The sequence below is a fragment of the Trichosurus vulpecula genome, chromosome 2 (assembly GCF_011100635.1).
Source record: "Trichosurus vulpecula isolate mTriVul1 chromosome 2, mTriVul1.pri, whole genome shotgun sequence".
NCBI classification, from domain to species: Eukaryota; Metazoa; Chordata; class Mammalia; order Diprotodontia; family Phalangeridae; genus Trichosurus; species Trichosurus vulpecula.
In genome coordinates this window covers 2,559,470-2,702,441 of record NC_050574.1, presented here as the reverse complement: position 1 = coordinate 2,702,441, position 142,972 = coordinate 2,559,470, and the positions used below count along the sequence as shown (strand labels likewise).

The 142,972-nt window shown below is 42.7% G+C and overlaps 5 protein-coding genes and 1 long non-coding RNA gene across 6 annotated transcripts; all 6 read left to right on the top strand.

Annotated features, from left to right (window-relative positions):
• Nucleotides 1–13,291: 13,291 nt before the first annotated feature.
• On the top strand, nt 13,292–14,329 carry LOC118835444 (zinc finger protein 3-like). The gene is made up of 3 exons (XM_036742629.1): nt 13,292–13,423; nt 13,633–13,920; nt 14,219–14,329. Exons 1-3 carry the CDS (start codon nt 13,292–13,294, stop codon nt 14,327–14,329), a joined length of 531 nt encoding a protein of 176 aa, XP_036598524.1.
• A 7,918-nt stretch (nt 14,330–22,247) lies between these two features.
• On the top strand, nt 22,248–46,107 carry LOC118839111 (zinc finger protein 260-like). Its single transcript, XM_036746554.1, has 5 exons — nt 22,248–22,375; nt 24,033–24,187; nt 36,932–37,058; nt 38,372–38,467; nt 44,357–46,107. The coding sequence occupies exons 1-5, from the start codon at nt 22,309–22,311 to the stop codon at nt 45,859–45,861; spliced, it is 1,950 nt and encodes a 649-aa protein (XP_036602449.1). The 5' UTR covers nt 22,248–22,308; the 3' UTR covers nt 45,862–46,107.
• Nucleotides 46,108–50,171: 4,064 nt separating this feature from the next.
• Nucleotides 50,172–68,811, top strand: LOC118839109 (zinc finger protein 260-like). The gene is made up of 5 exons (XM_036746553.1): nt 50,172–50,410; nt 52,185–52,339; nt 62,491–62,617; nt 63,977–64,072; nt 66,473–68,811. Exons 1-5 carry the CDS (start codon nt 50,344–50,346, stop codon nt 68,128–68,130), a joined length of 2,103 nt encoding a protein of 700 aa, XP_036602448.1. The 5' UTR covers nt 50,172–50,343; the 3' UTR covers nt 68,131–68,811.
• A 4,047-nt stretch (nt 68,812–72,858) lies between these two features.
• On the top strand, nt 72,859–91,242 carry LOC118839112 (zinc finger protein 883-like). The gene is made up of 5 exons (XM_036746555.1): nt 72,859–73,114; nt 74,888–75,042; nt 85,207–85,333; nt 86,693–86,788; nt 89,324–91,242. Exons 1-5 carry the CDS (start codon nt 73,048–73,050, stop codon nt 90,811–90,813), a joined length of 1,935 nt encoding a protein of 644 aa, XP_036602450.1. The 5' UTR covers nt 72,859–73,047; the 3' UTR covers nt 90,814–91,242.
• Nucleotides 91,243–104,963: 13,721 nt separating this feature from the next.
• Nucleotides 104,964–112,216, top strand: LOC118839113. Its single transcript, XR_005009611.1, has 3 exons — nt 104,964–105,065; nt 107,479–107,632; nt 112,043–112,216. It is a non-coding gene; the product is annotated as an uncharacterized LOC118839113 (long non-coding RNA).
• A 1,947-nt stretch (nt 112,217–114,163) lies between these two features.
• LOC118839108 (zinc finger protein 546-like) lies at nt 114,164–123,636 on the top strand. The gene is made up of 4 exons (XM_036746551.1): nt 114,164–114,240; nt 115,649–115,744; nt 121,413–122,266; nt 122,351–123,636. Exons 1-4 carry the CDS (start codon nt 114,207–114,209, stop codon nt 123,365–123,367), a joined length of 2,001 nt encoding a protein of 666 aa, XP_036602446.1. The 5' UTR covers nt 114,164–114,206; the 3' UTR covers nt 123,368–123,636.
• Nucleotides 123,637–142,972: the final 19,336 nt, after the last annotated feature.

Here is a 142,972-nt window from a genome sequence, read left to right as displayed (position 1 = left end):
AGCATCCTTTTTTTTTCCAAGGAATTCTCTGGGTGGGTGGGGGTGGAGGGATTAGAGCCATTTGCCTGGCCATTATGTCTCCTAGAAGTTCAAGAAGCCACATTTCATTCCTTCAGGCTGCAAGCCTCAGGAGTCAGTATTTCATGGCTGGTGGCATTGCGCTGCCTCTCATTGCTTCCACAGGCTGCCGTCGGGCTGCTTCTCGTCCCTTCCACAGGCTTCCATGGGCTGCTGTGTTGCGAGGCCTGGGGATCTCCGCCGGTTTTGGGCACCCAGCTTTCTCCCAGCCTGTCTCCCATGTGGATTTCCTGGCCGACAGCTTCCACTTTGGTCTGTAGCAGCTCTGCACGCCAAGCACTCTCCAAGCCTACAGATTCGTGCCTTCGGCCTTTCAGACTCTTCCAGCTTGGAAATTTGCCCCACGCAGATTGCTCGCAGTTTCTAACTCTCTCAAATCTGCTCAAATTCATTTTTTTATAGGAATCTGATAGACCTTGTGAGAGAGCTCCGGTAAGACGCTGTTTTCATGTGGCCCTGTCCTTCATTCTTGAAGAGGATTGTGATGTCAGGGAAAGAATGATACGGCTTGCAGTTGACTTGGATTTGAGATTTGAGATCCCTTTCTCAAAAACCAATCCTTAAACTCAATTCATTCTGAAGCTCATAGACTGGACAATAGGTCCCTGCCCTCCTACAACAGAGTGAATGTAAATAACCAAATAGTAACTGCTTCTCTTTTGGCCAGGAACCCTGAGAGTCTTCCCCTTCCAGTTTTTTTTTTAATTAAAGGGGTCATCCTTTGAGTAACTACTTAAAGGAGCCTATTCACTGAATGGGCATTACCTCACTCAAAGTAAGAACCTGAAAAGACCTTAGCCTGAAAGGGCCCAATGCATCCTAGGCCATCTCCAGTCATCCTGGTGAACATCAGGCCACTAGACCCAGATGGCTCTGGAGGAGAAAGTGAGGCTGGTGACCTTGCACAGCTCTCCCTCACTCAAATCCAAGTCAACTGCAAGTCAAGTCATCATTTCCCTGATTTCATTGTCCTCTTTAAGAACGAAGGACAAGCACAACAACAATGTATGTATGTATGTGTGTGTGTGTGTGTGTGTGTGTGTATGTGTATCGATGCCTACATATATATATATATATCCATGCTCAATGGTAGCCTTGGGGTCATGGGTAGGGAGGAAGAAGGAGGGAAAAAGAACAAAGCATAAAGTGCACATCAGAAAACAAAAGAAAACCTATAAGGAAGCCAAGAAAAGACAGACAGCTTTCAACATGATGCACAGTATTTACTATATAGGCTTTCTCGAGATGACAAGTTATTGCTATATTTTCTGAATCCTCTCCTATGTTCTGCTGTGCACATGACATGTTTTTTTTCTATATTTGTTTAATATTTAAGTTTATAATGTTTCTTTTTCTTTTCTTATTATGTATTAAAGTTTTAGTATTATTCTAAAAAGATACTAAAAAGTAAAAGAAAAAGAAAACAGAATTCTGATAACATTTTCACATATAATTAGACTTGGTGATGTTTTGAAGCCATTCTCTCCTTCTGGGATTGGGTCTTGAGTGTCCCTGTTACCCAGGTAACATTGGTATTGGGGTTATTTCTTGTTTACTGATTCTTCCAGGCTCCCTTCTGACCATAGACTTGCTAGCAGGGCCAGTCTCTGTCCTCATTCTGTGGGGAATGGCCACAATATTCTTTTTGTGGCTTTCTTGGGGTCCTGAGTTAGGTGTTTTTTCCAGGATCTCAGGCAACACTCATGCCAGGGACCTACAGTCTTTCTGTGCGCCCTATATGGTCTGATTCCCTCTTCTCTTCCCCATCATCAATCTGAAAATTCCTGACCTGTGTTTGGGTTTGAGGTCCATCTTTGGACCTCCCCAATGTGGAGTTTCAGTAGAATATTGATGACCACAGTCAGTTTAAGGCAGCTAGACAACTGATCCAGCCTGAGAGGACTTCACAGTCCATTTTTGGATGAGATTCCTTCACTGGTTATTCTTCCACAGACCTCATATTGGGCCAGGAGCTGAGGCTGAAACCCCACTCTGCTCCTGGGATCAGAACCACAGTTGCTGCTTGTGTTGAAGGTGTTCCTTGCTTAATACCCAGCCTAGGGCCCTGCACTGTTTCAACAATCTGGCTATCAGCTGTTGTGGGGGGTGAAAAACCAACACAAGCCCAACAACAAGAACGCTGCCAGCATAGATTCTTTTAATCTGCTTTACTAAGGAAAGCAACATTAAGGGGTTAACAAGCTTATTTTAATCCAGCATACAAATATCACTCACTTAATGCAGGGGGAAAAGCCAGCACCCTGAACTTCAGAGCAAATACAAACAAGTTACAAACAGACGAAATACAATTCATAGTTACCAAGAAATCCAAGTCTGGACATATGGGCAAGCTGGAGGGCTCTTAACTACAGCTGCCCAGAGTCTCCACATCAGCACATCACCAAGAGTGAGAGGCCTGAGCAAATGGCTCTGTTTTCTGTTCCTGTACTGTTTCAGACTTCATCAAACATCATCTGAATGACTACAACTTAGGCTGCTATGACTGGCTCTGGAGTTAGCACCTCCTCTTAGGACCATGGAAGCTTCACAGCCATATAGGCTTAGCACCTAGTAATTAGGGGTTTGGGGCAAACTTAGGGGCAAAGATCTAATCAGGCCTCCCTTAGTTAGCCCTACCTTGGGCCTCACCTTAGTTACCAATCCACACCCATATAGGTTTAGCACCTAATTGGGGTATGGGCCTGGGGCTTAGCACCTAGTAAGACTCAATAAAATACACTGAATTAATCAAAAGAAACAAAAGCCAAACTCTTCAAGGATCCCTAATATACTCCACCCCTTTCCAGGTTCCATGGCCTACTTTAAATCAAATGGCCATGGGTCCTGGAATAAATAGAAGCATTATTCATTGTGATTCAATCAAGCAGGAAACTAAAACATATCATTCACAACAAAACAAAACATATCATTCAGTGCTATTCCCAAACACTTGTTTACAATACAAACATGACCCACCCCTAGGTCTCAGCAAGTTAATCATCATTCCCAAAATACTTGTTCACAATTCAAATGTCCACCCCTAGGTCAAAGCAAGTTAATCTCTTTAGCTCATACTCATAAAGTACTTCTTGAGCATCACACTGCCATTGCAGGCTTTTTCCAGTACCCTCAGGCACAGGCATACTTCAGTTAGTAAAGTTCTAAAGCTAACAAACAAACAAATAGGGTTCTTCTTGGGAATGTCTCCTTCTCCCCAAACTGCTATTTCAGGCTTCCACTTGGCACCCAAAGTCCCAATTTCAAAGAAAGCGTCCAAACAAAGTTCTGTTGGGGTCTGTTCTCCTCATTATGTTCCAGTACCTGGTTCCAAGTCCTGAGTGGCAGCTGGACATTAAAGCCAACAGGGTGGGGTCCCTGGGGGTCCAAGGCAAGCACCTGCCCTCACCTTGAACTGCCACATGTAGGGGCAAGTCCCCTCAGTCTGCCCTGGGTGTCCAACCCAGAATTGGGCAGTAAGTGAGAGGGCTGCCAAGCACCACCTGTTCCTGCAGACTGCACAAGTTGAAGCCTCTTTACAGTCTGTCTCTGGGCCCCCTTTTTGGCCTGATCTGGAATGCTCAGCAATGCCCTTCCTGATTAGACCCCTTCCCCTGAGGCCACAGACCTCTCTCTCTGTCCCTCTACATTGACCCAGTATGGAACAAGGCCTCACCATGGTTTCTTGTATTTCCCACTCAGGATTCAGGCTGGGCCATGAGGTTCTCCATCTGTTTGCAGGAGGTGTGGGAGTATTGAGTTCATGGCTCTCTCTCCTTCTCCTCCATCTTCTTTCTCAGAGGTTTTAACTGGTGACTTTTCTAGTCAGGTCCAGTCTCTGTTTTGAGTTCAGTGGACTCAAGTAGAGGCTGGGAGTCTAAACCCGACTTCCACCAAACTGCTTTCCAGTTTTCTTTGCTATGCTTGGTAAAAAAGAGAATCCTTTTCATTCAACACAAGAATGAGAGAGAGCCATTGGAAAGGCACACAGGAGATGTAGGGTCTTCAACAAGGCTCATCTGAGTCTGGTGTCACTGCATCAGTTGCTGTCCTTTGCACTTCAAGACAACCAAAATGGCTTTCCTGTGTTGGGGCCAATGTACAGAGTGTCTGATTGTGGCCGATGAAACCAACACAAGCTTGGAAGGTGCTACCAGAGGGTGGCACAAATAGTCCATATGAACATTTGGAATGGAGATGTCTCTAAATGTGCACATCTTGTGTTCTTTTGGAGCTCCTTCAATTCTGCTTTGCTCATAGAGCACAATGCTTTCTTTGAGGTTGGGCACACCATGTGAGGCAGTCCTTGACCACTGTGTCCCATATCTTACAATTAAATCGGGAGTTCTTCAGAGACCTTGAGAGTATCCTTGTGTCACTTCTTTTGATCTCTGTGTGAAGGCTTCCCTTCTGTGAGTTTGCAGTAAAATAGTACTTTAGGCAAATGCATGTTTTGCATTTGAACAACATAGTCACCCCATTGGAGATATGCTCTCTGCAGTAGTTTGAAACCTTGACAATTCAGTTCAGGAAAGGACTTTAATGTCTGGTGAGGCTGGTGACCTTGCACAGCCCTCCCTCATCAAATCAAAGTCAACTGCAAGTCATGTCATCATGGTCCTCTTTGAGAATGAAGGACAAATGCAATGTTTTTTGGTACCTTATCCTGCCAGGTGATCTTCAGAACCTTCCCAAGACAATTCAAATGGAAGCGAATCAGTTTCCTGGCATGGCACTGGCAGATTGTCCAGCTTTCTGAGGCGTACAACAATGAGGCCATTACAACAGCTCTGTAGACCTTCACTTCGGTAGTCAATCTAACACCTCTTCCCTCTCACACTTTCCTTTGCAGCCTCTGGAACACTGAGCTAGCTCTGGCAATGCATTCATCAACCTCATTGTCTATGTTGACATCTCTGGAAAGTACACTGCCAAGGTATGTGGAAGAATACTTGGTACACAACTTTTTGTTCACAGATGATAGTGCACTCAGTGCAGCCTCTGAGGCTGAGATGCAACAAAGCATGGATCGAATCTCTGCTGCTTGTGCTAATTTTGGTCTGACAGTTAACACCAAGAAAACAGAGGTTCTCCACCAGCCACTACACCATCCATATGTGGAACCATTGGTTCCAGTAAATGGAAAAATTATTTTTTTTTGTTGTTGCAAAGGTTTTATTTTCCTTTTTTAAAACTGCTTTATTTTAGTTTACAACATTCATTTCCACAAGATTTTGAGTTCCAAATTTTCTCCTCATCTCTCCCCTCCTCCCACTTCAAGACAGTGTGCATTCTGATCACTCCTCCCAGTCTTCCCTCCCTTCCATCACCCCACCACCTTCTTTTATCCCCTTTCCTTCTATTTTCCTGTAGGTCAAGATAGATTTCTATACCTTATTTCTTGTATATCTTATTTCTCAGTTACATGTAAAAACAATTTTTAACATTCGTTTTTAAAACTTTGAGTTCCAAATTCTCTCTCTCCTTTGCTCCCCATCCACCCTCATTGAGAAGGCAAGCAATTTGATATAGGTTACACATGTGTAGTTATGCAAATCCCTTCCATAACAGTCATATTGTGAAAGATTAACTGCATTTCCCTCCATCCTATCCCGTTACCCCAAATGGAGAAATTTTAAATGCTGTGGATCAGTTCCCTTACCTTGGCAGTCATCATGTCAGAGAGGAAGAAGATGGGAGTAAGGAGTAAGAAGACTGGAAAGATGATCAGGGCTGGTCATATGGCACCAGTTGTGTGCCAGGCACCTTATAAATGCCATCTCCTTTGATTCTGTTGTGAGAATGGTCAGAGTCCTTGCTTGTGACAGCCTGAAGAAGGCAGCACAGGATGGAGCAAAGGGTGACTCACACCAACAGTAGAGGATGGACACCAGTGTCCTTCATTTCCACAGACATCATGTATAGTCTCTCCTCCTGAGCTACATACAACTCAGAGCAGTTTTGGGTAAGAGCAGGTTTGGTCCTTTAGGCAGAAATAGTTACAGAATAGATTTTTTTTTCAAAATTGGATGCTTAAAGCCTTAAAGGGCCTTCCATGTAGTTATTTTCCCTCAGCTAAAAAAATGGTATCTTCTTCATCAGTCATTTAGTTAATTAGCTTGTGTTAAGCACATTATTAGTTTCTTTATTACTACTTGATTATCCTTATTAGTTAATACAGAAATATTCCAAGTCATACTGGTTTTCTTTTCTAATTTGAGGAAGGGAGGTGCTGAAGGAGACATTCCATATTTGTCAGAAAGGCATCAGGTGCAGATGTAATGTGGGCCACAAAATTTCCAGTCAGAAACCCAAGAGCAATTGAGGCATGAGCAATCATTGACTTATTTAGGGAGCAATCCAGATCCAAGACCTTCCTCGTGATTGAGGATGCCTACTGCTTGAGGGGGACCATCATTTATATAGATTGAGAGCATATGAAAAATAGAAGGAAGCAGTAGTATTTCACAATTGGCTAACAACAGAGGAGGAGAAAACGCTTTGATTGGCTGAGGGACCTGCACATGAATCGTGACCACTTTGTCAGCAGGCTTTTAATCCATTCATTCTGCATCATTAACTCAGGATTTCTCAAAAAAGGCATTCCAGCTGCCACCTCAGTAGAGGCATTTCCTAGGAAGTCAAACATCGCGTGTTTTGGTCATCCGTGTCCTAGCTGTTAAAGAAGTGGGCGAGAGGAAATGTCACCAGGGAGCAGCGATGATGATTCATCTGGGTGACAGTGCTGCTGAAACAACAAGAAGCTTCAGGGTTCAATGGAATGTGCTTTCCTGTAACACAGTCATATGATTTTATCCTATGATCAACAGTGATCCCACTTATACATAATATAATTCGCTGATACATAAGAGGATCTTTGGTCTTAATAAATATACTTCTTATTCATACATAACAAACATAAACTTAATCTTCTTCTGCTAACCTACTAACAGAATCACTGATACCCATCAAATCACAATTAGTACTGATTAATAAGGGTATCAAAATTTTCCTCACAATTCTCCCCTTGGGTCCAGAAAAGATGTGGGGTCTTCCTGGGTCACTGACACACAGAGGGCAATCCAGTATTGGGGCACAAGCTGACGAGAAAGGGAGAACAGCACATGGCTTTAACATGCTGATCACAATCCCGCTCATGAGAAGTACATGGCTCACTTACATCCCCCCTTCCTCCCAAGGCTGCCCCCCCTCTTTGGGAAATGTTTCCTCTTTAGAATGTTTGTTGTTGTTATTGTTAATGGGGATCAATTTGTAGCTCACTGACCCGGTGTTACTCTTAGAGCCCTTGGATACCAAGTGTGTCCCTGTTCTTCCTTCATACATGCCCCAGATTCAAATAGAAATGCAGGGAATAAGTATTAATACACCTCTTCTGTGAGCCAGGCACTGTGCCAAGGACTTTCTTCATACATGTTATCTCACTTGATCCTCACCACAACCTTTTGGTTTTAGTTCCATTATCATATCCATTTTATAGTTGAAGACTCTGCAGCAAACAGTGATTAAGTGACTTACCCAAGAGTACACAGCCAGTAAGTTAGTGAGGCTAGATCTGAATTCAGGTCTTCCTGACTCCAGACCCAGTGCTTTCTCCTTTGTACTACCAGCTGCCTCTAATTTCTAAACAAAAAAAAAATGGAAGCTATGGAATGTGGCCATCCTCCTATGAAGGAGATAAACAAACTTGGAATTTTCTGATTCCCAATTGGTTGCGTGATCTTCCTTCCCCTCTGCCCCCAAATTTCCTAGCAGTAAACACTCTGAAAACCATCTTTGGGTAGTCCTTGGACCACCTTCTGGTCTTTGCTGGTATCCTCCTTTCCCTGATGAGGATTTAATGACAAGTTTCTCTCCATCCTCATGTCTAATTTATTCCCCGTGCCCAGGACTTCCAGTCTACAGAGAAGATCTGAGCTCCCACTTTGAACAAGGATGCCTGAGGAACTCCTGTGCAGGTGAGTGAGGTGAAAGCTGGTGTTATCTCAAGAGGTTTCTTCATGTTGCAGTAAAGAGAGTGCTAGACTTGGTGGCAGAAAGACCTGCCTTGGAATTCTTTTTCAGACACTTTTAAGCAGTGAGATCTTGGGCAAGTCATTGAACTTCTGACCCTCAGTTTCCTCATCTGTAAAATGAGGGGTTTGCACTCCATGGCCTTCCAGTTCCCTTGTATTGATGAACCAGGGATCCTTTGAGAAGTCTTTGTTGAAGCTTTGGAGTGAGATAAATGAAAGCCCAAAAGACAGAGTTTTTGAGTAATTAATAATCAATTTATTAATCAGGCTAGCAATCAATAAATTAATGGTCAGTGTCTCAGTAATCAGAGACAAAACCATGTAGATCACTGAATATGAAGAATTTTAGAAAAGAGGGTGTACCTGACAGGTGAAAAATCAAACCTGATTGGTAAACAATTAATGAGTTGATGGACTTTCAGGAGGGGGAGCAAGGTGAAAGAAGATGAGAAAGTTAGGAAAGGGGCAGAAGATGAAGGGCTCTAACAGCCCAATGGAGGATTTTATCTTTGATTTCAGTGATAGGGAGCCACAGGGGTTTTTAGTATAGGGAGTAACATGATCAGGCAAGTGCTTAGAAAGATGCATTTGACAGCTGATTGGAGGATTGACTGGCCCCGGGGAGAGACTTGAGGTAAGTGAAACCAACCAGCCAGTTCTTGTAAACCATGAAAGGAGAGAGACATAGTCAAGAGACATTACAAAGGTAGAATCATGACTTTGAATTGAATGTGAGGGGAGAGTGTATGAGAGATGATGAGGAGCAGATGACACATACGTTATGAGATTAAAAAGATAATCAACTCTTCAGGTAGTGTTATCTCCAGTCATCTGGGATTGGAATAGAAAGAAAACAGGTGTGGTCAGTGGTGGGGATCACGTCATTTCAATTATACATGCTAATGTTGATCCCATTCCCTTCCCCAAACTATATTTTCCTTCTAAATATGGAATCAGGGGCAAAGAGGAAAGATGATAAGAGGATATGATGGAGAAAAAGATAACTTATCATAAATAAATTAAAATGGAATAAGTTCCCTCATAAAAACTAAGGATGATAGCACAATGCACTAGGAAGGAGAACCCAGGGGAGGATTCTGGGAAGATGGTGGAGTAGGTCAGAAAATTCCAAGCTTTCCAGATTTTTCCCCACAAACAAGATAAATAGCACTTCGAGCTAAACATAGAGCAGTACAAATGAACAAGAGTTGGGGCAAAACAGTGGTCCTCCTGGGACGACAGGAGATCTGAAGAAAAATTCCTGGACCAAGGTTTGGTCCCTGTGAAGTATAAACACCCTCAGGCCAGTTCCCCTGAAACAACAAGTTGCATCCTTGAGGCTAGCTGGGTTGGGGGGTAGCCTCAGCCCCAGCCACAGGAACTTTCACCTCCTGAACAGTGTGGAGAGGTGGGGAAGATTGAGGGAACCTCTGCTGATACTGACTCAGCTATGCTGCCTAGACTTGGCCCTGGGCAAGAAAGAAACAGCTGTTGCCTGGTGAGTACAGAAGAAGGGGGTAGGGATGCAGCTGGCTGCGGGCACTTAGAGGAGAGTGGAGTCTTGGTTTTGGTTCCAAAGTAGAGAGGAGAACTGAAGGAGGATCTAAGGCCAGAGGCACCATTCCCCATACCCCAGGGCTAGAGATAATTACAAAAAAAAAAAAAATAAGCTGCTACCAATTTAAAAAAAGCAGACAAAGGAGAAAGAATCTAACTATAGAAAGTTAGTATAGGAGTAGGGAAGACTGGGGTTCATCTTCAGAGGGGGATTCTGAAGCGAAAAAAAGCCTCTCCCACCTGGTCACCTTCCCAGAAAGAATTCGTTGAAGAACTTTAAAAAGACTTTAAAAATCAAAATCTTAGAGAGTTTTTGACATCATCAAGCATCGTCTAAATGACCAGAGCCCAGGCCCTGGTGATTGGTTCTTGAGTTGGCCCCTCCCCTTAGGACCCTGGAAGGTTCACATCCACATAGAATAGGTTAACACCCAATAGGGCATGGCCCTGGAGTTAACACCTCCCCTTAGCCAGCCCCATCTTGGGCCCCACCCCAGTCACCAATCAGCACCCACAAAGGTTCCACACCTAATAGGGCTCTGGGCCTGGGGCCCAGCACCTAGCAAGGCTCAATGAAATACACTGAGTTACTCAAAGAAAACAAAGGCCATTTTGCTTACCAACACATGCAGGAACAAAAACATTTATGAAATCTTGATCTGGTAATTATGTTGCTGATGAGATGTGATTACAAGTTAATTGGTGAAGGAGGGAATGCCTCTGTTGCAGTCACAGCAAATGAGGATCTGTGCATGCTTGTGATATTCCATTGGGAGCAGATCCTCATACAAACGTTCAACATTTCTGGGGTTTAGGAGACAATTTGATGATGGGTAGAGAAACTGATGGAATATGTTTTGCTTAGAAGCGATCAGAGACTGATGTGTTTATTCATTGCTTGAGCACCAAAAGCATTGTATGTCTAATCATGATTTTTGGCAATCACTGCAGGAAAAAAAAAAACAAACAAATAGGAAGATTATGCTTCAGTTACATTGGTCTATACCTAGTTTTTCCAAAATTGCTTTCTAGTTTTCCCAGAAGTTTTTGTCAAATAATGGTTTCTTGTCTTAAATGTGTGGATCTTTGTGTTTATCAAACACTAGCTTACTATGGTCATTTATTATTATGTGTTATATACCTAAACTATTCTAGTAATCCACCACTGTTTCTTAGCCAATACCAGGTTATTTTGATGATGAGCACTTTATAATACAGTTTGAGATCTGGTGCTGTTAAGCTATCTTACTTGACATTTTTTTATTGATTCATTTATTAGTCTTGATTTTGTCTTCTTCCAGATGAATTTTGTCATGTGTTTTATCTTCTATAAAATGATTTTTTAGCAATTTGATCAATATGACACTGAATAAGTAAATTAATGTAGGCAGAATTGTTATTTTTATTATATTGGCTTGACATACCCGTGGGAAATTGATATATCTCCAGTTGTTTGGATCTGACCTTATTTGTGTGAAAAATGTTTTGTAATTGTTTTCATATAGTTCCTGGGCTTGTCTTAGCAGGTAGATTCCTAATTATTTTATACTATCTTCAGTTATTTTAAATGGAATTTCTCTTTCTATTTCTTCCTGCTATATGTTGTGGGTAATATATAGAAATGCTGATGATTTCTGGGGGTTTATTTTATATCCTGTAACTTTGCTAAAGTTACTAATTATTCAAGTAGTTTTTAGTTGATTCTCTAAGGTTCTTTAAGTATACCATCATATTATCTGAAAAGAGATAGTTTTGTTTCCTCATTATTTATTCTAATTCATTTAGTTTCCTTTTCTTCTCTTATTGCTATTGCTAACATTTCTAGTACAATATTGAATAATAGTGTTGATAATGGACATCCTTGCTTCACTCCTGATCTTACTGGGAAGGCTTCTAGCTTATCTCTGTTACAGATAATGCTTACTAATGATTTCAGATAGACACTATTTATCATTTTAAGGAAAACTCCATTTATTCCTATGCTTTCTACTATTTTTAATAGGAATGAGTGTTGTATTTGGTCAAAAGCTTTGTCTGTATCTATTGAGATAAACATGTGATTTTTATTTATTTTTGTTGATATGGTCAATTCTACTGATAGTTTTCCCAATAATGAAGCTTTCCTGAATTCCTGGTAGAAATCCCAGCGTGTATAGTTTTACTATTTATTTCCTATTATAATTCATTTGAATTTTCCCTTAAAATTTGGATGCTATGCCATTTTATATGGTACATTTTAGCAAAATGTACTTTCCCTTCTCATCTCTCTTTTTTTGGAGGGGGGAAGGCAGGGCAATTGGGGTTAAGTGACTTGCCCAAGGTCACACAGCTAGTAAGTGTGTTAAGTGTCTGGGGCCACATTTGAACTCAAGTCCTCCTGACTCCAGGGCTGGTGCTCTACTCACTGTGCCACCTAGCTGCCCCCTTATTTCTTTAAACTAGGTCTTTTATGGTACAGTTATACACATACTTGTTCTCCCAGAGGAAAAATGTATTTGTAAGAAAATTGAGCTTAAAGTGTCTAAAGAATTTTGAGCTCAAAGCACATGGACAATCATCACCAACTCCCAAAGGATTCTTGATTACCTAAATGAAAAGTATTACTGAAGGAATAATAGTGAATCATGCTTTCAAAAATACTATTTTTGGACATGGGAAATGCATCGACTTTTTAAATTGTGATTATTAAAATATTTTTAGTTTTTTTATTTAGGTAACAGAGGCATTCAAAGATAAAAATTTAAAAATAATGAGGTAGTGGTAATCCTAAAAAAATGATGGGCCAGAACAGAATATAATATGCCTCAGAGGAATATAAAAAACAGGACTGGCAATCATGATGGATATCAGCTACAGCAACAAAATATAATTGTAAACATGATCACCAGGGAAATTATAGCATACTTAGAGACATAATAGTGAAATAACATGAATATTTAGTATATTCCAACAAATGGTATGATATCTATAGATCTGAATAGATTGTAAGAAAAGGTGAATATAACTCTGAAAATTATTACAACTTAAAAGAGTAAATCTTTTTCTCAAGTTTGCATGAAATTTACAAAGAATAAACATGGGACAGAGCATCATACCTGATCCATACAGAGCAGTAGAAAGAGGAGCTGAACACAACAAAATAAAATTGTAATCCACAAAATGCATTTGAAAAAAAAACACTGAAAGTGATATGGAAAACACCTGCCTAGGGCAGTGAACAGAGCGTAGTCACCAAGCCTCAGCTGCTGAGATTTAGGTTACATCTCTCAGCCATTCAGAGTTCATGGCCTGAATTGTAAAGTATAATGTCTCAAGCTTGTTGTAAAGATTCAGTGGGCTTCCTTGTGGAACTCTTTTTTAATTAAATCATTTTATTGGTGCAATCTAATAGTATCTTTAAATCATTAATTCTGCCCATTTAAGTTTAAAGACCTCTTTTTGACTAGGGAAATTCTATGTCAATTAGTTTACGTTCTGACAACAGAAGGAAGGGGATATATTTATTTATAGTATATGTGTGTGTTTGTTTCCATCAGATACAGAGAACAGATTAGATGTGAAGGAGACAAGTGAAACTCTGAAAATGGCCTCATGGAACAACTATTCTCAACACAGTGAATACAGGGATGGTCTTGCTACACATGGAGAGGAACATTATGGTTGCAATCAACATAAAAAAACTTCGAGAAAGAGTTCCAGTGTTGCTAAAGACAAGAGAATACACACTGAAGAGCAACCTCATGAGTGTCACGAATATGGTAAAACTTTTAGGGACCACTATTCCCTTATTGTACATCATAGAATCCACACTGGAGGGAAACCTTATCAATGCCATCAATGTGGTAAATCTTTTACTGTGCAGTCTTCCCTTATTGTACATCATAGAGTTCACACTGGAGAGAAATCTTATGAATCTAATCAATGTGGAAAGGCTTAGAGCTACAACTCCAATTTTGCTAAACATCAGAGAATCCACACTGAAGAAAAACCTCAAGAATGTCACGAATGTGCTAAAGGTTTTAGTGTACACTCTTCTCTCATTAAACATCAGAGGATCCACAGTGGAGAGAAACCTTATGAATGTAATCAATGCGGAAAGACTTTCAGAAAGAGCTCCAATATTACAGTATGTAAGAGAATCCACACTAGAGAGAAACCTTATGAATGCAGTCAATATGGAAAGGCTTTCTCATGGGGGGCCCATCTTACTAGTCATCGCAAAATCCACACTGAAGAGAAACCTCATGAATGTCATGCATGTGGTAAAGGTTTGTGTTCATTCTTCCCTTATTAAACACCAGAGAATCCAGAGTGGAGAGAAGCCTTATGAATGTAGTCAATGTGGAGTGGCTTTCACAGATTGATCCAGTCTTACTTATCATCAGAGAATCCACAGTGAAGAGAAACCTTATGAATGCAAGCAATGTGGAAAGGCTTTTACACAGAACTGCAGTCTTTCTATACATCAGAGAATCCACACTGGAGAGAAACTTTATGAATGTAATCAATGTGGAAAGGCTTTCACAAGGCTCTCCCATCTTATTCATCATCAGACAATCCACACTGGAGAAAAACCTTATGAATGTAATCATTGTGGAAAGGCTTTCGGATTTAGCTCCAATCTTGCTTCACATAAGAGAAGCCACACTGCAGATAAACCTTAGGAATATCTGGAATGTGCTAAAACTTTTAATATACATTCTTCCCTTACTAGACATCAAAGAATCCATATCAAAGGAAAAACCTCACTAATATAATCAATGTGTAAATTCATTCAGACTAAAGACATCCCTTATTTCATACTGTGCATAAGGCACTAAAACTGAATTGAATTTTTCTCTGAAATCCCAGCCTTTCTTATTAGTCCTTTATGATATGCCATAGCATTTCTAGGCCATAACTTCTTCAGCCATTCCCCAGTTGATTGAAGCTCACTTTTTTCATGTTAGCAGGAAAAAAGTACTGGTATAAATATTTTGGTATCTGATGGACATTTATTTTTGTAATAATTTCTGTAAGTTTCTGGTGGCACAATGGATAGAGGGCTGTCCCTGAATCCAAAAAACCTGAATTCAAATTCAGTCTCACATATTTACTAGCTGTGTGACCCTGGGGAAGTCACTTACTTATTCCCATCTGAGTTTCCCCATCTGTACTAGGGGGGATAGTAACAGCACTTACCTCCAAGGGTTAGTAAAAGGATCAAATGAGGCAATACTTGTCAGCTGCTTTGCAAGCATTAGATCACTATGTAAATGCCAGCTAGCATTATTTTTTTCCCCTAGGATCATACGTTTTATAGCAAGGTTGGTGGGCTAAAGGGTCTGGGTAGTTTAATCACTTTTGTTTTTATTCAAGTTAGTATTCAGAACAGTATAGATGGAAGCAGTATATTATAATGGATAGGAAACTGGGTTAGGTTTGGGAAGGCAGGTTCAAATCTTCCTTCAGGTATTCTCTAGCTGTGTCACTCTGGGTGAGAAACAACCTCTCTGTGCTTCAATGTCTTCATCTCTAAAATGAAAAGGTTGGCCTCAACAGTCCCTTCCAACTCAAAATCTGTGTTGCCAACTAAAGTACATCCATATTTTCACAAGTTTGCCTTACTTCTCTACATGTTTGAGAAAATTTTTTCTGTTTCCTGTTTTCCTTCAAATTTTATCTGCATTGGTTTTGTCTGTGTAATACTCTTTCTTATAATCAAATTTCTCTATTTTGCTTCCGATAATGTCTATCTCTTATTTGGTTCTAAACTCTTCTATTATCCATAGATCTGACAGGTACATTTTCCCATATTCTCCTAGCTTGCTTATATCATTCTATGTCTGAATCATTTATCCATTTTGACCTTATCTTGGTATACAGTGTGAGATGTTGGTCTATGCCTAGTTTCTGCCAAACTGCTTTCTAGCTTCCCCAACAGTTTTTGTCAAATGTGGGTTTTTATCCCCAAACCTTAGATCTTTGCATTTATCAAACACTAGATTACTATGATCGTTTACTACTGTGTATTATATACCTAATTTACTCCACTCATCCACACTATTTCTTAGCCAGCGCCAGATTGTTTTGGTAATTACTGCTTTGTAATATAGTTTGAAACCTGGAAATGCTAGGCTGCCTTCCTTAAGACTTTTTTTCGTCAATGAATTCTTTTACTATTTTTTCCAGCTCTATAATTCTTTGGTAGTTTGATTGGTATGGCATTGAATGGGTAGATTAACTTAGGTAGCATTGCTATTTTTATTATATTGGCTCAACCTACCCATGAGATGTGGATATTTCTCCAATTGTTTTGAGGTCTTTATTTGTGTGAAAAATTGATATTCCAGACATTAATGGAGCTAGAATTAAAACCAAGAATCACCTACCCAGCAAAACTGAGTATCATGCTCCAAGGCAAAATGTGGATTTTCAATAAAATAGAGGACTTTTAAGCTTTCTCAGTGAAAAGACCAGAGCTGAATAGAAAATTTGACTTTCAAACACAAGAATCAAGAGAAGCATGAAAAGGTAAACGAGAAAGAGAAATCATAAGGGACTTACTAAAGTTGAACTGCTATGTTCACATTCCTACCTGGAAAGATGATGTGTATGATTCATGAGATCTCAGTGTTAGGATAGCTGAAGGGAATATGCATATATATATATATATATATATATATATATATATATATATATATATATATATATATATACACATGTGTACACATACAGGATGAGTTGAATATGAAGGGATGATATCTAAAAATATCAAATTAAGGGATGAGAGAGGGAGAAAAGGAGAGATAGAATGCGGTAAATTATCTCACATAAAAGTGGGCCAAAAAAGCAGTTCATTGGAAGGAAAGAGGGGGCAGGTGAGGGGGAATGAGTGAATCTTGCTGTCATCGGATTTGACCTGAGGAGGGAATACCATACACACTCAATTGGGTATTTTACACCACATGAAAGTAAGGGGAAAGGGATAAAAAAGGGGGACAATAGAAGGGAGGGCAGATGGGAGAAGAAGTAATCAAAAGCAAACACTTTTGAAAAGGGAGAAAACTGAATAAAAGGGGACGGGATAGGAGGGAGGGAAATATAGTTAGTCTTTCATAACATGACTATTTATGGAAGTGTTTTGCATAATGATACATGAGTGGCCTGTGTTGAATTGCTTGCATTCTTAGGGACAGTGGGTGGGGAGGGAGGAGGGGAGAGAGTTTGGAACTCAAAGTTTTAAAAGCAGATTTTCAAAGAAAAAAGGTTGTTTTTGCATGCAATGGGAAAATAAGATATACAGGCAATGGGGCATAGGAATCTATCTTGGCCTACAAGAAAGTAAGGGGAAAAGGGATGGGGGGAGGGAACGGGGTGATAGAAGGGAGGGCTGACTGGGTAACGGGGCAATCAGAATATATGCCATCTTGGAGTGGGGGGGAGGGTAGAAATGGGGAGAAAATTTGTAACTCAAAATCTTGTGGAAATCAATGCTGAAAACTAAAAAATAAAATATCAAATAAATAAATAATTTTTAAAAGTACTTTGTAAGCTAAAAAAAAAAAAGAAACTCCCAGGTGTCCCGTAGTGTGAGATGCTTCAGGACCCTAGAAAGAAGTGTTTGTGATCCTCATTATGGGTCTGGTTAGGTCACAGCAGGGTTAGTACAAGACAAAAGTTGCTCACTGTAGGAGATAAGGTGCAAGAAAGAGCCAGAAACAGGGCTGAGACCAGAAACTACATGGGACAACTGAGATAGAAACCAGAGTACAGGGACTGAGGTAGGGGCCTCGGGCTGGTGTCAGCCCTGGGTCCTGTCAGTCAATGAATAAGCATGGATTAAGAACCTCCAGTGTTCTAAGCTTTGGGAAGGGAAAAGTCAGTCTCTGCTGTCTGGGAGCTCCCAGTCCGGCATACAAACATGGAGATGGGTTGAGAAGGAGCAACACATCAGGAACCTCCTGCTTAGCTGGTCCAGGAGACCAGGAGAGTCGTGTGGGAATGGAAAGACATCAAGTCCAATGGGATATAAGGGAACACAAGGACTGAGATGAGTGATGGTTTAAGAAGGAGAGGAAAATTAGGGAGGAAAGAGTCAAAATCAAAACAAGAGTGGCAAAAATTTCAGGCCCAGCTCAGAGATATTGTGGGTTCTGTTCCAGAGCACCACAAGAAACCGATTATCGCAAGCGAGTCACCTGAAATTTTTGGTTTCTTAGTGCATATGAAAGTCAACTTTACAAAGTACTGTTGTCTAAACATGTACAATACAATATTGTATCTGTAAAAATGTACATATTTCAAGTTAAAGATATTTTATTGCCAATAAAATCTAACTATCATCAGGGCCTTCAGTGAATCATAATCTTGCAGCTGGAGGCTCTGGCCCAGGGTTGATGGCTGCTGACTGATCAAGGTGGTGGCTGCTTAAGGTTGGCAGTGGCTGTGGCAATTTCTTAAAATAAAATAACAGTGAAATTTGCCACGTTGATTGGCTTTTCTTTTCCCCTAAACTTAAAGCCCCATTATACGGTTATTAATTGGAGTAATTTCAATATTATTGTGTTTCATGGAATAGGAAGACCCAAAGAGATGGAGAGAACAAGTTGACATGCAATAACAAAATAATTTTTCTTAAGAAAACAAAACAAAACAAAAGAAAATTCAGCGGAGAAAGGCTAACTAATCCTATGGAGAGAGCACACCCTGTCACAGTGTTGGAGTTAAGGTCTCAGCTGCATGACCTAAGCTGCTCATGTAATGAGAATGCTGGGCCTGCCTGTGTCACAGGTGTTTGTGAAGATCTGATGGGATTGCGTGTAGATCTCTTTGTACATCACGTTATTCTGCAGATGTGAGTTAATAGCATTTTAAAATGATTGGTTCTGTCCATTGAACTTTGAAGGCTTTTATCTCTTCCCCTGGAGAAAGAGGATGTAGATCAGTTAGTTTACTTTCTCCCAATGGAGGGAATGGATTACAATTATATATGTGTGAACATGCGCCTCTGTATATGTGTTTTATTGTTTGTTTCTTGCAGAAGGACAGATTAGACCTGAAATAAAAAAGACTACAGCAAAGCTAAGAATTTCTGTGGAACAAACTCATGAGCAAAGCTTGGTCCCTGTGACTTCACTGGGAGACAAATCTGTGCTGGACTTCACAGAATCCACACAGGAGATAAACCTTATGATTGTCGTCATTGTGGGAAAGACTTGAGTCAACAGTCATTGCTTATTAACCATCAAAAAATTTATGCTGGAGAGAAAACATATGAGTGTCATGAATGTGGTAAAGCTTTTAATGAATTCTCATCCTTCATTATCCATCACAGTACTCACAGTAACAGGAAACCTTATGAATGTAATCTGTGTGGAAAGGCCTAGAGATGCACCTCCATTCTTGCTGTGTGTCAGACAATCCACAGTGTAGTCAAACCTTATGAATGTAATCTAGGTGGAAAGACTCTCTGATGCATGATAGTCTTGCTACACACCAGAGAATCCACAGTGGAGAGAAATCCATGCATGTAGGCATCTTGCTCTACCTCTGAGAAGCCACACTGGAGAAAAACGTTTTGAATATAAGCAATGTTTCATTGTTTTCTCCTATTTCTTTTCATTGCTCTTTAAGAAAACCTTATCTCTTTGCTATTCTCTGGAACTCTGCATTTATTTGGATTTATCTCTTTTATCTTTCCCTTTCCTTTTTTTCCCCAGGTATTTGTAAGGCCTCCTCAGACAGCCATTTTGCTTTCTTGCTCTTCTTTTTCATTGGAATATATTTAGTTGGTGCCTCCTGTACAATATTGAGAACCTCTGTCCATAGTTCTTCAGGCTCTCTGTCTACCAGATCTAATCCCCTAAATCTATGCATCACTTCCAATTCATATTCATAAGCAGTGTTATTTAGGGCATGTCTGTCACATCTGAGGGTTTTCCCTATTCACTTTGAGTCTGAATTTTGCAGTGAGAAGCTCATGATCTGAGCCTCAGTCAAATCCAGGTTGTGTTTTGATGGATTGTCTAGAACGTCACTACTTCTGCCTTTTTTCCCTAGAAAATGTTTTAGGTTTTCATGGAACTGAGTAACTTTGGGCTCTTTGGAGTCAGTGGTTGGAAGACAGATTTCTTACTATGATGTTGAATGGTTTGCCTTGGATTTGAACACTACTTGACTATACCTTGGAATAAAGTTGCTGGAGATAAAACTTATGGATCCAGTTAACAAGGTTAGGTCCCTTGCTGAAGACCTCATTAGATTTCTCAGTGTAAGAGACCTCATTAAACATCCAAAATTCCTTACTGTGAATGAATCCCTATAAATGGCTTCATGGCTTGTCCCCCTGACATCCTGATGTTTCTCGTTACTGTTCAGTAATATTCCTTTGAATTCATATACTGTGATTTCTTTAGCTACCCAACGATTGATGGGTACTCACTTTGTTTCTTCTTCTTTGATGGCACAAAATGTGTTGGTATAAATATTTTGATAACTGCAATCAGAATATTAAAATCATAACTAGACAAAGTTATTTTCTATGTGAGATCATTTGGAAAATATAGTCAACTGAACTGATAGCATTCGATTGACAACAACGCTTTGTTTTAAATCTGTAATATTGCTTTTGTTATGCTTCAAAATTTCCTTTTGTTGTGATTTTCTGAAATTTTTTGATAAGACATGCTATTAATTTTTAACATGTTACCTGGAGGATGATGCAATTGTATTCTTAGGAAATCAACTCCTCTTTTGATCTGGATGCTGTGAAATGATGAATTAAACTCTTAGACAATGTGGTTACAATGTTTCAAAACTGCTAAGTATTTAATTGGATGAGTATGGCTTTTACTAGAATAATCAGGATCCTCCTTCAATGAGAAGTTCTTTTAGGATTAACCAAAGCTTTGGGACCTTCCCTTTGGGCATGTCCACCAAATCTTATCAGCCCTGAGGAAGAAAAGGTTGTCCACTTCTAAATTAATGAAGTGACTTACTGAGTAATTAAGACCTCTAAGAGCCAAAGCAGGGTTTGGGGAGGTGAGCTTGCAAGTTTGTTCAGGATGGAGGAGCTTTGAGAAGTTGCCTGTCCACTGATTATGGAAAGTATGAAATTCCACCCAGAGAACATCTTTGACCCAATTCAGGTTCAACAGACTGATTCAAAATTGGAGCCCTTCCTTGAAGAAAAGTGATATCGTGAGATTTTGGAATGCAGAAAATAAGAGAATGGCTCCAATCCCCATGATCTGGGGACTCCATCATGTCAATTCAAGAAGCCCTGGTTATGTGCCAGCCACTGTGCTAAGTGCTGGGGTTACCTGTGGTAACGTGAACCCCATTCTGTTTGGTCTTTATCAAACCTTTGGTAAGGGGTGTCAACCATTACTGAGTTTCTTCCTAGAAAGACAAACAAAATTAGCCTGCATGTATATGTTTATTTTTCTCAAAGCTAGTGGATCCTGCACGGAGAGATATGCATGGGAGTTAATTATCTGATATGCCAGAGCATGCAGGGCATTATGGTAGGTTAAGCTCAGAGAAGACCACAATGCCTCTCCTCATTGGCCAATCCAGGTTTATGTGTTGGGGGGGGCAGGGGGAGAAGGGGCTCCAACTGTTTGGGGAGGCCTTTGGCTGGTTTCTCACTCCTTTTCTAAGGGCACAATTGCACAGCCCCCTAGAAATCCTTTTTTCAAATTAAGAGCCTAACTTATAGCATGATTTCCTCCAAAGCCCCAAATGAGAAAACTTGGAAGCATAGTAAGAACACAAACAATGTTACAATTTTAATACATGAAACAAAATTGCCAGTCACATAGCATCTATTCAGTTGGTTGTGTTAGAATTGTCTTAGACACAAAACTCACTTTCTCCATGTATCCCACTGACCCTGTAGACCCAATGCAATCAGACTACAACAGGATAATTCTGACCCTGTTACATAGAATTCTCATTCTTTTAGCTCCCAATCACATCATCTTAGATGCAAATTTTAAGTGTATTTTACATTACCGGTGGATCTGCCCTAACATGGTGAAACACCCGGATTATCCTCGCGGGGTCTGCCGGTAAACGAGCATCATTGTAATTGAAATTAGAGAAATGTGCCAGCCAGCCTGACTGCATTTGGTGAACAACCTCCATTCTGAAACTAAGCTTGGTTTAGCTGTGAATCACTTGCTCTCCTGGAAATCTCCAGGTTGCCTCTTCCTTGTTCTCCCTCTCCCACCTCCTCACTTCTGGAATCAGCTGGTAGTAATGGGGGAGGAGGTGCTCTCAGAGCTGGCCAGCCTGGTGGGTGGTGGCCCAGGTGGAATAGGAGGCCCGGGGTGGAGTTTGGAGCCGTGGGAGGGATCTAGGGCAGGAGAGGGCTCATCCCAGTGGCCAAGGCATTCCATGTGATGGAGGGCTGGGCTTGGGGAGGAGAGGCAGGCAGGGTCGTGAGCTCCCCACCGTGCCTGTGATTGGAGGAAAGGGCCCATCCTGGGGGCCTCCGAGGCTGGGCACAGGGTGGGAGGCCCCGCCCCGAGGGGGCTGGCTGAAAACAGGAACTTGTGCTGAGACTGGGCTGCGTTCTTCCTCCCTGAGAGCCGAGATCTCTCTGCCTTCTTCCCTCATAGCGGAGACCTCTGTGCTTTCCTGCTTCAGAGCTGAGACCATGCTGCCTTCTCTTGGACCTTCGATCTCTGCCTTCAGGACCCTAGCTCTGTGGGTGCAGGTCCCAGGTAGGTCTGAGCCCCCACCCCGCCACAGGCCTGCTGGCTTCTGCTCCCTGTCCCTACCTTTGGGTCAGTTCCTTCTCCTCTGACCGTGGGAGTGCCCTCCAGGTCCTCCTGGAGCAATCCTCCCTCCCAGTCCTGCCTATTGGACAAGCTTCCCTCTGCTAACTCTTTTCCAGACTCCCAATCACTTCCCAAAGGTCCAGGGTCACCCTCCCCAGATTTAAGATTGGGTCACCCTTTCCCAGAATTCAAACCTTACCCACAGGAACCCAAGAATCCTGTCTCCCTGCCCTCAGCTTTTGGTTAGAGACTCAGGTGTTCTTCCTAAAGACGAACCCCCTCCACCCCTCCCACCCAGAACTTGTAAGTCCTGCCTGCCCTGGGGACCCCACCTTGGATGCTGGAACTAAAGCTCCTTCCTGGCCCCCCTTACCTCCTGGGCTGCTTCGCTGACCCACCCCAGGCACTGGCTCCCTTTGTCTGGTCTCCCTTGAGGGATTCCTGGCCTAACGTCTACCAGGGGCCCCAGGATTCCCTCCCAGACCCTACCTGAGCTCCCCTTTCCCAGCCATCCTGCTTCCTTGCCTCCTCTTCTTTCAGAGGCCTCAGGGCCCTGCCAGGAGGCTATAATGGCAATCCGGGCAGTCCTTTTTTGTACTCTTCTTTTGGAATGCTTAGGTAATCAAATAGCTTTGCCTTCCAAATGTAATGACAAATAAAATGGGACTTTGCATTATTCTTTGTGTGAGTGCCTATCAGCACTGAAGTGATCAAGTGCCCCAGGGCCCTGAGACAGGTATGTAAGATCTGACTTTAGAGTTTGACTTCTGGTGGTGAACTCATTAAAACAGTGCTGGTGACAAGACTCTGGGCAAGCTGTTGAAACTGTGCGCCGCAGCCCCTCCCCCCCCCCCCCCCCCCCCCCCCCCCCCCCCGCCCCAGCTTTGGTGACCCATATGTTGGTACTTCTCTGGTAACTATGTATTGGTATGGATAGGCTGGTTTGTGTTATTTGCTCTGTTTATACTGCAGTATTGTAACTTCTGTTTGTATTTGCCCTGAAGTTCTGGGGGCTGATCTTTTCCCCCTGAACTAAGTGAATGATATATGTATGTTTAATTAAACTTAGGTCGTTAACCCCTTAAAGTTGCATTTCTTAGAAAAGCAGATCAAATAATCTGTGCTAGCATCCTCCTTTTAGTTTGTCTTGTGTTGGTCTTTCACCCCCAAAACAACTGCTGGGAACATTGTTGTATCAATGGTAAATCCCAGACTAGATTTGGTCTCCCAGCCTCAGGTTTCCCAGAGCTGTGTCCATCGCCAGCCTTCCTAAGCTTCCCTCCTCCCTAGATTAAACAGGCAGTAGGTTGTCTAATTAATGTATGTGTGTTAGTTTGGGTGATACAGTTCAGGGAGGGCAGAGAATCAATTGGAGGGAGATCTCTGATTCAGGAACCATTTCAGCTCTGACTGTCTCATCCCATTTGGGATCCCAAGGCCCTTCTGCCTCTTGGTTCACTGAAAGAGAATGGGAGATAGGAAGGGGATGGAAGAGAAGGAGCAGGAGATGGTGGGATCATCTTTTCCAAGCCCTGCCAAACCTGTAGGGTGGAGTCTCTGGCCTGAGGGCAGGGCCTGACACTCTGTAAATCTCCCACAGGTCAGCCTCCTGTCCTGGAAGAACAGGAAAAGACTCTGCCCCTCTGGGATCCTTCAGCCTTCCCAGCTCAGCTTTCAGAAGACCAAGACCTGGACCAAGCAGGGAGCCTGGAGTCAGAGGGAATGGCCCCTGGGAGGTCCAGACCCCCAGCCCAGGTGAGTACACTCTGTCCTCAGACTTGGCCAACATCAGCCAAAGAAGCCATTTCCATAGACAAAGGGGATTGTCTATGAGGTTGGCAATCCCCTACCTATGGAATGTTTCTTTTTAAAAATAGGCATGAAATTGAAAACAGTAGTAAAACACTGCCCTGCTTTCTCCTGTGTTTACAACTGATTCAAGGCACTTTGGCATCACAGGCACTAACCTACCCACCCGCACCTGTTAGCCCCAATTTCTGCCCTCCCATGTTCATTTTTAAGGTTTCCCTCATGATCCCAGAGTCAAAAGGATGGCCACTTCACTCATTCCTCTGTCTCCTAGGGTCTTGTCTTTGCTCCCTTTATCCATGCTTAGCACCCCTCCCCAACATCCATAGAACTGCTTCCCTCTCCCCTTTGCTTCTTTGGCCAAGTTCTCCCTGTCACACCTAGAAGACAGGATGTTGTGGTTGTTCTGGAGGGTCTGAGCTGCACAGTTTTATGTCTTTGGTGCACACTGAGCAGTTTGATGCTCCAAGGCACACGGAGAGGGCAGTGAGGGCTGAAAGGACCAAATGCTATGAGGTGGGGTTGGGAGCAGGGTGGGGTGCAGGGTCCTGGCCTCCTGTATACTCTGGTCCAGTGTTAATGGAAAATAAGGCAACTGAAGAAAACAGGTTAAGTTGGCTTCTGGGTCACACTCCCATGTTCAGAGGCCCTTAGCAGAGCTATTTGGACCAGGCCAAAGAGAAGAGCACCTTCTTTAGCTGTAAATGCATTAGCATTTGTGAAGGGCCTTCCCTTGTTAGAGAGGATGTAGGGAAGGGGCTGAGTTTGGGGAACTATTCAAAGTCCTGGGAGTTTTCTTTTCCAATGGCGGTATGGGGGTGCCAAAGGAGACACTCAGCTCCTGTCAGAGAGGCATCAGGCTCGAGGGGAAAGACACAGTGGAGGGACTCACTTTCTCCCCCAATCTACTCTTGACCATCTGCACAACAACCCTGTATGGGAGGTGTTCTTATCGTCTTTATTTCACTATTCAGGAAGCTGAGGCAAACAGGTCCAATGACTTACCAGGGTCATGTAGCTAGTAAGTGCCTGAGGCTGGATTTGAACTCAGATCTTCATGATCTTCTACCATTTCCTAGCTCCCCCAACATTGTCTTTGTGTGACAGTCTTCCTACAACCCCTCCAACATTGACTGCTGCCATTTTTTGTCACTGTGGTCAGTTTTGCAGACTGTGAGATGACGCCTCAGTGTGGTTTTGGTTGACCTTTCTCTTATTAGTGGCTTGGAGCATTTTTTCCTGTGGTTGAGACTACTGGGCAGTTCTTCTTTTGAGAATTCTTTGTTCATATCCTTTGACGATTTATCTATTGGGGAATGGCTATTTGTTGTAGCTTTTGACTTGTTTCAGTTGTGTCTCACTCTTTGTGACACACTTTGGGGTTTTCTTGGCAAAGATTCTGGAGGGGTTTGCCATTTCCTTCCCCAACTTATTTTACAGATAAGAAACTGAGGCAAACAGGCTTAGGTGGCATGTCCAGGGTCACCCAGCTGGTACTAGTCTGAGGCTAAATTTCACTCAGGTCCTCCTTCCTGACTGCAGGCTTGGTGTTCTACTAGTTTCCATTTGCCTATTGATCTTTTTAAAATAATATTTCATTTTTTCCTGGTAACACGTAATTACTTTTTTATTCCATTTTGAGTTCCCAATTCCCAACCTACCTCCTTCCTCTTACCGCTCCCACAGAGTGTATGCAATCCTAGATAGGTTGTACATATGCAATCATGTAAAGCATTTCCATATGACTCCTTTTGTAAGGAGAAAACTTGAACCAAAGAAAGAACCTGAAGAATCGCATGCTTTAAGTCTGTATTTAGACTCACTAATTAGTTCTCTGTGTGGAGGGGCATAGCTTTTTTCATCATGAGTCCTTTCAGATTGTCTTAGATCGAGGTATCACTGAGAATAGCTAAGTTATTCATGTTGTTCACCATACAGTATTGCCATGTACAATGTTCTCCTGGTTCTGCTCACTTCACTCTGCATCAGTTCATGTAAGTGTTTCTAGGTGTTTCTGAAATCATCCTGCTTGTCATATGCCACAGCTTGTTAAGGTATTCCCCTCCTCTGTTTCCAATTCTTTACCACTACAAATGGAACTATTACAAATACCCTTCTCTAAATAGGTCCTTTTCTGCCTCTCTTTTTAAAAAATCCTTTGTGGATGCTGACTTAACAGTGTTATTGCTGGATCAGAGGGTATGCACAGTTTCATAGCCCTTTGATTATAGTTCCATGTTACTCTCCAGAATGGTTGGATCAGTTCCCAAACCCACCAGCAGTGTATTGGTGTTCCAGTTTTGCTGCTTCCCTCCAATATTGATGTTTAGCCAATTTAATAGGCGAGGTGGTAACTTAGAGTTGTTTTAATTTGCCTTTCTCTGATCAACAGACATTTATAGCATTTTTATATGACTACAAATAGCTTTGATTTCTCCGGGGGCAGCGGAGGTGGGGCGGCTACAGCTGCAGTCCCTTCTGGCCCCAGGCCCACCTAGTGGTAGGAATTAAGTGGCGGATCAGAGCAGGAGTGCCCAGCCTGCTGAAGATCTAAGCCTAGTCCAGGTTGGGGGTTCTTGGGGAAGGAGAAGTGCTGGTGTGGCAGAGCTGGTACCTCCCCCCCAAACGTGGAACATAGAACTCTGTAATCTACAAGCAGTCATACCCCGCTGAAAAACTCAAGGGTCAAGTTAGTTGGCTGGGAATATGGCCAGGCAGCGAAAACGCACCCAGATTCAGTCTCAGACTTTAGATTCTTTCTTTGGTGACAAAGAAGACCAAGACATACAGACAGAAGAAGTTAACAAAGTCAAAGAGCCTACAACAGAAACCTCCAAGAAAAACATGAACTGGTCTCAGGCCATGGAAGAGCTCAAAAATGATTTGGAAAAGCAAGTTAGAGAAGTAGAGGAAAAATTGGGAAGAGAAATGAGAAGGATGCGAGAAAACCATGAAAAACAATTCAATGACTTGCTAAAGGAGACCCAAAAAAATACTGAAAAATACACTGAAGAAAACAACATCTTAAATGGCAAAAGAGCTCCAAAAAGCCAGTGAGGAGAAGAATGCATTGAAAGGCAGAATTAGCCAAATGGAAAAGGAGGTCCAAAAGACCACTGAAGAAAGTACTACCTTAAAAATTAGATTGGAGCAAGTGGAAGCTAGTGACTTGATGAGAAATCAAGATATTATAAAACTAAACAAAGAAATGAAAAAGTGGAAGACAATGTGAAATATCTCATTAGAAAAACCTCTGACCTGGAAAATAGATCCAGGAGAGATAATTTAAAAATAATTGGACTACCTGAAAGTCATGATGAAAAAAAGAGCCTAGATATCATCTTTCAAGAAATTATCAAGGAGAACTGCTCTGATATTCTAGAGTCAGAGGGCAAAATAGAAATTAAAAGAATCTATCGATCACCTCCTCTAATAGATCCCAAAAAGAAATCTCCTAGGAATATTGTTGCCAAATTCCAGAGCTCTCAGATCAAGGAGAAAAGACTGCAAGCAGCCAGAAAGAAACAATTTGAGTATTGTGGAAACACAATCAGAATAACCGAAGACCTGGTAGCTTCTACGTTAAGAGATCGAAGGGCTTGGAATACGATATTCCGGAGGTCAATGGAGCTAGGATTAAAACCTAGAATCACCTACCCCGCGAAACTGAGTATCATGCTCCAAGGCAAAATATGGATTTTCAATAAAATAGAGGACTTTCAAGCTTTCTCAGTGAAAAGACCAGAGCTGAATAGAAAATTTGACTTTCAAACCCAAGAATCAAGAGAACCATGAAAAGATAATCAAGAAAAAGAAAAAGAAACAGAAATTTCAAGGAACTTACTAAAGTTGAACTGTTTTGTTTACATTCCTACATGGAAAGATGATGTGTATGATTCATGAGACCTCAGTATTAGGGTAGCTAAGGGAAATATGCATATATATATATGTATATATATATGTGTATATATATGGTTATGCGTTTATATATACATATATATGTGAATGTGTATGTATGTATATATGTGTGTGTGTGTGTGTATATATATATATATATGTATATATATATATATATACACACACACACACATACACAGAGAGAGAGAGAGAGCGCAGACATAGGTTGATTTGAAGATGAAGGGAAGATACCTAAAAGAAATAAAATCAAATTAAGGGATGAGAGAGGAATATATTGATAGAGGGAGATAGGGAGAGATAGAATGGGGTGGATTATCTCCGCATAAAGGTGGAAAGAGGAAGCAATTCTGGGGGAGGAGGGGAGAGGGCAGGTGAAGGAGGAATGAGTGAATCTTGCTCTCATCAGATTTGGCCTGAGGAGGGAATACCATACATACTCAATTGGGTATCTTACCACACAGGAAAGAAGAGGGAAGAAGATTAAAAAAAAGAGGGGGGAATGATGGAGGGGTTGGCATATGGGGGTGGAGCATATAACTAGAAAATAAGATACACAGGCCATGGGTTGTAGAAATTTATCTTGCCCTACAAGAAAGGAAGAGAAAAGGAGACGGGAGGGGAGTGGGGTGACAGAAGGGAGGGCTGACTGGGGAACAGGGCAACCAGAATATACGCCATCTTGGAGGGGGGGGAGGGTAGAAATGGGGTGAAAATTTGTAATTCAAACTCTTGTGAAAACCAATGCTGAAAACTAAATATGTTAAATAAATAAATTAAAAAAAATTGTAGAGGGCCAGCTCTGAGAAAGTCCATTCTGGGATAAGATACAGGCCAGAGGCCTGTTCTTGCCCTTGGGCTTATGGGCTCTCCATCCCTCCCTCAGCATACACAGGCTGCTCAGGATGGAGGCTCTTCAACTCTCCTTGGTACACCCGTGCTCTCTCCAGAACCACCACGGCACACGTGTTAAATACCACCTGTGTGCTATTAACACAATATTGTTTATGGCAAAAGGGGAACTAAGCAGGGGGAAGTCATACATTCTGCAAATGCCTTGCACATAAATTTGTTGATTCTCCTTGCCTAAAAGGGTATATAAGCCCTGTTGCTCTGCATAATAAATGGAGCTGTTCTTTACTCTTCCACCTGGCCCATGTTTTGTGTTTTCTTTTCACTCTTGGAGGCATTCTGCCATCTCTGGCCATTTCAGCACCATAGCCGCTAGCGGCAAAAACCCTTTTTAATTTAATGTGATCAAGATTATAATTTTACAACCAGTTATGCATTGTATGGGTGAGTTCATTCTATTCATATTTACAGTCATCATAATTGTGTGTTTTCCTCCATCTTACTTTCGCTCTGTCAATCCTGCTCTCCCTCTCGCCTTTCGCCCTGTCTTTCCTCACTAGTGTTTTGTTTCTGACCAATGCCTCCCCTTAATATTAATTAAGGTGGGACTTTTTTTTTTTTTTGCTGTTTTCTCTTTTGGAATGCTAAAGTAATCAAATGCCTTTGATTAAGCCTTATTAGGGGCAAAGCCCCAGGCCCACACCCTTTTGCTAACTAGCAGCTAATCCCCATGACCACACCCTTTTGCTGATTAGGTGTGAATCCCTTGGGCCCTGAACAGAGTATGAAAACTGAAAGGTTACCATTTTGTCTGGGACTCTCTCTCCCTCATGGAGGAGTGTTGATGTGGAGACTCTGGGCAGCTGTCCTTAAGAGTCCCTGGCTTGTAAATGTAGATGTTGATGCTTTCCTGGTAACTAGAAATTGTGATTTGGTCTGTTTGTATTGTGTGTGTTTGTAATTGGTTTCTATTTGCTCTGAAGTTCAGATTGCTGGCTTTTCCTCCTATACTAAGTGAATGATGTTTGTATGTTGTATTGAAATATGACTGTTAATCCCTTAATGTTGCTTTCCTTAGTAAAGGAGGTCAAAAGAACCTGTGCTGGTAGCTCTTGTTGTTAGGCTTGTGTTGATCTTTCACCCCCACAACAGCAGCTTGCTGAATTGTGGCTACACTCCCCCAGCATGCCCTTGCTTCTGTCAGTCCCCCGGCCCATCCCTGTCCCTTTCTACTTCCCTCTAAGATGAGAGAGATTTCTATACCCACCTGAGCATGTATGTTATTCCCTCTTTGAGCCAATTTTCATAAGAGTAAGGTTCAAGCCCTCCCTTTCCAACTCTCTCATCTTCCCATTCACTGTAATGGTTCTTCCGTGCCTCTTTTACATGAGATAATTCACCCCCTTTAACCTCTCCCTTCGCTCTTCTTGGAATATAATTCTGACTCTGATATTGTTTCTTTGAAGATCCTCCCTTCACAGTCAGTTTATACTACCATACAGTGTATACAGTGTATACACGTATAATACAATTTACACAATGTATATAGTGACTGTCAATGTATATTCCTTTTAATTGTCCCAGTGGTCATAAAGGTCTTAAGTGTTTCATGTGTCACCTTCCCATGTAGGCATAGACACAATTTCACCTCATTGAATCTCTTCTGTTTTCTCTTTCCTGTTTACCTTTTGATGTTTCTGTCTTGTCTTGTGTTTGAAGATCAATTTTTTTTTCAGCTCTGGTATTTTTGTTGGGAATGCTTGATTATCTTCTCTATATTGAAGGTCCAGTGTTGCCCCTAAAGGACTGTACTCAGTTTTTTCTGGCTATGTGCTACTTGGTTATAATCTTAGTTCCTTTGTCTTGCTGAATATCATTCCACACCCTCTGACTTTTTAATGTAAAACTACTAAATTCTGTGTTAGCCTGACTGTGGCTCCATGACCTTTGAATTGCTTCTTTCTGGCTGTTTACACTCTTTTCTCCTTGACCTGGGAGGCCTGGAATTTGGCTGGAGTATTCCTTTGGAGTTTTCATTGTGGGATCCTTTTAAGGAGGAGGTTGGTGGATTCTTTCAATTTCTATGTTACCCTTTGTCTCTAAGATATCAGGGCTGTTTTCCTTGGTAATTTCTTTGCCAAGAGGATACCAAAGAGGGTCATGGAGGGTCAGACACGAGTGAAACAAATGAACAACAATAACATCCATATAGAATGTATTATAGAATATGGTGTAAGATGTTGGTCTAATCCTAATTTCCTTAGCTATTATCAATAATGCAATGATGGAAGAAAATCCCAAAGAACTAATGATGAAGCATACTGTCTGCCTCCAGGGAAAGAATTGATATTGTTTGCATACAGACTGAAGCAACAATTTTCACTTTCTTTTTTTCAAATTTTCCTGTATTAAGTGACCAATATGGAAATAGTTTACGAGATTGCACACGTGTAACCTATATCTGATTGCTTCCTGGGGGAGTGGGGGACTGAGGGAAGGAGGGATAGAATTTGGAACTCAAAACTTTAATAAACAAAAAACATTTTAAAAAATTTTAATATGTAATTAGAGGAAAATAAAAAGTATTTTTTAAAAAATGTAAAAACAAATCTCCACCATTTAGTATGGCACCTTCCATTGGTTACAGCAGTTTGAGAAATTTTGAATCTTGTAAATGAGTTCACTTACCTTGACCGTGTACTTTCCAGCATGTACGCAGGTGATGACGTTGTGAAAAGAATAACCTTTAAGTCGGTTAGTATTTAATTACTTTCATTTATTTTTAGTTTCATTGGAGGATTAAGTTCCTTTCTTTGGGAAAAGCTAGCCCTCACAGCTAAGCCAAACTAATACAGGTATTCTTCTCTGTCTAGGTGACCTCTAGATTTAGTGAATACACAGACCGATATGGCTATCATTTAATAGTAGATAATTTAGAGGAAGACGCATATCTTTGTAGGACTAAAACAATCATGGTATTGTAAGACTCTTTTCAAAGGCTAAATTCCTCTTTCTGGATTCTGGACAAAGAGGGTTGATGAAAGGCTAGGTTCTTCTTCCCAGTCTTAGTGGATAAACTCCTTTTCCTATTCTTTTAGCTGGAGGTTAACTCTAATCTGAGTGGTCTAATCTTCTAAGACTGAGTTTCCCTTTCTGGCAGCTGGAGGATGGGGTGTGACTGCTAACTGCAAACCACAAGCTTCTGTTTTCCAGTCTTTCTTCAAGCTATAGGTTCCTTTCAAGTAATATTTGGGTTGCAAAACTGATCATTTGCACAGCAAGATTTTCTCAGGAATCTCACTTTGACAGACAGGTTGATAGACACAGGATGAGTCTGGGTTAGGAAAAACTGGGAGGAGCAAGTAGTCAGGTGACCCGCCTCATCCAATTGAATTTTGTTCAAAACATGTTTCCTAAGATTTTTGTAATTTTTTTCATTCTCTTCTATTATAAAAAGATGGCGGCTGGAAAGCAGGGACTAGCATGAGCTCCCCACCAAGTCCCTCCAAAAACCTATAAAAAATGGCTCGGAACCAATTCTAGAACTGCAGAACCCACAAAATAGCACAGGGAAGCAGGGCTCTAGACCAGGACAGCCTGGATGGTTGCTGGGTGAGGTCTACCCTGCACTGACTGGGAGCATAGCATGAGTGGCATGGAACAACCAGACCAGGAGCTGGGCAGGAGTATGCCCTAGCGCCCTGAATCAGTGAGCTGTGGCAGTTACCTGACTTCTCAACCCACAAACACCAAAGACAACAGAGAAGGTTAGTGGGAAAAGCTGAGGGGAGTGGAAGGAATTTGCCAGCCACCGCCCCAGGGGTAGCGGAGGTGGGGCAGCTACAGAACTACAGCTGCAGTTGCTTCAGCCACAGGCCCATCTGGTGGGAGGAATTAAGTGGCGGATCAGAGCAGGAGTGCAGAGCCTGCTGAAGATCTAAGTCCAGTCCAGGTTGGGGGTTCTTGGGGAAGGAGGAGGGCTGGTGTGGCAGAGCTGGCTGTAAGAGCTCTGAAATCAACAACACATCCCCCCCCCCCCAAGCTTAGAACATAGGACTCTTTACTCTACCAACAGTCATACCCCACTGAAAAACTCAAGGGTCAAGTAAGTTGTCTGGGAACATGGGCTGGCAGCAAAAACGCACCCAGATTCAATCTCAGACTTTGGAATCTTTCTTTGGTGATGAAGAAGACCAAAACATACAGCCAGAAGAAGTCAACAAAGTCAGAGAGCCTACAACAGAAGCCTCCAAGAAAAACATGAACTGCTGTCCGGCCATGGAAGAGCTCAAAAAGGATTTGGAAAAGCAAGTTAGAGAAGTAGAGGAAAAATTGGGAAGAGAAATGAGAAGGATGCAAGAAAACCATGAAAAACAAGTCAATGACTTGCTAAAGGAGACCCAAAAAAATACTCAAAAATATACTGAAGGAAACAACACCTTAAAAAATAGACTATCTCAAATAGCAAAAGAGCTCTAAAAAGCCAATGAGGAGAAGAATGCATTGAAAGGCAGAATTAGCCAAATGGAAAAGGAGGTCCAAAAGACCACTGAAGAAAATACTACCTTAAAAATTAGATTGGAGCAAGTGGAAGCTAGTGACTTGATGAGAAATCAAGATATTATAAAACTAAACAAAGAAATGAAAAAGTGGAAGACAATGTGAAATATCTCATTAGAAAAACCTCTGACCTGGAAAATAGATCCAGGAGAGATAATTTAAAAATAATTGGACTACCTGAAAGTCATGATGAAAAAAAGAGCCTAGATATCATCTTTCAAGAAATTATCAAGGAGAACTTCCCTGATACCCTCTAGCCAGAGGGTAAAATAGAAATTGAAAGAATCCACAGATCACCTCCTCAAAAAGATCCCAAAAAGAAATCTCCTAGGAATATTGTTGCCAAATTCCAGAGCTCCCAGATCAAGGAGAAAATACTGCAAGCAGCCAGAAAGAAACAATTTGAGTATTGTGGAAACACAATCAGAATAACAGAAGATCTAACAGCTTCTACATTAAGGGATCAAAGGGCTTGGAATATGAAGTTCCATAGGAAAGTGGAGCTAGGATTAAAACCAAGAATCACCTACCCAGCAAAACTGAGTATCATGCTCCAAGACAAAATATGGATTTTCAATAAAATAGAGGACTTTCAAGCTTTCTCAGTGAAAAGACCAGAGCTGAATAGAAAATTTGACTTTCAAACACAAGAATCAAGAGAAGCATAAAAAGGTAATCAAGAAAAAGAACAAGAAAAAGAAATTTCAAGGGACTTACTAAAGTTGAACTATTTTGTTTACATTGCTACATGGAAAGATGATGTGTTTGATTCATGAGACCTCAGTATTAGGGTAGCTGAAGGGAATATGCATATGTATATATATGTACACATGTATATGTATATACATATGTATATATATGTATGTATGTATATATGTATGTGTATATGTGTATATATATATACACATATACATATATACACACACAGAGAGAGAGCGCGCACAGGGTGAGTTGAAGAAATAAAATCAAATTAAGGGATGAGAGAGGAATATATTGAAAGAGAGAGAAAGGGAGAGATAGAATAGGGTAAATTATCTCACATAAAAGTGGCAAGAAAAAGCAGTTCTGTAGGAAAGGAAGAGAAGGCAGGTGAGGGGGAATGAGTGAATCTTGCTCTCATCAGATTTGACCTAAGGAGGGAATACCATATACACTCAATTGGGTATCTTACCCCACAGGAAAGAAGAAGGAAGAAGATAAAAAAAGGGGGGATGATAGGGAGGGCAGATGGGGGAGGAGGTGATCAAAAACAAACACTTGAAAAGGGACAGGGTCAAGGGAGAAAATTGGATAAAGGGGGATAGGTTAGGAAGGAGCAAAATATAGTTAGTCTTTCACAACATGAGTATTGTGGAAGGGTTTTACATAATGATATGCATGTAGCCTATGTTGAATTGCTTGCCTTCTTAGGGAGGGTGGGTGGGGAGGAAAGAGGGGGAGAGAATTTGGAACTCAAAGTTTTAAAAACAGATGTTCAAAATAAAAAAATGTTTTTTGCATGCAACTAGAAAATAAGATACACAGGCAATGGGGCATAGGAATTTATCTTGCCCTACAAGAAAGTAAGGGAAAAGGGGATGGGAGGGGCGTTGGGGGACAGAAGGGAGGTCTGAGTGGGGAACGGGGCAACCAGAATATATGCCATCTTGCAGTGGGAGGAGGGTAGAAATGGAGAGAAAATTTATAATTCAAACTCTTGTGAAAATCAATGCTGAAAACTAAATATATTAAATAAATTAAATAAATAAAAATAATTTCCATAAATCACACCTTTGTCACAAATTACTGAGGAATTAGTTGACCTTAAAGGTAACCTGTCAACTGCTACAATTACGTCATTATCTACTAGCAAATTTTGTATCTAAGATTATGTTCTGTTTCAGATAGCTAATTTTGAATTGTCACCTTTTTTGCCAGAGATAGTTCAGTGTTTGAGAGGCTGCCAGGCAAAGTGTGGGAGAGAAGAGGTATTAGGGTGACTACAAAACAGAAGGTCCATTGTGCTGACCTCACTGTTGGATGCCTGTGAAAGCTGGATCGTCTACCAGTGCCATGCCAGGAAACTGAATCTCTGCCATTTGAATGGTCTTAGGAAGATTCTGAAGGTCACCTGGCAAGATAAGGTAGTGGACACTGAGGTCCTTCCTCAAGTTAGACTGCCAACATTCACATTCTACTGCAGAGAGCACAACTGCTATGGACTGGCCATGTTGTTCAAATGCCAAAAGAATGTTTGCCTAAAAAAATATTTTATGGAGAACTCATGTGAAGAAGAAAGTCCCAAGGTGGTCATAAGAAGTGACAGAAGGACATTCCCAAGGTCTCTCTGAAGAGCTTTGTAATCAGTTGTGAGACATGGGAGACACTGGCAAAGGACCACCCATCATGGCATGCCTGCATCAAAGACTGTGTCATGCTGAGTAAGCAAAGCAGAGTTGCCATCACTCCAAAGAATGGTGAGATGTGCAAATTGAGAGCACATCACGTGTTCACATGGACTGTAAGTGCCCAACCTGTGGTAGAGCCTTCTGGGCTTGTCTTGTTCTGATCAGCCTTGATCAGACACATTGTACCTCAACCTTGACATAGTAATGTCATTTTGGTTCACTTTCTGCACAAAGAAAAGGAAAGTGACCAACTATGGGAACTAAACATTATGATAAAGAAATATGTGCTATTGATGAATGAAAGGAATCATAAAGAAAAGGCACAAGATGTTTTTCCCATGGCAGATCATGCCCAGGGTTACTTTGAGCACTTGAGGCTACAACAGTTAACTCTCCTTCACTTGGCTAGAAAGTCTCACACCCCTCTCTTAAGTCCAGATTGTAATTAGGATGTCTTATGAATCCTTATCATGTTTTAGCTAGGGAAGACTTTGCTTCAGCCTCTTAGGAAACAGGCTATGTCTTTTACCTTCCTCTCTTTTCTATAATCACTCATAAATGGCCCCTTGCCCCTCCAGTTACACTGTACTTGGTAGCTTCTCACAAATTCCTCACACAATTTTCTTCATAGCATATCACTTCTACTAGTTATGAGAAGGCAGAAATTTCACATCATTTTCTGTCTTTCTCTTCCACAGATCTTCCTGCCTCACAAATAAAACACATACTTTGTCTGAAATTTCACATTCCATAGTAAGACATTTGTCAACTTTATTCAAACTGACCATATCAACTGCTTTTCTCAGTATTCCTTTGGGGTCTTTATGACTTTGTTTCAGCTGTTCACTCTGACCCCCATCAAGGGTACAACCTTTGAGTAAATCCCCTTTCTCTGTTTCAGTTCCCTCCTTTCATTAGACTACATGAATTCTGGAGTCCTTTTCAGCTCTCATTCCTGTGACTTTTGATGATTTAGGAGTTGGTGACATTCAAGGATGTGGCTGTGGACTTCACCTCAGAGGAGTGGGGCCTCTTGGACCATCCTCAGAAGGAGTTGTACAAGGAAGTCATGCTGGAGAATGCCCAGAACCTGCTCTCCCTTGGTAAGGACACTTCCCCTGCCCACTCTGAGTCTGCTATCAAAGGGAATATCTACATTCCTCCATTTGGAGGATTTATCAGTTATTGGAAGGGAAAAGTGCTGGTCTCTTATGTCTCACAGATAGGGTCCTCCTGCTGCCTGGTTTTCCTGTAAAAGTTAAGTACATTGTGTGAAGAGAACCTGGAGGTTTCCTGGTTGCCTCTGAAACTGCCTCTTGCCAATTCTAGGCAGGTTGAGGTGAAAGTTAAGATCAGCGTTGAAGCATCACAGGTGCTATTATGTAGTCCAGCCTCTCCCTTGATGTGAATTTTCTCTGCCAAATCTCTGAAATCTGCTCAGGTGGATTTCCCCTGCACCCCCTTCCTCTTTGGGAAGGGCCAAATATAAGCATCAGTTTGTAGCTTGCAGCTCCTAGCTGTGCCTGGTAGGGCCCGTTTGTCCTTCATCTTCCTTTACATTGCCCCAGATTCCAGCCAGAAGTTGGGAAAGAAAGGAAGGGAACAAGCATTTCTGTTCACCAGCTGTTCACCAGCTGCTGTGCTAAGTGCCTTCTTTACAATATGATGTCATTGGGTGATATTATTATCCCCATTGGACATTTCAGAAATCTGAAGCCAACAGAGGTTAAGTGACTTGTCCACGAGCACACAGCTAGTAAGTGTCTGAGGCTGGATTTAAAACTTGGCATTCCTGACTGCAGGCCCTGGACTCTCTCCACTGCACTACCAGCTGCCTCTAATGTCTAGATAATGGAGATCTGCAATGAGTCCCTCCTCCTATGAAGAAGGGGTACCAGGACCAAATGTTCTGACTCCAAATTGACTCCATGAGCTTCTCCCCATCTCTCCCCAAAGCTCCCAAAATAAATGCTATGGACACCTTGTTTCAGGACTTCTGGGAACCATCCTGTTCTCCTTGCATGCAGGCCCCTGTCAATGCAGGAATAACAGACTGGCCAAGAATCAGAATTTGGGCAAAGTGAGGTTCATTGAGTTCCCCAGCAGGAGAATCTCCCCTGAAGAGGCAATGACTCCTTGAATGAAGAGTCCCAAGGTTTTTAATTGGTTTCAGGGAGTGGGGAACAGCAGGGAGGGGATAGGACCAAACCTGATAGGATCTAATTTTCAGGAGCTCAAGGCTGATCTGGCACATCCTAGTTTGGGTTACTTGCATTACAAGCAATAATGGGAGAATAAGCCAGATCTGTGTGAACATGATGGAGTGATTCTCTAGCTTTTTATGCACATTCTTTTCCCTAAAGAGACCTAAATTACTAGTTTTTCTCCATCTTCATCCCTGATTCCCCATTCCCAGGTCTGCCAGTTTCCAGAGAAGATCTCATCTCTTATTTGGAGGAAAGGGGAGCATCATGGTTGCTGGAGCAAGAAGGCCTGAGGAGCTGCTGTCCAGGTGAGTGAAGGGAAAGCAGATATATGAAAGCTGGGATTACAAGAGGCTTCTGGGTGTGGGGGTGAAGCAAGTGCTAGATCTGGGGCAGAAAGATGTGACTTGGAATTCTTTTTGAGACCCATTTTAGCAGTGGGATCTTGGACAAGTCACTGAACTACTGAGTCTCAGTTTCCCCACCTTTAAAATGAGGGAGTTGTTCAGCATGACCTTGAAGCTGTCTCCCAGTGATGAATCTCAGATCCTATGAAAAGTCAATATTTGGAATCTTGGGGCAAGAACTCAGCTGAATGTGCAAAAATTGGTTAGACTTTCCAGGCTGGGTTCTTTCCTAGACTTTCTTCAAGTCAATGAGCACTTATCAAGTGCCTGCTATATGCCAGACCCTCTGCTAAGGACCAGGGACATAAGGAGATACAAGGGACATTCCCTGCTGTCCTGTAACTCACAGCCTGTGGGGCAGACCACATGCCAACAACAATATAGAAACCTGTCCGGGACAGGACAAATTGGAGCTCATTGGGAGAAGGAAGGCCCTAAAGTAAAGGAAGAGTGGAAAGGTTTATTGTGGAAGGTGGGCCCTAGCTGGGGCTTCAGGGGAGCCAGGGTGAGCATTCTAGGCTGGGGGATGGTGAGGAAAGCCTGAGGAGTGTGGAGGTGGAGTGTTCTGTTCACAGAACAGACGGGAGGTCTGTACCACTGAGTGATACTTCTTTTGGGATGGAAATAAGGTGAAAGAAGACTGGAAGTGTTGGAGAAGGGTAGGTGAAGAAGGGGTAGGTGATTAACAGCCCCAGAGAGGATTTTCTGTTTGATCTTTCTGCTTGGGAGCCACAGGAGGTTGTTGAGTACATGGTGACATGGTCCATAATGACTGGAGAGAGGGGAGACCTGAGTCATCTGGACCAAGCAGCAGGTTCTTGTAGTACCTCAGTTGTGATTTGATTGGTGCCTGAACCAAAGCAGTTACTGTGTTGGAAGAGAAGTGAGTGTGTGGGAGAGAAAGGATTCGTTGCAGAGCATTAGGAAAGTAGAAAGAGGGGAGGGCTGGGAGGAAAAGAATGAGTTTAGTTTGGAGAACCAGGAGAAGAGTGTCACTAAAACATAGAGAGAGGAGAGAGAGAGAGAGAGATTGAAGAAATGGCCAGTGGATTTAACATGTTGGAGATTTTCGGTGATTTTGAAGAGAGGCATTTCCATTGAACAATGAAATTGGGAGCTAGACTTCAGAGAATTTCAGAAAAACCAAGGTAGTTGTAGACACCAATTGTAAATGGATGTCTCCAGTTGTTTAGCTGTGAAATGAAAGAAAGACATAGGGAAATATTTCTTGGTTGAATGGATCAGGTGACTATATGTTAAGGATTAGAGAAGTTTCATTTGTGGCAGTAGGAAAGGTGTCATTACTGCAGTAGAGACTGAAAAGTAATGAAATAGTGGGGATGCTGGAGAGACAGCATATTGAAGAAGATGAGGTACTGCAATGGGATGATTTAGACAGGGAAAGGGGTTTGCTCTAGCTGGCAGAGAGAGGACCATTTCATCTGATGATGGTATCAGAAAGGAAAAGAAGGAATCTGATGTATGGCAGATGAAGAGGATAAGATAGTTGTTGTTAAATATCCAATGTTTTTAGGGGGATAGAGCCAGATTCAGTGTCAGACTTTGGAATCTTTCTTTGGTGACAAAGAAGACCAAAACATACAGCTAGAAGAAGTCAACAAAGGCAAAGAGCCTACATCAAAAGACTCCAAGAAAAACATGAACTGGTCTCAGGCCATGGAAGAGCTCAAAAAGATTTGGAAAAGCAAGTTAGAGAAGTACAGGAAAAATTGGGAAGAGACATGAGAGTGATGTGAGAAAACCACGAAAAACAAGTCAATGACTTGCTAAAGGAGACCCAAAAAAATACTGAAAAAATTACTGAAGAAAACAACACCTTAAAAAATAGATTAATTCAAATGGCAAAAGAGCTCCAAAAAGCCAATGAGGAGAAGAATGCCTTCAAAGGCAGAATTAGCCAAATGGAAAAGGAGGTCCAAAAGACCACTGAAGAAAATACTACCTTAAAAATTAGATTGGAGCAAGTGGAAGCTAGTGACTTTATGAGAAATCAAGATATTATAAAATAGAACCAAAGGAATGAAAAAATGGAAGACAATGTGAAATATCTCATTGGAAAAACCTCTGACCTGGAAAATAGATCCAGGAGAAATAATTTAAAAATTATTGGACTACCTGAAAGCCATGATCACAAAAAGAGCCTAGATATCATCTTTCAAGAAATTATCAAGGAGAACTGCCCTGATATTTTAGAGCCAGAGTATAGAAAATAGAAATTGAAAGAATCCACGGATCACCTCCTCAAAAAGATCCCAAAAAGAAATCTCCTAGGAATATTGTTGCCAAATTCCAGAGCTCCCAGATCAAGGAGAAAATACTGCAAGCAGCCAGAAAGAAACAATTTGAGTATTGTGGAAACACAATCAGAATAACAGAAGATCTAGCAGCTTCTACATTAAGGGATCAAAGGGCTTGGAATATGAAGTTCCATAGGAAAGTGGAGCTAGGATTAAAACCAAGAATCACCTACCCAGCAAAACTGAGTATCATGCTCCAAGACAAAATATGGATTTTCAATAAAATAGAGGACTTTCAAGCTTTCTCAGTGAAAAGAACAGAACTGAACAGAAAATTTGACTTTCAAATGGAAGAATCAAGGGAAGCATGAAAAGGTAAACAAGAAAGAGAAATCACAAGGGACTTACTAAAGTTGAACTGTTTTGTTTACATTTCTACATGGAAAGATGATAAGTATGATTCATGAGACCTCAGTATTAGGGTAGCTGAAGGGAATATACATATGTATGTATGTATATATGTGTGTGTGTGTGTGTGTGTGTGTGTGTATGTATGTGTATATGTATATATATATATATATATATATATATATATATAGACAGAGGGCACAGGGTGAGTTGAAAATGAAGGGATGATATCTAAAAAAAAAAAATCAAATTAAGGGATGAGAGAGGAATATATTGAGAGAGCGAGAAAGGGAGGAATAGAATGGGGTAAATTATCTCACATCAAAGTGGGCCGAAAAAGCAGTTTTGTAGGAAGGGAAGAGGGGGCACGTGAGGGGGAATGAGTGAATCTTGCTCTCATAGGATTTGACCTGAGGAAGGAATACCATACACAGTCAATTGGGTATCTTACCACACAGGAAAGAAGGTGGAAGAAGATAAAAAAGGGGGGACAATAGAAGGGATGGCAGATAGAGGGAGGAGGTAATCAAAAACAAACACTTTGGAAAGGGGATAGGGTCAAGGGAGAAAATTCAATAAAGGGGATAGGATAGGAAGGAGCAAAATATAGTTAGTCTTTCACGACATGAGTATTTTCGAAGGGTTTTACATAAGGATACACATGTGGCCTATGTTGAATTGCTTGCTTTCTTAGGGAGGGTGGGTGGGGAGGAAAGAGGGGGAGAGAATTTGGAACTCAAAGTTTTAAAAACAGATGTTCAAAATAAAAAAAAGTTTTTGCATGCAACTAGGAAATAAGATACACAGGCAATGGGGCATAGAAATTTATCTTGCCCTACAAGAAAGTAAGGGAAAAGGGGATGGGAAGGGGGGTGGGGTGACAGAAGGGAGGGTCGACTGGGGAACGGGGCAACCAGAATATATGCCATGTTGGAGTGGGCGGGAAGGTAGAAATGGGAAGAAAATTTGTAATTCAAACTCTTGTGAAAATCAATGCTGAAAACTAAATATATTAAATAAATTAAATTTTAAAAAAAGTATCCAATATTTTCCATGCAATATAGGACAAATTTTTCTTAGGTGAGGAGGTGAGTGGGGGGTGGAGAGTGGGAGCAAGAAATAATGGAGGGTTGGGGAAGAATGAAAGTATTTGGAAAAGCTGCTGTGCTAAATGAGACAGAGAGTCAGTTATGAGGTTTTTCAGTAATTTCAGCTGTTTATGACTCTTGTGACCCAATATGGGGTTTTGCTGGCAAAGGTAATGGAGTGTTTGCCATTTTCTTTTAAGGCTCATTTTACTGATGAGTTAACTGAGCCCAATGGGCCTAAATGACTTGCCCAGTGTTACACAGCTAGTAAGTGTATGAGGCTGGATTTGAACTTGAGTCTTCCTGAGCAGTTCTCTATTCACTGCAATGACCACTTAGCTACCCCAAGGGAGTCATTTCTGGAGATGTCAAAGGATATACTTGCCACAGTGAGATTCACACTGAGACTATGTAACCTAAATTTGTAATGAACTCAGATACTCTGGTCTTATAATTTTTCCTCCATTCAGTAGCATTGAAGTAGTAGCAAAGGTCACTACCTTACTTAGAGTTAATCCAAGGCTCTGTTTTACATAAATCATCAACCTGTGTCTGTCCCCTCATCTCTGAAGCTCAATCTTTAGCCCATTCTTGAAGAATCATTGACCAGATTCTTTGAGAGGACTGTACTATGAGGTGCTTCAGGAGCCTAGACAGAAGTGTTTGTGATCTTCACTATGGTTCTGGTCAGGTCCCATGAGGGCTAGAACCAGAGAGAGGTCATTCAGCATAGAGAATAAGGTGCAAGAAAGAGCCAGAAACAGGTTGGAGGCCAGAACCTGAATTTGCCAACTAAGACAGAGCACAGTACAAGGACTAAGGTAGAGCCTGGGGCCCGGTGTCAGTCCTGGGCCCAGTCATTCAGTCAGTAAACACTGATTAAGCACCTCCAGTTTTCTTGGCACCTTGCTAAGGATTTGGAACGAAAAAGTCAGTGCCTGCTGTCAGGGAGCTCCCAGTCTGGCAAACAGATATGGAGATGTTTGAGAGGAAGCACCAGACTGGGCCCATCGGTCTTAGCTGAACCAAGGAACTTAAAGAGTGAGGGTAGTAACAGTTTCAGGAGGAGAGGAGCATTAGGGAGAAAGTCAAAGCAAGAATGACAAATTTCAGGCCCAGCTCAGAGATATTGTGGGTTCTGTTCCAGAGCACCACAATAAACCAAATATTGCAGTCAAGTGAGTCACTTGAGTTTTTTGGTTTCTCAGTACATGCAAAAGTTATGTTTACAAAACGCTGTTGTCTATTTTAGGTGCAACACTATTATGTCTAAAAGAATGGCATATACTTTAAAATATTTTATTGCTAAAGAGAAGGGAACTATTATCCTTCAGTGAGTCTTAATGTTCTTGCTGTTGGAGACTGGCCTAGTGTTGATGGCTGCTGACTGATCAGGCTGGTGGTTGCTCAAGATTGGCAATGGCTGTGGCAATTTCTTAAAATAAAGCAACAGTGAAGTTGGCCACATTGATTGATTCTTCTTTTCCCTTGAACTTAAAGCCTCCTTATAGGAGCAATAATTGGCCTGCTTCCAATACTGTTGTGTCTCCTGGAATAGGAGGATCCAAAGAGAGGGAGGGAACAAGTCAACTTACAAGAATAAAAATTTTTTTTAAAAAAACAAAACAAAAGAAACTGGAATTGAGAAAGGCCCTCTCATACCATGGCCAGAGCATGCCCACTTGTAGGGTTGGTTTTCTTGGCTCAGCTGCTGGGATATTTGGAAGGTCATTCGGCCATTCTGAGCTGAGAATGTAATGAGAATGCTTGTCCTGCCAGTATCACAGGGGTTTGTGAGGATCCAATGTGATTGTGTGTGAAACTCTATGTAAATCGGGTTATCCTGCAGAAGTGAGCTAGTGACATTTTCAATGATTGATTCTGTCCGTTGAACTTTGAAGACTTTTCTCTTGGCCTGGGGAAGTAGGATATAGATCACTTATTTTACTTTATCCCAAAGGAGGGAAGGGATTATAATTACATATGTGTGTACATGTGTCTCTGTATGTATATGTTTTATTGTTTGATTCTTACAGAAGGCGAGATTAGACCAGAAATGAAAGAGCCTACTGCCAAGCTAAGCATTTCTGTGAAAGAAATTCATGAGGAAAGTTTCACGAGGGATGGTCCTTGTGACTTCACTGGGAGACAAATCTGTACTGTACTTCACAGAATCCACACAGAAGAGGAACCTTATGATTGTCATTATGGGAAGAATCTAAGTGAACAGTTATCCCTTATTTACAATCAAAAAATTCATACTGGCGAGAAACCACATGAGTGTCAGGAATGTGGTAATGCTTTTAATGAACACTCATCCTTCATTACACATCATAGTATTTACAATGACAGGAAACCTTATGAATGTAATCTGTGTGGAAAGGCTTGGAGAGGCAGCTCTAGTCTTCCTGTACTTAAGAGAATCTACACTGGAGAGAAACCTTATGAGTGTCATCAGAGTGGAAATGCTTATAGAAGTACCTCGGATCTTGCTGCACATCAGAACATCCACAGTGGGAAGAAACCTTATGAATGTGATCAGTGTGGAAAGGTTTGGGGATTTAAAAGCCAACTTGCTCTACATCAGAGAATCCACACTGGAGAGAAACCTTATGAATGTAAGCAATGTGGAAAGGCTTTCAGTTGCAGCTCCAGTCTTTCTCTACATCTAAGAATCCACAGTGGAGAGAAACCTTATGAATGTGATCAATGTGGAAAGGCTTTCAGAATGAAGTCTAAACTGGCTAGACATCAGAGAACCCACACTGGAGAGAAACCTTATGAATGTAAGCAATGTGGAAAGGCTTTCATTTGCAGCACGAGTCTTTCTCTACATCTAAGAATCCACACTGGTGAGAAACCTTATAAATGTGATCAATGTGGAAAGGCTTTCCCACAGAGGACCAGTCTTATTTCACATCAAAGAATCCACACTGGAGAGAAACCTTATAAATGTGATCAGTGTGGAAAGGCATTCCCACAGAGGGGCAGTCTGACTTCACATCAGAGAATCCACACTGGAGAGAAACCTTATAAATGTGATCAGTGTGGAAAGGCTTTCCCACAGAGGGGCAGTCTGACTTCACATCAGAGAATCCACACTGGAGAGAAACCTTATAAATGTGATCAATGTGGAAAGGCTTTCCCACAGAAGACTGGTCTTACTTCACATCAGAGAATCCACACTGGAGAGAAACCTTATGAATGTGATCAATGTGGAAAGGCTTTCAGAATGAAGTCTAGACTTGCGGAACATCAGAGAATCCACACTGGAGAGAAACCTTTTGAATGTAAGCAATGTGGAAAGGCATTCAGTTGCAGTTCCAGTCTTTCTCTACATCTAAGAATCCACAGTGGAAAGAAACCTTATGAATGCGATCAATGTGAAAAGGCTTTTAGAAAACCCTCAGTTCTTCTTAAACATCAGAGAATCCATGCTAGGGAGAAATCTTATGAATGTGATCAATGGGGAAAGACTTTCCCACAGAGGACCAGTCTTACTTTACCTCAGATAATCCACAGTGGAGAGAAACCTTATTAATGTAATCAGTGTGGAAAGGCTTGTACATAGAACTCCTGTCTTGCTGCATATCAGAGAATCCATCCTGGAGAGAAATTTTATGAATGTGATTACCACAGAAAGGCTTTCCAACAGAGTTTGAATCTTGCTCAACATCAGAGAATCTACCCTGGAGAGAAATTTTATGAGTTATTTGGAATGTGATGAAAGTTTTTATGTACACAATCTCCTTATCAAAGGAATCTGATGAATAAAATATCCAAGAGACATAGTGGCTGGTTAATCATTTCATTACTAATGGCTAGAGAATGCTTAATAAAAACAGTGGTCATTTAGCTATATCTTGTAAAGCAAATTTGAAACATGGAAGCCTCTCAACACTCAAATGCCCTTAGATAAGTGGATGCTTGTAACAACAATGTTGCTGGCAGCTACTGTGGCTCCATAGGACCAAAATTACCAGCACACAGAAGGGCTGCTAGCAAAGGCTCTTTGATCTCCCTTTCTCAGGAAAGCAACTTTGAGGGGTTACAATCTCACTTTAATTAAACATACATATATCCTTTACTTATTTTGGGGGGAAAAACCAGCACCCTGACCTTCAGGGCAAACACAAACAGAAAATATAAACAGGCTTTTGTCTTATCAGATCACAATACATATTCATCAGAGAAGCAGTAACATCTGGGTTCTTCAAAGCCAGGGCGGGGACAGTCTTCAACTGGCTACCCTGAGTCTCATCACCAGCAATCTATCAATCTTCCAGCACATACACCCTGTCCAGGCCTCATTTAGTCATTTAGGGTATGGGAAAGTTCTTCTATTCCTAGCACCACATCTTCTACATTGCTTCCAATCAATGATTCTCCCTTACCTTATTGTTGACAAGCACTCCAAAACAGAAAGACAACAAAAAGTTCCCACCCTTCCTGACCTATTCATAGAAAGCCTAAAGTCATTAGAGGCACTTGATGGCCTCAGCATCCTAAAGGGAGGACCCCCTAAAAGTCCTGCCCTGATTACCATAATAATGTTGCCAACAGGTATAAATCAACTCTAATTGCTTCAAAATTATTGACAATGCATATTCTGATGAGAAGTGGTCTTATTTTAATGAGAGGCTGGGGGACTTGACTCATCCTTCAGTTCTGGGCAAGGAGACTTATCTCTTCTCAGACCAGCCATGCCTACTGCAATCTAGACAAACCAGGGAATCACTTCCCCTCAGATCTCAGACCTGCCTGACTAAAACACAATGGTCCAGAATTCACCTAGACTAAAAGCTCTTTCCCTTTTGGTCAGATCTAAACTTTCCTAGCTAGGTAGGTGTTGCCCAAGATTTCATCTCATCACCTGTCCTGCCCTTCAAAGGCTAGCTGAATCACCTAGAGGGGCTGATTTCTGAATGAGGAACTAGAAAAAGGGAAAAAACTTAGTCCTAAATTAATAAGTCGTCATTAATGTGAGAGAAAGAATCATTTCTCTCACGTCAGAGAATCCATTGTAGAGGACATACCTTGTTAATATAATCAATATAAAAAGGTATTCAGGCTAAAGCCATCTCTCATTTTCCCTCAGAGAATTCACACGAGATTGAAGCCACTCCTGTAATGAATGTAGAAAGACATCAGGTGAAATATAGAACTTGTTAGACATCAGAAATTTCACCTTGTGAACAAGCCCTATCTGGACTCAATTGGGAAGGTCTGCAGCCAGAGCTCATGTCTTCACTTTCATCAAGTATTCATAGTGGAGAGAAGGCTTATGAATGTGCTCAGTGGGATCTGTCTTTTCCTAGAAGATGGAGGTCACTAGATACCACAATTTTCACACTGGGAGGAAGCCTTATAAGAGCAATACTTGTGGGATGACCTTCACCTGGAGCTCATATGTGTGTGTACATTGGAGAAATCTTCCTGGAGATAAAATTTATAAATCTAATTAATGAGGGAAGGCATCTCCCTGCAGCACAGACTTCATGAGACATCACAAATCTCATATTGTGCATAAAAGCCTGAAAATAGATTGAATTTTGTTCTGAGATCCTAAGGTCTCTTCTAACTCCCTTAAAATATTCCATAGCCACCTAAGGTAAAACCTGCCACTACCTTGCTCACTTAACTCTCTTCCAACTGCAGTGAGAGAATCCTTTCTAGCTCATGTCTCAAGCTGTCCTAGGGTGGTAATCTGCTTCAGTGCTCTGAAACTGGTTCTGAGCCATCATTGCGAGGTGGAACCATCATTTAACAGCAGCTGCAGAAGTTTTGAATTCTGTGGATAAGTTCACTTACCTAGGTAGGGTACTTTCCAGAGATGTATACATTAATAATGAGGTTCATGCATGCATTGCCAGAGCTAGCTCAGTGTTTGGGAGGCTGTGAAGGAAAGTGTGGGAGAGAAGGGGTATTAGACAGACTACCAAACTGAAGGTCTACAGAGCCGTGGTGGTGACTTCATTGTTGTATGCCTGTGAAACCTGGGCAGTGTATATGTACCATGCCAGGGAAGTGAATCCCTTTCATGTGAATTGTCTTAGGAAGATTCTGAAGATCACCTGGCAGGATAAGGTACCAGACCCTAAACTGCCAAACATTCAAACTCAGCTTCAGGGAGCACAGCTGTGATGGGCTGGCCCTGTTGTTGGAATACAGAATGTATTCTTGCCAGAAAGACTATTTCATGGAGGACTCCCACAGGGCAAGTGTTCACATGGTGGTCAGAAGAAGGGATACAAGGACACTCTCAAGAACTTTGGAATTGATTGTGTGACATGGGAGACACTGGCCCAGGAGTGCTGAGTCTGTTGATCCCTCATCAGAGAAGGTGCTGTGCTCTATGAGCAAGGCAGAATTGAAACAGCTCAAAGGAAATACAGAATGCACAAATTTAGAGTACCTACCCCAAATGTCCTAGTGGACTCTTTGTGCTAGACCTGCGGTAGAGCATTCTGAGCTTATATTGGTGTGATGAGCCACAGTGGGACACATTGAAACTTGACTCTAGCACAGTGATGTTATTTTGGTCCTCTTGGCGAACAAAGGACAACCACCACCCAACCAATCAGTCTTTCAGAGCCTTCAGGCCCCCTACCAGGGGGCTGAATGTCAGACTGGATTTTGTGTCCCAGCTTCAGGCTTCCCCTGGTCATTCCCTGGTGGCTCCATCCCAGAGTTGTCCCCACCCCAACCTTCCCAAGCTTCCCTCCTCCCTAGATCAAGCAGTCAGTCTGTTGTCTAGATACCATGTCAGCGTGTTAGTTGGGGAGAGGGGGTGCAGAGAGGGCAGAAAACTAACTGGAGGGAGATCTCAGATTCTGGAGCCATTCAGGCTCTGATTGGTCTCATCCCACCTGGGATGCCAAGCCTCTTCTGCCTCTTGGTTCTGTGAAGGAGATTGGGAGAGAGGAAGGGGACAGAAGAGAAGGAGCAGGAGAGAGTGGGATCATCTTTTCCAAGCTCTACCATACCAGTAGGTTGGAGTATCTGCCCTGAGGGCTTGTCCAGACAGTCTCTAAATCCCATTAGACCAGCCTCCTGCCCTGGGAGTGCACTCTGTCCTCAGACTTGACCAACAACAGCCAAAGAGGCCATTTCCAGTGACAAAGAGGATTGTCTATGAGGCTGGCAATCCCCTACCTATGGACTGCTTCTTTACAAAAATAGGCAGGAAATTGAAAAAAAGTAGTAACAACAGTGCCCTGCTCTCTCCGTTTTCAGTTGATGTGAGGGATTTTCCCATCACAAGGACTAACTACCCACCCTCTCCATCTCCATCCCAATTGTGGTCCTCCTGTGTTCATTGCTAAATTTTAAATGTATTTTACCTTAATGGTGCATCTGCCCTTCGAGGGTCAAACACCCCGACTATCCTGGGATCTGCCGGTAAATGAGCCCCGTTCTAATTCAAGTTAGGAGAAATGCGCTGACCAGCCTGACTGCATTTGGTGAACAACCTCCATTCTGAAACCAAGCCCCGTTTTGCTGTGAATCACTTGCTCTCCTGGAAATCTGCAGGTTGCCTCTTCCTTGTTCTCCCCCTCCCACCTCCTGACATCTGGAATCAGCTGGTAGTAATGGGGGAGGAGGTGCTCTCAGAGCTGGCCAGCCTGGTGGGTGGTGGCCCTGGAGGAATAGGAGCCCTGGGGTGGAGTTTGGAGCCGTGGGCGGGGTCTAGGGCAGGAGAGGGCTCATCCCAGTGGCCAAGGGATTCCATGTGACGGAGGGCTGGGCTTGGGAGGAGAGGCAGGCAGGGTCCTGAGCTCCTAGTCGTGCCTGTGATTGGAGGAAAGGGCCCGTCCTTGGGGCCTTAGAGGCTGGGCACAGGGGTGGGAAGTCCCTTCCAGAGGTGGCTGGCTGAAAACAGGAACTTGTGCTAAGGTTGGGCTGCCTTCTTCCTTCGCTCCAAGCCTAGGACTCTGTGCCTTCCTCCCAAACAGGGGAGACCTCTCAGTCTCGTTCTGTCAGAACAGAGACCTCCCTGCCTTTCTGGCCCAGAGCAGAGATCATGCTGACTTCTCTTGGACCCTCGATCTCTGCCTTCAGGACCCCAACTCTGTGGGTGCAGGTCCCAGGTAGGTCTGAGCCCCTCACCCCCCACCCCAGACCTGCTGGCTTCTGCTCCCTATCCCTACCACTGGGTCAGTTCCTTCTCCTCTGACCGTGGGAGTGCCCTCCCGGTCCACCTGGAGGAATCCTCCCTCCCAGTCCTGCCTATTGGACAAGCTTCTCTCTGCTAACTCTTTTCCAGACTCCCAATCACTTCCCAAAGGTCCAGGGTCACCCTCCCCAGATGAAAGATTGGGTCACCCTTTCCCAAAATTCAAACCTTACCCACAGGAACCCAAGAATCTTGTCTCCCTGCCCTCAGCTTTTGGTTGGAGACTCAGTTGTTCTTCGTTCGGACCAACCCCTGACTTCCCCCACCCCCAGGACTCGAAAGTCCTGCTTGCCCTGGGGACCCCACTTTGGATGCTGTAAACAAAGCTCTTGCGTGGCCCCCCTTACCTTCTGGGCTGCTTCCCTATCCGATCCCAGGCACTGGCCGCCTGTGTCTGGTCTCCCTTGAGAGATTCCAGAGGGTCCCAGTAGTTCTTCCCAGTTCCTAGTTAGAACCCAGGACACAGTCCTCCTGCTTTCCCAGGCTTAGTGTTCTCCAGGATCCCTTCTGTCTCTCTAGTGTCCTTGACCTCCCTGCCGTGAGCTGGGTTGGAATGTCTCCCTCCCATATTCTACCGGGGCCCCCCCCCCTTCCGCAGGCCTCCTGCTTCCCCTGTCCCCTCTTCCTTCAGAGCCTTCAAGCCTGTGCCAGGGGGCTGTAATGGTAATCCGGGCAGTATTTTTTTTTTTTGGAGTATTCTCTTTTGGAATGTTTAGGTAATCAAGTACCTTTTATGAGTCTTGCCTTTCAAATGCGAACTGGGACTTTTCACTGTTCTTCCTGTGAGTGCTTCTCACCACTGAGGTGATTAAGTGCCCCAGGGCCCTGATACAGATGTGTAAGATCTGATGTTAGAGTTTGACTTTTTGGCGGTAAACTCATTAAAACAGTGCTGGTGGGGAGACTCTGGGCAAGCTGTTGAAACTGCTCCACCCTCCCCCCCACCCCCAGCTTTGACAAGCCATATGTTGGTGCTTCTCTGGTAACTCTGTATTGGTGTGGATAGACTGGTTTGTATTGTTTGGGCTGTTTTTACTGTATATATTGTAACTTCTCTTTGTATTTGCCCTGAAGTTCAGGGGGCTGATCTTTTCCCCTGAACTAAGTGAATGATATATGTATGTTTAATTAAACTGAGATTGTTAACCCCTTAAACTTGCGTTCCTTAGAAAAGCAGATCAAAGAACCTATGCTAGCATCCTTCTTCTTGGTCATCTTGTGTTGGTGTTTCACCCCCTAGCGGCTTCTAGGAACACTGTTGTATCAGTGGCTGAATCCCAGACTAGATTTGATCTCCCAGCCTCAGGCTTCCCCTGGTGGCTCCATCTCAGAGGTGTGCCCATCCCCAGCCTTCCTAAGCTTCCCTCCTCCCTAGATTAAACAGGTGGTCTGTTGTCTAATTAATGTGTGTGTGTGTTAGTTGGGGTGATGGCATTCAGGGAGGGCAGAGAATCAATTAGAGGGAGATCTCTAATTCAGGAGCCATTGAGGCTCTGACTGGTCTCATCCCATCTGGAATCCCAAGCCCCTTCTGCCTCTTGGTTCTGTGAAGGAGATTGGGAGAGAGGAAGGGGACAGAAGAGAAGGAGCAGGAGAGGGTGGGATCATCTTTTCTAAGGCCTACCAAACCTGTAGGGTGGAGTCTCTGGCCTGAGGGCAGGGCCTGACCCTCTGTAAATCCCCCACAGGTCAGCCTCCTGTCCTGGAAAAACAGGGAAAGACTCTGCCCATCTGGGATCCTTCAGCTTCCCCAGCTCAGCTTTCAGAAGACCAAGACCTGACCCAAGCAGGGAGCCTGGAGTCAGAGGGAATGGCCCTTGGGAGCTCCAGACCCCCAGCCCAGGTGAGTGCACTCTGTCCTCAGACTTGGCCAACATCAGCCAAAGAGGCCATTTCCATAGACAAAGGGGATTGTCTATGAGGCTGGCAATCCCCTACCTATGGAATGTTTCTTTATATATTAATATTTATTTTTAAATTTATTTAACATATTTAGTTTTCAGCATTGATTTTCACAAGAGTTTGGATTACAAATTTTCTCCCCATTTCTACCCTCCCCCCCACTCCAAGATGGCGTATATTCTGGTTGCCCTGTTCCCCAGTCAGCGCTCCCCTCTGTCACCCCACTCCCCTCCCATCCACTTTTCCCTTCCTTTCTCGTAGGGCAAGGTAATTTTCTACGCCCCATTGCCTGTGTATCTTATTTTCTTGTTGCATGCAAAAACATTTTTGTTTGTTTTTGAACATCTGTTTTTAAAACTTTGAGTTCCAAATTCTCTCCCCTCTTCCCTTCCCACCCACCCTTCCTAAGAAGTCAAGCAATTCAACATAGGCCACATGTGTATCATTATGTATAACTCTTCCACAATATTCATGTTGTGTAAGACTAACTATATTTTGCCCCTTCCCAACCCATCCCCCTTTATTGAATTTTCTCCCTTGACCCTGTCCCCTTTCGAAAGTGTTTGTTTTTGACTACCTCCACCCCCATCTGCCCTCCCCTCCATCATCCCCTCATCTTTTTTTTTTAATCTTCTTCCCTCTTCTTTCCTGTGGGGTAAGATTCCCAATTGGGTATGTATGGTATTCCCTCCTTAGGCCAAATCTGATGAGAGCAATGTTCACTCATTCCCCCCTCATCTGCCCTCTCCCCTCCTCCCACAGAACTGCTTCCTCTTGCCACCTTTATGGGAGATAACCCATCCCATTCTATCTCTCCTTATCTCCCTCTCTCAGTATGTTCCTCTCTCATCACTTAATTTGATTTTATTTCTTTTAGATATCTTACCTTCATCTTCAACTCACCCTGTGTCCGCTCTCTCCCTCTCTCTCTCTCTCTCTCTCTCTCTCTCTCTCTCTCTCTCTCTCTATATATATATATATATATATATATATATATATATACATACAAACATAGATATATACATACATACACATTCACCCCTATATATGTACGCATATTCCCTTCAGCTACCCTAATACTGAGGTCTCATGAATCATATACATCATCTTTCCATGTAGGAATGTCAACAAAACAGTTCACCTTTAGTAAGTCCCTTGCAATTTCTTTTTCTTGTTCTTTTTCTTGATTACCTTTTCATGGTTCTCTTGATTCTTGTGTTTGAAAGTCAAATTTTCTATTCAGTTCTGGTCTTTTCACCGAGAAAGCTTGAAAGTCCTCTATTTTATTGAAAATCCATATTTTGCCTTGGAGCATGATACTCAGTTTTGCTGGGTACGTGATTCTTGGTTTTAATCCTAGCTCCATTGACCTCCGGAATATCGTATTCCAAGCCCTTCGATCTCTTAATGTAGAGGCTGCCAGATCTTAGGTTATTCTGATTGTGTTTCCACAAGACTCAAATTGTTTCTTTCTGGCTGCTTGCAGTATTTTCTCCTTGATCTGGGAGCTCTGGAATTTGGTGACAATATTCCTGGGAGATTTCTTTTTGGGATCTATTTGAGGAGGTGATCGATGGATTCTTTCAATTTCTATTTTGCCCTGTGGCTCTAGAATATCAGGGCAGTTCTCCTTGATAATTTCTGGAAAGATGATATCTAGGCTCTTTTTTTGATCATGGCTTTCAGGTAGGCCAATAATTTTTAAATTATCTCTCCTGAATCTATTTTCCAGGTCAGTGGTTTTTCCAATGAGATATTTCACATTATCTTCCATTTTTTCATTCCTTTGGTTCTGTTTTATAATATCTTGATTTCTCATAAAATCACTAGCTTCCACTTGCTCCAATCTAATTTTTAAGGTAGTATTTTCTTCAGTGGTCTTTTGGACCTCCTTTTCCATTTGGCTAATTCTGCCTTTGAAGGCATTCTTCTCCTCATTGGCTTTTTGGAGCTTTTTTGCCATTTGAGTTAGTCTGTTTTTTAAGGTATTGTTTTCTTCAGTGTATTTTTCAATATTTTTTGGGGTTTCGTTTAGCAAGATATTGACTTATTTTTCATGGTTTTCTTGCATCCTTCTCATTTCTCTTCCCAATTTTTCCTCTACTTCTCTAACTTGCTTTTCCAAATCCTTTTTGAGCTCTTCCATGGCCTGGGACCAGTTCATGTTTTTCTTGGAGGCTGTTGGTGTAGGTTCTTGCACTTTATTGACTTCTTTAGGCTGTATATTTTGGTCTTCTTTGTCAGCAAAGAAAGAATCCAAAGTCTGAGACTGAATCTCAGTGCGTTTTCGCTGCCTGGCCATATTCCCAGCCAACTAACTTGACCTTTGAGTTTTTCAGTGGGGTATGACTGCTTGTAGACTACAGAGTTCTATGTTCAACGTTTAGCGGGGAGGTGCCAGCTCTGCCACACCAGCACTGCTCCTTCCCCAACCCCCAACCTGGACTGGGTTTAGATCTTCGGCAGGCTGTACACTCCTGCTCTGATCCGTCACTTAATTCCTCCCACCAGGTGGGCCTGGAGCCAGAAGTAACAACAGCTGTAGCTGCCCCATCTCCGCTGCCCCCGGGGCTGGAAGCTGAACCTCGAACTCCTTCTACTCCTGCAGCTTTTCCCACTAACCATCTCCGCAGTCTTTGGTGTTTGTGGGTTAAGGAGTCTGGTAACTGCCGCAGCTCACTGATCCAGGGCGCTAGGGCCCCCTCCGCCCGGCTTCTGGTCTGGATGGTCCACGTCGTTCAGGCTGGGTTCTGCTACACTCCGTTCCCAGCTCCCAGCTCCCAGCTCCGTGTGGGATAGACCTCACCCAGAGACCATCCAGACTGTCCTGGGCTGGAGCCCTGCTTCCCTCTGCTGTTTGGTGGGTTCTGCAGTTCTAGAATTGGTTCAGAGCCATTTTTTATACGTTTTTGGAGGGACTTGGTACGGAGCTCACATTAGTTCCTGCTTACCAGCCGCCATCTTGGCTCCGCCCCCCTGGAATGTTTGTTTATGAAAATAGGCATGAAATTGAAAACAGTAGTAAAACACTGCCCTGCTTTCTCCTGTGTTTTGAACTGATTCAAGGCACTTTGGCATCACAGGCAGTAACCTACCCACCCCCACCTGTTAGCCCCAACTGCTACCCTCCCATGTTCATTTTTAAGGTTTCCCTCATGATCCCAGAGTCAAAAGGATGGCCACTTCACTCATTCCTCTGTCTCCTAGGGTCTTGTCTTTGCTCCCTTTATCCATGCTTAGCACCCCTCCCCAACATCCATAGAACTGCTTCCCTCTCCCCTTTGCTTCTTTGGCCAAGTTCTCCCTGTCACACCTAGAAGACAGGATGTTGTGGTTGTTCTGGAGGGTCTGAGCTGCACAGTTTTATGTCTTTGGTGCACACTGAGCAGTTTGATGCTCCAAGGCACACGGAGAGGGCAGTGAGGGCTGAAAGGACCAAATGCTATGAGGTGGGGTTGGGAGCAGGGTGGGTGCAGGGTCCTGGCCTCCTGTATACTCTGGTCCAGTGTTAATGGAAAATAAGGCAACTGAAGAAAACAGGTTAAGTTGGCTTCTGGGTCACACTCCCATGTTCAGAGGCCCTTAGCAGAGCTATTTGGACCAGGCCAAAGAGAAGAGCACCTTCTTTAGCTGTAAATGCATTAGCATTTGTGAAGGGCCTTCCCTTGTTAGAGAGGATGTAGGGAAGGGGCTGAGTTTGGGGAACTATTCAAAGTCCTGGGAGTTTTCTTTTCCAATGGCGGTATGGGGGTGCCAAAGGAGACACTCAGCTCCTGTCAGAAAGGCATCAGGCTCGAGGGGAAAGACACAGTGGAGGGACTCACTTTCTCCCCCAATCTACTCTTGACCATCTGCACAACAACCCTGTATGGGAGGTGTTCTTATCATCTTTATTTCACTATTCAGGAAGCTGAGGCAAACAGGTCCAATGACTTACCAGGGTCATATAGCTAGTAAGTGCCTGAGGCTGGATTTGAACTCAGATCTTCATGATCTTCTACCATTTCCTAGCTCCCCCAACATTGTCTTTGTGTGACAGTCTTCCTACAACCCCTCTAACATTGACTGCTGCCATTTTTTGTCACTGTGGTCAGTTTTGCAGACTGTGAGATGACGCCTCAGTGTGGTTTTGGTTGACCTTTCTCTTATTAGTGGCTTGGAGCATTTTTTCCTGTGGTTGGGACTACTGGGCAGTTCTTCTTTTGAGAATTCTTTGTTCATATCCTTTGACGATTTATCTATTGGGGAATGGCTATTTGTTGTAGCTTTTGACTTGTTTCAGTTGTGTCTCACTCTTTGTGACACACTTTGGGGTTTTCTTGGCAAAGATTCTGGAGGGGTTTGCCATTTCCTTCCCCAACTTATTTTACAGATAAGAAACTGAGGCAAACAGGCTTAGGTGGCATGTCCAGGGTCACCCAGCTGGTACTAGTCTGAGGCTAAATTTCACTCAGGTCCTCCTTCCTGACTGCAGGCTTGGTGTTCTACTAGTTTCCATTTGCCTATTGATCTTTTTAAAATAATATTTCATTTTTTCCTGGTAACACGTAATTACTTTTTTATTCCATTTTGAGTTCCCAATTCCCAACCTACCTCCTTCCTCTTACCGCTCCCACAGAGTGTATGCAATCCTAGATAAGTTGTACATATGCAATCATGTAAAGCATTTCCATATGACTCCTTTTGTAAGGAGAAAACTTGAACCAAAGAAAGAACCTGAAGAATCGCATGCTTTAAGTCTGTATTTAGACTCACTAATTAGTTCTCTGTATGGAGGGGCATAGCTTTTTTCATCATGAGTCCTTTCAGATTGTCTTAGATCGAGGTATCACTGAGAATAGCTAAGTTATTCATGTTGTTCACCATACAGTATTGCCATGTACAATGTTCTCCTGGTTCTGCTCACTTCACTCTGCATCAGTTCATGTAAGTGTTTCTAGGTGTTTCTGAAATCATCCTGCTTGTCATATGCCACAGCTTGTTAAGGTATTCCCCTCCTCTGTTTCCAATTCTTTACCACTACAAATGGAACTATTACAAATACCCTTCTCTAAATAGGTCCTTTTCTGCCTCTCTTTTTAAAAAATCCTTTGTGGATGCTGACTTAACAGTGTTATTGCTGGATCAGAGGGTATGCACAGTTTCATAGCCCTTTGATTATAGTTCTATGTTACTCTCCAGAATGGTTGGATCAGTTCCCAAACCCACCAGCAGTGTATTGGTGTTCCAGTTTTGCTGCTTCCCTCCAATATTGATGTTTAGCCAATTTAATAGGCGAGGTAGTAACCTAGAATTGTTTTAATTTGCCTTTCTCTGATCAACAGACATTTATAGCATTTTTATATGACTACAAATAGCTTTGATTTCTTTGTCTGAAAGCTGTCTGTTCATGTCCTGTGTCCATTTATCAATTGGGTCATGACTTGTATTCTCATAAATTTGACTGAGAGCTCGATATATTTGAGAAATGAGGCCTTTATTAGAGACACTTTGTGTAACTTTTCCCCCAGTTCTCAGTTTTCCTTTTAGTCTTGGTTTCCTTCATTTTGTTTCTGCAAAAACCTTTTTAATTTAATATAACCAAAATTATACATTTTACATCTGGTTATGCAGTTTTGGGTGAGTTCATTCTATTCATATTTACATTCATGATAATTGTGTGTTTCCCTCCATCTTATTTTCCCTCTATCCAACCTTCTCTATCTCTTTCACCTTTCACTCTGTCTCTCCTCACTAGTGTTTTGCTTCTGACCAATGCCTCCCCAAATATTAATTAAGGTGGGACTTTTTTTTGCTGTTTTCTCTTTTGGAATGCTAAAGTATTAGGGGCAAAGCCCCAGGCCCACACCCTTTTGCTAACTAGCAGCTAATCCCCTTTTGCTGACTAGGTGTGAATCCCTTGGGCCCTGAACAGAGTATGAAAACTGAAAGGTTACCATTTTGTCTGGGACTCTCTCTCCCTCATGGAGGAGTGTTGATGTGGAGACTCTGGGTAGCTGTCCTTAAGAGCCCCTGGCTTGTAAATGTAGATGTTGATGCTTTCCTGGTAACTAGAAATTGTGATTTGGTCTGTTTGTATTGTGTGTGTTTGTAATTGGTTTGTATTTGCTCTGAAGTTCAGATTGCTGGCTTTTCCTCCTGTACTAAGTGAATGATATTTGTATGTTGTATTGAAATACGACTGTTAATCCCTTAATGTTGCTTTCCTTAGTAAAGGAGGTCAAAAGAACCTGTGCTGGTAGCTCTTGTTGTTAGGCTTGTGTTGATCTTTCACCCCCACAACAGCAGCTTCCTGAATTGTGGGTACACTCCCCCAGCATGCCCTTGCTTCTGTCAGTCCCCCGGCCCATCCCTGTCCCTTTCTACTTCCCTCTAAGATGAGAGAGATTTCTATACCCACCTGAGCATGTATGTTATTCCCTCTTTGAGCCAATTTTCATAAGAGTAAGGTTCAAGCCTTCCCTTTCCAACTCTCTCATCTTCCCATTCACTGTAATGGTTCTTCCGTGCCTCTTTTACATGAGATAATTCACCCCCTTTAACCTCTCCCTTCGCTCTTCTTGGAATATAATTCTGACTCTGATATTGTCTCTTTGAAGATCCTCCCTTCACAGTCAGTTTATACTACCATACAGTGTATACAGTGTATACACGTATAATACAATTTACACAATGTATATAATGACTGTCAATGTATATTCCTTTTAATTGTCCCAATGGTCATAAAGCATAAACACAATTTCACCTCATTGAATCTCTTCTGTTTTCTCTTTCCTGTTTACCTTTTGATGCTTCTCTCTTGTCTTGTATTTGAAGATCAATTTTTTTTCCAGCTCTGGTATTTTTGTTAGGAATGCTTGATTATTTTCTCTATATTGAAGGTCCAGTGTTGCCCCTAAAGGACTGTACTCAGTTTTTTCTGGGTTTGTGCTGCTTGGGTATACTCCTAGTTCCTTTGTCTTGCTGAATATTATTCCATACCCTCTGACTTTTTAATGTAAAGCTACTCAATTTTGTGTTAGCCTGACTGTGGCTCCATGACCTTTGACTTGTTCCTTTCTGGCTGTTTACACTCTTCTCTCCTTGACGTGGGAGTTCTGGAATTTGGCTAGAGTATTCCTTTGGAGTTTTCATTGTGGGATCCTTTTAAGGAGGAGGTTGGTGGATTCTTTCAATTTCTATGTTACCCTTTGTCTCTAAGATGTCAGGGCTGTTTTCCTTGGTAATTTCTTTGCCAAGAGGATACCAAAGGAGGTCATGGAGGGTCAGACACGAGTGAAACAAATGAACAACAAGTAACATCCATATCGAATGTATTATAGAATATGGTGTAAGATGTTGGTCTAATCCTAATTTCCTTAGCTGTTGTCAATAATGCAATGATGGAAGAAAATCCCAAAGGAAGAATGATGAAGCATACTGTCTGCCTCCAGGGAAAGAATTGATATTGTTTGCATACAGACTGAAGCAACAATTTTCACTTTCTTGTTTTCAAATTTTCCTGTATTAAGTGACCAATATGGAAATAGTTTACGAGATTGCACACGTGTAACCTATATCAGATTGCTTCCTGGGGGAGTGGGGGACTGAGGGAAGGAGGGATAGAATTTGGAACTCAAGATTTTAATAAATGACAAACATGTAAAATTTTTAATATGTAATTGGAGGAAAATAAAAAGTATTTTTTAAAAATGTAAAAAACAAATCTCTACCATTTAGTATGGCACTTTCCATTGGTTACAGCAATTTGAGAAATTTTGAATCTTGTAAATGAGTTCACTTACCTTGACCGTGTACTTTCCAGCATGTACGCAGGTGATGACGTTGTGAAAAGAATAACCTTTAAGTCGGTTAGTATTTAATTACTTTCATTTATTTTTAGTTTCATTGGAGGATTAAGTTCCTTTCTTTGGGAAAAGCTAGCCCTCACAGCTAAGCCAAACTAATACAGGTATTCTTCTCTGTCTAGGTGACCTCTAGATTTAGTGAATACACAGACCGATATGGCTATCATTTAATAGTAGATAATTTAGAGGAAGACGCATATCTTTGTAGGACTAAAACAATCATGGCATTGTAAGACTCTACGAAGGCTAGGTTCCTCTTCTTAGTCTTGGTGGATAAACTCCCTTTCCTTTTCTTTCAGCTGGAGTTTAACTCTAAGCTGAGTAGTTTAATCTTGGTTGAGTTTACCTTTTTGGCAGTTGGAGGGCAGGGAATGACTGGTGACTGCATACCACAAGCTCCCCTTTTCCAGTCTTTCTTCAAGCTATAGGCTCCTTTCAAGTAATATTTGGGTTGCAAAACTTATCAGCTGCAGAGCAAGGACTTCTGGTTAATAGATAGAGGATGAATCTGGGTCACAAAAAACTGGGTGGAGTAAGTAGTCAGATGACCTGCCTTGTCCAATTGAATTTTGTTCAAAGCATGTTTCCTAAGATTGTTTTAATTTTTTATTCTCTTCTATTATAAAAATAATTTCTGTAGATCACACCTGTGTAACAAATTACTGAGCAATTAGTTGACCTTAAAGGTAACCTGTCTACTGATATAATCAAATCATTATCTACTACCAAATTTTGTACGTCAGATTATTTTCTATTTCAGATAACTAATTTTGAGTTGTCACCTGCTTTGCCAGAGATAGTTCAGGGCCTCAGAGGCCTGAGAGGCTGCCAAGGAAAGTGGGAGAGAAGAGATATCAGCCTGACCACCAAGCTGAAGGTCCATTGTGCTGACTTCACTGTTATATGCCTGTGAAAGCTGGATAGTCTTCCAGTACCATGCCGGGAAACTGAATCTCTTCCATTTGAATGGTCTTAGGAAGATTCTGAAGGTCACCTGGCAAGATAAGGTAGTGGACACTGAGGTCCTTCCTAAAGTTAGACTGCCAAGCATTCACATCCTACTGCAGAGAGCACAGCTGCTATGGACTGGCCATGTTGTTCAAATGCCAAAAGAATGTTTGCCTAAAAACCTATTTTATGGAGAACTTAAGTGACGAAGAAAGTCCCAAGGTGATCATAAGAAGTGACAGAAGGACATTCCCAAGGTCTCTCTGAATACTTTGTAGTCAGTTGTGAGACATGGGAGACACTGGCGAAGGACCACCCATCATGGCATGCCTGCATCAAAGAATGCGCTGTGCGGAGTGAGCAAAGCAGAATCGCAGTAGCTCAAAAGAATGATGACATGCGCAAATTGAGAGCCTTATTCACCCCAAATGTTCACTGGGACTATTTGTGCCCAATCTGTGGTAGAGGCTTCTGGGCTTGTCTTTGTCTGATCAGCCTTCATCAGGGACACTGTATCTTGACCCTGACATAGTGATGTCATTTTGGTTCACTCTGGGCAGAAAGAAAAAGAAAGCGCCCAACTATGAGAACTAAACATTATAATAAAGAAATATATGCTATCCATGAGTGAAAGGAATCCTAAGGCACAGGCAAAGGATGTTTTGGCCTGGCACATTGTGCCCAGGGTGCCCTTAAGCCCTCGGTGTTACAACATTTAACTCTCCTTCACTTGGCTAGAAAGTCTCATCCCACCTCAGTTCCGTCCAGATTGTAATTAGTAGGTCTTATGAATCCTTTTCCTGTTTTAGCTAGGAAAGACTTTGCTTCAGCCTCTTAGGAAACAGGCGATATCTTTTACCTTCCTCACTTTTCTTTAATCACTCGTAAATGCCTCATTCCCCCACCAATTACACTGTACTTGGCAGCTTCTCACAAATTCCTCGCACAGTTTTTTGATAACTACTAGTTATGAGAAGGCAGAAATTTCACATCATCTTCTGTCTTTCTCTTCCACGGATTTTCCTGCCTCACACATACTTTGTCTGAAATTCCACATTCCGTAGTAAGACATTTGTCATCTTTATTCAAACTGACCATATCAACTGCTTTTCTCAGTATTGCATTGTGGTCTTTATGCCTTTGTTCCAACTGTTGACTCTGACCCTCATCAAGGGTACAAACTTTGGGTAAATCGCCTTTCTGCCCTTTATTTCCCTCCTCTCACTTGATGAGGGTTAGACTACATGAATTCTGGAGTGTCTTTCAGCTCTGAATCTTGTGACTTTTGATGGTTTAGGAATGGGTGACGTTCAAGGATGTGGCTGTGGACTTCACCCCAGAGGAGTGGGGCCTCTTGGACCATCCTCAGAAGGAATTGTACAAGGAAGTCATGCTGGAGAATGCCCAGAACCTGCTGTCCCTGGGTAAGAACACTTCCCCTGGCCACTCTGAGTCTGCTATCACAGGGAATATCTTTATTCCTGAGTGTGCTGGCTTTGGAGCATGTCTTAATTTCTAGGAAGGAAAAAGTGTTGGTCTCCTATGTCCCAGAGACAGGGTCCTCCTGCCGCCTGGTTTTCCTGTAAAAAGTGAATACATTGTGTGAAGAGAACGTGGAGGTTTCCTTGGTTGCCTGTGAAACTGACTCTTGCCAGTTCTAGGTCACTTGAAGTCAGAGTTCAGACCAATGTTGAAGCATCTCAGGTGTGGAGGTAATCCCATATTATGTAGTCCAGCCTCTGCCTGGACATGAATTTTGTCTGCCAAATCTCTGAAATCTGCTCAGGCGGCTTTTCCCTGCACCCCCTTCCTCTTTGGGAGGGGCTGGGTATTTAGGACACTCTTCTTTGTGAGAAGCATCAGTTTGTAGCTCCCAGCTCCTGGCTGTTCTTAGTAGGGCATGTTTGTCCTTCACCTTCCTTTACATTGCCCCATATTCCAGCCCAGAAGGTGGGAAAGGAAGGAAGGGAACAAGCATTTCTGTTCACCTGCTGTTCACCAGGTGTTATGCTAACCACCTTCTTTACAACATGACGTCATTGGGTGATATTATTATCCCCATTGGACATTTGAGAAAGCTGAAGCAAACAGAGGTTAAGTGAATTGTCCAGGAGCACACAGCTACTAACAGTCTAAGGCTGGATTTGAACCCTGGCATTTCTGACTGCAGGCCCAGGGCTCCCTCCACTGTACTACCAGCTGCCTCTAATTTCTAGATAATCATAGATATGCAGTGAGTCCCTCCTTCTATGAAGAAGGGGCACCAAGACCAAATGTTCTGACTCCCAATTGGCTCCATGATCTTCTCCCCATTTCTCCCCAAAGCCCTGCAAAATAAATGCTATGGACACCTTTCTTCAGGACTTCTGGGAACCTCCTGTGCTCCTTGCTTGCAGGCCCCTGTCAGTGCAGGAAGAGCAGACTGGCCAATAACCAGAATTTGGTCAACTCAAGGTTCATTGAGTTGCCCAGCAGGAGAACCTCACCAGAAGAGGCAATCACTCCCTCAATGAAGTCCCAAGGTTTTCATAGGTTTCAGTGAGTGGGGAGCAGGGAGGGGATAGGACCAAAGCTGATTCCTCAGGATCTAATTTTCAGGAGCTCAAGGCTGACCTGCCACATCCTAGTTTGGGTTATTTGCATTATAAGCATAATGGGAGAATAAGCCAGATCTGTGTGAACATGATGGAGTGATACTCTAGCTTTCTGTGCACACTCTTTTCTCTAAAAAGTCCTAAATTACAAGTTTTTCTCCATCTTCATCCCTGATTCCCCATGCCCAGGTCTGCCAGTTCCCACAGAAGATGTGATCTCTTTTTTGGAGGAAAGGGAAGCCCCATGGCTGTTGGAGGAAGAAGGTCTGAGGAGCTGTTGTCCAGGTGAGTGAGGGGAAAGCAGGTGTATGAGAGCTGGGATTACAAGAGGCTTCTGAGTGTGCAGGTGAAGCAAGTGCTAGATCTGGGGGCAGGAAGACCTGACTTGGAATTCTTTTTGAGACTCATTTTAGCTGTGGGATCTGGGAGAAGTCACTAAACCACTGAGTCTCAGTTTCCCCACCTTTAAAATGAGGAGTCGTTCACCATGACCTTGAAGCTGTCTCCCAGTGATAAATCTCAGATCCTATAAAAAGTCAATATTTGGAATCTTGGGGCAAGAACTCAGCTGAATGTGCAAAAATGGGCTGGACTTTCCAGGTTGTGTTCTTTCCCAGACTTTCTTTGAATCAGTGAGCATTTATCAAGTGCCTGCTATCTGCCAGACCCTTTGCTAAGCACCAGGGACTTAAGCAGATAAAAGGGACATACCCTGCTCTCCTGTAACTCATGCCCTGCATGGCAGAACACATGTCAACAAAAATATAGAAACCTGTCTGGGACAGGACAAATTGGAGCTCTTTGAGAGAGGGAAGGCCCTAAAATAAAGGAAGAGTGGAAAGGCTTATTGTGGAAGGTGGGCTCTAGCTGGGACTTCAGGGGAGCCAGGGTGAGCATTCTAGGCTGGGGGATGGTGAGGAAAGCTTGTGGAGTCTGGAGGTAGAGTATCCTGTTTACAGAACAGAAGTGAGGCCTGTACCACTGAATGATAGTGCTTTTGACATGGAAATAAGGTGAAAGAAGACAGGACTTGTTGGAGAAGGGTAGGTGAAGAAGGGGTAGGTGATTAACAGCCCCAGAGAGGATTTTCTGTTTGATCTTTCTGCTTGGGAGCCACGGGAGGTTGTTGAGTACATGGTGACATGGTCCATAATGACTGGAGGGAGGGGAGACTTGAGTCATCTGGACCAAGCAGCAGGTTCTTGTAGTACCTCAGTTGTGATTTGATTGGGGCCTGAACCAAGGCAGTTACTGTGTTGGAAGAGAAGTGAGTGTGTGGGAGTGTGTTACCAAGGTGGTCACCAAGGATATTGCAGCAGATTGAATATGGCGGTCAACACTGTTAATGCGTGAGTCACTGACTCCTATATGGTACATTAATTATCAGCCTACAATATTGGAAGGATGCCCTGGAGAGCATTAGGAAATTAGGAAGAGAGGCGGGCTGGGGGAAAAAGAATGAGTTTAGTTTGGAGAACTAGGAGAAGAGTATCACTAAAAGAGACAGAGAGGAGAGGGAGAGAGAGGAAGTGAGTGACAATGACGGAGAGAGAGAGACAGACACAGAGAGAGAGAGAGAGAGAGAGAAGAAGCAACAGACTGGGGACATCAGTCTTAGCTGAACCAGGGAAAAGAGTGTTTGAGAAAGGAAAGAAATCTAGTTCAATGGGATTTAAGGAAACTTAAAGGGCAAGGGTAGTACCAGTTTCAGAAGGAGAGGAGAATTAGGGAGAAAGTCAGAATGACAATTTTCAGGCCCAGCTCAGAGATATTGTGGGTTCTGTTCCAGAGCACCACAATAAACCAAATATTGCAGTCAAGTGAGTCACGTGAGTTTTTTGGTTCGTCAGTCCATACAAAAGTCATGTTTACAATATGCTGTTCTCTATTTTAGGTGCAACACTATTATGTCTAAAAGAATGGCACATACTTTAAAATATTTTATTGCTAAAGAGAAGGGAACTATTATCCTTCAGTGAGTCTTAATGTTCTTGCTGTTGGAGACTGGCCTAGTGTTGATGGCTGCTGACTGATCAGGCTGGTGGTTGCTCAAGATTGGCAATGGCTGTGGCAATTTCTTAAAATAAAGCAACAGTGAAGTTTGCCACATTGATTAATTCTTCTTTTCCCTTGAACTTAAAGCCTCCTTGTAGGAGCAGTAATTGGACTGATCCCAATACTGTTGTGTCTCCTGGAATAGGAGGATCCAAAGAGAGTGAGGGAACAGGTCAACATGCAAGAATAATTTTTTAAGAAAATAAAACCAAAGGAAGTAGAATACAGGAAGGCCCTCTCATACCATGGACAGAGCATGTCCACTTGTAGGGTTGGCGTTCTTGGCTCAGCTGCTGAGATATTGGGAAGGTCACTCAGCCATTCTGAGCTCATGGTCTGAGCTGAGAATATAATGAGAATACTTGTCCTGCCAGCATCACAGGGGTTTGTGAGGACCCAATGTGATTGTGTGTGAAGCTCTCTGTAAATCAGGTCTTCCTGCAGATGTGAGCTAATGGCATTTTCAATGATTGCTTCTGTCCACTGAATTTGAAGACTTTCTGCTTGGCGTGGGGAAGTAGGATATAGGTCGGTTAGTTTACTTTATCCCAAAGGAGGGAAGGTATTATAATTATGTGTGTGTGTACATGTGTCTCTGTATGTATATGTTTTATTGTTTGTTTCTTGCAGAAGGAGAGATTAGACCAGAAATGAAAGAGCCTACTGCCAAGCTAAGCATTTCTGTGAAAGAAATTTATGAGGAAAGTTTCACGAGGGATGGTTCTTGTGACTTCACTGGGAGACAAATCTGTGCTGTACGTCACAGAATCCACACAGAAGAGAAACCTTATGATTGTCATTGTGGGAAGAATCTAAGTGAACAGTCATCCCTTATTTACAATCAAAAAATTCATACTGGCGAGAAACCAAATGAGCGTCAGGAATGTGTTAATGCTTTTAATGAACACTCATCCTTCATTACACATCATAGTATTTACAATGACAGGAAACCTTATGAATATAATCTGTGTGGAAAGGCTTGGAGAGGCAGCTCTAGTCTTGCTGTACATCAGAGAATCCACACTGGAGAGAAACCTTATGAGTGTCATCAGAGTGGAAATGCTTATAGAAGTACCTCGGATCTTGCTGCACATCAGACCATCCACAGTGGTAAGAAACCTTATGAATGTGATCAGTGTGGAAAGGCTTTCACATACAACTCCAGTCTTTCTGCACATCAGAGAATCCACACTGGAGAGAAACCTTACAAATGTGATCAATGTGGAAAGGCTTACAGAAAGAAGTCTCACCTTGCTGAACATCAGAGAATCCACACTGGAGAGAAACCTTATGAATGTGATCAATGTGGAAAGGCTTTCAGAAGGAAGTCTAAACTTGTTGTACATAAGAGAATCCACACTGGAGAGAAACCTTATGAATGTCATCAGTGTGGAAATGCTTATAGAAGTACCTCAGATCTTGCTGCACATCAGAACATCCACACTGGGAAGAAACCTTATGAATGTGATCAGTGTGGAAAGGCTTTCACATACAACTCCAGTCTTTCTGCACATCAGAGAATCCACACTGGAGAGAAACCTTACAAATGTAATCAATGCGGAAAGGCTTTCAGAAAGAAGTCTCACCTTGGTGAACATCAGAGAATCCACACTGGAGAGAAACCTTATGAATGTGATCAATGTGGAAAGGCTTTCACATGGAGATCCATTCTTGCTGCACATCAGAAAACCCACAGTGGTGAGAAACCTCATGAATGCAAACAATGTGGAATGGTTTGGGAATTTAAAAGCCAACTTGCTCTACATCAGAGAATACACACTGGAGAGAAACCTCATGAATGTAAGCAATGTGGAAAGGCTTTCCATTGCCGCTCCAGTCTTTCTCGACATCTGAGAATCCACAGTGGAGAGAAACCTTATGAATGTGATCAATGTGGAAAGTCTTTCATTTCCAACGCCACACTTACTCTGCATCTAACAATCCACACTGGAGAGAAACGTTATAAATGTGATCAGTGTGAAAAAGCTTTCCCACAGAGGGCCAGTCTGACTTCACATCAGAGAATCCACACTGGAGAGAAACCTTATAAGTGTGATCAGTGTGGAAAGGCTTTCTCACAGAGGGGCAGTCTGACTTCACATCAGAGAATCCACACTGGAGAGAAACCTTATAAGTGTGATCAGTGTGGAAAGGCTTTCTCACAGAGGGGCAGTCTGACTTCACATCAGAGAATCCACACTGGAGAGAAACCTTATAAATGTGATCAGTGTGGAAAGGCTTTCTCACAGAGGGGCAGTCTGACTTCACATCACAGACTCCACACCTGAGAGAAACCTTATAAGTGTGATCAATGTGGAAAGGCTTTTAGAAAACCCTCAGTTCTTCTTAAACATCAGAGAATCCATGCTAGGGAGAAATCTTATGAATGTGATCAATGGGGAAAGACTTTCCCACAGAGGACCAGTCTTACTTTACCTCAGATAATCCACAGTGGAGAGAAACCTTATAAGTGTGATCAATGTGGAAAGGCTTTCTCACAGAGGGGCAGTCTGACTTCACATCACAGACTCCACACCTGAGAGAAACCTTTTAAGTGTGATCAATGTGGAAAGGCTTTTAGAAAACCCTCAGTTCTTCTTAAACATCAGAGAATCCATGCTAGGGAGAAATCTTATGAATGTGATCAATGGGGAAAGACTTTCCCACAGAGGACCAGTCTTACTTTACCTCAGATAATCCACAGTGGAGAGAAACCTTATTAATGTAATCAGTGTGGAAAGGCTTGTACATAGAACTCCTGTCTTGCTGCATATCAGAGAATCCATCCTGGAGAGAAATTTTATGAATGTGATTACCACAGAAAGGCTTTCCAACAGAGTTTGAATCTTGCTCAACATCAGAGAATCTACCCTGGAGAGAAATTTTATGAGTTATTTGGAATGTGATGAAAGTTTTTATGTACACAATCTCCTTATCAAAGGAATCTGATGAATAAAATATCCAAGAGACATAGTGGCTGGTTAATCATTTCATTACTAATGGCTAGAGAATGCTTAATAAAAACAATGGTCATTTAGCTATATCTTGTAAAGCAAATTTGAATCATGGAAGCCTCTCAACACTCAAATGCCCTTAGATAAGTGGATGCTTGTAACAACAATGTTGCTAGCAGCTACTGTGGCTCCATAGGACCAAAATTACCAGCACACAGAAGGGCTGCTAGCAAAGGCTCTTTGATCTCCCTTTCTCAGGAAAGCAACTTTGAGGGGTTACAATCTCACTTTAATTAAACATACATATATCCTTTACTTTTTTGGGGGGGAAAAACCAGCACCCTGACCTTCAGGGCAAACGCAAACAGAAAATATAAACAGGCTTTTGTCTTATCAGATCACAATACATATTCATCAGAGAAGCAGTAACATCTGGGTTCTTCAAAGCCAGGGCGGGGACAGTCTTCAACTGGCTACCCTGAGTCTCATCACCAGCAATCTATCAATCGTCCAGCACATACACCCTGTCCAGGCCTCATTTAGTCATTTAGGGTATGGGAAAGTTCTTCTATTCCTAGCACCACATCTTCTACATTGCTTCCAATCAATGATTCTCCCTTACTTTATTGTTGACAAGCACTCCAAAACAGAAAGACAACAAAAAGTTCCCACCCTTCCTGACCTATTCATAGAAAGCCTAAAGTCATTAGAGGCACTTGATGGCCTCAGCATCCTAAAGGGAGGACCCCCTAAAAGTCCTGCCCTGATTACCATAATAATGTTGCCAACAGGTATAAATCAACTCTAATTGCTTCAAAATTATTGACAATGCATATTCTGATGAGAAGTGGTCTTATTTTAATGAGAGGCTGGGGGACTTGACTCATCCTTCAGTTCTGGGCAAGGAGACTTATCTCTTCTCAGACCAGCCATGCCTACTGCAATCTAGACAAACCAGGGAATCACTTCCCCTCAGATCTCAGACCTGCCTGCCTAAAACACAATGGTCCAGAATTCACCTAGACTAAAAGCTCTTTCCCTTTTGGTCAGATCTAAACTTTCCTAGCTAGGTAGGTGTTGCCCAAGATTTCATCTCATCACCTGTCCTGCCCTTCAAAGGCTAGCTGAATCACCTAGAGGGGCTGATTTCTGAATGAGGAACTAGAAAAAGGGAAAAAACTTAGTCCTAAATTAATAAGTCGTCATTAATGTGAGAGAAAGAATCATTTCTCTCACGTCAGAGAATCCATTGTAGAGGACATACCTTGTTAACATAATCAATATAAAAAGGTATTCAGGCTAAAGCCATCTCTCATTTTCCCTCAGAGAATTCACACGAGATTGAAGCCACTCCTGTAATGAATGTAGAAAGACATCAGGTGAAATATAGAACTTGTTAGACATCAGAAATTTCACCTTGTGAACAAGCCCTATCTGGACTCAATTGGGAAGGTCTGCAGCCAGAGCTCATGTCTTCACTTTCATCAAGTATTCATAGTGGAGAGAAGGCTTATGAATGTGCTCAGTGGGATCTGTCTTTTCCTACAAGATGGAGGTCACTAGATACCACAATTTTCACACTGGGAGGTAGCCTTATAGAAGCAATACTTGTGGGATGACCTTCACCTGGAGCTCATATGTGTGTGTACATTGGAGAAATCTTCCTGGAGATAAAATTTATGAATCTAATTAATGAGGGAAGGCATCTCCCTGCAGCACAGACTTCATGAGACATCACAAATCTCATATTGTGCATAAAAGCCTGAAAATAGATTGAATTTTGTTCTGAGATCCTAAGGTCTCTTCTGACTCCCTTAAAATATTCCATAGCCACCTAAGGTGGCTGCCACTACCTTGCTCACTTAACTCTCCTCCAGCTGCAGTGAGAGAATCCTTTCTAGCTCATGTCTCAAGCTGTCCTAGGGTGGTAATCTGCTTCAGTGCTCTGAAACTGGTTCTGAGCCATCATTGCAAGGTGGAACCATCATTTAACAGCAGCTGCAGAAGTTTTGAATTCTGTGGATAAGTTCACTTACCTAGGTAGGGTACTTTCCAGAGATGTATACATTAATAATGAGGTTCATGCATGCATTGCCAGAGCTAGCTCAGTGTTTGGGAGGCTGTGAAGGAAAGTGTGGGAGAGAAGGGGTATTAGACAGACTACCAAACTGAAGGTCTACAGAGCCGTGGTGGTGACTTCATTGTTGTATGCCTGTGAAACCTGGGCAGTGTATGTGTACCATGCCAGGGAAGTGAATCCCTTCCATGTGAATTGTCTTAGGAAGATTCTGAAGATCACCTGGCAGGATAAGGTACCAGACCCTAAACTGCCAAACATTCAAACTCAGCTTCAGGGAGCACAGCTGTGATGGGCTGGCCCTGTTGTTGGAATACAGAATGTATTCTTGCCAGAAAGACTATTTCATGGAGGACTCCCACAGGGCAAGTGTTCACATGGTGGTCAGAAGAAGGGATACAAGGACACTCTCAAGAACTTTGGAATTGATTGTGTGACATGGGAGACACTGGCCCAGGAGTGCTGAGTCTGTTGATCCCTCATCAGAGAAGGTGCTGTGCTCTATGAGCAAGGCAGAATTGAAACAGCTCAAAGGAAATACAGAATGCACAAATTTAGAGTACCTACCCCAAATGTCCTAGTGGACTCTTTGTGCTAGACCTGTGGTAGAGCATTCTGAGCTTATATTGGTGTGATGAGCCACAGTGGGACACATTGAAACTTGACTCTAGCACAGTGATGTTATTTTGGTCCTCTTGGTGAACAAAGGACAACCACCACCCAACCAATCAGTCTTTCAGAGCCTTCAGGCCCCCTACCAGGGGGCTGAATGTCAGACTGGATTTTGTGTCCCAGCTTCAGGCTTCCCCTGGTCATTCCCTGGTGGCTCCATCCCAGAGTTGTCCCCACCCCAACCTTCCCAAGCTTCCCTCCTCCCTAGATCAAGCAGTCAGTCTGTTGTCTAGATACCATGTCAGCGTGTTAGTTGGGGAGAGGGGGTGCAGAGAGGGCAGAAAACTAACTGGAGGGAGATCTCAGATTCTGGAGCCATTCAGGCTCTGATTGGTCTCATCCCACCTGGGATGCCAAGCTTCTTCTGCCTCTTGGTTCTGTGAAGGAGATTGGGAGAGAGGAAGGGGACAGAAGAGAAGGAGCAGGAGAGAGTGGGATCATCTTCTTTTCCAAGCTCTACCATACCAGTAGGTTGGAGTATCTGCCCTGAGGGCTTGTCCAGACAGTCTCTAAATCCCATTAGACCAGCCTCCTGCCCTGGGAGTGCACTCTATCCTCAGACTTGACCAACAACAGCCAAAGAGGCCATTTCCAGTGACAAAGAGGATTGTCTATGAGGCTGGCAATCCCCTACCTATGGACTGCTTCTTTACAAAAATAGGCAGGAAATTGAAAAAAAGTAGTAACAACAGTGCCCTGCTCTCTCCGTTTTCAGTTGATGTGAGGGATTTTCCCATCACAAGGACTAACTACCCACCCTCTCCATCTCCATCCCAATTGTGGTCCTCCTGTGTTCATTGCTAAATTTTAAATGTATTTTACCTTAATGGTGCATCTGCCCTTCGAGGGTCAAACACCCCGACTATCCTGGGATCTGCCGGTAAATGAGCCCCGTTCTAATTCAAGTTAGGAGAAATGCGCTGACCAGCCTGACTGCATTTGGTGAACAACCTCCATTCTGAAACCAAGCCCCGTTTTGCTGTGAATCACTTGCTCTCCTGGAAATCTGCAGGTTGCCTCTTCCTTGTTCTCCCCCTCCCACCTCCTGACATCTGGAATCAGCTGGTAGTAATGGGGGAGGAGGTGCTCTCAGAGCTGGCCAGCCTGGTGGGTGGTGGCCCTGGAGGAATAGGAGCCCTGGGGTGGAGTTTGGAGCCGTGGGCGGGGTCTAGGGCAGGAGAGGGCTCATCCCAGTGGCCAAGGGATTCCATGTGACGGAGGGCTGGGCTTGGGAGGAGAGGCAGGCAGGGTCCTGAGCTCCTAGTCGTGCCTGTGATTGGAGGAAAGGGCCCGTCCTTGGGGCCTTAGAGGCTGGGCACAGGGGTGGGAAGTCCCTTCCAGAGGTGGCTGGCTGAAAACAGGAACTTGTGCTAAGATTGGGCTGCCTTCTTCCTTCGCTCCAAGCCTAGGACTCTGTGCCTTCCTCCCAAACAGGGGAGACCTCTCAGTCTCGTTCTGTCAGAACAGAGACCTCCCTGCCTTTCTGGCCCAGAGCAGAGATCATGCTGACTTCTCTTGGACCCTCGATCTCTGCCTTCAGGACCCCAACTCTGTGGGTGCAGGTCCCAGGTAGGTCTGAGCCCCTCACCCCCCACCCCAGACCTGCTGGCTTCTGTTCCCTATCCCTACCACTGGGTCAGTTCCTTCTCCTCTGACCGTGGGAGTGCCCTCCCGGTCCACCTGGAGGAATCCTCCCTCCCAGTCCTGCCTATTGGACAAGCTTCCCTCTGCTAACTCTTTTCCAGACTCCCAATCACTTCCCAAAGGTCCAGGGTCACCCTCCCCAGATGAAAGATTGGGTCACCCTTTCCCAAAATTCAAACCTTACCCATAGGAACCCAAGAATCTTGTCTCCCTGCCCTCAGCTTTTGGTTGGAGACTCAGTTGTTCTTCGTTCAGACCAACCCCTGGCTTCCCCCACCCCCAGGACTCGAAAGTCCTGCTTGCCCTGGGGACCCCACTTTGGATGCTGTAAACAAAGCTCTTGCGTGGCCCCCCTTACCTTCTGGGCTGCTTCCCTATCCGATCCCAGGCACTGGCCGCCTGTGTCTGGTCTCCCTTGAGAGATTCCAGAGGGTCCCAGTAGTTCTTCCCAGTTCCTAGTTAGAACCCAGGACACAGTCCTCCTGCTTTCCCAGGCTTAGTGTTCTCCAGGATCCCTTCTGTCTCTCTAGTGTCCTTGACCTCCCTGCCGTGAGCTGGGTTGGAATGTCTCCCTCCCATATTCTACCGGGGCTCCCCCCCTTCCGCAGGCCTCCTGCTTCCCCTGTCCCCTCTTCCTTCACAGCCTTCAAGCCTGTGCCAGGGGGCTGTAATGGTAATCCGGGCAGTATTTTTTTTTTTTGGAGTATTCTCTTTTGGAATGTTTAGGTAATCAAGTACCTTTTATGAGTCTTGCCTTTCAAATGCGAACTGGGACTTTTCACTGTTCTTCCTGTGAGTGCTTCTCACCACTGAGGTGATTAAGTGCCCCAGGGCCCTGATACAGATGTGTAAGATCTGATGTTAGAGTTTGACTTTTTGGCGGTAAACTCATTAAAACAGTGCTGGTGGGGAGACTCTGGGCAAGCTGTTGAAACTGCTCCACCCTCCCCCCCACCCCCAGCTTTGACAAGCCATATGTTGGTGCTTCTCTGGTAACTCTGTATTGGTGTGGATAGACTGGTTTGTATTGTTTGGGCTGTTTTTACTGTATATATTGTAACTTCTCTTTGTATTTGCCCTGAAGTTCAGGGGGCTGATCTTTTCCCCTGAACTAAGTGAATGATATATGTATGTTTAATTAAACTGAGATTGTTAACCCCTTAAACTTGCGTTCCTTAGAAAAGCAGATCAAAGAACCTATGCTAGCATCCTTCTTCTTGGCCATCTTGTGTTGGTGTTTCACCCCCTAACGGCTTCTAGGAACACTGTTGTATCAGTGGCTGAATCCCAGACTAGATTTGATCTCCCAGCCTCAGGCTTCCCCTGGTGGCTCCATCTTAGAGCTGTGCCCATCCCCAGCCTTCCTAAGCTTTCCTCCTCCCTAGATTAAACAGGTGGTCTGTTGTCTAATTAATGTGTGTGTGTGTTAGTTGGGGTGATGGCATTCAGGGAGGGCAGAGAATCAATTGGAGGGAGATCTCTAATTCAGGAGCCATTGAGGCTCTGACTAGTCTCATCCCATCTGGAATCCCAAGCCCTTTCTGCCTCTTGGTTCTGTGAAGGAGATTGGGAGAGAGGAAGGGGACAGAAGAGAAGGAGCAGGAGAGGGTGGGATCATCTTTTCTAAGGCCTACCAAACCTGTAGGGTGGAGTCTCTGGCCTGAGGGCAGGGCCTGACCCTCTGTAAATCCCCCACAGGTCAGCCTCCTGTCCTGGAAAAACAGGGAAAGACTCTGCCCATCTGGGATCCTTCAGCTTCCCCAGCTCAGCTTTCAGAAGACCAAGACCTGACCCAAGCAGGGAGCCTGGAGTCAGAGGGAATGGCCCTTGGGAGCTCCAGACCCCCAGCCCAGGTGAGTGCACTCTGTCCTCAGACTTGGCCAACATCAGCCAAAGAGGCCATTTCCATAGACAAAGGGGATTGTCTATGAGGCTGGCAATCCCCTACCTATGGAATGTTTCTTTATATATTAATATTTATTTTTAAATTTATTTAACATATTTAGTTTTCAGCATTGATTTTCACAAGAGTTTGGATTACAAATTTTCTCCCCATTTCTACCCTCCCCCCCACTCCAAGATGGCGTATATTCTGGTTGCCCTGTTCCCAGTCAGCGCTCCCCTCTGTCACCCCACTCCCCTCCCATCCACTTTTCCCTTCCTTTCTCGTAGGCAAGGTAATTTTCTACGCCCCATTGCCTGTGTATCTTATTTTCTTGTTGCATGCAAAAACATTTTTGTTTGTTTTTGAACATCTGTTTTTAAAACTTTGAGTTCCAAATTCTCTCCCCTCTTCCCTTCCCACCCACCCTTCCTAAGAAGTCAAGCAATTCAACATAGGCCACATGTGTATCATTATGTATAACTCTTCCACAATATTCATGTTGTGTAAGACTAACTATATTTTGCCCCTTCCCAACCCATCCCCCTTTATTGAATTTTCTCCCTTGACCCTGTCCCGTTTCGAAAGTGTTTGTTTTTGACTACCTCCACCCCCATCTACCCTCCCCTCCATCATCCCCTCATCTTTTTTTTTTAATGTTCTTCCCTCTTCTTTCCTGTGGGGTAAGATTCCCAATTGGGTATGTATGGTATTCCCTCCTTAGGCCAAATCTGATGAGAGCAATGTTTACTCATTCCCCCCTCATCTGCCCTCTCCCCTCCTCCCACAGAACTGCTTCCTCTTGCCACCTTTATGGGAGATAATCCATCCCATTCTATCTCTCCTTATCTCCCTCTCTCAGTATGTTCCTCTCTCATCCCTTAATTTGATTTTATTTCTTTTAGATATCTTCCCTTCATCTTCAACCTGTGTCTGCTCTCTCCCTCCCTCTCTCTCTCTCTCTCTCTCTCTCTCTCTCTCTCTCTCTATATATATATATATATATATATATATATACATACACACATAGATATATACATACATACACATTCACCCATATATATACATAAACATATATGTATGCATATTCCCTTCAGCTACTCTAATACTGAGGTCTCATGAATCATATACATCATCTTTCCATGTAGGAATGTCAACAAAACAGTTCACCTTTAGTAAGTCCCTTGCAATTTCTTTTTCTTGTTCTTTTTCTTGATTACCTTTTCATGGTTCTCTTGATTCTTGTGTTTGAAAGTCAGATTTTCTATTCAGTTCTGGTCTTTTCACTGAGAAAGCTTGAAAGTCCTCTATTTTATTGAAAATCCATATTTTGCCATGGAGCATGATACTCAGTTTTCCTGGGTAGGTGATTCTAGGTTTTAATCCTAGCTCCATTGACCTCTCGAATATCGTATTCCAAGCCCTTTGATTTCTTAATGTAGAGGCTGCCAGATTGTGGGTTAAACTGATTTGGTTTCCAAAATACTCAAATTGTTTCTTTCTGGCTGCTTGCAGTATTTTCTCCTTGATCTGGGAGCTCTGGAATTTGGCGACAATATTCCTGGGAGATTTCTTTTTGGGATCTATTTGAGGAGGCGATCGATGGATTCTTTCAATTTCTATTTTGTCCTGTGGCTCTAGAATATCAGGGCAGTTCTCCTTGATAATTTCTTGAAAGATGATATCTAGGCTCTTTTTTTGATCATGGCTTTCAGGTAGGCCAATAATTTTTAAATTATCTCTCCTGGATCTATTTTCCAGGTCAGTGGTTTTTCCAATGAGATATTTCACATTATCTTCCATTTTTTCATTCCTTTGGTTCTGTTTTATAATATCTTGATTTCTCATAAAGTCACTAGCTTCCACTTGCTCCAATCTAATTTTTAAAGTAGTATTTTCTTCAGTGGTCTTTTGGACCTCCTTTTCCATTTGGCTAATTCTGCCTTTGAAGGCATTCTTCTCCTCATTGGCTTTTTGGAGCTTTTTTGCCATTTGAGTTAGTCTGTTTTTTAAGGTATTGTTTTCTTCAGTGTATTTTTCAGTATTTTTTTGGGTTTCGTTTAGCAAGATATTGACTTGTTTTTCATGGTTTTCTTGCATCCTTCTCATTTCTCTTCCCAATTTTTCCTCTACTTCTCTAACTTGCTTTTCCAAATCCTTTTTGAGCTCTTCCATGGCCTGGGACCAGTTCATGTTTTTCTTGGAGGCTGTTGGTGTAGGTTCTTGCACTTTATTGACTTCTTTAGGCTGTATGTTTTGGTCTTCTTTGTCAGCAAAGAAAGAATCCAAATTCTGAGACTGAATCTCAGTGCGTTTTCGCTGCCTGGCCATATTCCCAGCCAACTAACTTGACCTTTGAGTTTTTCAGTGGGGTGTGACTGCTTGTAGACTACAGAGTTCTATGTTCCACGTTTGGGGGGGAGGTGCCAGCTCTGCCACACCAGCACTGCTCCTTCCCCAACCCCCAACCTGGACTGGGCTTAGATCTTCGGCAGGCTGTACACTCCTGCTCTGATCCGTCACTTAATTCCTCCCACCAGGTGGGCCTGGAGCCGGAAGTAACAACAGCTGTAGCTGCCCCATCTCCGCTGCCCCCAGGGCTGGAAGCTGAACCTCGAACTCCTTCTACTCCCGCAGCTTTTCCCACTAACCTTCTGGGCAGTCTTTGGTGTTTGTGGGTTAAGGAGTCTGGTAACTGCCGCAGCTCACTGATCCAGGGCGCTAGGGCCCCCTCCGCCCGGCTTCTGGTCTGGATGGTCCACGTCGTTCAGGCTGGGTTCTGCTATTCTCCGTTCCCACCTCCCAGCTCCCAGCTCCGTGTGGGATAGACCTCACCCAGAGTCCACCCAGGCTGTCCTGGGCTGGAGCCCTGCTTCCCTCTGCTGTTTTGTTGGTTCTGCCGTTCTATAATTGGTTCAGAGCCATTTTTTATACGTTTTTGGAGGGACTCAGTACGGAGCTCACATTAGTTTCTGCTTACCAGCCGCCATCTTGGCTCCGCCCCCTTGGAATGTTTCTTTATAAAAATAGACATGGAACTGAAAACAGTAGTAAAACACTGCCCTGCTTTCTCCTGTGTTTTCAACTGATTCAAGGCACTTTGGCATCACAGGCAGTAACCTACCCACCCCCACCTGTTAGCCCCAATTGCTGCCCTCCCATGTTCATTTTTAAGGTTTCCCTCATGATCCCAGAGTCAAAAGGATGGCCACTTCACTCATTCCTCTGTCTCCTAGGGTCTTGTCTTTGCTCCCTTTATCCATGCTTAGCACCCCTCCCCAACATCCATAGAACTGCTTCCCTCTCCCCTTTGCTTCTTTGGTCAAGCTCTCCCTGTCACACCTAGAAGACAGGATGTTGTGGTTGTTCTGGAGGGTCTGAGCTGCACAGTTTTATGTCTTTGGTGCACACTGAGCAGTTTGATGCTCCAAGGCACACGGAGAGGGCAGTGAGGGCTGAAAGGACCAAATGCTATGAGGTGGGGTTGGGAGCAGGGTGGGGTGCAGGGTCCTGGCCTCCTGTATACTCTGGTCCAGTGTTAATGGAAAATAAGGCAACTGAAGAAAACAGGTTAAGTTGGCTTCTGGGTCACACTCCCATGTTCAGAGGCCCTTAGCAGAGCTATTTGGACCAGGCCAGAGAGAAGAGCACCTTCTTTAGCTGTAAGTGCGTTAGCATTTGTGAAGGGCCTTCCCTTGTTAGAGAGGATGTAGGGAAGGGGCTGAGTTTGGGGAACTATTCAAAGTCCTGGGAGTTTTCTTTTCCAATGGCGGTATGGGGGTGCCAAAGGAGACACTCAGCTCCTGTCAGAGAGGCATCAGGCTCGAGGGGAAAGACACAGTGGAGGGACTCACTTTCTCCCCCAATCTACTCTTGACCATCTGCACAACAACCCTGTATGGGAGGTGTTCTTATCATCTTTATTTCACTATTCAGGAAGCTGAGGCAAACAGGTCCAATGACTTACCAGGGTCATGTAGCTAGTAAGTGTCTGAGGCTGGATTTGAACTCAGATCTTCATGATCTTCTACCATTTCCTAGCTCCCCCAACATTGTCTTTGTGTGACAGTCTTCCTACAACCCCTCTAACATTGACTGCTGCCATTTTTTGTCACTGTGGTCAGTTTTGCAGACTGTGAGATGATGCCTCAGTGTGGTTTTGGTTGACCTTTCTCTTATTAGTGGCTTGGAGCATTTTTTCCTGTGGTTGGGACTACTGGGCAGTTCTTCTTTTGAGAATTCTTTGTTCATATCCTTTGACGATTTATCTATTGGGGAATGGCTATTTGTTGTAGCTTTTGATTTGTTTCAGTTGTGTCTCACTCTTTGTGACACACTTTGGGGTTTTCTTGGCAAAGATTCTAGAGGGGTTTGCCATTTCCTTCCCCAACTTATTTTACAGATAAGAAACTGAGGCAAACAGGCTTAGGTGACATGTCCAGGGTCACCCAGCTGGTACTAGTCTGAGGCTAAATTTCACTCAGGTCCTCCTTCCTGACTGCAGGCTTGGTGTTCTACTAGTTTCCATTTGCCTATTGATCTTTTTAAAATAATATTTCATTTTTTCCTGGTAACACGTAATTACTTTTTTATTCCATTTTGAGTCCCCAATTCCCAACCTACCTCCTTCCTCTTGCCGCTCCCACAGAGTGTATGCAATCCTAGATAGGTTGTACATATGCAATCATGTAAAGCATTTCCATATTATTCCTTTTGTAAGGAGAAAACTTGAACCAAAGAAAGAACCTGAAAAATCGCATGCTTTAAGTCTGTATTTAGACTCACTAATTAGTTCTCTGTATGGAGGGGCATAGCTTTTTTCATCATGAGTCCTTTCAGATTGTCTTAGATCGAGGTATCACTGAGAATAGCTAAGTTATTCATTTTGTTCACCATACAGTATTGCCATGTACAATGTTCTCCTGGTTCTGCTCACTTCACTCTGCATCAGTTCACGTAAGTGTTTCTAGGTGTTTCTGAAATCATCCTGCTTGTCATATGCCACAGCTTGTTAAGGTATTCCCCCATTAATAGGCACCTCCTCTGTTTCCAATTCTTTACCACTACAAATGGAACTATTACAAATACCCTTCTCTAAATAGGTCCTTTTCTGCCTCTCTTTTTAAAAAATCCTTTGTGGATGCTGACTTAACAGTGTTATTGCTGGATCAGAGGGTATGCACAGTTTCATAGCCCTTTGATTATAGTTCTATGTTACTCTCCAGAATGGTTGGATCAGTTCCCAAACCCACCAGCAGTGTATTGGTGTTCCAGTTTTGCTGCTTCCCTCCAATATTGATGTTTAGCCAATTTAATAGGCGAGGTAGTAACCTAGAATTGTTTTAATTTGCCTTTCTCTGATCAACAGACATTTATAGCATTTTTATATGACTACAAATAGCTTTGATTTCTTTGTCTGAAAGCTGTCTGTTCATGTCCTGTGTCCATTTATCAATTGGGTCATGACTTGTATTCTCATAAATTTGACTGAGAGCTCGATATATTTGAGAAATGAGGCCTTTATTAGAGACACTTTGTGTAACTTTTCCCCCAGTTCTCAGTTTTCCTTTTAGTCTTGGTTTCCTTCATTTTGTTTCTGCAAAAACCTTTTTAATTTAATATAACCAAAATTATACATTTTACATCTGGTTATGCAGTTTTGGGTGAGTTCATTCTATTCATATTTACATTCATGATAATTGTGTGTTTCCCTCCATCTTATTTTCCCTCTATCCAACCTTCTCTATCTCTTTCACCTTTCACTCTGTCTCTCCTCACTAGTGTTTTGCTTCTGACCAATGCCTCCCCAAATATTAATTAAGGTGGGACTTTTTTTTGCTGTTTTCTCTTTTGGAATGCTAAAGTATTAGGGGCAAAGCCCCAGGCCCACACCCTTTTGCTAACTAGCAGCTAATCCCCTTTTGCTGACTAGGTGTGAATCCCTTGGGCCCTGAACAGAGTATGAAAACTGAAAGGTTACCATTTTGTCTGGGACTCTCTCTCCCTCATGGAGGAGTGTTGATGTGGAGACTCTGGGTAGCTGTCCTTAAGAGCCCCTGGCTTGTAAATGTAGATGTTGATGCTTTCCTGGTAACTAGAAATTGTGATTTGGTCTGTTTGTATTGTGTGTGTTTGTAATTGGTTTGTATTTGCTCTGAAGTTCAGATTGCTGGCTTTTCCTCCTGTACTAAGTGAATGATATTTGTATGTTGTATTGAAATACGACTGTTAATCCCTTAATGTTGCTTTCCTTAGTAAAGGAGGTCAAAAGAACCTGTGCTGGTAGCTCTTGTTGTTAGGCTTGTGTTGATCTTTCACCCCCACAACAGCAGCTTCCTGAATTGTGGGTACACTCCCCCAGCATGCCCTTGCTTCTGTCAGTCCCCCGGCCCATCCCTGTCCCTTTCTACTTCCCTCTAAGATGAGAGAGATTTCTATACCCACCTGAGCATGTATGTTATTCCCTCTTTGAGCCAATTTTCATAAGAGTAAGGTTCAAGCCTTCCCTTTCCAACTCTCTCATCTTCCCATTCACTGTAATGGTTCTTCCGTGCCTCTTTTACATGAGATAATTCACCCCCTTTAACCTCTCCCTTCGCTCTTCTTGGAATATAATTCTGACTCTGATATTGTCTCTTTGAAGATCCTCCCTTCACAGTCAGTTTATACTACCATACAGTGTATACAGTGTATACACGTATAATACAATTTACACAATGTATATAATGACTGTCAATGTATATTCCTTTTAATTGTCCCAATGGTCATAAAGCATAAACACAATTTCACCTCATTGAATCTCTTCTGTTTTCTCTTTCCTGTTTACCTTTTGATGCTTCTCTCTTGTCTTGTATTTGAAGATCAATTTTTTTTCCAGCTCTGGTATTTTTGTTAGGAATGCTTGATTATTTTCTCTATATTGAAGGTCCAGTGTTGCCCCAAAGGACTGTACTCAGTTTTTTCTGGGTTTGTGCTGCTTGGGTATACTCCTAGTTCCTTTGTCTTGCTGAATATTATTCCATACCCTCTGACTTTTTAATGTAAAGCTACTCAATTTTGTGTTAGCCTGACTGTGGCTCCATGACCTTTGACTTGTTCCTTTCTGGCTGTTTACACTCTTCTCTCCTTGACGTGGGAGTTCTGGAATTTGGCTAGAGTATTCCTTTGGAGTTTTCATTGTGGGATCCTTTTAAGGAGGAGGTTGGTGGATTCTTTCAATTTCTATGTTACCCTTTGTCTCTAAGATATCAGGGCTGTTTTCCTTGGTAATTTCTTTGCCAAGAGGATACCAAAGGAGGTCATGGAGGGTCAGACACGAGTGAAACAAATGAACAACAAGTAACATCCATATCGAATGTATTATAGAATATGGTGTAAGATGTTGGTCTAATCCTAATTTCCTTAGCTGTTGTCAATAATGCAATGATGGAAGAAAATCCCAAAGGAAGAATGATGAAGCATACTGTCTGCCTCCAGGGAAAGAATTGATATTGTTTGCATACAGACTGAAGCAACAATTTTCACTTTCTTGTTTTCAAATTTTCCTGTATTAAGTGACCAATATGGAAATATTTTACGAGATTGCACACGTGTAACCTATATCAGATTGCTTCCTGGGGGAGTGGGGGACTGAGGGAAGGAGGGATAGAATTTGGAACTCAAGATTTTAATAAATGACAAACATGTAAAATTTTTAATATGTAATTGGAGGAAAATAAAAAGTATTTTTTAAAAATGTAAAAAACAAATCTCTACCATTTAGTATGGCACTTTCCATTGGTTACAGCAATTTGAGAAATTTTGAATCTTGTAAATGAGTTCACTTACCTTGACCGTGTACTTTCCAGCATGTACGCAGGTGATGACGTTGTGAAAAGAATAACCTTTAAGTCGGTTAGTATTTAATTACTTTCATTTATTTTTAGTTTCATTGGAGGATTAAGTTCCTTTCTTTGGGAAAAGCTAGCCCTCACAGCTAAGCCAAACTAATACAGGTATTCTTCTCTGTCTAGGTGACCTCTAGATTTAGTGAATACACAGACCGATATGGCTATCATTTAATAGTAGATAATTTAGAGGAAGACGCATATCTTTGTAGGACTAAAACAATCATGGCATTGTAAGACTCTACGAAGGCTAGGTTCCTCTTCTTAGTCTTGGTGGATAAACTCCCTTTCCTTTTCTTTCAGCTGGAGTTTAACTCTAAGCTGAGTAGTTTAATCTTGGTTGAGTTTACCTTTTTGGCAGTTGGAGGGCAGGGAATGACTGGTGACTGCATACCACAAGCTCCCCTTTTCCAGTCTTTCTTCAAGCTATAGGCTCCTTTCAAGTAATATTTGGGTTGCAAAACTTATCAGCTGCAGAGCAAGGACTTCTGGTTAATAGATAGAGGATGAATCTGGGTCACAAAAAACTGGGTGGAGTAAGTAGTCAGATGACCTGCCTTGTCCAATTGAATTTTGTTCAAAGCATGTTTCCTAACATTGTTTTAATTTTTTATTCTCTTCTATTATAAAGATAATTTCTGTAGATCACACCTGTGTAACAAATTACTGAGCAATTAGTTGACCTTAAAGGTAACCTGTCTACTGATATAATCAAATCATTATCTACTACCAAATTTTGTACGTCAGATTATTTTCTATTTCAGATAACTAATTTTGAGTTGTCACCTGCTTTGCCAGAGATAGTTCAGGGCCTCAGAGGCCTGAGAGGCTGCCAAGGAAAGTGGGAGAGAAGAGATATCAGCCTGACCACCAAGCTGAAGGTCCATTGTGCTGACTTCACTGTTATATGCCTGTGAAAGCTGGATAGTCTTCCAGTACCATGCCGGGAAACTGAATCTCTTCCATTTGAATGGTCTTAGGAAGATTCTGAAGGTCACCTGGCAAGATAAGGTAGTGGACACTGAGGTCCTTCCTAAAGTTAGACTGCCAAGCATTCACATCCTACTGCAGAGAGCACAGCTGCTATGGACTGGCCATGTTGTTCAAATGCCAAAAGAATGTTTGCCTAAAAACCTATTTTATGGAGAACTTAAGTGACGAAGAAAGTCCCAAGGTGATCATAAGAAGTGACAGAAGGACATTCCCAAGGTCTCTCTGAATACTTTGTAGTCAGTTGTGAGACATGGGAGACACTGGCGAAGGACCACCCATCATGGCATGCCTGCATCAAAGAATGCGCTGTGCGGAGTGAGCAAAGCAGAATCGCAGTAGCTCAAAAGAATGATGACATGCGCAAATTGAGAGCCTTATTCACCCCAAATGTTCACTGGGACTATTTGTGCCCAATCTGTGGTAGAGGCTTCTGGGCTTGTCTTTGTCTGATCAGCCTTCATGAGGGACACTGTACCTTGACCCTGACATAGTGATGTCATTTTGGTTCACTCTGGGCAGAAAGAAAAAGAAAGCGCCCAACTATGAGAACTAAACATTATAATAAAGAAATATATGCTATCCATGAGTGAAAGGAATCCTAAGGCACAGGCAAAGGATGTTTTGGCCTGGCACATTGTGCCCAGGGTGCCCTTAAGCCCTCGGTGTTACAACATTTAACTCTCCTTCACTTGGCTAGAAAGTCTCATCCCACCTCAGTTCCGTCCAGATTGTAATTAGTAGGTCTTATGAATCCTTTTCCTGTTTTAGCTAGGAAAGACTTTGCTTCAGCCTCTTAGGAAACAGGCGATATCTTTTACCTTCCTCACTTTTCTTTAATCACTCGTAAATGCCTCATTCCCCCACCAATTACACTGTACTTGGCAGCTTCTCACAAATTCCTCGCACAGTTTTTTGATAACTACTAGTTATGAGAAGGCAGAAATTTCACATCATCTTCTGTCTTTCTCTTCCACGGATTTTCCTGCCTCACACATACTTTGTCTGAAATTCCACATTCCGTAGTAAGACATTTGTCATCTTTATTCAAACTGACCATATCAACTGCTTTTCTCAGTATTGCATTGTGGTCTTTATGCCTTTGTTCCAACTGTTGACTCTGACCCTCATCAAGGGTACAAACTTTGGGTAAATCGCCTTTCTGCCCTTTATTTCCCTCCTCTCACTTGATGAGGGTTAGACTACATGAATTCTGGAGTGTCTTTCAGCTCTGAATCTTGTGACTTTTGATGGTTTAGGAATGGGTGACGTTCAAGGATGTGGCTGTGGACTTCACCCCAGAGGAGTGGGGCCTCTTGGACCATCCTCAGAAGGAATTGTACAAGGAAGTCATGCTGGAGAATGCCCAGAACCTGCTGTCCCTGGGTAAGAACACTTCCCCTGGCCACTCTGAGTCTGCTATCACAGGGAATATCTTTATTCCTGAGTGTGCTGGCTTTGGAGCATGTCTTAATTTCTAGGAAGGAAAAAGTGTTGGTCTCCTATGTCCCAGAGACAGGGTCCTCCTGCCGCCTGGTTTTCCTGTAAAAAGTGAATACATTGTGTGAAGAGAACGTGGAGGTTTCCTTGGTTGCCTGTGAAACTGACTCTTGCCAGTTCTAGGTCACTTGAAGTCAGAGTTCAGACCAATGTTGAAGCATCTCAGGTGTGGAGGTAATCCCATATTATGTAGTCCAGCCTCTGCCTGGACATGAATTTTGTCTGCCAAATCTCTGAAATCTGCTCAGGCGGCTTTTCCCTGCACCCCCTTCCTCTTTGGGAGGGGCTGGGTATTTAGGACACTCTTCTTTGTGAGAAGCATCAGTTTGTAGCTCCCAGCTCCTGGCTGTTCTTAGTAGGGCATGTTTGTCCTTCACCTTCCTTTACATTGCCCCATATTCCAGCCCAGAAGGTGGGAAAGGAAGGAAGGGAACAAGCATTTCTGTTCACCTGCTGTTCACCAGGTGTTATGCTAACCACCTTCTTTACAACATGACGTCATTGGGTGATATTATTATCCCCATTGGACATTTGAGAAAGCTGAAGCAAACAGAGGTTAAGTGAATTGTCCAGGAGCACACAGCTACTAACAGTCTAAGGCTGGATTTGAACCCTGGCATTTCTGACTGCAGGCCCAGGGCTCCCTCCACTGTACTACCAGCTGCCTCTAATTTCTAGATAATCATAGATATGCAGTGAGTCCCTCCTTCTATGAAGAAGGGGCACCAAGACCAAATGTTCTGACTCCCAATTGGCTCCATGATCTTCTCCCCATTTCTCCCCAAAGCCCTGCAAAATAAATGCTATGGACACCTTTCTTCAGGACTTCTGGGAACCTCCTGTGCTCCTTGCTTGCAGGCCCCTGTCAGTGCAGGAAGAGCAGACTGGCCAATAACCAGAATTTGGTCAACTCAAGGTTCATTGAGTTGCCCAGCAGGAGAACCTCACCAGAAGAGGCAATCACTCCCTCAATGAAGTCCCAAGGTTTTCATAGGTTTCAGTGAGTGGGGAGCAGGGAGGGGATAGGACCAAAGCTGATTCCTCAGGATCTAATTTTCAGGAGCTCAAGGCTGACCTGCCACATCCTAGTTTGGGTTATTTGCATTATAAGCATAATGGGAGAATAAGCCAGATCTGTGTGAACATGATGGAGTGATACTCTAGCTTTCTGTGCACACTCTTTTCTCTAAAAAGTCCTAAATTACAAGTTTTTCTCCATCTTCATCCCTGATTCCCCATGCCCAGGTCTGCCAGTTCCCACAGAAGATGTGATCTCTTTTTTGGAGGAAAGGGAAGCCCCATGGCTGTTGGAGGAAGAAGGTCTGAGGAGCTGTTGTCCAGGTGAGTGAGGGGAAAGCAGGTGTATGAGAGCTGGGATTACAAGAGGCTTCTGAGTGTGCAGGTGAAGCAAGTGCTAGATCTGGGGGCAGGAAGACCTGACTTGGAATTCTTTTTGAGACTCATTTTAGCTGTGGGATCTGGGAGAAGTCACTAAACCACTGAGTCTCAGTTTCCCCACCTTTAAAATGAGGAGTCGTTCACCATGACCTTGAAGCTGTCTCCCAGTGATAAATCTCAGATCCTATAAAAAGTCAATATTTGGAATCTTGGGGCAAGAACTCAGCTGAATGTGCAAAAATGGGCTGGACTTTCCAGGTTGTGTTCTTTCCTAGACTTTCTTTGAATCAGTGAGCATTTATCAAGTGCCTGCTATCTGCCAGACCCTTTGCTAAGCACCAGGGACTTAAGCAGATAAAAGGGACATACCCTGCTCTCCTGTAACTCATGCCTTGCGTGGCAGAACACATGTCAACAAAAATATAGAAACCTGTCCGGGACAGGACAAATTGGAGCTCTTTGAGAGAGGGAAGGCCCTAAAATAAAGGAAGAGTGGAAAGGCTTATTGTGGAAGGTGGACTCTAGCTGGGACTTCAGGGGAGCCAGGGTGAGCATTCTAGGTTGGGGGATGGTGAGGAAAGCTTGTGGAGTCTGGAGGTAGAGTATCCTGTTTACAGAACAGAAGTGAGGCCTGTACCACTGAATGATAGTGCTTTTGACATGGAAATAAGGTGAAAGAAGACAGGACTTGTTGGAGAAGGGTAGGTGAAGAAGGGGTAGGTGATTAACAGCCCCAGAGAGGATTTTCTGTTTGATCTTTCTGCTTGGGAGCCACGGGAGGTTGTTGAGTACATGGTGACATGGTCCATAATGACTGGAGGGAGGGGAGACTTGAGTCATCTGGACCAAGCAGCAGGTTCTTGTAGTACCTCAGTTGTGATTTGATTGGGGCCTGAACCAAGGCAGTTACTGTGTTGGAAGAGAAGTGAGTGTGTGGGAGTGTGTTACCAAGGTGGTCACCAAGGATATTGCAGCAGATTGAATATGGCGGTCAACACTGTTAATGCGTGAGTCACTGACTCCTATATGGTACATTAATTATCAGCCTACAATATTGGAAGGATGCCCTGGAGAGCATTAGGAAATTAGGAAGAGAGGCGGGCTGGGGGAAAAAGAATGAGTTTAGTTTGGAGAACTAGGAGAAGAGTATCACTAAAAGAGACAGAGAGGAGAGGGAGAGAGAGGAAGTGAGTGACAATGACGGAGAGAGAGAGACAGACACAGAGGGAGGGAGAGAGAGAGAGAGAGGGAGAGAGAGAGAGAGAAGGAGAGAGAGAGAGAGGGAGAGAGAGAGAGAGAGGGGGGGGGGGAGAGAGAGAGAGAGAGAGAGAGAGAGACTGAGCTCCCAATCTGGGATACAAACATAGACATGTAAGAGAAGAAGCAACAGACTGGGGACATCAGTCTTAGCTGAACCAGGGAAAAGAGTGTTTGAGAAAGGAAAGAAATCTAGTTCAATGGGATTTAAGGAAACTTAAAGGGCAAGGGTAGTACCAGTTTCAGAAGGAGAGGAGAATTAGGGAGAAAGTCAGAATGACAATTTTCAGGCCCAGCTCAGAGATATTGTGGGTTCTGTTCCAGAGCACCACAATAAACCAAATATTGCAGTCAAGTGAGTCACGTGAGTTTTTTGGTTCGTCAGTCCATACAAAAGTCATGTTTACAATATGCTGTTCTCTATTTTAGGTGCAACACTATTATGTCTAAAAGAATGGCACATACTTTAAAATATTTTATTGCTAAAGAGAAGGGAACTATTATCCTTCAGTGAGTCTTAATGTTCTTGCTGTTGGAGACTGGCCTAGTGTTGATGGCTGCTGACTGATCAGGCTGGTGGTTGCTCAAGATTGGCAATGGCTGTGGCAATTTCTTAAAATAAAGCAACAGTGAAGTTTGCCACATTGATTAATTCTTCTTTTCCCTTGAACTTAAAGCCTCCTTGTAGGAGCAGTAATTGGACTGATCCCAATACTGTTGTGTCTCCTGGAATAGGAGGATCCAAAGAGAGTGAGGGAACAGGTCAACATGCAAGAATAATTTTTTTAAGAAAATAAAACCAAAGGAAGTAGAATACAGGAAGGCCCTCTCATACCATGGACAGAGCATGTCCACTTGTAGGGTTGGCGTTCTTGGCTCAGCTGCTGAGATATTGGGAAGGTCACTCAGCCATTCTGAGCTCATGGTCTGAGCTGAGAATATAATGAGAATACTTGTCCTGCCAGCATCACAGGGGTTTGTGAGGACCCAATGTGATTGTGTGTGAAGCTCTCTGTAAATCAGGTCTTCCTGCAGATGTGAGCTAATGGCATTTTCAATGATTGCTTCTGTCCACTGAATTTGAAGACTTTCTGCTTGGCGTGGGGAAGTAGGATATAGGTCGGTTAGTTTACTTTATCCCAAAGGAGGGAAGGTATTATAATTATGTGTGTGTGTACATGTGTCTCTGTATGTATATGTTTTATTGTTTGTTTCTTGCAGAAGGAGAGATTAGACCAGAAATGAAAGAGCCTACTGCCAAGCTAAGCATTTCTGTGAAAGAAATTTATGAGGAAAGTTTCACGAGGGATGGTCCTTGTGACTTCACTGGGAGACAAATCTGTGCTGTACGTCACAGAATCCACACAGAAGAGAAACCTTATGATTGTCATTGTGGGAAGAATCTAAGTGAACAGTCATCCCTTATTTACAATCAAAAAATTCATACTGGCGAGAAACCACATGAGTGTCAGGAATGTCTTAATGCTTTTAATGAACACTCATCCTTCATTACACATCATAGTATTCACAGAGACAGGAAACCTTATGAATATAATCTGTGTGGAAAGGCTTGGAGAGGCAGCTCTAGTCTTGCTGTACATCAGAGAATCCACACTGGAGAGAAACCTTATGAGTGTCATCAGAGTGGAAATGCTTATAGAAGTATCTCGGATCTTGCTGCACATCAGACCATCCACAGTGGTAAGAAACCTTATGAATGTGATCAGTGTGGAAAGGCTTTCACATACAACTCCAGTCTTTCTGCACATCAGAGAATCCACACTGGAGAGAAACCTTACAAATGTGATCAATGTGGAAAGGCTTTCAGAATTAAGTCTAAACTTGCTGAACATCAGAGAATCCACACTGGAGAGAAACCTTATGAATGTGATCAATGTGGAAAGGCTTTCAGAAGGACGTCTAAACTTGTTGTACATAAGAGAATCCACACTGGAGAGAAACCTTATGAATGTGCTCAGTGTGGAAAGGCTTTTAGAAAAAGTTCTGATCTTTCTATACATTGGAAAATCCACACTGGAGAGAAACCTTATGAATGTGATCAATGTGGAAAGGCTTTCACACGGAGATCCATTCTTGCTGCACATCAGAGAACCCACAGTGGAGAGAAACCTCATGAATGCAAACAATGTGGAAAGGTTTGGGAATTTAAAAGCCAACTTGCTCTACATCAGAGAATACACACTGGAGAGAAACCTCATGAATGTAAGCAATGTGGAAAGGCTTTCCGTTGCCGCTCCAGTCTTTCTCGACATCTAAGAATCCACAGTGGAGAGAAACCTTATGAATGTGATCAATGTGGAAAGGCTTTCATTTCCAACACCACACTTACTCTACACATAACAATCCACACTGGAGAGAAACGTTATAAATGTGATCAGTGTGAAAAAGCTTTCCCACAGAGGGCCAGTCTGACTTCACATCAGAGAATCCACACTGGAGAGAAACCTTATAAGTGTGATCAATGTGGAAAGGCTTTCTCACAGAGGGGCAGTCTGACTTCACATCAGAGAATCCACACTGGAGAGAAACCTTATAAGTGTGATCAGTGTGGAAAGGCTTTCTCACAGAGGGGCAGTCTGACTTCACATCAGAGAATCCACACTGGAGAGAAACCTTATAAGTGTGGTCAATGTGGAAAGGCTTTCTCACAGAGGGGCAGTCTGACTTCACATCACAGACTCCACACCTGAGAGAAACCTTTTAAGTGTGATCAATGTGGAAAGGCTTTTAGAAAACCCTCAGTTCTTCTTAAACTTCACAGAATCCATGCTAGGGAGAAATCTTATGAATGTGATCAATGGGGAAAGGCTTTCTCACAGAGGACCAGTCTTACTTTATCTCAGATAATCCACAGTGGAGAGAAACCTTATTAATGTAATCAGTGTGGAAAGGCTTGCACATAGAACTCTAGTCTTGCTGCATATCAGAGAATCCATCCTGGAGAGAAATTTTATGAATGTGATTACTACAGAAAGGCTTTCCAACAGAATTTGAATCTTGCTCAACATCAGAGAATCTACCCTGGAGAGAAATTTTATGAGTTATTTGGAATGTGATGAAAGTTTTTATGTACACAATCTCCTTATCAAAGGAATCTGATGAATAAAATATCCAAGAGACATAGTGGCTGGTTAATCATTTCATTACTAATGGCTAGAGAATGCTTAATAAAAACAGTGGTCATTTAGCTATATCTTGTAAAGCAAATTTGAATCATGGAAGCCTCTCAACACTCAAATGCCCTTAGATAAGTGGATGCTTGTAACAACAATGTTGCTAGCAGCTACTGTGGCTCCATAGGACCAAAATTACCAGCACACAGAAGGGCTGCTAGCAAAGGCTCTTTGATCTCCCTTTCTCAGGAAAGCAACTTTGAGGGGTTACAATCTCACTTTAATTAAACATACATGTATCCTTTACTTATTTTGGGGGGAAAAACCAGCACCCTGACCTTCAGGGCAAACACAAACAGAAAATATAAACAGGCTTTTGTCTTATCAGATCACAATACATATTCATCAGAGAAGCAGTAACATCTGGGTTCTTCAAAGCCAGGGCGGGGACAGTCTTCAACTGGCTACCCTGAGTCTCATCACCAGCAATCTATCAATCTTCCAGCACATACACCCTGTCCAGGCCTCATTTAGTCATTTAGGGTATGGGAAAGTTCTTCTATTCCTAGCACCACATCTTCTACATTGCTTCCAATCAATGATTCTCCCTTACCTTATTGTTGACAAGCACTCCAAAACAGAAAGACAACAAAAAGTTCCCACCCTTCCTGACCTATTCATAGAAAGCCTAAAGTCATTAGAGGCACTTGATGGCCTCAGCATCCTAAAGGGAGGACCCCCTAAAAGTCCTGCCCTGATTACCATAATAATGTTGCCAACAGGTATAAATCAACTCTAATTGCTTCAAAATTATTGACAATGCATATTCTGATGAGAAGTGGTCTTATTTTAACGAGAGGCTGGGGGACTTGACTCATCCTTCAGTTCTGGGCAAGGAGACTTATCTCTTCTCAGACCAGCCATGCCTACTGCAATCTAGACAAACCAGGGAATTACTTCCCCTCAGATCTCAGACCTGCCTGACTAAAACACAATGGTCCAGAATTCACCTAGACTAAAAGCTCTTTCCCTTTTGGTCAGATCTAAACTTTCCTAGCTAGGTAGGTGTTGCCCAAGATTTCATCTCATCACCTGTCCTGCCCTTCAAAGGCTAGCTGAATCACCTAGAGGGGCTGATTTCTGAATGAGGAACTAGAAAAAGGGAAACTTAGTCCTAAATTAATAAGTCGTCATTAATGTGAGAGAAAGAATCATTTCTCTCACATCAGAGAATCCATTGTAGAGAACATACCTTGTTAATATAATCAATATAAAAAGGCATTCAGGCTAAAGCCATCTCTCATTTTCCCTCAGAGAATTCACACGAGATTGAAGCCACTCCTGTAATGAATGTAGAAAGACATCAGGTGAAATATAGAACTTGTTAGACATCAGAAATTTCACCTTGTGAACAAGCCCTATCTGGACTCAATTGGGAAGGTCTGCAGCCAGAGCTCATGTCTTCACTTTCATCAAGTATTCATAGTGGAGAGAAGGCTTATGAATGTGCTCAGTGGGATCTGTCTTTTCCTACAAGATGGAGGTCACTAGATACCACAATTTTCACATTGGGAGGTAGGCTTATAGAAGCAATACTTGTGGGATGACCTTCACCTGGAGCTCATATGTGTGTGTACATTGGAGAAATCTTCCTGGAGATAAAATTTATGAATCTAATTAATAAGGGAAGGCATCTCCCTGCAGCACAGACTTCATGAGACATCACAAATCTCATATTGTGCATAAAAGCCTGAAAATAGATTGAATTTTGTTCTGAGATCCTAAGGTTTCTTCTGACTCCCTTAAAATATTCCATAGCCACCTAAGGTAAAACCTGCCACTACCTTGCTCACTTAACTCTCCTCCAGCTGCAGTGAGAGAATCCTTTCTAGCTCATGTCTCAAGCTGTCCTAGGGTGGTAATCTGCTTCAGTGCTCTGAAACTGGTTCTGAGCCATCATTGCAAGGTGGAACCATCAGTTAACAGCAGCTGCAGAACTTTTGAATTCTGTGGATAAGTACCTAGGGTACTTTCCAGAGATGTATACATTAATAATGAGGTTCATGCATGCATTGCCAGAGCTAGCTCAGTGTTTGGGAGGCTGTGAAGGAAAGTGTGGGAGAGAAGGGGTATTAGACAGACTACCAAACTGAAGGTCTACAGAGCCGTGGTGGTGACTTCATTGTTGTATGCCTGTGAAACCTGGGCAGTGTATGTGTACCATGCCAGGGAAGTGAATCCCTTCCATGTGAATTGTCTTAGGAAGATTCTGAAGATCACCTGGCAGGATAAGGTACCAGACCCTAAACTGCCAAACATTCAAACTCAGCTTCAGGGAGCACAGCTGTGATGGGCTGGCCCTGTTGTTGGAATACAGAATGTATTCTTGCCAGAAAGACTATTTCATGGAGGACTCCCACAGGGCAAGTGTTCACATGGTGGTCAGAAGAAGGGATACAAGGACACTCTCAAGAACTTTGGAATTGATTGTGTGACATGGGAGACACTGGCCCAGGAGTGCTGAGTCTGTTGATCCCTCATCAGAGAAGGTGCTGTGCTCTATGAGCAAGGCAGAATTGAAACAGCTCAAAGGAAATACAGAATGCACAAATTTAGAGTACCTACCCCAAATGTCCTAGTGGACTCTTTGTGCTAGACCTGTGGTAGAGCATTCTGAGCTTATATTGGTGTGATGAGCCACAGTGGGACACATTGAAACTTGACTCTAGCACAGTGATGTTATTTTGGTCCTCTTGGTGAACAAAGGACAACCACCACCCAACCAATCAGTCTTTCAGAGCCTTCAGGCCCCCTACCAGGGGGCTGAATGTCAGACTGGATTTTGTGTCCCAGCTTCAGGCTTCCCCTGGTCATTCCCTGGTGGCTCCATCCCAGAGTTGTCCCCACCCCAACCTTCCCAAGCTTCCCTCCTGCCTAGATCAAGCAGTCAGTCTGTTGTCTAGATACCATGTCAGCGTGTTAGTTGGGGAGAGGGGGTGCAGGGTGCAGAGAGGGCAGAAAACTAACTGGAGGGAGATCTCAGATTCTGGAGCCATTCAGGCTCTGGGATGCCAAGCCTCTTCTGCCTCTTGGTTCTGTGAAGGAGATTGGGAGAGAGGAAGGGGACAGAAGAGAAGGAGCAGGAGAGAGTGGGATCATCTTCTTTTCCAAGCTCTACCATACCAGTAGGTTGGAGTATCTGCCCTGAGGGCTTGTCCAGACAGTCTCTAAATCCCATTAGACCAGCCTCCTGCCCTGGGAGTGCACTCTGTCCTCAGACTTGACCAACAACAGCCAAAGAGGCCATTTCCAGTGACAAAGGGGATTGTCTATGAGGCTGGCAATCCCCTACCTATGGACTGCTTCTTTACAAAAATAGGCAGGAAATTGAAAAAAAGTAGTAACAACAGTGCCCTGCTCTCTCCGTTTTCAGTTGATGTGAGGGATTTTCCCATCACAAAGACTAACTACCCACCCTCTCCATCTCCATCCCAGTTGTGGTCCTCCTGTGTTCATTGCTAAATTTTAAATGTATTTTACCTTAATGGTGCATCTGCCCTTCGAGGGTCAAACACCCCGACTATCCTGGGATCTGCCGGTAAATGAGCCCCGTTCTAATTCAAGTTAGGAGAAATGCGCTGACCAGCCTGACTGCATTTGGTGAACAACCTCCATTCTGAAACCAAGCCCCGTTTTGCTGTGAATCACTTGCTCTCCTGGAAATCTGCAGGTTGCCTCTTCCTTGTTCTCCCCCTCCCACCTCCTGACATCTGGAATCAGCTGGTAGTAATGGGGGAGGAGGTGCTCTCAGAGCTGGCCAGCCTGGTGGGTGGTGGCCCTGGAGGAATAGGAGCCCTGGGGTGGAGTTTGGAGCCGTGGGCGGGGTCTAGGGCAGGAGAGGGCTCATCCCAGTGGCCAAGGGATTCCATGTGATGGAGTGCTGGGCTTGGGAGGAGAGGCAGGCAGGGTCCTGAGCTCCTAGTCGTGCCTGTGATTGGAGGAAAGGGCCAGTTCTCGGGGCCTGAGAGGCTGGGCACAGGGGTGGGAAGTCCCTTCCAGAGGTGGCTGGCTGAAAACAGGAACTTGTGCTAAGATTGGGCTGCCTTCTTCCTTCGCTCCAAGCCTAGGACTCTGTGCCTTCCTCCCAAACAGGTGAGACCTCTCAGCCTCGTTCTGTCAGAACAGAGACCTCCCTGCCTTTCTGGCCCAGAGCAGAGATCATGCTGACTTCTCTTGGACCCTCGATCTCTGCCTTCAGGACCCCAACTCTGTGGGTGCAGGTCCCAGGTAGGTCTGAGCCCCTCACCCCCCACCCCAGACCTGCTGGCTTCTGCTCCCTATCCCTACCACTGGGTCAGTTCCTTCTCCTCTGACCGTGGGAGTGCCCTCCAGGTCCACCTGGAGGAATCCTCCCTCCCAGTCCTGCCTATTGGACAAGCTTCCCTCTGCTAACTCTTTTCCAGACTCCCAATCACTTCCCAAAGTCCAGGGTCACCCTCCCCAGATGAAAGATTGGGTCACCCTTTCCCAAAATTCAAACCTTACCCACAGGAACCCAAGAATCTTGTCTCCCTGCCCTCAGCTTTTGGTTGGAGACTCAGTTGTTCTTCGTTCAGACCAACCCCTGGCTTCCCCCACCCCCAGGACTCGAAAGTCCTGCTTGCCCTGGGGACCCCACTTTGGATGCTGTAAACAAAGCTCTTGCGTGGCCCCCCTTACCTTCTGGGCTGCTTCCCTATCCGATCCCAGGCACTGGCCGCCTGTGTCTGGTCTCCCTTGAGAGATTCCAGAGGGTCCCAGTAGTTCTTCCCAGTTCCTAGTTAGAACCCAGGACACAGTCCTCCTGCTTTCCCAGGCTTAGTGTTCTCCAGGATCCCTTCTGTCTCTCCAGTGTCCTTGACCTCCCTGCCGTGACTGGGTTAGAATGTCTCCCTCCCATATTCTACCGAAGTCATTGTGACTAATATAAATACCCAGATTAACTACAAAGGACATATGAAGGAAGATGCTATCTGCATGCAGAGAAAAGAATTGGGGAATAGAAGTAGGCATGGAATGATGTTGCATACATACATGTACATGCATATGTGTCTAATGCTAGCCATCTCTAGGGTAGGGAAAGGGAAGAAAGAATGAAATTTACATGATAAGTTCATTATATGTTTAAGAAGAATAGCACATTGTAAATGTAGTTTCATGTGCAACATTTTTATTATACTATTTTATAGAAATGCTCATTTTGTTCCATAAATTAAACAAAATTTAAAAACTAATAACCCCAACCAAAAACCCCACTAGATGGAATTATAACATAAACAGAAGATATGTTCAAATCAGAAAATTACCTTAGTACTACAATGTGAGGCAATGTAAAGTCACTTCTTATAGAATGTTTGTGAGGGTTCATGATGGCTTCAAGTCAGTTTTTAATGTGCATGTCTAGTGAGCATATTTCTCAAGGAGTCTGCTGTCTGCACCAGAAGAATGCCAAAATTTGTAACGCCCTTGGTGTAGTGATTGCAGTGCTGAAGAAGTGACATTACAAGGTTCCATTGGAATGCAGCAGCTGCTCTAGTGCACTATACAGAAAGCAAATGAGGGCATGTGCACACACGTGACCATCCACTAAGAACTGATTTGCATTTGTCCGTGAAATCTTTCTGGCTGTTTGAAATAATTTGATATCAGATTGAGAAACTGAAAGCATTCATTGCCCTTAGAAGGTGACAGAATTTGATGTAAACTCTGCATGAACGCCAAAATCATTGTATGCCTGTTCATTTCCTAAGCTTTCTCTCCAATGTGGGTGCTCTGATGGAGTAAGTCCATGTAGTGCTGGGGAAGGAGCACACCTAGTCACCAGGTTTGAGTTTTAGTCTCAGTTGCTGGGATTTGGGGTGGGTCACAGCCATTCTGAGCTTATAGCCTGAGTTGTGAAGTGTAATGAGATGCCTGCCCTGACTGTATGGTACATCTAGTGTGAAGGTCTAGCCTTATTGTATATGATGTTCTTTGTAACTTAAATCATACTCTTGAGTGAGCAATTGGCGTTTTCAACTGATTCATTCTGCCTATTTCAGTTTCACACAGAACTCCATTCCTGTGGAACATCAGAGGATCCACACTGGAGAGAAACCTTATTAAAGTGATCAGTGTAGAAAGGCTTTCCAATGGAACTCCAATCTTCCTGCACATCAGTCAAAGAACCTACACTATAGAGAAACATTATGAATGTGATCACTGTGGAAAGGCTATCACAAAGAGCTCCAGTCTTGCTTAACATCAGAGAATCCACAGTAGAAATTTCATAAATGTCATGAATAAAGCAGATCTTTTCATTACTGCTCTAAGTTTATTCAACATGAGACATTCCACACTGGAAAGAAACTTTAGGAAATAAGTGATGTCATAAAGTATTCAAATAGAAGTCATCCCTTATTTCCCACCACACAATTCATACCAGACAGATGGGTGAAGAAAGGCACTCAGATGGACCATCAAGATGGTTCAGTGTAATCATTCTGAAGAGAAGTTGTATATAGATTCAATGTCAGGCAGCCAGAGATCATCTCTTACTTTACATGAGAGGATCCATATGTGTTGGTAAGCAAAATGGGCTCTTAGCAGGCAGTTCAACCAAGTGCCCTTGAAGAGTTTGGCTTTTGTTTCCTTTGAGTTATTCAGTGTATTTCATTGAGTCTTATTAGGTGCTAAGCCCCAGGCCCAAACCCCTATTAGGTGCTAAGCCTAGGTGGGTGTGAAGCTCCCAGGGTACTAAGGGGAGGTGCTAACTCAAGAGCCAATCGTAGGAGCCTAAGTTCTGGTCATTCAGATGACATTTGATGATGTCTGAAGCCTTATAAGAAGAGAAGACAGAGCTATTTGTGCGGGGCTCTCATTGCGGTGGTGCTGATGTGGAGACTCATTGGGGACAATGAAGACCAAAACATACAGCCAGAAGAAGTCAACAAAGTCAAAGAGCCTGCATCAAAAGCTTCCAAGAAAAACATGAACTGGTCTGAGGCCAGTGAAGAGCTCAAAAATGATTTGGAAAACCAAGGTAGAGAAGTAGAGGAAAAATTGGGAAGAGAAATGAGAGTGATGTGAGAAAACCATGAAAAACAAGTCATGGCCTAATTTGTAAAGTATAATGAGAACCCTCATATTCCCTGTGTCTCATGTTTGTTGTGAGGGTCCAATGTAATTGGACTGTGTGTGGAACTAACTCAGTGTTAATGAAATCATCCTATCAATGTGAGCTAATAGCATCTCAAAGTGATTGATTCTGTCCATTTACATTTGAAGACTCTTCTTTTTAACTTGGGAAATTGAAAGTCAACCATTTTACATCCTGCCAACAGAAGAGGATATATTTATACATGTGTATGTGTTGGTTTCCATCAGGTGCAGAGACCAGGTTGACTGTGAAGCAGATGAGGGCAAATCTGAAAATGACCTCATGGAAAGACTTTTCTTAATGCACTGAATACAGGGCTGGTCTTGCTACACATAAGAGAATCCACACTGGAGAGAAACATTGTGAATGCAGTCCACACACATAGAAAGGCTTTGAGAAAGAATTCTAGTGTTGCTAAGGATAAGAGAACAAATACTAAAGAGAAAGCACATGAGTGTCATGAATGTAGTAAAACTTTTAGTGCACACGCTTCCCTTATTAAACATCAGAGAATCCGCACTGGAGAGAAACCTTATGAATGTAATGAATGTAGAAAGACTCTCACCCAAAGCTCAAATCCTGCTGAACATCAGAGAGTGAATATTGGAGAGAAATTTTATGAATGTAATAATTTTAGGACTATCAGAGAGAGAGAGAGAGAGAGACACAGAGAGAGAGAGAGAGAGAGAGAGAGATATGTACTCTTGCTACACATCAGAGAATCCACAACAATCTTACATATGTGAAGATCAATGTGGAAAGCATTTCTGATATTACTCCAAATTTGTTAAACATCAGAGAATCCACACTGGAGAAAAACCTTATGCATGTAAGAATGTGGTAAAACTCTCACTACAAGCTCGAATCTTGTTGAACATCAGAGAGTGCATATTGGACCGAAACTTTATGAATGTCTAGAATATGTGAAACCTTTTAATATACATTCATCCCTAACTAGACATCTGAGACTCCATAATGGAGGGAAAATCTCATTAATATAATCCATGTGAAAAATCATTCATGCTAAAGTCATCCCTTAATTCCTATAAACAAATCATAGGAGACAGAAATCATGTAGGAAGGCATACAAATGGAGTACAGAGCTTGTTAGACACAAGAAAATTGATCTTGGGAACAAGCCCATAGTGAGCAAAACTGAGTATAATACTTCAGGGGTAAAAATGGATTTTCAATGAAACAGAGGACTTTCAAGCATTTTAGATGAAAAGCCCAGAGATGAATAGAAAATTTGACTTTCAAATACAAGAATCAAGAGGAGCATGAAAAGGTAAACAGTAGGGAGAAATCATAATAAACTCAGTAAAGTTGAACTGTTTTGTTTACATTTCTACATGGAAAGATGATATTTGTAACTCCTGAGACCTTTCTCAGTATTAGGGTAGTTGAAGGGAATGTACATATATACAGACAGAGGGCACAGGGTGAGTTGAATATGAAGGGATGATATGTAAAAAAAAAATAAAATAAAAGGGTAAGAGAGGAATATATTAGGAGAAGGAGAAAGGGAGAGATAGAATGGGGTAAATTATCTCACATAAAAGTGGCAAGAAAGAGCTGTTATAATGGAAGGGAAGAAGGGGTAGGTGAAAGTGAATGAGTGAACCTTCCTGTCATTGGATTTGCTTAAAGAGGGAATAACATACACACTCAACTGGGTATCTTACCCTACAGGAAAGTAGGGGGAAGGGGATAAGAGGGGGTGATTTCAGAAAGGAGGGCAGATTGAGGGAGGAGGTAGTCAAAAGCAAACAACTTTGGAAAAGGACAGGGTCAAAGCAGAAAACTAAATAAAAGGGGACAGGATAGGATGGAATGAAATATGCTTAGTCTTTCAGAACATGAATATTATGGAAGTATTTCGCATAATGATATATGTATAACCTATATTAAATTGCTTGCCTTCTCAAGGAGGGTGGATGGTGAGGGAAGAAGGGAGTGAATTTGGAACCCATAGTCCTAAAAACAGATGTTAAAAAAATTGAAAAATTGTTTTTGCCTGCAACTGGGAAATAAGATATACTGGCAGTGTGGTATAGAAATCTATCTTGCCCTACAAGAAAGTAAGAGGAAAGTGGATGGGGGAGGGGGGAGTGGGGTGATAGAAGGGATGGCAGACTGGGGTAAGCAGCAATCAGAATATATGCCATCTCGGGGTGGGGGAGGTTAAATATGGGGAGAAAACTTATAACTCAAAATCTTGTGGAAACAAATGTTGAAAACTAAAAATAAATTTTTTAAATTGGAAAAGAAAAAACAAAAGAAAGCAAAAGAAAGTTCAATGGAGAAAGGCTAACTCATACCATGGACAGAGCACACCCTGTCACAGTGTTTGAGTTCCAGCCTCAGCTGCATGACCTAAGCTGCTCGTGTCATGAGAATGCTGGGCCTGCCTGTGTCACAGGTGTTTGTGAAGATCTGATGCGATTGTGTGAAGCTCTTTGTAAATCACGTTATCCTGCAGGTGTGAGCTAATGGCATTTTAAAATGATTGATTCTTCCCATTTAACTCTAAAGACTTTTATCTCTAAGCCTGGAGAAAGAAGATGTAGATCTGTTAGTTTACCTTATCCCAGTGGAAGGAAAGGATTACAATTATATATCTGTCTACATGTGTCTCCATATAGATGTTTTATTGTTTCTTTGTTGCAGAAGGAGAGATTAGACCTGAAAGGAAAGAATCTACAGCAGAGCTAAGCATTTGTGTGGAAGAAGCTCATGAGCAAAGCTTCATGAGTCATGGTCCCTGGGACTTCACTTGGGAACAAATCTGTGCTGGACTTCACAGAGTCCACACAGGAGAGAAACCTTATGATTGTTGTCATCGTGGGAAAGACTTGAGTCAACAGTCCTCCCTTATTTACCATCAAAAAATTCACACTGGAAAGCAATCATGAGTGTCACGAATTCCATAAAGCTTTTAACGAATCCTCATCCTTCAGGGTGTCCCTAAAGTCTGGACACATGGGAAAATTGATGGCAATGTGGAGTTATTGCATCGAGTTCACGTGAATCTTGCAAAGCCTATTAACCTTTGCATCACAAACGATGGAAATCATATTGAAGACATTATTTGTGAATGTTCCAATTAGATAAAATGTGGCTGAAAATCTCATTCAGTTTGTTTCTTGAAAATATGCATTTTTGCCTATGTGTCCAGACTTTAGGAACACCCTGTACATCACAGTATTGACAGTAACAGGAAGCCTTATGAATGTAATCTGTGTGGAACTGCGTGGTGATGCAGCTCCAATCTTGCTGTACATCAGACAATCCACAGTGGAGAGAAATCCATGCATGTAGGCATCTTGCTCTACCTCTGAGAAGCCACACTGGAGAAAAACGTTTTGAACATAAGCAATGTTTCATTGTTTTCCTCGCTTCTTGGCATTGCTGTTTAACAAAACCTTATCTCTTTGCTATTCTCTGGAATTCTGCATTCATTTGGGTATATCTTATGCTTCTTCTTTTTACCTTTCCCTTTCTTTCTTTCCTCAGCTATCAGCAAGGCCTCCTCAGACAGCCATTTTGCTTTCTTGCTCTTCTTTTCCTTTGGAATAGATTTAGTTGCTGCCTCCTGTACGATATTAAGAACCTCTGTCCATAGTTCTGCAGGCACTCACTCAGATGTAATCCCTAAATCTATCCATCACTTCCACTTCATATTCATAAGCAATGTTATTTAGGTCATGTCTGTAGGGTGTGATGGTTTTCCCAATTTTCTGCTATCTGAATCTGAATTTTGCAATAAGAAGCTCATGATCTGAGCCTCAGTCAAATCCAGGTTGTGTTTTGATGGATTGCCTAGAACGTCACTACTTCTGCCTTTTTTCCCTAGCAAATGTTTTAGGTTTTCATGGAACTGAGTAACTTTGGGCTCTTTGGAGTCAGTGGTTGGAAGACAGATTTCTTACTGTGATGTTGAATGGTTTGCCTTGGATTTGAACACTACTTGACTATACTTTGGAATAACCTTGCTGGAGACAAAACTTATGGATCCAATTAGCAAGGTTAGGTCTCTTGCTGAAGACCTCATTAGATTTCCCAGTGTAAGAGACCTCATTAAACATCCAAAATTCCTTACTGTGAATAAATCCCTATAAATGGCTTCATGGCTTGTCCCTCTGACATCCCGATGTTTCTCATTACTGTTCAGTAATATTCCTTTGAATTCATATACTGTGATTTCTTTAGCTACCCAACGATTGATGGGTACTCACTTCATTTCTTCTTCTTTGCTGGCCCAAAAAGTTCTGGTATAAATATTTTGGTAACTGACTGCCATCAGAGTATTAAAATCATAGCTAGACAGAGTGATTTTCTATGTAAGATAATTTGGAAAATATACTCAACTGAATTGATGTCATTTGATTGACAACAAGGCTGTGTTTTAAATCTGTTTTGTCCAAACAATAACATTTGTTTTGACTCTGTAATATTGTATCGGTTATTATGCTTCAAAATTTCCTTTTATTGTGCTTTGGGGAAATTATTTGATGAGAAATGTTACTAATTTTTAACATGTTACCTGGAGGGTGATGCAATTGTATTCTTAGGAAATCAACTCCTCTTTTGATCTGGATGCTGTGAAAAGATGAATTAAACTCTTAGACAATGTGGTTACAATGTTTCTAAACTGCTAAGTATTTAATTGGATGAGTACGGGCTTTTACTAGAATAATCAGAATAACTTACTGTTTGGCAAAAGTAGAAAAGACTTCTCAATCCTCCTTCTCTGAGAAGTTCTTTGGGGACTAACCAAATGCTTTGGGACCTTCCCTTTGGGCATGTCCACCAAATCTGTGCCCTGGGGAAGAAGAAGCTGCTAACTTCTAACCTAATGAAGCGACTTCCTGAGTAATTAAGACCTCTAAGAGCCAAAGCAGGGTTTGGGGAGGGGAGCTTGCAAGTTTGTTTATGATGGAGGAGCTTTGAGAATTTGTCTGGCCCCTGATTATGGGAAGTATGAAATTCCACCCAGAGTAATATGTATGGCAGTTAGACCTTTGACCCAACTCAGGCTCAACAGACTTACTGATTCAAAACTGGACCCCTTCCTTGAGGAAAAGCGATATTGTGAGATCTTGGAATGCAGAAAATAAGAGAATGGCTCCAATCCCCATGATCTGGGGACTCCATCATGTCAATTCAACAAATCCTGGTTGTGTGCCAGGCACTGTGCTAAGTGCTGGGGTTACCGTTGGTAAGGTGAACCCCATTCTGTTTGGTCTTGATCAAACCTTTGGTAAGAGGTGTGAACCATTACTGAGTTTCTTCCCAGAAAGACAAACAAAATTAGGCTGCATGTGTATGTTTATTTCTCTCAAAGCTGGTGGATCCTGCAGAGAGAGAGATGCATGAGAGTTCATTGTCCGTTATGCCAGAGCAAGCAGAGCATTATGGTAGGTTAAGCTCAAAGTGCACCACAATGCCTCTCCTCATTGGCCAATCAAGGTTTTTTTTGGGTCTTTCTCAGCTGTGTGTGTGTGTGTGTGGAGGGGGTGGTGGTCCTCCAATGGTTTGGGGGGGCCCTTGGCTGATTTCCCACTACTTTTCTAAGGGCACAATTGCATAGCCCTCTAGAAACCATTTTTTTTTAATTAAGAGCCTGATTTATAGCATGATTTCCTCCAAATCCCCAAATGACAAAACTTTGAAGCATAAGAACACCAACAATGCTACAGTTTTAATGTATGAAACAAAATTGCCAGTCACATAGCATCTATTCAGTTGATTTTGTTAGTTAGAATAGTCTCAAATATAAAACCAACTTTCTCCATCTATCCCTTTGACCCTGCAGATGGAAGGCTATGAGAGACTACAACAGGGTAATTCTGATCCCTTTACATGGAATTCTCATTCTTCTCAGGTCCTAATCGCAATACCTTAAATGCCAAATTGTAAATGTATTTTACATTACCGGTGGATCTGCCCTAACATGGTGAAACACCCGGATTATCCTCCTGGGGTCTGCCGGTAAATGAGCCCCGTTCTAATTCAAGTTAGGAGAAATGCGCTAACCAGCCTGACTGCATTTGGTGAACAACCTCCATTCTGAAACTAAGCTTGGTTTTGCTGTGAATCACTTGCTCTCCTGGAAATCTCCAGGTTGCCTCTTTCTAGTTCTCCCTCTCCCACCTTCTCACTTCTGCAATCAGCTGGTAGTAATGGGGGAGGAGGTGCTCTCAGAGCTGGCCAGCCTGGTGGGTGGTGGCCCAGGTGGAATAGGAGGCCCGGGGTGGAGTTTGGAGACATGGGCGGGATCTAGGGCAGGAGAGGCCTCATCCTAGTGGCCAAGGCATTCCATGTGATGGAGGGCTGGGCTTGGGGGAGGGGAGGTAGGCAGGGCCTGAGCTCCTGCCCGTGCCTGTGACTGGAGGAAAGTTCTGTCCTGAGGGCCTTAGAGGTTGGGGAAGGGGTGGGAGGTCCCTCCCAGAGGGGGCTGGCTGAAAACAGGAACTTGTGCAGAGACTGGGCTGCCTTCTTCATTCCCTCCAAGCCCAGATCTCTCTGCATTCCTCCCATACAGCTGAGACCTCCCTGCTTTCCAGCGTCCGAGCTGAGGTCACGCTGCCTTCTCTTGGACCCTCGATCTCTGCCTTCAGGACCCCAGCTCTGTGAGTGCAGGTCCCAGGTAGGTCCGAGGCCCACCCCCCACCCCACACCTGCTGGCTTCTACTCTCTGTCCCTACCATTGGGTCAGTTCCTTCTGCTCTGACCACGTGGTGAGTGCCTTGTAGTCCTGCCTGGAGCAATCCTCCCTGCCAGTCCTGGCTCTTGGACAAGCTTCCCTCTGCTAACTCTTTTCCAGACTCCCAATCACTTCCCAGACGTCCAGGGTCACCCTCCCCAGATTTAAGATTGGGTCACCCTTTCCTAGAATTCAGACTTTACCCACAGGATCCCCAGAATCTTGTTTGCGTGCCCTCAGCTTTTGGTTAGGAACCAAGTCCCCTGTAAAGACTGAAAGTTCTACGTGCCCTGAGGACCCCACTTTGGATGCTGGAACCAAAACCTGCCTGGCCCCTGTTATCTGTACCCCCCACCCCACCCTTAGCTCCTGGCCTGCTTCCTTATGGGATACCAGACACTAGCTCCCTGTGTCTGGTCTCCTGTTTGTCTGTGGTCTTCTAGAGGGTCCCAGGAATCCTCCCCAGCTCCTACTTCGAGCCCAGGACACAGTGCTCCTGCTTTCCAGGCTCAGTATCCTCCCGGAGCCCTTCTGTCTCCAGTGTCCCTGACCTCCCTGCCATGAACTGAGTTAGAATGTCTCCCTCCCAGACCCCACCTGGGCTCCCTTCCCCAGGCCTCCTGCTTCCCTGCCTCCTCTTCTTTCAGAGCCCTCAGGCCCGTGCCAGGGGGCTGCAGTGTAGTTAGAGCAGAACTTTTTCTTAGTCCTCTCTTTTGGAATGCTTAGGTAATGAAGTGTGTTTGGTGAGTCTTACCTTTTAAATGTATTGGCAAGCAGAATGGGACTCTTCCCTGTTCTTTGTGTGAGTGCTTCTCGACACTGAGGTGATCAGGCGCCCCAGGGTCCTGAGACAGGTATGTAAGATGTGAAGTCAGAGTTTGGCTTTTGGGGGTAAAGTCATTAAAACAGTGTTAGTGACAAGACTGTGGGCAAGCTGTTGAAACTGCCCTCCTCCCCAGCTTCAATGACCCAGGTGCTTCTCTGGTAACTGTATATTGGTATGGATGGACTGGTTCATGTTATTTGTTCTGATTATATTCTATGCTCATAATTTCTTTTCATATTTGCCCTGAAGCTCAGGGACCCGATCTTTTCTCCCTGAACTAAGTGAAGGATATATTTATGTTCAATTAAAATGAGATTGTGAACCCCTTAAAGTTGCTTTCCTTAGAAAAGCAAATCAAAGAACCTTTGCTCTTGGGGGTCCCTGACCAGCAAGAACCCCAGTCTCAGGACACAATGATGAGGCAGGAGTTAAGAGTGGATACAACTCCGATTTATTGGGAGATATTATCCAGTTTTATAGAGTTTTGCACTACATAAGCAGAAGCAGGTGTTCAAGGGGGAAGGGGATGACAGCATGGGAAGATCGATATCGGGTGGGAAGAATCTGGATTGTTGCAAACTATGGTCCCTACAAGTGTATGGGAAAAATTAGGGCTGTTGCAAGATAGTTTCTGTAGGAAAGGGAGTCTGGGAACAAAGGGAGATGCTGTCCTACAGTATCTACGGAGGCATGGGAAAGCTCAGGCAGGTAGCAAGCTGGTATCAGAGCTGTATTAGCTATGTGAGGCATGGGGCAGGATGCCCTTGTAAAGTATCAAAGATGTTCCAGTAAGTAAAGTAACAAAGCATTGTTGTGTTAGGCACTGGTTTAAGAGCATTAGGTAGTAGCCAGCTGGATTCCTCCTTCTGGGCTTGTGAGTCCCTTGTGGACAGACTCTGCCTGCATGTATAGGATGACTACAGAGGGCTGTTAAGGGTAGAGGTCCTCCCTCTGAGAGCTTGCCGTTCCAACTCCTACTAAGCCTGTCTGGTTTTACCCAGGAAACAGGCAAAGTGCTAGGGTCCTAACAGCCTTGGGGTCAGCACCAACCCCTTACACTCTGCTAGCAGCCATCTTGTTGTTCATCTTGTGTGGGTCTTTCACCCCAACAACAGCTGCTAGGAGCATTGTTGTAACAGGGGCTGAATCTCAGACTAGATTTGGTCTCCCAGCCTCAGGCTTTCGCTGGTCGTTTCCTGGTGGCTCCCTCCCAGAGCCCCCCCCCCACCCCCCCATTGCTAACCTTCCTAAGCTTCCCTGTAGATCTAGCAGTCAGTCTGTTGTCTAGATGATGTGTGTGTGCTAGTTAGGGAGAGGGGAGGCAGAGAGGGCAGACAAGGAACTGGAGGGAGATCTCTGATTCTGGAGCCTTTGAGACTCTTACTGGTCTCATCCTACCTGGGATCTCAAGCCCCTTCTACCTCTCTGAAGGAGAATGGGTGAGGGGAAGGAGACAGAAGAGGGTGGCATCATCTTTTCTAAGCTCTACTGCCCGAGGGTAGGGCCTTACCCTCTGTAAATCCCCCATAGGTCACCCTCCCCTCCTAGAAGAACAGGTAAAGACTGGGCCCCTCTTGGATCCTTCAGCCTTCCCAGCTTAGCCTGCAGAGGACCAAGCCCTGACCCAAGCAGAGAACCTGGAGCCAGAGGGAAGGACCACTGGGAGCTGCAGATCCCAGCCCAGGTGAGTACACTCTGTCCTTAGACTTGACCAACATCAGCAAAAGACAGCATTTCCAGAGACAAAGAGGATTGTCTGTGAGGCTGGCAATCCCCTACCTATGGAATATTTCTTTACAAAAAATAGGCAGGAAATTGAAAGAAGTAGTAACAACAGTGCACTGCCCTGCTCTCTACTATGTTTTGAATATCACATGCTTCCGCATAAAAGGCACTAAGTTACCCACCCCACCCCTGTTAGCCCAATTGCTGCCCTCCCATGTTCCTTTTTAAGGTTTCCCCCATGATCCCTGAGTCAGGAGGATGACCCCTTCACTCATTCCTCTCTGTCCTGTAGGGTCTTTCTTTGCTCCCTTTATCTATGCATAGCACCCTTCCCCCACATCCATAGAACTTTGATTCTTTGGCCAAGTTCTCCCCTTGAGACCTTGAAGGCTTGTTCTCAAGCATCTGAGCTGCACAGTTTTAACTGCCAGATGCACACTTACCTGTCCTGTCTTTTAGGTGGTTTGACTCTCAAGGGCACACTGACAAGGCAGTGAAGGTTGAAAGGACCAAATACTATGAGCTAGGCCTGGGAGGTGGGGGTCCGTGGGGGTGGAGGGCATAGAGTCCTGGCCTCCTGCAATCTCTTGTCCAGTGTTTCTGGAAAATATGGGAACTGAAGAAAACAGGTAAAGTTGGCATCTGAGTCATACTCACAGGTTCGCAGCCCTTCGCAGAGCTGTTTGCACTAGGCCAAAGAAAGGGTACCATCTTTCACTGTTAGTGTATTAGCATTTGTGAAGGGCCTGTGACTTCCCTTGTTAGAGAGGATGTAGGGAAAGGGCTGAGTTTGGGGAACTATTCAAAGTCCTGGGAGTTTTCTCTTCCAATGGGGAAAAGGGAGGTACTGAAGGAGACACTCAGCTCCTGTCAGAGTGGCATCAGGCTCAAAGGCAAAGACACCATGGAGGGACATACCTTCTCCCCAAATCTGCTTTACATTGTCTTCACAACAACCCTGTATGGGAGGTGTTCTTATCATCTTTATTCCACAGTTCAGGAAACTGAGGCAAACAGGCTTAAGTGACTTGCCCAGCATCACACAGCTGGTATGAGTCTGAGGCTAAATTTGACATAAATCCTTGTGACTCCAAGCCTGGTGCTCTATCTACAGGGTAGCCTACTTGCCATTGGCTATTAGTCTTTCTGAAATAGTATTTTGTTTTTTCCTTAATGACAAATTAAAATATTTTTTATTCCTATTTTGAGTTCCCAGTTCTCAACCTACCTCCTTCCTCAGACTGTGTGCAATCATAGATAGGTGGTGGGTATGCAATCACGTAAAGCATTTCCATGTTATTCTTTTCGTGAAAGAAAATTTGAACCAAAAGAAAGAACCTGAATAATCGTCTGCTTTAAGTCTGTGTTTAGACTCGATTAGTGTTCTCTCTGTGGAGGGCGTAGCAGTTTTCATCATGAGTCCTTTGAGATTGCCTTAGATCAAGGTATCACTGAGAATAGCTAAGTTATTCATGTTGTTCACCATACCGTATTGTCGTGTACAATGTTCTCCTGGTTCTGCTCACTTTGCTCTGCATCAGTTCATGTAAGTGTTTCTAGGTGTTTCTGAAATCATACTGCTTGTCATATACCACAGCTTGTTAAGGCATTCCTGAATTTTTGGGCATCTCCTCAATTTCCAGTTGTTTACCACTACAAATAGAGCTATCATAAATACCCTTCTCTAAATAGGTCCTTTTCTCTCTTTCTTTTTAAAAAATCCTTTGTGGGTGCCGACTTAGCAGTGTTACTGTTGGATCAAAGGGTATGCACAGTTTTATAACCCTTTGATTATAGTTTCATATTACTCTCCAGAATGGTTGGATCAGTTCCCAAATCTACCAATAGTGTAACAGTGTCCCAGTTTTCCTACTTCCCTCCAATATTCATGGTTAGCCAATTTAATAGGTGAGGTAGTAACCTAGAATTGTTTTAATTTGCCTTTCTCTGATCAACAGACATTTATAGCATTTTTATATGACTACAAATAGCTTTGATTTCTGTGTCTGAAAGCTGTCTGTTCATATCCTCTGACCATTTATCAATTGGGTCATGACTTGTATTCTTATCAATTTGACTGAGAGCTCTATATATTTGACAAACGAGGCCTTTATTAGAGATATTTGCTGTAACTTTCCCCCCAGTTGTCAGTATTCCTTTTAATCTTGGTTTCATTCATTTTGTTTCTGTAAAAACCTTTTTGATTTAATACAATCAAAATTATACATTTTACATCTAGTTATGCAGTTTATGGGTGAGTTCATTCTGTTTGTATTTACAGTTATGTTAACTAACTGTGTATTTCTCTGCATCATATTTTCCCTCTGTGCATCCTTCTCTTTCTCTTTACCCCTTCACCCTGTCTTTCCTCAGTAGTGTTTTGCTTCTGACCAATGCCTCCCCCAAACTGCCCTTCCTCCTGTCATTCCCCTGGCCCATTCCTGTCCCTTTCTACTTCCCTATAAGATGAGAGAGAATTCTATACCCACCTGAGCGTATATATCATTCCCTCTTGGAGCCAATTTTCATAAGAGTAAGGTTCAAGCAGTCCCTTCCTACCTCCCCATCCTCCCCTTCACTGTAATAGTTCTTCTCTACCTCTTTTATGTGAGATGATTCACTCCCTTCTACCTCTCCCTTCCCTCTTCTTGGAATGAAATTCTCTTTCTGATTCTATGATTTTGTTTCTTTGAATATCATCCCTTCACAGTCAGCGTATACTACCATACAGGTATACATGTATGATGCAATGCATACAATGTATATAGTGACTGTCAAGGTATATTCCTTTTAATTGCCCTAATGCTCATAAAGGTCTGAAGTGTTCAGGTGTCACCTTCCCATGTAGGCATAGACACAATTTCACCTCATTGAATCTCTTCTGTTTTCTCTTTCCTGTTTACCTTTTGATGTTTCTCTCTTGTCTTGTGTTTGAAGATCAATTTTTTTTTTTCAGCTCTGGTATTTTTGTTGGGAATGCTTGATTATCTTCTCTATATTGAAGGTCCATTGTGGCCCCTAAAGGACTGTACTCAGTTTTTTCTGGGTTTGTGCTGCTTGGTTATAATCCTAGTTCCTTTGTCTTGCTGAATATCATTCCACACCCTCTGACTTTTTAATGTAAAGCCACTGAGTTCTGTGTTAGCCTGACTGTGGCTCCATGACATTTGACTTGCTTCTTTCTGGCTGATTACACTCTTTTCTCCTTGACCTGGGAGCTCTGGAATTTGGCTTCAGTATTCTTTGGAGTTTCCATTGTGGGATCCTTTAAGGAGGAGATTGGTGGATTCTTTTAGTTTCTACTTTACCCTTTGGCTCTAAGATATCAGGGCTGTTTTCCTTGGCAATATCTTTGCCAAGAGGATACCAAAGGGGGTCATGGAGAGTCAGACATAGCTGACACAAATGAATGACAATAACATCCATATAGAATGTATTGTAGAATATTGTGTAAGATGTTGGTCTAGTCCTAATGTCCTTAGCTATTATCAATAATGCAATGATGGAAGAAAATCCCAAAGGACTAATGATGAAGCATACTGTCTGACTCCAGGAAAAGAATTGATATTGTTTGCATACAGACTGAAGTAACTATTTTCACTTTCTTGTTTTCAAAATTTTCTGTATAATATGACTAATAGGGAGATGTTTTATGATTACACACATGTAAGCTATATGTGATTGCTTCCTGGGGGAGTGGGAGACTGAGGGAAGGAGAGGTGGAATTTGGAACTCAAACCTTTAATAAACAACAAACATGTAAAAATTTTAATATGTAATTGGAGGAAAATAAAAAATATTTCTTAAAAATTAAAAAAAAATCTCCACCATTTAGCCTAGCACCATCCACTGGTTATAGAAATTGAAGAAATTTTGTATCCTCTGAATGAGTTCACTTACCTTAACTACGTACTTTCCAGGATGTACGCAGGTGATGAGGTTGTGAAAAGAATAACCTTCAAGTCAGTTAGTATTTCATTATTTTGATTTGTTTTTAGTTACATTGTAAGGTTTAGTTCCTTTGTTTGGGAAAAGCTAGCCCTCGCAGCTAAGCTATACTAACATAGATATTCTTCTAAGTCCAGGTTACCTCTAGATTTAGTGATTGCACAGACTGATAAGACTTTATCATTTAATAGCAGGTAGTTTAGAGTAAGACTCATATCTTTGTAGGACTAAAACAATCATGGCATTGTAAGAGTCTTTTCACAGGCTAAATTCCTGTTTCTGGCTGCTGCAGAAAGGGGGTTGATGGAAGTCTAAATTCCTCTTCCTAGTCTTAGTGGATAAGCTTTCTTTCCTTTGAGGTGGAGGTTAACTCTAAACCTAGTGGTATAATCTTCTAAGACTGAGTTTCCCTTTCTGGCAGCTGGAGGATGGAGAATGCCTGCTAACTGCAAACCACAAGCTTCTGTTTTCCAGTCTTTCTTCAAGCTGTAGGCTCCTTTGAAGTAATACTTTTGGTTGCAACTCATCAGCTGCAGAGCAAGGACTTCTGGCTGATAGACACAGGATGAATCTGGGTCATAAAAATCTGGGAGGAGTAAGTAGTCAGGTGACCTGCCTTGTCCAATTGAATTTTGTTCAAAGCATGTTTCCTGAAATTGTTTTAATTTTTTTCATTCTCTTCTATTTTAAAAATCATTTCTGTAAATCACACTTTTGTTACAAACTACTGAGGAATCAGTTGACCTTAAAGTTAACCTGTGAACTGCTACAATTAAATCATTATCTACTAGTAAATTTTGCATCTCAGATTATTTTCTATTTCAGATAACTAATTTTGAGCTGTCACCTGCTTTGTCAGAGATAGTTCAGTGTTTGAGAGGCTGGCAGGCAAAGTGTGGGAGAGAAGAGGTATTAGGGTGACTACAAAACAGAAGTTCCATTGTGCTGACCTCACTGTTGTATGCCTGTTAAAGCTACCATGCCAGGAAACTGAATCTCTTCCATTTGAATGGTCTTAGGAAGATTCTGAAGGTCACCTGGTAAGATAAGGTAGTGGACACTGAGGTCCTTCTTCAAGTTAGACTGCCAAGCATTCACATCCTACTGCAGAGAGCACAGCTGCTATGGACTGGCTATGTTGTTCAAATGCCAAAAGAATGTTTGCCTAAAAAACTATTTTATGGAGAACTCAAGTGAAGAAGAAAGTTCCAAGGTGGTCATAAGAAGTGACAGAAGGACATTCCCAAGGTCTCTCTGAATACTTTGTAGTCAGTTGTGAGACATGGGAGACACTGGCGAAGGACCACCCATCATGGCATGCCTGCATCAACGAATGCGCTGTGCGGAGTGAGCAAAGCAGAATCGCAGTAGCTCAAAAGAATGATGACATGCGCAAATTGAGAGCCTTATTCACCCCAAATGTTCACTGGGACTATTTGTGCCCAATCTGTGGTAGAGGCTTCTGGGCTTGTCTTTGTCTGATCAGCCTTCATCAGGGACACTGTACCTTGACCCTGACATAGTGATGTCATTTTGGTTCACTCTGGGCAGAAAGAAAAAGAAAGCGCCCAACTATGAGAACTAAACATTATAATAAAGAAATATATGCTATCCATGAGTGAAAGGAATCCTAAGGCACAGGCAAAGGATGTTTTGGCCTGGCACATCGTGCCCAGGGTGCCCTTAAGCCCTCGGTGTTACAACAGTTAACTCTCCTTCACTTGGCTAGAAAGTCTCACACCCCTCTCTTAAGTCCAGATTGTAATTAGGATGTCTTATGAATCCTTTTCATGTTTTAGCTAGAGAAGACTTTGTTTCAGCTTCTCAGGAGTTAAACCATGTCTTTTCTTTTTCATTCCTCTCCTTTCAATATTCACAAATGAATGCCCCTGCACCCAGAATACACTGTACTTGGCAGCTTCTCACAAATACCTCACACAATTTGCATTATAACATATAATTTCTACGATTTCTGTTATCTTTTTTGTTGTTGTTGAGAAGACAAGGGAAGGCTATTGGCGTTAAGTGACTTGCCCATGGTCACACAGAGAGTGTGTCAAGTATCTGAGGCCAGATTTGAACTCATGTCCTCTTGACACTCCAGGGCCGGTGCTCTACTCACTGCACCACCTAGCTGCCCCATTTCTATCATTTCTGAGAAGGCAGAAATTTCACATCATCTTCTGTCTGTCTCTTCCACAGATCTTCCTCCCTCACAAATAAAACACATACTTTATCTGAAATTCTCCATTTTGTAGTAAGACTTTTTTCATCTTTATTCCAACTGACCACATCAACTGCTTTTCTCACTTGGCCATTGGGCTCTTAATGACTTTGGTTTCAGGTGTTGACTGTGACACTCATCAAGGGTACAACCTTTGGGTAAATCGCCTTTCTGCCCTTTATTTCCCTCCTCTCACTTGATGAAGGTTGGACTATAGGAATCCTGGAGTCTCTTTCAGCTCTAAATCTGGTGACTTTTGATGGTTTAGGAACAGGTGACATTCAAGGATGTGGCTGTGGACTTCACCCCAGAGGAGTGGGGCCTCTTGGACCATCCTCAGAAGGAATTGTACAAGGAGGTCATGCTGGAGAATGCCCAGAACCTGCTCTCCCTGGGTAAGGACCCTTCCCCTGGCCACTGTGAGTCTCCTATCACAGGGAATATCTTTATTCCTGTGTGTGCTGGCTCGGGAGGATTTATCAGTTACTAGGAAGGGAAAAGTGCTGGTCTCCTGTGTCCCAGAGACAGGGTCCTCCTGCTGCCTGCTTTTCCTATAAAAGGTCAGTCCATTGTGTGAAGAGCAGCTGGAGGTTTCCTGATTGTCCCTGAAGCTGTCTCTTGCCAATTCTGGGTAGCTTGAGGTCAAAGTTCAGATCAGTGTTGAAGCATCTCAGGTGTGGAAGTAATCCTACATGTAGTCCAGCCTCTGCCTAGACATGAATTTTGCCTGCCAAATCTCTGAAATCTGCTTAGGCGGCTTTTCCCTGCACCCTCTTCCTCTTTGGGAGGGGCCAAGTATTTAGGACACTATTCTTTGTGAGAAGCATCAGTTTGTAGCTTCCAGCTCCTAGCTGTGCCTGGTAGGGCACGTTTGTCCTTCATCCTCCTTTGCATTGCCCCAAATTCCAGCCCAGAAGGTGGGAAAGGAAGGAAAGAAGGAAGGAAGGAAGGAAGGAAGGAAGGAAGGATGGAAGGAAGGAAGGAGAATTTCTGTTCACTAGCTATTCAGCAGCTGCTGTGCTAAGCTCCTTCTTTACAATATGATGTCATTGGGTCATATTATTATCCCTGTTTGACATTTGAGAAATCTGAAGGAAACAGAGGTTAAGTGACTTTTCCAGGAGCACACAGCTAGTAAGTGTCTGAGGCTGGATTTGAATCCTGGCATTCCTGACAGCAGGCCTTGGGCTCTCTCCACTGCACTACCAGCTGCCCCTAATTTCTAGATAGTGGAAGCTCTACAAGGAGTCCCTCCTTCCCTCCTATGAAGAAGGTGCACTAAGACTGAATATTCTGACTCCAAATTGGATCCATGATCTTTTCCCCATCTCTCCCCAAAGCTCCCACAATAAATGCTATGGACATCTTGTTTCAGGACTTCTGGGAACCATCCTGTGCTCCTTTCTTGTAGTCCTTTGTCAATGCAGGAGTAACAGACTGGCCAGGAATCAGAATTTGGTCCAACTTAGGTTTATTGAGTTCCCCAGCAGGAGAATCTCACTTGAAGAGGCAATGACTCCCTGAGTGAAGAGTCCCAAGGTTTTTATAGGTTTCAGGGAGTGGAGGGCAGTGGATGGGACAGGGCCACTGCTGATTCATCAGGATCTAATTTTCAGGAGCTCAAGGCAGATCTGGCACATCCTAGTTTGGGTTACTTGCATTACAAGCATTAATGGGAGAACAAGCCAATTCTGTGTGAACATGATGGAGTAATTCTCTTGCTTTGTATGCACACTCTTTTTCCCTAAAGAGACCTAAATTACCAATTGTTCTCCATCCTCATCCCTGATTCCCCATTCCCAGGTCTCCCAGTTCCCAGAGAAGATCTCCTCTGTTATTTGGAGGAAAGGGAAGCACCATGGCTACTGCACCAAGAAGGCCTGAGGAGCTTTTGTCCAGGTGAGTGAGGGGAAAGCCGGTCTATGAGAGCTGGGATTACAAGAGTCTTCTGGGTGTGGGGGTGAAGCAAGTGCTAGATCTGGGGGCAGGAAGACCTGACTTGGAATTCTTTTTGAGACCCATTTTAGTAGTGGGATCCTGGACCAGTCACTGAACTACTGAGTCTCAGTTTCCCCACCTTCAAAGTGTGGGAGTTGGACACCATGACCTTGACTCTTTCTCCAAGTGATAAATCTCAGGCCCTATACAAAGTCCATATTTGGAATTTCGGGTCAGGAACTCAGCTGAATGTGCAAAAATGGGCTAGACTTTCCAGGTTGGGTTCTTTCCTAGACTTTCTTCGAATCAGTGAGCACTTATCAAGTGCCTTGTATCTGCTAGACCCTCTGCTAAGCACTAGGGACATAAGGAGATACAAGGGACATCCCCTGCTGTCCTGTAACTCATGGCCTGGGGGGCAGACCACATGCCAACAATAATATAGAAACCTGTTTGGGACAGGACTAATTGGAGCTCTTGGAGAAAGGGAAGGCCCTAAAGTAAAGGAAGAGTGGAAAGTCTTATTGAGGAAGGTGGGCCCTAGCTGGGACTTCAGGGAAGCCAGGGTGAGCAATCTAGGCTGGTGGATGGTGAGGAAAGCCTGCGGAGTGTGGAGGTGGAGTGTCCTGTTCACAGAACAGACGGGAGGTCTGTACCACTGAGTGATAGTTCTTTTGGAATGGAAATAAGGTGAAAGTAGACTGGAAGTGTTGGAGAAGGGAAGGGGAAGAAGGCGTATGTGATTAACAGCCTCAGAGAGGATTTTCTGTTTGATCTTTTTGCTAGGGAGCCATGGGAGGTTGTTGAGTACATGGTGACATGGGCTGTAACGACTGGAGAGAGGGGAGACCTGAGTCATCTGCACCAAGCAGCAGGTTCTTGTAGTACCTCAGGCCTGCTTTGATTGGGGCCTGAACCAAGATAGTTCCATTGTTGAGAGAGAAGTGAGTGTGTGGGAGAGATGTTGCCAAGGCGGAATTGCAGGACTCTGGAGCAGATTGACTATGGGGGTCAGGACTGTGGATGTGTGAGAGTCAGTGATGAGTGTATGGTATGTTACTTATCTGCCTATGGTATTGGAAGGGTTCCTTGCAGAGCATTAGGAAAGTAGGAAGAGGGGAGTGCTGAGGGAAAAAGAATGAGTTTAGTTTGGAGAACCAGGAGAAGAGTGTCACTAATCCAGAGAGAGAGAGACAGAGAGACAGAGAGAGAGAGAAGAAATGGCGAGTGCATTGACCAAGTGGGAGATTTTTGTTGCTTTTGGAGAGAGGAGTTTCCATTGAACAATGAAATTGGGAGCTTGACTACAGAGAATTTCAGAAAAGCCAAGGGAGTTGGAGACACCCATTGTAAATGGATGTCTCCAGTTCTTTAGCTTTGAAATGGAAGAAAGGCATAGGGAAATTTTTCTTGGGTTGAATGCATCAAGTGAGTATATGTTAAGCATTAGAGAGAAGTGGTTTCAGTTGTGGCAGTAGGAAAGGTATCATTAGTGCAGGAGAGACTGAAGAGTAGTGAACTAGTGGGGATGCAGGGGAGGCAGTGTACTGAGGAAGATGTGCTGGAATGGGATGGTTTAGACAGAGAAAGGAGTTTGCTGGGTCTCACAGAGGGAGGACCATTTCATCTGATGATGGTATCAGGAAGGAAAAGAAGGCACCTGATTTATGGGAGATGAAGAGGATAAGAGAGTTCTTGTTACGTATGCAATTTATTCAACATCATATGAGGCAGGTTCTTCTTAGGTGAGGAGGTGAGTGGGGGTGGAGAGTGGGAGCAAGCAATAAGGGAGGGTTGGGGAAGAATGAGAGTATTTGGACAAGCTGCTGTCCTGAATGGGGTAGTGAGTCAGTTATGAGGTTTTTCATTAATTTCTGTTATTTCTGACTCTTTGTGACCCGATATGGGGTTTTTGTGGCAAAGATAGTGGTGTCCTTTGCCATTTCCTTTTCAGGCTCATTTTACTGATGAGTTAACTGAGGCCAACAGGCCTAAGTGACTTGGCCAGTGTTACAGCTAGTAAGTGTCTGAGGCTGGATTCGAACCTGAGTCTTCCTGAGCAGTTCTCTATCCACTGCACCATTTAGCTACCCCAAGGAAGTCATTTCTGGAGATGTCAGAGGATAGTCTTGCCACAGGGAGGGCCACCCAGAGATTATGTCCCTAAATTTGTAAAGGAACTCTCTCCATTCATTAGCATCGAAGTAGTAGCCAAGGTTGCTGCCTTACTTAGAGTTAATCCAAGGCTCTGCTTTACATAAATCATCAACCTGTGTCTGTCCCCTCATCTCTGAGGCTCAATCTTTAGCCCATTCTTGGTGAATCATTGACCAGATTCTTTGAGAGGACAGCTACTCTCAGTTTGGGGAAGTGGCATGTAGAAACTCCCAGATGTCTATGGTATGAGATGCTTCAGGAGCCCAGAAAGAAGTGTTTGTGATCTTCACTGTGGGTGTGGTCAGGTCTCCTGAGGGTGAGAAGCAGATAGAGGTCATTCAGCATAGGGAATAAGGTGCAAGAAAGAGCCAGAAACAGTTTAGAGCCCAGAACCTGCATTTACCAACTCAGGCAGCAACCAGCATACAAGGACTGAGGTCGAGCCTGGGGCCTGGTGTCAGCCCTGGGCCCAGTCATTCAGTCAATAAACAGAGATTAAGCACCTCCAGTTTTCTTGGCTCCTTTTGGAAGGGAAAAGCCAGTGCCTGCTGTCAGGGAGCCCCCAATCTGCCATATAAATGTGGAGATGTTTTAGGAGAAACACCAGACTGGGGACATCGGTCTTAGTTGATCCAGGGAAAAGAGTGTTGGGAATGGAAAGAAATCTAGTTCAAAGGAATATAAGGGAAGCTGAAGAGTGAGGGGTGTAACAGTTTCAGAAGGAGAGGAGAATTAGGGAGCAAAGAGTCAAAATCAAAGCAAGAATGATGAATTTCAGGCCCAGCTCAGAGATATTGTGGGTCCTGTTCCAGAGCACCACAGTAACCGGAATATTGCAAACAAGTGAGTCACCTGATTTTTGGGTTTCTCAGTGCATATAAAAGTGCATGTTTACAATATGCTGTTATCTGTTATAGGTGCAAGACTATTATGTCTAAAAGAAAGGTAGATACTTTACAAATATTTTACTACTAAATAGAAGGTAAGTATTAGCTAAGCCTTCAGTGAGTCTTAATGTTCTTGCTGGTGGAGACTGGCCCAATGTTGCTGGCTGCAGACCGATCAGGCGGGTGGTTTCTCCAGACTGGCAATGATTGTGGCAATTTAGTTTGCCACATTGATTGACTCCTTTGTTCCCTTGAACTTAAACCCTCATCGTAGGAGCAGTAGTTGGCCTAATTCCAATGCTGTTGTGTCTCATGGAATAGGAAGACCCAAAGAGAGGGAGGGAACAAGTCAATTTGCAATAAGAAAGTATATTTTCTTAAGAGAACAAAACAAAAGAAAGTGGAGTGCAGACAGGCCTTCAAGTCCCATGGACAGAGCATGCATGCTCTTGTAGGGTTGGAGTTCTTGGCTCAGCTGCTGAGATGTTGGATAGTTCACTCAGCCATTCTGAACTCCTGGCCTGAGGTGAGAATGTAATGAGAATTCTTGTCCTGCCAGTATCACAGGTGTTTGTGTAGAGCCAATGTGATTGTGTGTGAAGTTCTCTGTAAGTCAGGTTATCCTGCAGGTGTGAGCTAATGGTATATTCAAATGATTGATTCTTTTTTTTTTTAAATTTTGATTCATTTTAAACTTAAATACAAAGTGAGAGGGAACATTTCGATGTACAGAACATAAAGAATTCAATATAAAACTATAAATTTCCATTTCTGACTGTTCACTTATTTGAAACTGTGTAATAATTACAATACATTGTTTTCAAAGCTGTCCTGGTTTTCTGTGCTTCCTTCTCCTTCTTGTTGTCCTTCTCCTTGTCCTTCTGTTTGTCCTTCTTATTGTCCTGCTCGTTGTCCTCCTTCTCCTCCTTCTTCTGCTCCTGCTCCTCCTTCTCCTTCTTCTTCTTTCTGCCTCCTTCCTTTTGGTGAGGTAATTGGGGTTAAATAACTTGCCCAAGGTCACACAGCTAGTAGGTCACACAGCTAGTAAGTGTCAAGTGTCTGAAGCTGGATTTGAACTATGGTCTTCCTGACTCCAGGGCTGGTGTGTGCTTCTTTCTAATTTTTCTTTTGTTTTCTACTGTCCACTTCTTAATTTTTTTTCTTTTTTTTTTATTACTTTTTTTGGGGGGGGTTACAGCACTTAGTTTTGTATGGTCTTGAGTTTCAAATTTTCTTCTCTTCCCTCCCCCCTAAGATGGCAAGCAGTCTGATATAAATTTTCAGAGGAAGAAATTAAAGATATCTACAGGCATATGAAAAAATGCTCAAAATCACTACTGATTAGAGAAATGCAAATAAAAATAACTATTAAGTACCACATCTCTCCTGTCAGATTGGCTAAAATGACAAAACAGGAAAATGATAAATGCTGGAGAGGATGTGGGAAAATTGGAACATTAATATGTTGTTGGTGGAGTTGTGATAAGATCCAGCCATTCTGGAGAGCAATTTGGAACTATGCCCAAAGGGCTATCAAAATGTTCATACCCTTTGACCCAGCAATACCACTTCTAGGGTTGTATCCCAAAGAGATCATACAAGTGGGAAAAGGACCTCTATGTACAAAAATATTTATAGCTGCTCTTTTTGTAATAGCAAAAAATTGGAAATCAAGGGGATGCCCATCAATTGGGGAATGGCTGAACAAGTTGTGGTATATGAAGGTAATGGAATACTATTGTGCTATAAGAAATGGGGATGATACGGACTTCATCATAACCTGGAAAGGTCTACACAATATAATGCTGAGCGAGTGGAGCAGTAGGAGAACATTGTACACAACCACAGATATATGGATTCTGTGATGACTAACCCTGATAGACTTTGCTCTTCTCAGCAATACAAGGTGCAAAGACAACTCCAAAGGACTCATGGTGGAGAGTGCTATCTACATCCAGAGAGAGAACTGTGGCGTCTGAATGCAGATTGGGGCACACTTTATGCTTGCCTTTGTTTTCGTTGTTTTTTTTCTCCTTTCTTTCTTCTTTCTCATGATTCATTCCATTGGTCATAATTCTTCTTTACAACTTGACTATTGTGTAAATAAGTTCAAAGCAAAGTTAGATGTAGAAGTTATATCAGATTCCATGTCATCCTGGGGATGTAGGCGGAGGGGCAGAAAGAAAATCTGGAGCTCAAAATTGTATAGAACCAAGTGTTGTAAAGTATAAATAAAAAAATCTGAAAAAAAAACTACCTGGTACTGGCTAAGAAACGGAGTCATGGATCAGTGGAATAGGATAGGTACACAAGACACAGTAGTCACTGACTATAGCAATCTACTCTTTGGTAAACCCAAAGAATCCAGCTTCTGGGCTAAGAATTCACTATTTCATAAAAATGACTGGGATAATTGGCAAATGATTGATTCTGTCCATTGAACTTTGAAGATTTTCCTCTTGGCCTGAAGAAGTAGGATAGAGATCACTTAGTTTACTTTATCCCAAAGGAGGGAAAGGATTATAATTATATATGTGTGTACATGTGTCTCTGTATGTATATGTTTTATTGTTTGTTTCTTGCAGAAGGAGAGATTACATGTAAAATGAAAGAGACAACTGGCAAGCTAAGCATTTCTGTGAAAGAAATTCATGAGGAAAGTTTCAAGAGGGGTGGTCCTTGTGACTTCACTGGGAGACAAATCTGTGCTGTACTTCACAGAATCCACACAGAAGAGAAACCTTATGAATGTGCTCAATGTGAAAAGGCTTATAGAAGAACCTCTGATCTTGCTGCTCATCAGAAACTCCATAGTGGGAAGAAACGTTATGAATGTGATCAGTGTGGAAGGGCTTTCAAATGGAACACTTCTCTTTCTATACATCAGAGAACCCACACTGGAGAGAAACCTTACGAATGTGATCAGTGTGGAAAGGCTTTCAGAAAGAAGTCTCACCTTGCTGACCATCAGAGAATCCACACTGGAGAGAAACCTTATGAATGTGCTCAGTGTGTAAAGGCTTTCAGAATGAAGTCTCAACTTGCTATCCATCAGAGAGTCCACACTGGAGAGAAACCTTACAAATGTGATCATTGTGGAAAGGCTTACAGAGTGAGGTCTCACCTTGATGAGCATCAGAGAATCCACACTGGAGAGAAACCTTACGAATGTGATCAGTGTGGAAAGGCTTTCAGAAAGAAGTGTAACCTTCTTGAACATCAGAGAATCCATAGTGGAGAGAAACCTTATGAATGTCATCAATGTGGAAAGGCTTTCAGAGTGAAGACTTATCTTGCTGTACATCAGAGAATCCACACTGGAGAGAAACCATATAAATGTCATCAATGTGGAAAGGCTTTCAGAATGAAGTTTAAACTTACTGTACATCAGAGAATCCACGCTAGAGAGAAACCTTATGAATGTGGCCAATGTGGAAAGGCTTATAGCAGAACCTCTGATCTTGCTGCTCATCAGAAAATCCACAGTGGGAAGAAACCTTATGAATGTGATCAGTGTGCAAAGGCTTTCAAATGGAACTCCTGTCTTTCCCTACATCAGAGAACCCACACTGGAGAGAAACCTTATGAAACCGATCAGTGTGGAAAGGCTTTCAGAAAGAAGTCTCACCTTGCTGAACATTGGAGAATCCACACTGGAGAGAAACCATACGAATGTGATCAGTGTGGAAAGGCTTTTAGAAGAAGGAATGTTCTTGCTAAACATCAGAGAATTCACATTGAAGAGAAACCTTATGAATGTCATCAATGTGGAAAGTCTTTCAGAAAGAAGGGTGAACTTGCTAAACATCAGAAAATCCACACTGGAGAGAAACCTTATGAATGTGCTCAGTGTGGAAAGGATTTCAGAAAGACTTCTCAACTTGCTAACCACCAGAGAATCCACAGTGGAGAGAAACCTTATAAATGTGCTCAGTGTGGAAAGACTTTCAGAATGAAGTCTCAACTTGCTAACCATCAGAGAATCCACAGTGGAGAGAAACCTTATGAATGTGCTCAGTGTGGAAAGGCTTTTAAAAGAAGCTCTGATCTTGTTATCCATCAGAGAATCCACACTGGAGAGAAACCTTACAAATGTGATCATTGTGGAAAGGCTTACAGAGTGAGATCTCAGCTCGCTGAACATCGGAGAATCCACACTGGAGAGAAACCTTACAAATGTGATCATTGTGGAAAGGCTTACAGAGTGAGGTCTCACTTTGCTGAACATCAGAGAATCCACACTGGAGAGAAACCTTACGAATGTGATCAGTGTGGAAAGGCTTTCAGAAAGAAGTATAACCTTCTTGAACATCAGAGAATCCACACTGGAGAGAAACCTTATGAATGTCATCAATGTGGAAAGGCTTTCGGAAAGAAGACACACCTTGCTGTACATCAGAGAATCCACACTGGAGAGAAACCTTATGAATGTGCTCAATGTGGAAAGGCTTTCAGAATGAAATCTCAACTTGTTAAACATCAGAAAATCCACACTGGAGGGAATCCTTATGAATGTCATCAGTGTGGAAAGCCTTCTTAAGGAGATCCATTCTTGCTGCACATGAAAGTATCCACACTGGAGAGAAACCTTATGAACATGATCAGTTTGGAAAGGCTTTCACACGCAAGTCAAGTCTTTCTATGCATCAGAGAATCCACACTGGAGAGAAACATTATGAATGTCGTTAATAAGGAAAGGCTTTTAGAACAAGCTGTGATCTTGCTTTGCATTGGAAAATCTACCCTAGAGAGAAACCTTATGAATGTGCTCAGTGTGGAAAGGCTTTCAGAATGAAGTCTCAACTTGCTAAACATCAGAAAATCCACACTGGAGAGAAACCTTGTGAATGTCATCAATGTGGAAAGGCTATCAGAATGAAGTCTTAACTTGCTAAACATCAGAGAATCCACACCAGAGAGAAACCTTATGAATGTGCTCAGTGTGGAAAGACTTTTAGAAGAAGCTCTGATCTTGCTATGCATCAGAGAATCCACACTGAAGAGAAACATTATGAATGTGCTCAGAGTGGAAAGGCTTTTAGAGGACCTGTGATTTTGCTATATGTTGCAAAATCCACACTGGAGAGAAACCTTATGACTGTAATCAGATTGGAAAGGCTTTCATGCAGAGATCCAGTCTTTCTCTGCATCTAAAAATCCACACTGGAAAGAAACCTTATGAATGTGATCAATGTGAAAAGGCTTTTACACTACACTCAACTCTTTTTAAACATCAGAGAATCCACACTGGAGGGAAATCTTATTAATGTAATCAGTGTGGAAAGGCTTGTACATAGAACACCAGTCTTACTACACAATACAATGAACATGCATGTATACATACATACATATTTGTGTCTCATGGCAGCCATTTGTGGGGGGAGGAGAAAAAGGAAAAATGACATGATAACTTTATTATATGTTTCATAGGAATAGCAAGTTGGACATAATAGATTTGCAGTTTTATGAGCATTTGTCTTTTTTAATCATATTACATTATAGAAATGCTTGTTTTTTCCATGAATTAAAAATGAAATAAAACTAACTAAATAAAAATATATGATGAAGGGGATGGTTAAAAAGCAAAAAAACCTGGGAGAGGATTCTGGGAAGATGGCAGAGTAGGTCAGAAATGTTCAAGCTCTCAAGATTTTACTCTGCAAAGAGATAAAATAGCACCTCAGGGTGAACGTAGAGTGGTGAAAATAAATAAGAGTAGGGGCTGAACAGGGTCCTCCTGGGACAATCTAAGATCTGAAGAAAAATCCCAAGCTGATGTTTCCTCCATGTAAAGAGTAAACACCTCTGGGCTGAGTCCTAGGTCCACTTATAAAACAAGCAGCAAGCCCTGGAGGTACCTGGCTTGGGAGGTGGCCTGGGCCTCACCCACAGGAACTTTTACCACCACCACCACCACCATGACCACCACCACCACTACCACCTCCACCCCCACACGCCCCCCCCACCCACCCAGGCAAGCATTTGAGTTGGGAAAGATCAAGGAAAGTTCTGCTGACAAGCAATGCCAGACCCAGCTGTGCTGAAGACAGTGGTGAGTCAAGAAGGAACCAACACATGCCTGGTGAGTGCAGAAGCTGTAGGGCCAGACTCCCCTGGCTGTGGGCACTTATAGGATGCTGGAGGACTTGGTTTCAGTTCAAGGTCAAAAGGGAGAACTGAAAAAGATCTGAAGCCAGAGGTACCATTCCCCATACCTCAGGATTAGAGGTGATTATACAAAGTAAACTATTACAAAAAAATAAAAAAGGCACAGGCAAAGGAGAAAGAATCCAATCACAGAGAGCTACTATGGGAATAGAGAAGACTGGGGTTCCTCTTCAGAGGAGGATAATGAAGCAAAGAAACCCTCTTCTACCCAAAGAGTAATGTCAAATGGTCATCTGGCCAAAAAGAATTCATTGAAGAACTTTAAAAAGACTTTAGAAATCAAATGAGAGAGAGTGAAGAAAAATTTAAAAAGAAAAATAAGATTAATACAATAAAAATAAGATTATGAAAAGAAAGTCAACTAATTACAAAAGGAGATCAAGAATCTTAAGGAAGAAAATGACTCCTTGAAAATGGGAATTGGGCAAGGGGAAGCCAGTGAAGTGATAAGAGATGAACAAACAAAAAAAAGCAACACATTAAAAAAGAAAAAAATATAAGTGAATGTGAAACATCTCATAAGAAAAACAACTGATGTGTAGGACAGGTCAAGAAGAGAAAATGCAAGAATAATTGGTCTATCTGAAAGCTATCATTAAAAATAGGAATCTTGATCCAATAATACAAGAAATAAAGAAAATTGTCCTGAAGCATTAGAAAAAGAGAGGAAAGTAGAAATACAAAAAATCTACCGAACACCACCTGAGAGAGATCCTACAAGGAAAACTGACAGGCATGTAATAGTCAAATTCTGAAATCAATCCCCAGCTCAAAGGCAATATTATGAGGAACAAGAAAAAATCACTTATATAGTGGTACCACAATTAGAACCACCTAAGATCTAACAGTGGCAACTCTAAAAGATTGCAGATCTTGGAACACTTTATATCAAAGAGCAAAAGAACTGGAGTTCTGGTCAGAAATATCATACCTAGGAAACTTACGCACAATTCTGAATGAAAAAAACGGATATTTAAGGAATTGTCAGATTTTCAGGGCTTTGTGAAAAAAAAAACTGAACTGAATAGAAGATTCAATATCCAAGGGCCAAGAGAACCAATTACAAGGGACACAATAAGGATAGACTGTTTACCTTCTATGTATATAAAATGTAAAACCTATATCTAAGAGTGTTATTAGTAAATAGGTGGCTTATAAGAAAGATTGGGGCCCACCTGAGTATAATGTAACTGCCTAGGGAGGAGGGAGAGGATAAGGGAGGGAAAGGAGGGATTCTTTGGAGGATTGTGGTTTGTCCATCATTCTCAAAGAGGACCATGGCATAAGGGAGATGATGACATGACTTGTAGTTGACTTTGTTTTGAGTGAGGGAGGGCTGTGCAGGGTCACCAGAGCCATCTGGATCCAGTGGCCAGATATTGATCAGGATGACTGGAGATGGCCCAGGATACAGTGGGAAGCCTTGGCCTTTAAAGGGAAGGCCTTTTCAGGTTTGTATTGGCAACCAAAAATGGGCTCCTTAGCACTTAGTCAACAAGTGCCCTTGACTAGTTTGGCTTTTTCCCCTGAACTGAATGCTGTTTGTATGTTGGACTGGAGTAAGCTTGTCGGCCCCTTCACCTTGCTTCCCTTGCTTAAGCTGATGGAAAGAACCTGTGCTTTCCCAGTCAACCCCTTCACCTTGCTTAAGCAGATTGAAAGAACCTGTGCTTTCCCCGGCGTACCTTACACCCCCACAGAAGCTGGATGGTTAAAAGCAGCTCCCGTTGGAGCCAGAGGCTGCCACAGCCACAGCTGAAGCAGGAGCTGCCAGTAGCAGAGCTGACCTACGGGAGGAAGCTGAACAAAGACTTCAGGCCAGTGGGTAATCTTTTTACCATAGAGGGGGAAGCATGATTTTGCTTTATGCAATCATGCTTCTCCGTAGCCTCCTGGTTACTCTTTCAAGGCGTACTTATTGGGCCTGGAAGCTTTTGATCAATATATCAAAATGGGGTTGCTGGTTCATGGGTTGGTTACTGTGGAGCCTAAATATATGTTTTGATTCTTCTACCTTCTACTTTGAGAGTTTCTTATATCCGGCGGTTCCGAACCTTTCAGACATGTTTATGATCCTCTTTGAGATTATAAACTCTGCCCTCCTAATACAAGGTTCCAACTTTGAATAAGGCTATGTCTATTCAGTGAATAGATCTCTTTCAAAATGAGTGAAAGAATGGAAGGGATGAAAAGAAATTCAGAAAAACTGGCCAAAGCATTTACACAAAAAGTGCATTGAACATAAAAACCTCATAATCAAATGTAGAGAAGCAGCAATATAAAATGCAGCCTATTGAGATCATAGTGCAATAAAAATTACATTCAATAAAGGCCAGTAAAAGATGTATTAAAAATGAATTGTAAACTTATTCATGTAATCCTAAAGAATAAATGCATCAGAGAACAAACCACAGCAGTAATTAATAATTTCATTAAAAGGAATGACAACAATGAGACAACATAAGAACATTCATGGGATCCAGCCAAAGCAGCACTTGGGGGGAACTGTGTATATCCAAACAGTTAAATCAATCAGACAAAGAAAGAGCAAATCAATGAATTGGGCATGCCACTAAAAAGAGAACAAACATACAAACAAAGATTAGGAGCAGAATCTTTTAGGGAAAGTGTATGTTTACATATGTATGTATGTGTGTGTATTTACATGTGTATGTATATATCAATGTCTAGATATATAAATATATGAATGATTAGTGGTAGACTGGAGGGAGAGGAGGAAGAAAGGGGAAAAAAGAACAAAGTAAAGTGGATGGCAGAGAAGGAAAGAAAACCCACAAGGGAGCAAAGAAAAGATGGACACTTTTAACTTGATGTGCAGTATTTAATATATAGGCTTTCTTGAAATGGAAAGTTATTGCTATGTATTCTGAATCCTGTCCCATGTTCTGCTGTGCACACAGCATGTGTTTTTTCTTTTCTTATTTAATATGAAAGTTTGTAATCTGTTTCTTTTAATTTTCTTATTGTGAATTTTAGTATTTGTCTAAAATTAGAAAAAGCAAAACCAACCGAACCTGAGAACACCTATGCAAACTGATGCAAAGTGAAATGTGCAGAACCAGGAGAACAATGAGCACAGTAACAGCAACATTGTATAGAAAGCCATCTGGGAGGGGCTGGTTAATTTTTCTTTGTATCCTCAGCATTTGGCATAGTGCCAGGCACACAGTAGCTGCCTGAAAATGTTTATTGATTGATGAGTAAATGCTTCTTGAATAACTGATCATATAACCGCAGGTCCAGAGAATAGGAGGCTTTGTCTTCTTTTCTGCAGGATAACATCAACCGTAGTCAAGGAGGGAATCCCAAGAGATCAACCCCTCAGTGTGCTGCTACCCTGACACAGTAGAATTAACTCCTTTGCATTCTCTTTCTCCTGAGTTTTTCTGCTTCATCAGGATGAAAGCCTTAATGAAGAATTTACAAGGTCCTTTGTGCTTTTCTCAAACAGTAAGTTATTTTTTATTTTTATTCATTTTAAAGCAAAACGATCCCAGTTAAATGAGTAACAGTCAACACTGTAGCCACACTCTTACAGCTTGATTCATAATCCTGCAGCATCCAGAACAAAGGAAAGGGAACCAGTGGGTACAACATGGGTACAAATGGACATTCCTCTAGAGATCATGTTTTAATCAAGAGCATAACTTGTCTTATGCAGTGGTTTCCCCCCGATCCCAAAATGAGAAAAGCAAGAAGCATGATAAGAACATAAACAATGTTAGTTTTAATACAAGAAACAAAATTGCCAGTCAAATGACATCAGTTCAGTCGATTATCTTAGTTTAAATGACGTTAGATATAAAACCCACTTTCTCCATTTGACCCTCTAGACTGATTACATTCAGAGAGTACCATAGGGTAATTCAGATCCAGTCACATTGGATTATTGTTTGGACAGCTCCTCAATGCAACCCCTTAAATGCCAAATTTTAAGTGTATTTTACCATAAGGACAGATCTACCCAAAGAGTGTCAAACATGCCAATTACTCTCCTGGGAGAACACATCTCAGTTTAAATGAGCCCACATCCTAATTTAGATTAGGAGAAATGTGATAACCAAAGTGACCACATTTTTTGTTTATTTGAACAACCTCTATTTTAAAACTCAGCTCCCCTTTGCTATAAATCTCTTGATTTCATGGGAATCTCAAATCTCAAAGTTGCCTCTTCCTTGTTCTAGCCCTCCCTACTAAGAGAGTCCCACATCTTTCCTCCAGTAAAGATTCAGATGGTACAGGTTTGGGGAAGGAGGAGCTCTCAGAGCTGTGCAGCCTGGTGGGTGGTGGCCCAGGTGGAAAAAGAGCCCTGTGGTGGAGTTTGGAAGCCTGGGAAGCGTCTAAGGCAAAAGAGGGCTCATCCCAGTGGCCAAGACATTCCATGGGATGGAAGGCTGGGCTTGGGAGGAGAGGCAGGCAGAGACCCGAGCTCCTGGCACTGGGTGGGATTGGAGGAAAGGGCCCATCCTAGGAGCCTCAGAAGCTGCGCAGGGAGCGGGAGGACCCTCCCGGAGTGGGCAGACTGAAAACAGGAACTTGGGCTGAGATTGTTCTGCCTTCTTCACTCAGAGCTGACATCTCTCAGCCTTCTTCCCTTGGAGCTGAGATCTTTCTGCCTTCTCCCCTGGGAGCTGAGATCTCTCTCCCTTCCCTGAAGCTAAGATCTCTCCCCCTCCTTCCCTGGAGCTAAGATCTCTCTGCCTTCCAGGGTGCAGCTGTGTAGTCCTGAGCCAGCCCCTCATACACACCCACCCCTCTGGACTTCTGCTCCTCTTGCCATTGGGTCTCATCCTCCTCATGTGATCATGCGGTGAGTGTCCTCCAGGTTTAGCAGGGAGCATGCCCTGCTCCCAGGCCTGGCTATTGGATGAGCTTCCCACCCCTAACTCTTTCCAGATTCCCAATTACTTTCCCAGTTCCCTGGGGACACCCTCCCCAGGTGTATCATTGGGTTCCTCTATCCCAAATTTCAGACCTTAATCACAGGGACCCTGCAATCTTGTCTCCCTGCCCCCAGCTTTTGGTGACATTCGATTTTTCTGCCTTTAGACCAAGCCCCCTCTACAGATTCATTATTTCTGCCTGCTCTGAGGTCTCAGTGTTGTATGCAGGAAGCACAGCTCATTCCTGGCCACCCTTACCGGGACCCACAGCTCCTGGGTTGCTTCCCTATCAGATCCCAGGCACTGGCTCCCTGTGCACAGACTCTCTTGAGCGATTCCAGGCCTGAGCTCTTCCAGAGGGGCCCAGGAATCCTCCCCAGCCCCTAGTTAGATGCCAGGACAGTCCTCCTGCTTTCCCAGGCTCACCTGTCTGCCTTGTCAATATTGAAAACTAATGACCAAAAAGTCACAGTGGTTTTGCAACCATGGTTAACTCTCAAAATATCAAAGAGCTCACACAGGTCATCCCAACCACAGTTAACTCTAAGAAATGAAATAAACCAAACTGAAAAATAGCTCCAACCGCAGTCAGAAGGTGAAAGTGTTCAACATTCCATTGGATGAAGGAAACAGGACACATGTTCTGGGGCCTCCTCTAATACTGAAGAGACCCACTTTAATGAGGCCAAATCTTACTATGTACAGCTGTGGTTAGGTAGGGAGCTGTAAGTGTGACAGTGACAGGCAACAGCAGTGATAGGACAAGTTTGATTCATAGCAGGGTTTCATGACCAGACTATGGGTCGTACAGATGCTTGCCCAGCTCAGGGTTCACCTGGGGCTGGTGTGGAAACAACTCTGGGTGGCTGAGATCTCTCAGAGGGTGCATTTAGGGCACAGCTTACTTGCTGGGCCTTAGCTTTGGAAAACAGGGTGTCTCCTAATGTTATACCAGAAGCGAGTGAGACATGCCACAGAGTATAAGTTTTAAGTGGAGAATTTATTTAGCCGGCGGCCATTGGGGCTTCCCAAATCAATGGCAACGTTTGAAGCGAAAGGGTGGTTTATATAGAGAATACAGGATTCAGTGCTTAATTATCTCTTGAAATGTCATTTTGCAGACTCAGCAAGCCTGTGTTACTTCACTTTTTATGACCATGGTACATTAGAGGAACCTCCTGAATAGATTGTAAATACAACATATCAGATAGTTGACAAAGTGTCAATTGGAATTACAACCCAGGATCCCTGTGTCCAACTTGCCATAACTCCCACAACAAGGAAGGCTCAAGATAAGGCAGAAGTCATATAATTCAAGATAATGTCTAGGGCCGAGGCTTCCATCCTTAATGGCCATGGACAGACTGAGAGATATCCTAGCTCAGTCTGTTGACATAAGATAGAGACATCTCTGAGCCCACTCAGCCAGAGGAAGATCGTTAGGCATTAGACTTTTCCTGGTAATTAGGTTACATTCCTTAGAAGAGTCTTAGGGGCCCAGGCCCCTTGCCAAATGGCAGGAATTCAGTCTGTTTTTTTATGCAGACTGGGGTCTGCAGTTAGGGGCTGGGGGCAGGGTTTTTTTCAGCAGTAGCTGGCTACTCAGGTATCACAATTTTCCCAATTTTTTATGGAACTATTCAAATCTTTGAAGAAGGAATGACTTGATGCAGAGTACCTGAGGTTTGGGCCACTAAGATAGGGACAGAATTAATATGAGAACGAGTAAGGTTGGAGATATGAGAAAGTAATCAGGAACCTATAGTTACAGACAGGATCAATAAAATGAGGGGGGGCCAGCCAAAGTGCTAGCAGGGTGGTGAGCCAAGGGGGGACATTGGTCCCCTGAAAATCACTCAATATCAGCTTAGGCTAGTGCCAGGTGAAAAGCTTGCATTATCTTCTCCTAATCTGATCTGGGAGGAGAGAGGTTTGTTTTAACTTTTACTGCAGCTCTGGCTCGGTCAGAGACAAGACAATGGTGAAAGATCTCAATGATTGTAACTCAAGTAAACTTCACCTAAGTGATCAGCATTGGGAGGAGGTTTTAGCAAGAATGAGCTCCCGGAGGGATTTTACAGTCTCAGGAGTTCTGTCCCAAAATCCAACTAACCAATTTCCAAACTTTTAATGAATAATCAATTCCAATTTCAGCTCTATTTTTTCTTCAAGTTCGGTTGGGCAGACCAAGCATTGAAAAAAAATAAGAGTCTCTGTTTCCCTAACTGCAGCCTTAGAATTCTCTGGCTACCTGCATTTCAGATTTTACACGGTATAGACATTTCACAGCACATGCTCTCACACAGACAGTTAACAGACAATCAACAAAACAAATACAGAACAAATACAGACTGAGCTCAGAGTTCAAACAACAAAGAATTAGAAGCTTTCATGAGTTAGCTATTAGCACCCGTATGGTCTTTGGGGAAGCCTTGGCATTCCTGATTTTTCTTACTCTCCATATCTATCCCTTAGGAAGAGGGAAAGGGGAGATGGAGGAGGACTAGGACAGGTAAAGGAAGGTGAGGAGTAAGGATAAAATGCATTTGTCCTCCCCATAATCAGAGCCTTCAAGGGAAGGAAGCAGGAATAGGGCAGAAGACAAATATAGAGCCCTTAAGGGAAAGGGGGAAAGGGGGGGAGGGAGGAGAGAGAGGAGGCAATGGTAGCAGAACAGAGTTGCCTCCCTCAGGATCAGAGCCCTTCCTGGGAGGCAGAAGGGGAGGGAAAAAGCAAAGTGCAGTTTTTCTCCCCAGGACCAGAGCCTCCAAGGGAAGGAAGGAAGGGAGTGGAGGAACGGTTGGACTTCTAATTCTAGTTTTTGACTGATCCATAGTTAATTTTCTAGATCAATCAGTGTTTCCAGGAGATCTATGTGCGTTTGCCTGCAGATCTGTGTTTTACCACAGATTTGATCCCTGCCCCCAGAGCTAGCTTAAAGGGAATTTTCAGACTTCAACCAATTTTGTGGGAGTTCTTTTTGGAAGCTGGGAAGAGAGACAACTTACCCCCACCTTGTCAAGGCCAAAATTCCAGGAAAAAATTAATCCTATGGCGCCCAAAAGCATTGGCAAGGTTGGGCTGCATTGTCCCGTTTCCATCATTTCCATCCGAAAGTCACGGCACCATAACTGTTAAACCTGAAAATTTGGTTGAAGGAAACAACAGAGCTAGGTGATAGAAAAATCCATGTTGTTTATTATTTTCCCTTAAAGCATAGCAGAGCTAGCTTACTTGTACGTACAAGGAGTCAGAGTATAAACTCTGGCTGCCTGAACAAAGCAATGAGAAAACTTAAATACGTTATTTTAGCAGAGATAGCAAGCCTGTATGACCTCATTTTTATGACTCCCATGTATGTTTAACCATGATACAAGAAGAGGATTTTCCTTAATTGAATAGAGTTGTAAAGGATGTTGACAAAAGTCAGTTGAAACTACAGCCCAGCGTCTCTGTGTCTCATTACATTCCATAACATAGTATATACCTGTAGAATATTAAGCAAGGTAATCTCTCTTGGGGTTAGGGTAATGTCCTTAAAGATCCGGCCTTGTTGACAGAGGTAAGGGTATTTATTACCTGAGCAAAGTTTTAGAGAGAACAAAGAAGCCCAGGTCCTGGATCTTCATCCAGTTACTCATTAATTCAGGCTCTGAGTCCGGGTGAGAATTAGAAATGATATAAAATAGTATAATATTTTCCACAAGTGCTGAATTATCTCTTGAAGTTTACATATGTTACTTTGCAGACTCAGCAAGCCTGTGTTACTTCACTTTTTATGACCATGGTACATTAGAGGAACCTCCTGAACAGATTGTAAATACAACATATCAGATAGCTGACAAAGTGTCAATTGGAATTACAACCCAGGATCTCTGTCTCCAACTTTTGCCATAACTCTTGAAGCTAGGAAGGCTCAAGACAAGGCAAAAGTCATATAATTCAAGATAATGTCTAGGGCCAAGGCTTCCATCCTTAATGGCCATGGAGAGACCGAGAAATGTTTTAGCTCAGTCTGTTGATATAAGATAGAGACATCTCTGAGCCCACTCTGCCAGAGGAAGGTCGTTAGGCATTAGACTTTTTCCTGGTACTTAGCTCTCATTCTTTAGAAAAGTCTTAGGGACCCAGGCCCCTTGCCGAATGGCAGGAACTCAGTCTGTTCTTTTATGCAGACTGGGGTTTGCAGTTAGGGGCTGGGGGCAGGGTTTATTTTAGCAATAGCTGGCTACTCAGGTATCACACAGCGAGATGAGGCAGTATTTCGTGTTACTGCTCTGGAGACACACACAGAATTCCGGACCTCAACAGGGAGTCCCTGCCCCCGACCCACCTTCTCTCACTTCAGAGGGCCGGCTCCTGGGGATTTCTTCTCCTAGGACTCTGATGTGGGGAGATGGTCTCGGAGAATGGGCTCTTTGCTGACCTGTCCCTTTTCGGCCTACGGAGAATTCTGATTTTCAGGCCTCTAGAGGTAAGATTTTCTGTTTCTGGGCTAGCCACTCTGGTCTCTGTTACCACGACACCCCTGACGAGGGGAAGGTGGGCAGAGTGGAAGAAGAGCTGAGATGTCAGCCTCTTCCTGCTGGGGTGTGGGGAGATTGAGGGTCCTATCCCTAAGGAGGAAATCTGGTTCACTTTTCTTTCCTCTGAGGGGACCTGTTTAGCCTTCAGTTCGATCCACACTGTGTCTTTTTGTTACGTTTTGAGTTCGTCTCTGTTCGTGTGTCTGTGTCAAATTGTGAAAATGTCTATGTTTTGTTTTTTTAAAAAAAAAGAAAGAAAAAAGAACTTGTAACACAGGCAGCCAGAGATTCCAGGCTGCAACTAGGGGAACAAAGACTCTTTCCCTTTGTGATTCTATATGTGGTCGACCTGGAATCACAACGAAAAAAAAAAGGGTTGAAATTTTGGCAAATTCTGGGTTTTAATTGTTAAAAAGTTTGGAAATTGGTTGGTTGAATTCCGGGAGAGGGAACTCCTGAAATTGTAAATTCATTCCAGGAGCTCCTCTTGCTGAAAGACCTCCCCCAATGAATGCCTTCTGGCTAAAACCTCTGTTCAAGTTTTCTATGGGACTCTCGCATTGTCTTTGTCCCTGATCACAGTTAGGAGGGAATCTTTTCCCTTAGATTCTAGTGCAAAAGATTTTTAGGAGTAAGAAAGGAGTGAAGTTTACTTCATTGAGATTTTTCACCATTGTTATCCTGTCTCAGGGCTGCAGTAAAAGAGCAGATAAAACAAACTCCTCTCCTCTCAGGTCAGATTAGAAGAACGCAGGAGAGCTGTAGGGAAAACTTAAATCACCCTTCCCCACCCGGTAAAAAGGAGGAGAAGGACAGAAATTCACAGACTAACAGTCAGTCCTGTGCCCCTGGGTACCTTCGTAGCCCATCCTTTTTGGCAAAGCTTGGAAATGCCATCCAGGTCCTTTGCATCTTGCCCACTCTGTCCTCTGCAGCTGCAAACTGCCCTAGGCTCAGTAACTTCTGCGGTCGTGGGGGAAGGGCGAGGTAGATGGATTTGGACTTTCTGCCTCCCAGAATTGTCACCATTGGGATACCAGCTTCTGCTCTAGGTAACTTCACATTTTTGTTCCAATTGCAAACTGTATTTTAATCTCTGTTTGACCTGTTTCCTGATTTGCAAAGAGAAATAATAATGATGGTTGTTTATATTTTAGACACAACATTATTATCTCTCTCTGATTTCATGTAATTGTTAACCTTTGAAGTAGTTTTTTGGATACCAAAAATAATAAGTTGAATCATTTCCATATGTGATAAAATTTGGAACTGTTATATGTGGTTGTCACAAGTGAATAATTAATAATACTGATATTAACCATGAGAACACACTTTCCATGTGAGAAAGTTTTTATTATGAGCATATATCTTGTAGTTTAAAGACGAGATGGAAGATTCTCTGTGCATAGAGGTTTAGAAATTTGCTCACCTAAATTAATAAATAGGCTCTGAATTAAGGGCTGTATTTCTAAAATTCTATTTCTAAAATTCTTAGATTTTGTAATTTGAAAAGACTATTATGCGATTTTAATCTGAGTTTGATATATGTGAATTGGGCGCTTTTAAAGGATGTGATGAGAATTTGGTAATTTTAAACTGTCATATTTGGTTTAGAATGTACTTACCTAGACAGACATGAGTAGTTCAAACTTTACACACATAATGTTTAGGGCTTAAAGTTGCATTAGGTTAAGAAGCTGGACAACTGCTATAACTTAAAGAATTATAAACCTCCAAGTTTTGTCTTTATTTAAAAGGAAGTTCAATTGAAATTGTTTTTGCTATAAGTCAGGAATTTGTGCAGAGGCCTTTCGGGTTCTCTTGTGAACTGTTAAAGTATGGTTTTATAAACAGTAATGTTTTCTTTTACTATGCTAAGAGTATTGGGCCTTAGAAATTAAGAATGTTACCACTAGTGGTTACGAACCAGATCTGATTTGCTTATCCAACTCAGTTATGATCACTAGATTGGTAATTAATTGGAATCTGTTTCAAGTTTTAAATACATGATAATTGCTTGTGGTGTACTTATCATAATCTGGATGTTGTTAGATTAAGAATTGTACTTAATTAAGAAATTGAGGTTGTTAACTGAACTGAGGACATTTAGATATCCAATCTTGTGAAAGTTTTGAGGGTAGAGGAATTCCTACGGACAAAGCTTTTAAAGGTCCTGGTAAACTTTGTTATTGCAATAAAAGCTAACTTAATTGGGTATAGAAACTAAGTGTTATCCCCATTACAACATCTTTTTGACTAAAGGATTTTGTGATATCTAGAAATTCTATAATAACAAAGAATTCAGTTGTTATAATACTTTGAAAATATAGGAGTGTGATTTTCAAGCCCGTATCATCTAAAGATACATGTTTATGTATGTTAATCTGGAGGTTTATGGACTAATTGGTGATGGCACTTTGGGAATATGAATGAATCCAAATGTTTAAAGGTTATTTTGCTTTAAGAAGGGAAAATACTTTTAAAATGCTCCGTAAAATCTTTTCATATGATTTTCAGAAGGCCTGCTGAATTTCCACTTGTAAGCAAATTGGTTGCAGTTCAAACCTGCAGTTTTCCAAGTTCTGGGTGAGAACCTTATCTGTAGAAGTCTTGGGGAGGGTGGTTAAAGCATGGCCCATTCAATGTCTTATTCTACATTTTTGAGTAAGGAGGCAGTCTGCATTCCTTACTCATCCCCCTTCAGTTTAAATAAGAAGAAAGAGTTCTACTTTTGCTCACGTGTCAGAAGGGAAGAAAGGGGGAGGGGCAACAATTACTGGGATTTGAGTTTTTACTGAAAGAAAGAACAGTAGGGGTCTCAAACCTGGCTTTTTTAAAGTCAGCAAAGTGGTGGGTTTTTTTAGGATAAGATTAGGTTTCGAGGAGGATGTGGGTCTTAAGGATACAGTTCTTATTAGTGAAGCTTGCCATCTGATGGGAAAGAACCCTCCCTCAGGGGGAGATGATGTGGCGGATCGCTTTAATCAGAAATAAGCAGGTAGTGACAAAAGGGAAGTTATCTGCCAGAATCTGTTACCATTGGGAAAGAAGTTGTTTTTAAAAAATGGGAAATTGGATAAATGCAAATATGTAAAATCTTGTTGTTTTAATCAAATGACTGGTTATATTGGTACTCTTGTATAGTCAAATGAAAGATAATATGGTTTCTAAAGTGTTAATGAGAATAATTAGAAAGGGAAGAGAAGTTTTATGATGTAGGGTTGAATCACTATCCCGTGGACTAAGACTGGGATTTTAAAGTTGTATTTATGGGAGATAGAGTTCTCGGATGTTGTGAAGTGATATAAGAGCAATTGGGTATTGACACAAATAGTGTAATTAATTACTGCGACTAAATCAGAGATGTCTTCAGTTTAGGTAAACAATTCTAGAAGTATTTTGGAAAATGTTTTTGTGATTTTAAGTGAGAGTTAGAGCTTAACAATGTATATAAGACTCGATTCCTGAAGTGTTCCTTTTTTCCTCCAGAAGGAATTAACAGGGACAAATCCATCAACTTGTGAGGTCAGTCATTAACCTCTTTTGTTTGTTTAAGCAAACTGGAATGGGATTCCAGTATACACAGTTATGTCAGTAAAAAGTACTAACTTATGAGTTGTTTTGTGTTATGGTTGTAACGTAAAGGGACACTGAGTAATAGGTTGGAAAGGTAAATAAAAACTTGAGGGGATATGAAAGGCAGATGAGAAAGTTAGGGGACAAATGGGAGTTAGCTAAGCCTCCCCTGTCCTGAGAATGATAGTTTCAGATGGTTTTAGCAAGTTGGGAAAGAGTGTGAGGAAGTATTTAGAAGATGGAAATGTTATGTAGCTTGATTTGATAATTATTTGCTCAATGACATTTGGGCAGTCTCATGTGAAGGATATTTATTTGCTATTTAAGATTTTATGGGACTATAATTTAATATTGTTTTAAGCTCTGATTACAGGTTTAGGTCACGTGGAAGCCAGTAGTAGTATGGCAGGAATTACAAGCTGAGAACTTGAAAGGTCTGTGCCTGGGAAAAAGTCTTGAAGACGACCTTGGACACAGCCTAGGTAGGATCTTCCTGACTCTATTTCCCAATTCTGCTATTTCCTTTCTGAAAAGGAAAGTCTCCACCTGATTACTCTTAAGCCCTGCTTTCAGAACCTGGTGACTATAAGATTGGCAATCAGATATGACTGGTGCCTGGAATCAAACAGAGCAAAGGAAGTTCTTTCCTTCTGTTAAGATAAATGACATTGTCCCTCATTTCTTTCATAGCAAATTTATATTAATAAGAAGTTTTGTAAGCACTATGCTAAATCTATTAGGTAATAGAAGAATATTGAAATATCTCTGAGTTATTATAATAGGATACAGGTATGAATAGCTTACAATTTTAACCTATGTTCATGGCCAAATAAAACATTGAAATAATACAGCGATAACATCCTCCAAAAGGGGAAAATGATTAGGCAAAGCAAATAAGGCAAAGATGTAATGTGATCAATGTCTAACAGAACGAAGGGATAGCAAATTTTGAAAAAGGCAATTCCCCTAAGAATTATATACAGATGTGTATGGCTGGCTCCAAAATTTATCAATTCTGGAAATTCGAGCTGATAAGTATGTTTTGGTAATAAGATCTTTAATGTGGATTTTTGCACAAGGAAATTGTATAAGATATTGTTACAAGTGAAATTATATCTCCTTTGTAAGGTATCTGTCTGATGATTTTAAAGGAAGATGAGTCCAATTTATGGTTGGACCTTCATATTTTAAAGGATTCTTATACCAGGTACAAAATTTAGGTAAGGACAGAAACAGTAGATGATATATGAACTGAAGTACTCTGAAGTTAAAAGAAGGAGAACCAAATTTAAGTGATTGTACTGTTATGTTAAGTTAGAATTGTTTGAGAATTTCTAGATCTGAACCAGAGAAGCAGAATTCTTTTACTATCTAGGTATTGTATTTGTTTGAACTTAGCCCTGCGTGGCTGGGACCTATGTTGTGCTGTTTTTCTCAGTTATCAAATCATATGTATTCTGGAAGCTCCTATCAGATCTGACTACTTCTACAGCTGCCAACTTGTGGATGGACTCCTTGATCCTTCTGTCACATCTGCCCCTGATCCCAAGTGGACATCTGAACCCATAGGACACCTTGCCCTCCTGTTTCAAAGGAGCCTGAAGGGGACAGCAACAGACGCAGGCAGCCCCTCCCGAGACTCTGGACCAGAACCTGTACGAAGGACAACTCTCTTTCTGAGTCCCTTGCGTTCCCCAGACTGTTTACTTGTACCTTTGGTGTCTTTAGCTTATTTTACTTAAGTGCTCTAGTTTCCCCATTGTGCTCCCTACTGATCCCCTTTGCAACTTGCTCCCCCTGCTTGTTTACGAGTAGTTTATAATTACTGTCCATCTCTGGGGATGTCCAAACACAGAAAAAACCCTGAATCCACCTAGATAAGGATTTTTAGAACTTTTAAGGTAGAGTTTTTTTTTCCATACCTTAATTGGTCTTCAGGCGAAACCTTCAGTTTGCCTTTGACCACAAGGGGGGAAATGTGGAATGTTTTATACCATTTTGTAGCCTGAATTAATGAGTAACTGGAAGAAGATCCAGGACCTGGGCTTCTTTGTTCTCTAAACTTTGCTCAGGAAATACCCCTACCTCTGTTGACAAGGCCAGATCAGACTTACTTAAGGATATTTTTCCCCTGTTAGCCATTGAGGGATGAGACCCTAATCCTGAGAGGAGCACCTTGCTTAATATTTTACAGGTATATACTTTAACTGACCCTTGTCAACACTCTTGTCTTTACAAACTTTTCACTTGGCATGTTGATGAAGGGAGAGCACCGGCTTTGGGAGTCCTAACTCAGTCCTTAGTTGCCTAAGCCAATTGCCTGTTTTAAAAACAATTAGACTCCCTGGCTGCTACAGCCACTCTAATTGAAGAAGCTTCTGAATTTCTGCCTGAGCCTTGCCCTCTATTGTTACTTTATGGATGCCTTCAGTTACTTCCCAAACCCCTGCTTTACAGGATGTGTTTAGGGAATTTTTACTGCAAGCTTTTCACCTCGCAGTAGCCTAAGCTGATATTGAGTGATTTTCAGGGGACCAATGTCCCCCCTTGGCTCACCACCCTGCTAGCAATTTGGCTGGCCGCCCCCCCTCATTTTATTGATCCTGTCTGTAACTATAGGTTCCTGATTACTTTCTCATATCTCCAACCTTACTCGTTCTCATATTAATTCTGTCCCTATCTTAGTGGCCCAAACATCAGGTGCTCTGCATCAAGTCATTCCTTCTTCAAAGATTTGAATAGTTCCATAAAAAAATGGGAAAATTTTGATACCTGAGTAGCCAGCTATTGCTGAAAAAACCCTGCCCCCAGCCCCTAACTGCAAATCCCAGTCTGCATAAAAAAACAGACTGAATTCCTGCCATTTGGCAAGGGGCCTGGGCCCCTAAGACTCTTCTAAGGAATGTAACCTAATTACCAGGAAAAGTCTAATGCCTAACGATCTTCCTCTGGCTGAGTGGGCTCAGAGATGTCTCTATCTTATGTCAACAGACTGAGCTGAAAACATCCCTCGGTCTGTCCAAGGCCATTAAGGATGGAAGCCTCGGCCATAGACATTATCTTGAATTATATGACTTTTGCCTTATCTTGAGCCTTCCTAGCTTCAAGAGTTATGGCAAAAGTTGGAGACAGAGATCCTGGGTTGTAATTCCAATTGACACTTTGTCAGCTATCTGATATGTTGTATTTACAATCTATTCAGGAGGTTCCTCTAATGTATCATGGTAATAAAAAGTGAAATAACACAGGCTTGCTGAGTCTGCAAAGTAACATATGTAAACTCCAAGAGATAATTAAGCACTGAATCCTGTATTCTCTATATAAACCACCCTTTCGCTTCAGACGTTGCCATTGATTTGGGAAGCCCCAATGGCCACCGGCTAAATAAATTCTCCACTTAAAACTTATACTCTGTGGCATGTCTCACTCGCTTCTGGTATAACAGTTTATATAGAGAATACAGGATTCAGTGCTTAATTCTCTCTTGAATTGTCATTTTGCAGACTCAGCAAGCCTGTGTTATTTCACTTTTTATGACCATGGTACATTAGAGGAACCTCCTGAATAGATTGTGAATACAACATATCAGATAGCTGACAAAGTGTCAATTGGAATTACAACCCAGGATCCCTGTGTCCATCTTGCCATAACTCCCACAACAAGGAAGGCTCAAGGTAAGGCAGAAGCCATATAATTCAAGATAATGTCTAGGGCCAAGGCTTCCATCCTTAATGGCCATGGACAGACCGAGAGATATCCCAGCTCTGTTGACATAAGATAGAGACATCTCTGAGCCCACTCAGCCAGAGGAAGATCATTAGGCATTAGGCTTTTCCTGGTAATTAGGTTACATTCCTTAGAAGAGTCTTAGGGGCCCAGGCCCCTTGCCAAATGGCAGGAATTCAGTCTGTTTTTTTATGCAGACTGGGGTCTGCAGTTAGGGGCTGGGGGCAGGGTTTTTTTTTCAGCAATAGCTGGCTACTCAGGTATCACAGTAAGAGTAAAAAGAGAGGGGTGGTTTTGTCATAGGGATCCTTATACTTCCCCCTTTGGTGGTCTAAAGAATCCCTCCCATTCTGGTCAATAAAGGAGAGGCAGGTATAAGCCAAGATGCCATGAAAGGCACGTTGGGCCAGGATGAGATATGGAGTTTAAGGACAGCTCTGGCCTTAGATTTGTGAGCTGAGGGGTTAAGGTGGCAGATCTCAGAATCTGTAGGCTTTCCCCTTAGCAAGGATGGAATGGCATTTTCTTCCCAGAAGGTCACTTCCTTGAGGGGCCCTATCAGGTAAGTGTGTCCCAGGCATCATGGTGAAACTCCAAATAGTTGGGCAAAGAGCATAAGCAGATGGGGTCAGAGGACTTGTCTGGTCATTGTTAATCACAGCAGAAAAGAGAGGGGGCCAAGAATGTGGAGGGAGAAAATGTCAACATGGACCTAAACCAATGCCTTGGTGGTTGGGTACATAACAAAAGGGAAGGGGACAAACAAACTAGGACGGTGGACTCAGTCCTCCTCTGGAATCCTGGGACAGCTATCTGGATGTTGGCAGCTTCTGGGTCCATTCCAGGTGACCCTGGGGTCCCTGGAGGAGTCTGCCATTCACTCAGGTGTGAGGGCTTTCTTTAGATGATGCAGGAGTCCATCCCCACAAATTTGGCAGCTGTGGAAGTCATCAGAAAGATTGGGAGGGACCTTACATTGAGTGGGGGAGGGGGAGTGGATAGGTGCAGTTTCCTGAATTCAGAAAAAGAATATCCCATTTCCCAAGTGTCTGTAACATGGAAAAATGACTGATCAGGACAGGGCCCGTTTTCAGGTAAGAAATAGGAGTTGCTTGTGATGTACAATTGTGAGAAAACTTGCACCAATCTTTGGATCTGACTGTGTTTCTGGTCAGCATAACTTAGGAAGGTCCTTGGTTAAGGGTCTCTAAAGAGCACATAGAGATAGTCCAGCTTCCCAGTTCC

Bases quoted from the DNA above. Each gene is read 5' to 3' on its own strand.
- LOC118839109 (XM_036746553.1), top strand. From the start codon at position 50,344: ATGCTGACTTCTCTTGGACCCTCGATCTCTGCCTTCAGGACCCCAACT. The intron at 52,340-62,490 runs GTGAGTGCACTC...TTGATGGTTTAG, and splicing joins GCTCCAGACCCCCAGCCCAG to GAATGGGTGACGTTCAAGGA. The intron at 64,073-66,472 runs GTGAGTGAGGGG...TGTTTCTTGCAG, and splicing joins TCTGAGGAGCTGTTGTCCAG to AAGGAGAGATTAGACCAGAA.
- LOC118839112 (XM_036746555.1), top strand. From the start codon at position 73,048: ATGCTGACTTCTCTTGGACCCTCGATCTCTGCCTTCAGGACCCCAACT. The intron at 85,334-86,692 runs GTAAGAACACTT...CCCCATGCCCAG, and splicing joins CCAGAACCTGCTGTCCCTGG to GTCTGCCAGTTCCCACAGAA. The intron at 86,789-89,323 runs GTGAGTGAGGGG...TGTTTCTTGCAG, and splicing joins TCTGAGGAGCTGTTGTCCAG to AAGGAGAGATTAGACCAGAA.
- LOC118839111 (XM_036746554.1), top strand. From the start codon at position 22,309: ATGCTGCCTTCTCTTGGACCTTCGATCTCTGCCTTCAGGACCCTAGCT. The intron at 37,059-38,371 runs GTAAGGACACTT...CCCCATTCCCAG, and splicing joins CCAGAACCTGCTCTCCCTTG to GTCTGCCAGTTTCCAGAGAA. The intron at 38,468-44,356 runs GTGAGTGAAGGG...TGATTCTTACAG, and splicing joins CCTGAGGAGCTGCTGTCCAG to AAGGCGAGATTAGACCAGAA.
- LOC118839108 (XM_036746551.1), top strand. From the start codon at position 114,207: ATGCTGGAGAATGCCCAGAACCTGCTCTCCCTGG. The intron at 114,241-115,648 runs GTAAGGACCCTT...CCCCATTCCCAG, and splicing joins CCAGAACCTGCTCTCCCTGG to GTCTCCCAGTTCCCAGAGAA. The intron at 122,267-122,350 runs GCTTATAGCAGA...CAGTGTGCAAAG, and splicing joins AATGTGGCCAATGTGGAAAG to GCTTTCAAATGGAACTCCTG.
- LOC118835444 (XM_036742629.1), top strand. From the start codon at position 13,292: ATGGTCTTGCTACACATGGAGAGGAACATTATGGTTGCAATCAACATA. The intron at 13,424-13,632 runs GTAAAACTTTTA...GCTAAACATCAG, and splicing joins TCATGAGTGTCACGAATATG to AGAATCCACACTGAAGAAAA. The intron at 13,921-14,218 runs GCATGTGGTAAA...ATTCATCATCAG, and splicing joins AGAAACCTCATGAATGTCAT to ACAATCCACACTGGAGAAAA.